Source organism: Haliotis asinina, chromosome 11, assembly GCF_037392515.1.
Source record: "Haliotis asinina isolate JCU_RB_2024 chromosome 11, JCU_Hal_asi_v2, whole genome shotgun sequence".
Taxonomy (NCBI): Eukaryota; Metazoa; Mollusca; class Gastropoda; order Lepetellida; family Haliotidae; genus Haliotis; species Haliotis asinina.
Genome location: NC_090290.1, coordinates 13,635,415 through 13,757,310, shown reverse-complemented (window position 1 = coordinate 13,757,310; position 121,896 = coordinate 13,635,415). Strand labels below are relative to the sequence as shown.

Below are 121,896 nucleotides of genomic sequence, written 5' to 3'. Positions count from 1 at the left end.
TTAAACTCTCACTCTCGCTCCCTCTCTCTCTGTGTGCTCACACCCACACTGTCTTAAACTGTCACGCTCCCTCTCTCTCTTTGTGCTCACACCCACACTCTCTCTGTCTTAAACTCTCACCCTCGCTCCCTTTCTCTCTCTGTGCTCATACCCACACTCTCTCTGTCTTAAACTCTCCCCCCCCCTCTCTCTCTCTCTGTGCTCATGCCCACACTCTCTGTCTTAAACTCTCCCTCTCGCTCTCTCTCTCTGCGCTCACACCCACACTCTGTCTTTCTTAAACTGTCACGCTCCCTCTTTCTCTTGGTGCTCATACCCACACTCTCTCTGTCTTAAACTCTCACTCTCGCTCCCTCTCTCTCTCTCTGCGCTCATACCCACACTCTCTCTGTCTTAAACTCTCACTCTCGCTCCCTCTCTCTCTCTGCGCTCACACCCACTCTGTCTTAAACTGTCACGCTCCCTCTCTCTCTTTGTGCTCACACCCACACTCTCTCTGTCTTATACTCTCACCCTCGCTCCCTTTCTCTGTGCTCATACCCACACTCTCTCTGTCTTAAACTCTCTCTCTCTCTCTCTCTCTCTCTCTCTGTGCTCATACCCACGCTCTCTGTCTTAAACTCTCCGTCTCGCTCCCTCTCTGCGCTCACACCCACGCTCTGTCTTAAACTGTCACGCTCCCTCTCTCTCTTTGTGCTCACACCCACACTCTCTCTGTCTTAAACTCTCACTCTCGCTCCCTCTCTCTCTCTCTGCGCTCATACCCACACTCTCTCTGTCTTAAACTCTCACTCTCGCTCCCTCTCTCTCTCTCTGTGCTCATACCCACACTCTCTCGGTCTTAAACTCTCACTCTCGCTCCCTCTCTCTCTCTGTGCTCACACCCACTCTGTCTCAAACTCTCACTCTCGCTCCCTCTCTCTCTGTGCTCACACCCACACTCTCTCTGTGTTAGATCACCCTGTCACACTAGCTATATAGTGTAACTCCTTTCTTGTTTGATGTAGCTATAGAGTTTCTCCTTTCTTTTTCAATGTAGCTATAGTGTTATTCCTTTCTTGTTAAATCTAGCTATAGAGTTTCTTTATATAGGTAGATTAATTCAATAATTTTGTGTCAAAGTATGCCCTTTTCCAGGCACGGGCATTCGCCATGTTAACTAGGCCTTAATGGTTGACCTATTTGTTGTCTGACAAGTGTCACCTACATATCCTCATCTAAGGCAGCTTCACCTACTTCAAGTCGTGCCAGGTCGAAGTAGAGTATTATTTCATTGTCTGTCTGAGCAATGAGATTTGTAATGCCCAGGTCTGTTACACAACCAGCAAGACTTTCTCATGCTGCCTGTGGTCAACGATGATTGAATTAATCATTTGTATTATACATTCAGTTCAGAAATGGTCCGAGGAGAGAGGGGGGTTCAATGTTGGGTGCAATATTTTACCTCAGCAATATTCCAGCACTGTGACGACGTGAACCGTGTCAGTTTACATTAATCAGAGCGGTACGCAAAGTCCGTGGTTTAGACCGTTATTGTGGACGCCGCGGTGGCTGGGTGGGTTAGACGGCTGACTTTGTGTGCTTGCCGTTGGGTACCTGACACTAAACGCATTGGTTCGAATTGCTGATGGGACTCAACCCAACAAGAGTACTATCTAGAATCTGTACTTTACTGAAAAAGTTTAATCCCCAACATAACGTGTTACACAGTAATTGGACAAGATCTGCAATTCCTTCCCATTCTGGTCTATTTCATCGGCGAAAGGGAACGCTACGTGATTTCAATATGGTTCTTCTCTATTCTAAATGGCTAGTGAATGTTCGGTGCTTCAATATCCAGGCTACATGCAATATTGTTTTGCCAGGCCTCAGCGAGAGAGTTTGAATCATATTTCTCAATTCTGTAATCAAATTCTGTTGCCTCGTGTACGAAGTGTAAATAAAATGCCACGTTATTTATGAGATTTAATTGAATTAGAATATAATAGTGTATTTCAACTTTAAAATTGTTAATAAGAAAACAGTATAAACGGTACCAGCTGTCACGGTATTGTCTGGATGATTTACCGACAAAAGTAAATAAATTACAAATACACTTTTATAAATATACATCATAAACATATGATGCTATTGTGTTTGGACATGCCAGTCGCAACGCGGAATCGGATATGAGATTTTGGCTTTCGGCATCGGGACATCGACGGGTGTGCACATGCAGACACTTGAAGATTATATACTAATTACTTAAATTACATTCACGACATATATAAGTACTTGATTAAAATAGACAGGCAATTGTAAAAATCAAGTACTGTGATTTTTTAAAAAGTTTAATAACGTAATATTAGAAACAGAATCGTTTCGACTTTGGTAGATTTGTAATTTGCGTCGAAGACTTGACAAGGCGAAAAAGTGGAACGCGCTGTGGTCACATGATCTAAAAATGGCGGACGGCACTACGGAGGACAGCATGGGAGATATAGACGGGGCTACGATTTTGGCTCAAGCTTTGAAGACGCAGGTAAAAATGCCCCAATGTTATTGCAGTTGTAGCAAGACATATATGCACCGACCACCATCAAATGACAATGGTATAGTGCGGCTCTACCGGCCGAGGCTTGCGGTGTCTGTGTGTAAAAACATTCTCTCTGTTGACGAAAGGAAAGTAAAAGTTCATAGTCCAACTGTAGCCTATTTCTTGATCTGTGTATGTCTGTCGTCTTCCTAAAAGGTAATAAAGGTCATAGTCCAACTGTAGCCTATTTCTTGATCTGTGTATGTCTGTCGTCTTCCTAAGAAATATATATTTCCGCACGCATCCCCCTTTAAATTTCGCTCTAATCAAATCATTTCACCTGAATATATATTTCTCATCTCAACATTGAGTTTTAATCATGTTATGATGTTAACACGTTTCTTTAATTCTATCTTAACATAGAGGGGGAAAGAATTTAAAAATATAACTCCATGCAATGTTTCCTTTTAGTTAACATTTAGTAGTTGATAGGGGCGGAAGTCTTACCTGTATTTTCTCTTGCAAGCAGAACCAATTTCAACCATGCCTAAATAAATCCAATATTCTTGGTACCGCTGGTTTTCTGTTGCTGCATGAAACTTGAATATTAAATTCGTAGCAAATACCGCTTCTAGATATATCTTTATGAACCATCAATTTGAATGTTCAGTGTTATTTGATGAACAAATTTATCTATATCCCAATTTGACATTTGAAGAAAAAAATCAATCTGGATTATTTACAAACTGCCGCCGTATACTTGGAAAATTGCCGAGTGTGACATAAAACTAATCTCACTTTCAAATGTATTGGAGATTTTTGTTGTCTGAAATCCTAAAGCGTGTGCAGGAAGAAAAAAATAAACCAAAATCACCAGTTGAAGTAATAGTAATAGTATTTTATTTTGGGCAATTTATGAAGAGTATACTGGGCGAAAAAAAACAATCTGAAGCAAATGTTCTTGTAAGTTTACATTTTGGCGATTTTATTTTTTGAATGAAAAACTATAATTTAAGTATATTTTCTTATTCCTGAAAAAATATGACAGGCAGATTTATTTGTAAAACCAGAGACCATATAATATTATATGGTCTCTGGTAAAACGAGAACTGAAATTGATCTGGCCTGACCAAGATGTGAATGTTTCAGGGCATTGAGTACTTGTTTGGGATTGTGGGTATACCCGTCGTGGAGATTGCACTGGCAGCTCAAGCAGAAGGAATCAAATTCATTGCCATGAGAAATGAACAAGCTGTAAGTTGTTTATGATGTGGAGGTAAGGAATCTGTATCTACTGATGTGAACCTGGCTCCAGATACCAGACTCACTGCAGTTTAGTGTCCACATTAGTGTCAATAACAAGTGTTATTAACTGAGCTTACTGGACCAGAGACAAGTTTCAAAGATTTTTTATTTCATTATTATGAGTAACTTCCAATAGTTAATTTATGGCCAGATTTCTCGAATAACATGGTAACCCTGGTAACAGCAACCCAATCATCCTCGATATCTCCAGGGTAAAAGTCTCTCGATAAGTCTCCACTATACCCTGGATGTGTTTAATTAAGAGCAACTAGACCACGTGGATAATTGCTAAGTTCACTATGATTAGTTTGGAACATGTTATGAACGAAAACACTGATACACTTCTAACAATATTGACTGTCCTTTAAATCCATTGATATTTATGGAACTGAGCATGAAATTCAATTATGAACAATTAACTATTTCTTTCCAAAAGACTTTGTCATAATAAGATATATTTTTCATGTAGTGTAAATTTGATGAAAACAAATAAAACATTGTAATCTGTTTCCAGGCCTCTTATGCAGCATCAGCCATTGGATATATCACAAAGAGGTACCATGAACCATCCTTGCTGAAACTCATGTTCCAGAAAAGCTGAAGTCCATTTGGCCCAAAAGCAGACCAATGAATTGCAATCCAACTAAAAAATTAGTAAACCTATAATACTCAAAGAAACGCTGATCATAATCAAAACATCAGACAAACTATATGAGTTTTTTGCAGAATTTAAGCCCTAAGAATAAAAAAGTTGTGCCAGAATGGATGGAGGCAGCACAGCACAGGTTAATAGATTGATAACTTTGTTGCCACTTGTGCACATGCTTTTCGAATACCTGGCTGTCCATTTGTCCACTCCACCCTCATAACAAATAGTTAACTGTGTCAGTATTTTAATGATAGTTTGTGAGACAACTTTTTTTTTCTTTAGGACATAAATTGTGCAAAAACCTCACAAGCTGATCACATGTTTTGATTATGATCAGCGTTTCATTGAGCATTATTACTTTTCGAATTAGACTGCAGTTCATCCGTCCACTCTTGATCCCATAGGACTGTACTGTCCTATGTAGCTATCAACCTGTCTCTCTCCGCACTGCACGCATGCACAAACATAATAACACCACCAACCTTACTTAATATTATGTTTATGTCTGACCTGTTTGACCGCTTCCAGGCCGGCTGTGTGTTTGACCGTGTCTGGCCCCGGAATGGTTCATGCACTAGCTGGGATGGCCAATGCCATGGAGAACTGCTGGTAAGTTAATAACTGATGAATAATAAACAAACGAAAAACTCTTTTGTCACCCATCTTCAAGTCTTGATTGAAAACTTTTTAAAGATTTGACTTTGCGGATATGTTTTTAACGATTTCAACCAAATTCAGCCAGCAATAATGGGATTAGCAATAACTGCTTTTTGGAAATGTGTGATGAACTTTGAAACTTAGTACATAAGAGTAGACATAGCAAGAGTTGAACTTGTCTTTGTTGGCTTGTGGACTCTCTGACTCTGGAAATTGGTTGTTGCCATGGTGACACATTTTTTGTATCTTATTATGTTTTCCCATTTGTAAAGATTTGCAGTAACATTTTTCAGAATCCCAAAAAAATATTTTAGACCATTTATGACAGGGCTCAAAATGAATATCTTTTTTATCCATATGCTGCATGTTGTGTTCCAGGCCACTGATTGTTATTGGCGGGTCATGTGATCAGAACCACGAAGCTATGGGAGGGTTTCAGGAATTCCCCCAGGTGAGCGTGACACCGATGTTAATGAGTAGAGTGTGACTGGTTTCCAACTGCAGTTTTACCTCCGTCTCATGCTCAAAATGTTCTGGACTTTTTGACTGAATGTAAGTAACTGCTTTCATGACAAACGGCATGTGGCCAGTGAAAGTGCTTTATATTGTATGTTTGTCAGATGTTTTCTTCACTGTACATTCTGTTAGACACACACCCTGTAAACATCTGCCCTACCCATAAACTATCCACTCACTTATACATGCATCCTTTAAATTCTTCATTCAGTTAAACTACCCCCTCTAAACTGTCCACTTTCTTAAGCACACATCCTGTAGACTGTCTACTCAGTTAAACCAGCATCCTTTAAACTGTCCCTCAGTTAAACACACTCCCTGTAAACTGTCCACTTAATTAAACAAACATCATGTAAACTGTCCAATCAGGTAAACACACCCCACTAAACAGTCCACTTTTTTAAACGCACATCATGTAGAGTGTCCACTCAGTTAAACAAACTTCGTTTAGACTGTCCACTCACTCAAACACACACCCTGTAAACTGACTATCCACTGAGTTAAACAAACACCCTGTAAACTGTACTCTGATTTAAGCAGAGCACAGAACAGAAATTTTATTCTTAAAACACACTTGTACTCCTGATTCATCTTCCCTGTTCGTGACACAACTTTTAATGTGCTTCCAGGTGGAGAGTGCCTCCAGTCGTGTGTACAGCAAGTTTTCTGTCCGACCAAGTCGTGTGACTCAGATACCTCACTGTGTAGAGAAGGTAAGACAAAGAACACACAGGTTCTGTAAAAGGCAATATTATAAGGGTAACACTATTTTTCAGGGCATTATCATTTGCAGAAGCCCGAGGTCTTTCATTAACTGCCCGACAAAGGAGGTAATGCCCTGCAAATGATAATGCCTTGAAAAATAGCGTTACCGTCATTATAGCTATAATGAACAGAATTTTGAGTAAAATAAGAATAAAAACAGCAGCATTGGTTTAGAAGTATTTACTACCAACAACAAACGACGGAGGTCACTGACACACGTTTTACAAATATAGACACGTCATAGAACACAGATGACGTCACTATTGAGAGTGACGACATTCGACCTTGACCTTTGCTCATACTACTAGCTGCCATTGTTTTCAGTGATCAACAACGTTAGACTTCAAGTCGATATTTTCATTTCTGTATGTTGTCTTTTATGGTACAATTTTTATGGTTGGCAGGAAAGTGCATAATGGCACAGGCACATGTGACGAATGTGAGCCAGATATATGGTCAGTAGTGAATCCAACTTCAAATGAGCTATAGGTGATTGAACTTCAACACCTGAGCTACTTATGACATCACCTAACCACGGGCTTGATAATGGCCCGTCGTCAAGCATTATCAAGTTACAGATCGGTCTTGTTCCCCTCTCACCCTTACTCTCCTGTTCTACTGCATTCAGGCAACAGATGATGCTACATCCACAATAAGATTCTAGAATGGATTTGTAAAGTCTTTTTAATAATATCGCCATGTGTTGGGTGACAGTTTGAGACGTTTATCTGTGACTGTTCATTATATTATAAGAGTGAGTGGGTGAGTGATTTTAGTTCTACGCTGCACTCAGTAATATTCATGCTACATGACAATGGTCTGAAATAATCAAGTCTGGACATGACAATCCAGTGATCAACAATATGAGCATCAGTCTGCGCAACTGGGAACCGGTGACATGTCAACCAAGTCAGCAAGCCTGACCACCCGATCCCGTTATGACAATCATAGTCAACTTCTATGGCAAGCATGGGTTGCTGATGGCCTATTCTACCCCGGACCTTCACAGGTCTTTTATTATAAGAAGCCACAAGGGGGAGGTAGTGTTTGTTCTCCGTTATGATTCATCCATCTATTGTGGCTTGTACTTTGAGTGTGTTGTCATGGTAACTGATGATGTCACAATCCTCTACAACTTACAAGGTACTGAAGCATGGAACAGATCCCTTGGCCTCACTCTAGCAATATCCCTCATGAAGACCAGTTCATTATGATATTAAACATTCTGACTGAGTAATTGTTTATGCCACTTTTGGCAGTAATCCAATTATATTGTTATCATTATTATTATAGGATGTATAATAACATCAGAGAACACTAGAAATTGGCTTCACATATTTTACTCATGTTGGGAATCGAACCATATCCTAGGCATGACAAAACAGCACTTTAACCACTAGACTATCCCTCTTCCCCGGAATCTCTAGTGGCGATGGGGTAGCAGAGGGTCTAAATTGCTATTTCATCGTGCCAAAGACTCTGGTTTCATTCCCCACATGGGTACAATGTGTGAAGCCCATTTCTGGTGTCCCCAAGCATGATATTGTTAGAATATCACTACGAGTGGCATAAAACGAACGTCAGTCACTCAGTATCTCTGTAAAACTCCCTCCACTGACTTTACTGTGGATGACTCATGACAGGCAGTCCGACTGAGCACATATGGCCGCCCGGGGGCGTGTTACCTCGACCTGTCTGGAGATATGATCAGTGGGAAAACACAATCATCTGAAGTCAGGTGAGGCAAGAATATTGCCAGAAATTAATTACAATATGTCCTTGTTTACACATTTTATGCAATGTACAAATAATTCTCATAGGTAGAACTTATGCTGCTGTGAGCTTCAAAGTTCTAATTGTTGAGTTCACGTGTGTGATAATGGTTGTAATGACCGCAGGAAATATCTGTTCCTGGTGTGTGATACTCTGTTGAGGAAATATCAGGGTGAAATAAACAATGCTTCTTGCCTCTACTGGCTGTTTTTAGTGGATTACAACCACTTTATTCACACATTATTCAGGCGGAAGTATGTAAATCTGAAGATCAAATATGTTGTCATTATAACATTTATGTGTCTCACTTGATTTTCCTGTGTATCAGAATAACTTCCCTTTTTCAAAGTAATCCTTGCACCTGACTGTCACGAGTTGCTGCGAACAGTAATTAGAACTTTCATCATGAGCTGGAAATAATCCCTTGGCATAGATTTGGATTCAAAATTCTAGCCTGTTGTGAGAAAGTTATTGCTGTATTTAATCAAATGAGGAAACTGTTTTGAGATTTTACTGGGTATTAGAAGTACTTCAGATAATCAACATGTACATATGCACCAGCTCATAGGATGACCAGTATTAGTGTCACTTGTTTCAGTCATGAAAGAACAATGGTGTCAGTTGGACTCACAGTGAATGTCTAAAGTATTTATCATCACAGAAATAGTTGCTTGTAGAAGCCAGGAATAGAATTCTCAGGAAAGGTTCCACTTTTATAATGTTCTGTTGTATTAAAATGTGTTTGTAAATAAATGTTATTTTTTAATGTAACTATTGCTTTTTTTCTCAGGGAAGTAAGTCGGTGTCCCCCTCCACCAGCGGTCATGGCTGACCCTGTCGCTGTTAAGGCTGCCGTTGACCTCATTACATATGCAGAGCGACCTCTCATTGTCATTGGCAAAGGTTAACCTACACTATAAGATCATGTCATCATAATCACATTTGTCTGCTGCAGGGTCCAGTATGACATTGATCACATCTGTCTGCTGCAGGGTCCAGTATGACCATGATCACATCTGTCTGCTGCAGGGTCCAGTATGACCATGATCACATCTGTCTGCTGCAGGGTCCAGTATGACCATGATCACATCTGTCTGCTGCAGGATCCAGTATGACCATGATCACATCTGTGTGCTGCAGGGTCCAGTATGGCCATGATCACATCTGTCTGCTGCAGGGTCCAGTATGGCCATGATCACATCTGTCTGCTGCAGGATCCAGTATGACCATGATCACATCTGTGTGCTGCAGGGTCCAGTATGACCATGATCACATCTGTCTGCTGCAGGGTCCAGTATGACCATGATCACATCTGTCTGCTGCAGGATCCAGTATGACCATGATCACATCTGTCCACTGCAGGGTCCAGTATGACCATGATCACATCTGTCTGCTGCAGGGTCCAGTATGACCATGATCACATCTGTGTGCTGCAGGGTCCACTCTGACCATGATCACATCTGTCTGCTGCAGGGTCCAGTATGGCCATGATCACATCTGTCTGCTGCAGGGTCCAGTATGGCCATGATCACATCTGTCTGCTGCAGGATCCAGTATGACCATGATCACATCTGTGTGCTGCAGGGTCCACTCTGACCATGATCACATCTGTCTGCTGCAGGGTCCAGTATGACCATGATCACATCTGTCTGCTGCAGGATCCAGTAAAGTCATGATCACATCTGTCCACTGCAGGGTCCAGTATGACCATGATCACATCTGTCTGCTGCAGGGTCCAGTATGACCATGATCACATCTGTCTGCTGCAGGGTCCACTCTGACCATGATCACATCTGTGCAATGCAGGATCCAGTATGACCATGATCACATCTGTCCACTGCAGGGTCCACTCTGACCATGATCACATCTGTGTGCTGCAGGGTCCAGTATGACTATGATCACATCTGTCTGCTGCAGGGTCCAGTATGACCATGATCACATCTGTCTGCTGCAGGGTCCAGTATGACCATGATCACATCTGTCTGCTGCAGGGTCCAGTATGACCATGATCACATCTTTCTGCTGCAGGGTCCAGTATGACCATGATCACATCTGTCCACTGCAGGGTCCAGTATGACCATGATCACATCTGTCTGCTGCAGGATCCAGTAAAGTCATGATCACATCTGTCCACTGCAGGGTCCAGTATGACCATGATCACATCTGTCTGCTGCAGGGTCCAGTATGACCATGATCACATCTGTGTGCTGCAGGGTCCAGTATGACCATGATCACATCTGTCTGCTGCAGGGTCCAGTATGACCATGATCACATCTGTCTGCTGCAGGGTCCAGTATGACCATGATCACATCTGTGCACTGCAGGATCCAGTATGACCATGATCACATCTGTCCACTGCAGGGTCCAGTATGACCATGATCACATCTGTCCACTGCAGGGTCCACTCTGACCATGATCACATCTGTCTGCTGCAGGGTCCAGTATGACCATGATCACATCTGTCTGCTGCAGGGTCCAGTATGACCATGATCACATCTGTCTGCTGCAGGGTCCAGTATGACCATGATCACATCTGTCTGCTGCAGGGTCCAGTATGACCATGATCACATCTGTCCACTGCAGGGTCCAGTATGACCATGATCACATCTTTCTGCTGCAGGGTCCAGTATGGCCATGATCACATCTGTGTGCTGCAGGGTCCAGTATGGCCATGATCACATCTGTGCACTGCAGGGTCCAGTATGACCATGATCACATCTGTGTGCTGCAGGGTCCAGTATGACCATGATCACATCTGTCTGCTGCAGGGTCCAGTATGGCCATGATCACATCTGTGCACTGCAGGATCCAGTATGACCATGATCACATCTGTCCACTGCAGGGTCCAGTATGACCATGATCACATCTGTCTGCTGCAGGGTCCAGTATGACCATGATCATATCTGTCCACTGCAGGATCCAGTATGACCATGATCACATCTTTCTGCTGCAGGGTCCAGTATGACCATGATCACATCTGTCTGCTGCAGGATCCAGTATGACCATGATCACATCTGTCTGCTGCAGGGTCCAGTATGGCCATGATCACATCTGTCCACTGCAGGGTCCACTCTGACCATGATCACATCTGTCTGCTGCAGGGTCCAGTATGACCATGATCACATCTGTCTGCTGCAGGATCCAGTATGACCATGATCACATCTGTGTGCTGCAGGATCCAGTATGACCATGATCACATCTGTCTGCTGCAGGATCCAGTATGACCATGATCACATCTGTCCACTGCAGGGTCCAGTATGACCATGATCACATCTGTCTGCTGCAGGGTCCAGTATGGCCATGATCACATCTGTCTGCTGCAGGGTCCAGTATGGCCATGATCACATCTGTGCACTGCAGGGTCCAGTATGACCATGATCACATCTGTCTGCTGCAGGGTCCAGTATGACCATGATCACATCTGTGTGCTGCAGGGTCCAGTATGACCATGATCACATCTGTGCACTGCAGGGTCCTGTATGACCATGATGAAATCTGTCTGCCGTTGACTGTGAAGAAAACACATGCCCATGGCATTATAGCCACAAATCCTTGTTTAAATGATCATAATACATTGGGATGATGGAATAAGGGGATTTGAACCATGGGCATTGTCATCTGAGGTCCAACTTCTTGTCCACATGCTCAAAGAGGTCAACCTCATTTGCTAGCTGGCAAGGCAAGGATGTCACTTGTACGATAACTCTGTGTTCTGCTTCACTCACTGGGAAAATGTCTTGAACAGTCAACAGTCAACTACAACTGAACGAAACCCAACTTATGGGAAGGTGTCTCTGTTTCCTGAGACGTAGTCGAGCGTTTAAAGTGTTTTCTCATCACACCAAAGACTGCCATATGTGCACAGTGTGTTCCATGCTGTAGCTGAAATATTGCTGAAACAAGCTGAGAAAGCACACCGACTCCTGAATGTTTCAACCTTACTTGCTGAATAATTTGTATATTATTTCATGGCAACTACCCGTGAAGGTCCCGGGGTAGAATAGACCTTCAGCAACCCATGCTTGCCATAAAAGGTGACTATGCTTGTCGTAAGAGGCGACTAACGGGATCGGGTGGTGAGACTAGCTGACTTGGTTGACACATGTCATCGGTTCCCAATTGCGCAGATCGATGCTCATGTTGTTGATCACTGGATTGTCTGGTCCAGACTCGATTATTTACAGACCGTGGCCATATAGCTGGTATACTGCTAAGTGCGGCGTAAAACTAAACTCATTCAGTCACTCACTCATGGCAACTCACATACTAACGTACTCACTCACTCACTCACTCACTCACTCACTCACTCACTCACTCACTCACTCACTCACTCTTTACCATATTTGATGCCTTGTGACTTGTATCAGTAACAATGGCAACTGGGTTACAGGTGCTGCCTACGCCCAAGCAGAAGATGTCATACAGAGACTTATCAACGTGACGCAGCTGCCGTTCCTGCCCACGCCCATGGGTAAAGGAGTCATTCCTGATGACAACTCATTCTGTGTTGCATCCGCGAGGTCAAGGTCTGTCTAATTAAGCTTCAGGAGATTTCCTGGGTTTTTTTCAGGCATTTTATGGAATTTTGAATGGTCCATATACTGACACATCAGGGACTTGTGTCAGGTGAAGAGTTTATCATACAGACCTTCATGACACTTTGTTATGAAGAGTTATCTCCCATTACGGAAACCATGGAACAGCAACAGGCTGCCGGTTGTGCCTGTTATTATCTGTACACACCGATGGGATGTAATGAATTAAATATGGCCTGTAGTCTACTTCTGATTCTAAGCAGGTTCCCAGCTCCCTTTGAGATGTGCAAGACGGGGCTGAGTTTACCTCTGGTACCAGAGCACCAGTGGCAAGTTGTTTTTTTTTCAAGAACCTGTTCAGTTTCCAAATTTTAGACTGTGAAATATGACACCTAGACTGGACTAGGCGTACGTTCTTTGTCACCAGGAGGTCTTGCAATGTGACCTACGTATGGCTCTATTGGGTTGTCAGGCTAAGTTATGTCGTTGTTGTGTCGTCATAATATTAATCACTCAATTATGTGGCCAAGCCTTGCTTATTTACAAGCTAGCATTGTGTAGCTGCGTTACACAACAACAGTCATAACTGTACACTGGGTTGTATATTTATATTTGTCTATCTCATTTTAGACTGGTTTAACATGTTGATTCTTTCAGAGCACTGAAAGAAGCTGATGTGATTGTATTACTGGGAGCCCGTCTAAACTGGATGCTTCATTTTGGCATGCCTCCCCGATTCAGCCCTAAAGTGAAAATCATACAGGTACGACGGATGTGACATTCTGATTTTGTGCAAGGAATTGTGAAAAAAAAGATAATTGACATCAAATTATCATGATTTCATGCTTTTCTGAAATCTTGTACAATTCATGTATATTGAAATAGTGATTTTGTTGCTCAGGTAGACATTTTGCCAGAGGAGATGAACAACAATAGACTGTCTTCCGTGTGTCTAGTGGGAGATATACAAAGTGTTGTCACCCAGGTAAGATGTCATACTTTCTAGTGGGAGATTTACAGTGTTCCTACCCAGGTGAGATGTCATACTGTCTAGTGGGAGATTTACACAGTATTGCTACCCAGGTGAGATATCATATTGTCTAGTGGGAGATATACAAAGTTTTGTCACCCAGGTGAGATGTCATACAGTCTAGTGGGAGATATACAAAGTGTTGTCACCCAGGTGAGATGTCATACTTTCTAGTGGGAGATTTACAGTGTTGCTACCCAGGTGAGATGTCATACAGTCTAGTGGGAGATTTACACAGTATTGCTACCCAGGTGTGACATCATATTGTCTAGTGTTAGATATACAAAGTGTTGTCACCCAGGTGAGATGTCATACAGTCTTGTGGGAGATGGACAAAGTGTTGGTACCCAGGTGAGATGTCATATTATCTAGTGAGAGATATACAAAGTGTTGCTATCCAGGTGAGATGTCATAGTGTCTAGTGAGAGATTTACAAAGTGTTGCTATCCAGGTGAGATGTCATACTGTCTAGTGAGAGATTTACAAAGTGTTGCCACCCAGGTGAGATCTCATACTGTCTTGTGGGAGATGTACAAAGTGTTGGTACCCAGGTGAGATGTCATACTGTCTAGTGAGAGATTTACAAAGTGTTGCTATCCAGGTGAGATGTCATACTGTCTAGTGAGAGATTTACAAAGTGTTGATACCCAGGTGAGATGTCATACTGTCTACTGAGAGATATACACAGTGTTGATACCCAGGTGAGATGTCATACTGTCTAGTGAGAGATATACAAAGTGTTGCTATCCAGGTAGGATGTCATACTGTCTAGTGAGAGATTTACAAAGTGTTGGTACCCAGGTGAGATGTCATACTGTCTTGTGAGGGATGTACAAAGTGTTGGTACACATTTGAGATGTCATACTGTCTTGTGGGAGATATACAAAGTGTTGGTACCCAGGTGAGATGTCATACTGTCTAGTGAGAGATTTACAAAGTGTTGGTAGCCATTTGAGATGTCATACTGTCTTGTGGGAGATTTACAAAGTGTTGCTATCCAGGTGAGATGTCATACTGTGTAGTGAGAGATATACAAAGTGTTGGTACCCAGGTGAGATGTCATACTGTCTAGTGAGAGATTTACAAAGAGTTGCTATCCAGGTGAGATATCATACTGTCATGTGGGAGATATACAAAGTGATGCTACCCAAATGAGATGTCTTACTGTTTAGGGGAGATATGCAAAGTGTTGGTACCCAGGTGAGATGTCTTACTGTCTTGTGGAAGATATACAAAGTGTTGGTACCCAGGTGAGATGTCATATTATCTAGTGAGAGATATACAAAGTGTTGCTATCCAGGTGAGATGTCATAGTGTCTAGTGAGAGATATACACATTGTTGCTATCCAGGTGAGATGTCATACTGTCTAGTGAGAGATTTACAAAGTGTTTCCACCTAGGTGAGATGTCTTACTGTCTAGTGAGGGATTTACAAAGTGTTGCTATCCAGGTGAGATGTCATACTGTCTAGTGAGAGATTTACAAAGTGTTGCTACCTAGGTGAGATGTCACACTGTCTAGTGAGGGATTTACAAAGTGTTGCCACCCAGGTGAGATGTCATACTGTCTGGTGAGAGATTTACAAAGTGTTGGTACCCAGGTGAGATGTCATACTGTGTAGTGAGAGATTTACAAAGTGTTGGTACCCAGGTGAGACGTCATACTGTCTAGTGAGAGATTTACAAAGTGTTGCTACCCAGGTGAGATGTCATACTGTCTAGTGAGAGATTTACAAAGTATTGCTACCTAGGTGAGATGTCATACAGTTTAGGGGGAGATATACAAAGTGTTGGTACCCAGGTGAGATGTCATACTGTCTTGTGAGAGATATGCAAAGTGTTGTAACCCAGGTGAGATGTCATACTGTCTTGTGGGAGATATACAAAGTGATGTTGTCCAGGTGAGATGTCATACTGTCTATGGGGAGATATGCAAAGTGTTGTTGTCCAGGTGAGATGTCATACTGTCTTGTGGGAGATTTACAAAGTGTTGGTACCCAGGTGAGATGTCATACTGTCTTGTGGGAGATATACAAAGTATTGTCACCCAGGAAAGATGTCATACTGTCTTGTGGGAAATTTACACAGTGATGTCTTATGATATTCCACATGTCAAAATAAATAATGCACAGTCATTCTTTCCTGGTCTCACTCATTCACTCACTCACCCACCCACCTACTCAACCATCCTCTCAGCCACCCATTCAACTAGCTGCATGCTGACTCACCAACTCACTCACTTGTCTATATTTCTGACAGATCTGTGACGAGATTGACCGACGCCCTGGTCAGTTTCAGTTCAACTCCAGCTCCCCCTGGTGGAAGACACTGAAAGCTAAAGTGGCTGACAACCGTAAGGCTGTACAGGTCAGTCTTGGTGCCATATTTATTGGTGTCTAATAGCTTGTTGTATGATATACAGTTGAGCACAGTGTCAAAGTCAAAGTCAGATAACTCAATATCTTGTTTGTCTCGATGTAGCATCTTGGTCCAGGCAAAATCTTTCATAATTTATCATTTTTCAAACTCTTTTAACAAGATACAGAAGTCTCAATATTTTGGATATCTTATTCATGATCCTAGCTGGCAAAATTGCACTTTTAGCTCGATATTTGCAAAGAAACTTGATGTTCATCCAAGTGTCATGGGCAAGTATCCCTCTGAACTGAGGTTGTTTTACATGTTTACACATGATGCGGCATGAATCAAAGGGATGCAACAGTGTAAACAAATTTGGGCAAACTGTGTTGAAGGTGTCACTTGTTTGTTGTTTAATTATCATTAATTAAGAAGGAATTAATTAGGAAATACTGTTATGACTAAACACTACTGATAACCGATTACTGTTTCAAAACAATATGGAGAATCCGTTGAGAGTTTTGTGCAATCATGTGACAAGCATATGATTGTGGAGCTTGTTGAGATTGTGGGACTATAAAATGATATCAAATGGTTGGCTTTTCATAGTGATATGTGATGATATACCCTGGTCGGATATCTTGAAGTTTGGATAACTTGATTTTTTTTTTGGTCCCATGAATTTTGAGACAATGGTGCTTGATTGTAAATGAGTTCAAGCATGTTGATAAAGTCATTTTTAATGAAAGTACAGTGCACTTAATTCATCCATATCAAAAGAGTTTTACCGTATTTTGTTGTGACTGATGCTGTAGGCTATGTGTGAAGACGTGAGTGTCCCCCTCAACTACTACGCTGCCTACTGGCCGGTGAGTCCTGCATCATCTCTTGTTAATGTGCAGTGTTGAGTTGTGTCCCTTTGGTGTCCAGGAGTCTGTGTTACTTGACTGGAGTCCTAGATTTGGACCATAATGTATCTCGCATGGGTTCTATCAAAGTGGTTAACATGTTGACTGCCATTATGAGTATACTCATAGTATCAATTCTGGTCAAATTTGCCAATATGAGTTATCTTGTACTTATGTCAGTGGTATTTTGAAACAAGTTTCACATGTTGGCGAAACAGGCACAAGAAGCAGTCGTCTCCTGCTGGTAACAAAGAACTCCAGGAGATGTTTGTTTCTTGTGCCTATTTGCCAACATGTGAAACTTGTTTTAAAATACAACTGATGTAGCTCTGACATAACTCGTTCTGGCAAATTGTCCAGAAATGATCATACAAGTATACTCATGCGAGACAGTCAAAGTGTTAACTTCTATGATTTGCATCACTTCTGGCTTTTAACCCTCATAAAGTTAACACCACATAATGAAACTGAAATACTGTTCAAGTGAGCATCACACCACAAGAATCAGTGCTTGTAGTAATCATCATCTGTCTCAGTCTTGTGTGATTCTCCTGATCCCATCCACGCCACGTTTCGAAAATGGGAAATGTTGCTAGAACATCAATTTTCAACTGTTTGGTTGATAGCAACTTGTTTACTCTGTCAACCACTGGTACGCAGGACTGGATGTGTGTCAACTCTCTGTGGCTTCATTAGTTGATTGTGTGTATAACAGATCACCAAGCTGCTACCCAGAAACTGTCTGATTGTGAATGAGGGCTCTAACACAATGGACATTGGGAGAACAATGCTGCCCAACTTCCTGCCACGACACAGGTTGGTGGTTAGAAACTAAAATAGGTGTATTGTTCATTTGCCGTCACTGTGTAATAGTAACTTCAGGAGACTGTGTAATTATTTCTGGACCCCATGTAATATCTTCTAGAAGCTGTAATAACATCAGAAGAGAATGTAACAAATTCTGGAAACTATTAATAACTTCAGGAAACTATGTAATAAATTTTGGAGACCATGTAATAATTTCAGGAAACTATGTAGTTACTTCAGGAAACTATGTAATAAATTTTGGAAACTATGTAATATCGTAGGAAACTACTGTCTTTACTTCAGGAAGCTATATAATAAATTTTGGACACTATGTAATATCGTAGGAAACTATGTCTTTACTTCAGGAAACTATATCATATCATATCTTCTGATATAACTATATAATAACTCTGGAGACAATTAAAAACTTCTAAAGACTTCTGAAGACATGGTAATAATTTTGAAAGACTATGTAATATCATCTAGAAACTGTAATAACTTCTGGTGTCAATGTAATCCCACATTTTTTTGTGACAGTAAGAATATGGGAAAATGTTTTTGATGGAATACTGTGTACAGTTAAATTTTCAAGAAACTAAAATTTCCCCCGGAGCTTTCAAGGTGATATAAAGTTCGAGATTTGAGGACTTAAAATACATAAATATTTTAGACAATTTAAATTTTGAGGTAAGAAGAAAGTGCCCAAAAACATCACTTATGAAACTTAGGCCTATGAAACACTCAGTTGGCAAAGTTCAAACCTGAATAAATGTTTTCTCAGACAATACCCGTTGTTTTCTTAGAGCTAATTACCCCAGCATAAACATGTATGCGTAGGTCTGTGTGTGAGTGACATCAAGTGTATTGGACAGCTGGTTTGACTTCACATGTCATGTTAATCTGGACCAACAATTACAATTAAGTAGGCTCGGCTGTAATATTTTGATGTTGTGTTTCTAACCTTGAAAACCTCGGAAATTAGATACCCTGAAAATTTCCTGGTTTACGGTAGTAAAGATAGTGTCACATCCAGAATACTGACTTTTGCCATAAGGTAGTTGAGGGTTTAAAGTGTTTTCTCATCACACCAAAGACTGCCATATGTGCACAGTGTGTTCCATGCTGTGGCTGAAATATTGCTGAAACCAGCTGAAAAAGCACACCGGCTCCTGAATGTTTCATCCTTACTTGCTGAATCATATGTCTATTATTTCATGGCAACTCACTCACTCACTCACTCACTCACTCACTCACTCACTCACTCACTCACTCACTCACTCACTCACTCACTCACTCACTCACTCACTCACTCACTCACTCACATGGCTGAGATTAGCCTGATGAGTTAGGCCTCGAACTAGATGGTGGGACAGTATAACTCCTAACCTCATCTTGTCAGGTCTGATCTAGCTGACACTTTGTTTAAAGGTATGTACATACAGTTGTTTAGTGATGTAGATGCATAAATGTATACATGGTAGGTATGACATGTCTTGATGTACTTCAACCAGGCTTGATGCAGGGACGTTTGGCACGATGGGTCTCGGGATCGGCTTTGCTGTCGCTGCTGCCATCTGGTGTCGAGATCACGCACCAGACAAACGTGTTGTGTGTGTGGAAGGTGATAGCGCATTTGGTTTCTCGGGAATGGAGATCGAGACACTGCAGAGGTAAGGGATTAGAGGTCAGACAGGAACATGTCACTGTTTACATTGTCTGCTGACAAGACCTGTGGATCTGAAACATGACTGATGCTATCTCTGAAACTCTATCTCTAAAACCTTTATACCTCAAATACTCATTAGGCTTGTGTTCATAAATGTTCAGAAATAGGAAGACCCGGAGCCAATTTCTCAGAAGAAACTTAAGTTTTTACTTTAAGTTAAAACTGAGTTTGACAGTTTGAAAGAGCTGAATTTTAACTCAGCCACATTTTATCCCCCTGGCATGTAATGCGGTGGGATATAGTCGTTGCCTCATCTCTCTGTCCGTCCGTCGCTAATCATTTTGTTTCTGGAGCATAACTCAGAAACTGTTCAATATCTTTAGACCAAACTTGAAAGATATAATAAACCGTAACCTGTGGTTGTGCCTTTGGCTATTTACAGATTTTTGGCATTTTTGTCTTTTTTGTTTTTCCATGGAACATTTTGGTGTTTCGGAACTCAAAAACCGTTCAGTATTTTCCTGCAAAACTTGGTAGATATATCAGTCAGAACCTAAAGTGATGCCACTTTTGTGATTTATCATTTTTTCGGTTTCCATGGAAATGTTTCGGACTTGGTCTCAAAAGTGAGAGGTGTGTTTAGTTTCCGGAGCACAACTCAAAAACTTCTGAATATCTGTCAGTAAAACTTAATAAATATGTGTGGCAGACCCCAAAGTGGTGCCTTTTGCTATTTACAGGTTCTTGTGATTCATCATTTTCGTGGTTTCCATGGAAACAATTCAGATTTAGTCTCAAAATGGAAGAAAGGGCCTTGTTTCTGGAGCACAACTTTGGCAGATATTTGAGGCAGACCACAAAGTGGTGCCTCTTGCTGTTTGCAAAGTTTTGGCATTTTTATTTTTTTTCTTTTGATTTCTATGGAAACAATTCAGACTTATTCTCAAAGTGGAGGGATGGGCCTCATTTCCGGAGCACAACTTGAAAACCATTTGATATCTTTCAACAGGTCTTGGCAGATATATGAGACAGATCTTGAAGTGGTGCCTTTTGCTTTTTGCATATCAACTTCAAGTAATACTCCTTGGTCCAGAAAGAGTGTTGGATGTGGAGACAGGTGATACCTCCCTGGTCAGTGACTCGGTGACATTCCCCTCCTGGCCAAGTGGTTAAAGCTATACTTGTCAAATTGAAGTACCAGGTTTGATTCCAAACATGGGTGTGTGCAGCCATTTCTTTCGTTCCCTGTCCGCATTTCATGTTTGTGTTTCAGATACAAACTACCTGTGATCATCGTTATCATCAACAACAATGGCATCGCCTTCGGCATCACAGAGGACTCGTGGCAGTCGGCAGCAGAGGGGGACCTCACGCTCAAGTGAGTCACACAATAACTTCACCTCACAGCCAGGAATGGTAGAACTAGGGGAGGTTTGGGGTTTTGGATTTAAATTGAAAATTAGAAACTAACATGTGATAGCCTGTTAGGTCTGTACTGACACAACAACTTCTCTCTAAACTGACTTTTGTTGAGTGTTTTGTTTACTTACAAAGGTCACTTGTCCAGGCACAGTCTGACATACAGACCCTGAAGAATATATAGCCAAGAAAGCCCATGCAAGTCTAGAAAATGTGGCAAGTCTATATTTCCTCAGCTTCTGAAAATGAAGAAGGGCTCCATTTTATCATATTATCTTTTTTCACTATGAACATTCTTTCAGAAAAATATGTTCATTTCAGAGACCATCTGTTAGTCTAGTTCAGGCAGAAAGTGGATATTTTGTGAGAAGAAATTACAGGGAGATATGTCTCTGCAAGTGTAATGTTCATGTAATTGCTACACTTTGAAGTGGGTGTCGTGTATCGAAAGTAACTTTGCATCATTATAATCATAAGGATTTGCATCATTAAAATGGATTTGGTACTCCAACAGTATTGACTGACCATAGTCCCTCTCTATGACTGCTTGACCAGCTGTGATGGCGTCCGACCCAAGAAAGTTTCACAAATCACACATAATACAACAATTAGTAATGTAGAATGTGAAAAGACTATTGTTTGAGAGCAAAGAAAAACAAGATTATTTTTATTTTGTAATGCAGTACAAAAATATTGTGTGGCACTTTTCAAAATGGTACCCTCGTGTTAAAGTTACAGCTAAAGCTGATTTTTTTTTTTCAGTGCTCCACCATCTGGATTAGTGCCAAACACTCGCTACGAGAAACTCATTGAAGCGTTCGGAGGTAAAGGATACTTTGCCACGACTGCAGAGGATGTTGACCGATGCATGAGAGCTGCCCTAGAGGATAGGTCAAGGTCGTCCATCATTAATGTGATGATCAACCCGTTGGCTCAGCGGAAGACTCAGGTACATTCGAATTTTTTCACACATTCACTGAAACGGGATTCTTCAGAAAGTTGGTATTTAAAAAAACAGTAAAACACTTTACCAGTCTAAACATAAATTCTTGACTCATGTATTAATTCAAGAGAAAATGAAGGCACATTGATGAAAACATCTGTCGACTTCAGATCACCTCTGGTCGAGGAAGCGCTAATGCTGAATGAAAGTCAATCAAAGTGTCTTCTTCACTTTCCATATTGACGTTGAAAATTTATAGTACTGAGAAAATTCAAGTCTTTAAATGTTTATGGCTGAGAACTTTAGTGTGAAAAAATCTGTTCATAAATTTGTATGCTATCGACAGTTTTTAGTGAATGCTGTGAAACTACCTGCAGTATGCCCAACACATGCCTGCTGTTGAGTATTTTGTGATTTGACTTTGGTAAAGTTCGACTCCTGACACAAAGGTCATTTGGAAAGTAGAATTCAGCAATAGATTTTTAACATTTTCAGAAAGACCCTTGTGTCAGCAAACATGATGAAATCTTTTAAAGTTATTGGCATCAAATAGAATGAACCTTATTGCGCTTACGCCATAATTTTTAGCAGAGAATTTTACAAATGTTCCCTATTCATGAGGCACCTCAGGTGACTTCAGTGTATATGTCATCACTGTTCTCTGTTACACTTACTCATTATTTACAATAATTTAACAGGATGTGAAGCTGTTTGTGTTCAATATTTTTCTTTCTTCCAGGAATTCTTCTGGCTGACTCAATCCAAAATGTGAACATCATGACGGCAACATCAGATTCTGTGATATATTAAACAGCTTAATTCAAAGATGACAAATATACCTTTCCATGCATTTGTTAATAATCAGATTCAAGACATAAGTGTTTCATGTCTGTTTTAGTCCCGGATGGTTGTGACATTATTCCATGATAAAATATTGTACAGAAGATTGCCTTTTGTTTGTGTTTCTGTTCATGGTTACACTCACCAATGTTCCAGCAACGAATGACATGTAAAATGTTACGTCTGGGTCAGACAATCCAGTGATTGATGTTCAGAGATTTCTTCCAAGCACCATGGTACAATAGTCCAAATCTGCCAACGACATCAGTTCAGATTGTGTCGTTGTTAGCATGCTGACCTCTCATGCCAAATGTCCGCGTTCAAATCCCAGTGAAGACCCCAAAACTTTGTTACACTGGTCTTATACCATGTTGTGTCCCTGGTGAAGGTACTTTGTCCACATTGCACTCAGTTCACAGAAGCGGATGTACGCATCTGTACGGCGTGTGAAGCACATATGTTAGAAGTGTCTTTAAAAGTACAATTCAGTCAGAGAACAGCATTATGTGGGATCCTTGGTGCAAAGATTAGCATTATTAAATGTTATTAAATTAACTCTTATGATCAGTCTACTGATGGTTGCTGATGGTTGCAGTATAGAATGGCATAGGTTGGTAGGAACCTACTTGGAGCTGGAAATGGAATCTGTCCAGCTTCAGGTGTTTGACAATTTTGTTGATTATTGATGTGTTTACAGTGAATACAATTTGTCTACAAAGATACATCATTTTAAAGAAATGGACGACAGATTCAGTTGTGTGAAATGGCAGAGGCAGTTGGGTAGCCTAGTGGTTCACTTGTCACACCAAACATCTAGGTTTGAATCCCCATATAGATACAGTGTGTTTACCCAGTTCTGGTGTTGGCTCTTCTGCAAAATGTTGCTTATGTTGTAATACGGAAGACTCTAATAGTTTGTTGTATAAACTCGAAAAAACATCAATTTCTCTTATTTATTAGAAATATTCTGAAAAAAAAAAATAATAAGGAAACTATAAATTAAATAACATGAGAACAGATACAGTTTATTCTCATGCAGCAGTTTCTTCCCTTTGGGAGCATCTATTTCTTTCAGTGAGGACACAGTCTGTCTGGCTCAAAATGAATTGCAGTCTAACTCGATAACTAAAATACTCAGTGAAATGCTGATCATTATCAAACGTTCAGACCAACTATGTGAGGGTTTTTGCAGAAATTATGTCCTGAAACTAAAAACGTTGTTTAACAAACTGTCATTAAAATATTGACATAGTTCACTGTTTGTTACGAAGGAGGAGTGCAAAGAAAAGGGACAGCCAGGTTTGCGAGAAAGGATGGAGGCTGCACATCACTGGTTAATGAATTAATAACTTTGTCAGAACTTGTGCACATGCTTCTTGAACACCTGGCTGTCCCTTTCTCTGCACTCCTCAGTTATAACATAATGAACTGTTGATGGAGGTGATGATAGAGAATTTCTTGTTTGGCGCTGAACACCCAGCTGCCAAACTGTTCCAAACAGTGAAAACTGAATGAATTATTTTTTGCATGAACAATGTGAGTGAAATGGATGCTCCCTCAGAGGGCGTCACACACACAACACCCTGCTGAATGTGTCTCCTGCTCAAAAAGCACATATATATGTAATGTCACAAAGCATGTGAAATTGCCAAAATATTTAAAAACTGGTGAAAAGCCTGAGTTATGATGGTGGTAAGGGAAATTGGTTTCCTGCCCAAAGGAATGTATTCTAGATGTGCAAAGAGACAAGTACTGCATTCTAACACATAACCCTTGGAATGCAGGGTTGTTACCAGCTTTTGTATTCATGCCACGAGGACGATAGTAGATTACGACCAGGACCTTTATTTTCAAAGCTCTGTTAGCATTAAGACTGTTGCAAGTGCCATTTAAGGCTATCTTAGTGCTAACAGAGCTTCGAAAATCGAGTTCTAGGGCTCTTATTTTCAAAAATTTGTGGCCCTAAGAATTCTTGACTTTGTGTGAAGACTGGGCTTAAGGAGTTTGTAGCCTTACAAACATCTCGAGAATAGCTAGCCAGTTTCATGTAGGGATGTGAAAAACCCATAAGTATGTTAATGCCTTTGAGAATACTTAAGAAACAAACCTCCCCAGAGTTTGCCAAGTACAGATTAAGCCACTGGATTGTATTAATTGACTGAACTAGAGGGATATCCTTGATCTAGTGAAGAAAAAAAAATCATGTTGAATGAAGGCTGTTGTTTGATGAAATCGCATCATCTACTAGCGAACAAGGTTAAGTTTACCGGTGCAGAGAACATGTTTACATGAAGAAGGCAGTTAACAGCAATGAGCAATATCTTTGAAAGGTAGAGCAGATGTACTCAAGTGCACATGCAGTGATGCACAGACCCTGCTCATAAGATTCTCATATGGTTGAGAACAACCTGGGGCCAGTGGGGGGCACTCATACAAGCTAATATGGGTCCATTGTCATGTCCGTGCTGAACTTATCCTTGTTGCCCAGTAATGTGAATTTAAGGCCCCTTTCATATATGGCAGTGGTGTAGCTGTCACTCAATATCTTGCAGTGTCTTGCTGTTGACAAGTTCCTTTAAAAGCTCTTTTCTTGAAATGTCATGAAAATTGCTTGAAACATTTCAAAACTTGTTAAGTAACTATGAAATAAATATTCTTGCTGCTAGAACTTGTTATCACAGAACTGTATGGCCCTGGCTAGTCTATTGTGAGGCCTCACAGATATTGCATTGTTACGAATACAGAACTTCAGCTCATGTTCTTAATGACATTTAGTCAAACAATTTCTGGCACAACACACTAAACACAAACACACACTGCATAAAACATCAAAGATGACAGTCCTTCCTCATCTCAAACCAATTGTTTCTCCACTGTTTTCTCCCCTAGACTATCGCCTCTTCTTGGCACCCCCTCTTCCTCTGCCCCCAACTTTGGCCTCCTCAGCTGTCCTCTTCACTCCTCTCCCTCTTCCTCTTGCAGGCTTCACAACCTCCATATCCTCCTCCTCTGACTCTGACTCCTCCACTTTCTTCCCCTTCTTCCCCTTTACGGCCACCTTTCCCTTGGCAGGACCTTTACCCTTGCCTCGCCCCTTTGGCTTCTTCACTTCCTCCTCCTCCTCTTCTTCTTCGTCTTCTTCAACCGCAGCTGCCTTCCCCTTGGCAGCACCTTTGCCCTTCCCGTTGGGCTTCTTCACTTCTTCCTCTTCTTCTGCCTTCTTCCCTTTACCTTTGGGTTCTTTCTGTGGTGGATCTGGTTCACCTGGAATTTTGCCACCAGGATAACGTTTGAGGACCTGGGTCCACCCACCTGCAGTCTTCCAAAATGTCCACTTATAGCCATCAGTCTGGATGGAGAACTTCACAGCCTTGACCAGTCGGTCAAACAGTTCCTTCTTGGTCGGAGGTTTCAGCTTCAGGAGCTGTAAGATGACAAGATGTGTTTGTGACCAGGATAACATCAATCCTCAAGCTTTAGAGTTATGAGAATGAGAAGATCACCTTTGACTCACTTATCCTGATACACCACACTTGACTCTGCATGAATGTTACACCGATCATCGAACCTACCATGTGCCAGTCATCTTAAGTCTTACCTCGTATCAGTCATCGTAAGTCTATATGTTGTATGTTACTCTAATCTTCAAACCTACCATGTACCAGTCATCGTAAGACACTGCTTGTACCATTCCTCATAAGTATCACTATATACCAATCAGCGTAAGACTCACCTTGTACCAGTCATCGTAAGTGTTCATGTCGTTGATCTGCTGCACTGCTCCTTTCATCTGCTTTACCATGTCAGGTGAGGGGAATCCATGGTTGTCATCATAGCGTTTCAGGAGATCCTTTCGGGATTTGCCAGCAGGCATTGCAATATCCAGGAACAGCACCTGAAGTTGAAAATGTGTGTGTGACTGTTTGGGTCAAATTAAGAAAAACAAATCTGCACAAATGTATCCTCTCTACGTGGACATCTGATGATACCTCTCTACATGGACATCTAATGACACCTCTCTGCATGAACATCTAATGAAACCTCTCAAAACTGACATATAATGACACCTCTCTGCATGGACATCTAATGAAACCTTTCAACACTGATATATAATGACACCTCTCTGCATGGACATCTCATAACACCTCTGTATGGGCATCTTATGACACCTCTCTGCATGGAAATCCAATGACACCTCTGCATGGACATCTAATAACACTTCTCCACGGATGTCTAATGACGCCTCTCTCCAGGAACATCTAATGACACCTCCCTGCATGGACATCTTATGACACCTCTCTCCATATTTCAAATACTTACAAAATGGAATCCCACTTCCATCTAAATTTGCCAAATTTCTGAACAGTTTTTAAGACCTTAAATAAACACTGGTTCAAACCCACTTGAAAATTACTGGCATGGATCACTGACCTTCAGTCACAGTATAGTTTCTGAGAGGAAAACATTGATGGAGACGTAAGGAGAGCTAAAAATCACAAAAAGATGAGCATATTTTTAATGGCGTGTGACAATCTCCAGTACCTGGAAGGCGAGGAGCTTCCTGCTGACGGCAGTGCGTGTGAGGGTGTTGGTCAGACGGTAGTCCATGTCGGTGTCCACAAAACCCAACTGAGCATCATCCTTCACATACCACATGACATTCCGCTTAAACGACTCAGACAGGTAGGCATCAGCTGCATCCGACCATCTGTCAAAACACAGTCAAGATGAAAACAACAATGACAACAACAACACTACTAAGTCCAAGAGCGCTGTTGTAACCATATCTCTATGCTGCTCTGTCAACGTAACACTTCACTCGTGACCACAATGAGCACACAGTCAACTCCATAACACCACCCTGGCAATTTGGATGAATGCATTCTCTACTCCCTGTGGAGTACACAATCTATGCTGATACCCAGAATTCATCTCACAGTCTCATCTAATTGGGACCATGCCTCATCAGTCCTAGAAACTTAATTAGACTAACATTTAGTCTCTGAAGTGAACATAGTTTAGAGTAAAAACAGTACCTAAATTATAATCATAAATATAACAAAAAATAGCCCAGATTTTCCTCACTATGGAAATCTAGATTGGCCACATAATATAGACTTGCATGGGCTTTCTTGGATATATTGGTTTCAGTGAGTGAGTGAGTGAGTGAGCGAGTAGTTTTACGCCGCACTCAGCAACATTCCAGCCACATGGTAGTGGTCTTTCAGTAATCTAGTCTGGGCCAGACAATCCAGTGACCAACAACATGAGCATCGATCTGTGCAATTGGGAATCAATGCCGTGTCAATCAAGTCACTGAGTCTGACCACCAAATCCTGTTAGTCGCCTCTTACGACAAGCATAGTCGCCTTTTATGGCAAGCATGGGTTGCTGAAGGCCTATTCTACCCCGGGTTCCATGGACCCATGAACCCTCGAGGTTTGGTTATGTTCAGGTTGTTTAACATAAACAAACTTTGAGGGTACATGAGCCCATGGACCCTGAGGGACCGTAAACAACGTATTTATCTTACCGAACACCTGAATGATATCACATGATATGAAATGACTTCACATGAATTACCTGAGCAAATGTCAAAGAAATGTCGGAAATGAATGAGTGAGTGAGTTTTGTTTTACGCCGCACTCAGCAATATTCCAGCCATATGGCGGCGGTCTGTGAATAATCAAGTCTGGACCAGACAATCCAGTGATCAACAGCATGTGCATCGATCCGCGCAGTTGGGAATCAATGCCATGTGTCAACCAAGTCAGTGAGTCTGACCACCCTATCCCGTTAGTCGCCTCTTATGACAAGCATAGATGCTGGTTTCAGAGTCTGTATGACAGACTACTAGAAACTCAACTGAGGTTGATACTCATGGTCCTTCCTCTCTTTCCACCGAGTGTGACTGAGATTGTGACCTGTAGTGTCTGGACACAACCAGCCCGGGATGGGGAACACTCTGCTTCAATCAACCTGCTTCACACTCAAGCACAGTCTATTACCTCCACTCACAGTGGCCAGAAAGTGTCAAGAACCAGTTGTCAATTCAACAATTCAGTATTATTCAGCTATTCAGAGATTATAACTTACGGGATTACTTGCATCCTAAATATGATATGCTATGTATACAAAACTGCAAGGAACGGTTTGTTCCAAGAATACGACCTGTGAAGCAAGATTATTCCACATGGTCAGTGTAAATGTGAACTAACTTTCTGATTTGATCATGGCCTTCTTCCTGTGAATTATAAACAATGTACATATTTATGGGTTTCCAGACCTCAAGAGGAGGCGACCCATGAAGGTCTGGCTTAGAATGTACCTTCAGTAACCCATGCTTGTCTAAGAGGTGACTAACAGGATCAGCAGGTCAAGTTCGCTGCGGGGTTAACAGATGTCATTGTACCCCAATTGCATCAATCAATGTTCATGCTGTTGATCCATGGATTGTCTGGTCCAGACTTGATTATTTACAGACCTCTGTAGCTGGAATATTGCTGAGTGTAAAACTAAACTCACACACTCAAAAGGAGACAGCTCAGTTGCTGGATCATCATATCAAATTGACTGAATCAAAATGAACGATGGATGAGATAATCATCAATGATTAGCACTGATGAGTTCATATCACATCACATGGGGCAACAGATGTTTAAACAAGCAAGCATCACAAAGACGTACGGAGTTAATGCTACAAGGAGTCTCTGATAAACTCATTTGCATAATTACCATACAGAGATGCCGAGCAGATTGGTTAGGCTTTCTACATTGATAACAGTACGGGTCCACAATATGTTAATGTCTAGCACGGGTATGTTGTCATATCAATACCTGTATTTGCTGGATGCCGTGAGAAGGAGAAGCCATTCCCCAATATGAGGACATGCTTTCTTTGTTCGGTTCGTCTCAGAATCAATGAACACCTGCAAGAAATATACAGAATAGAGAAGTTGTATATCCATAAAAATCGTCCTCATCCTTCAGCTCTTGTAGACATTACAGAAACAGTTGTATGGTTGACTATACTCTTAAAATAAACACTTGACCACTGTTAATTTTGTTTAGATTACTGACTACTTGTTATCATTCCACAGACAGTCGTAAAGTAACCACTTAACCACTGACATTTTCTTAAATAAACTCTGAGACACCTTGATATCTTCAGGATGTCTAGAATTAAATTAGAACTACTGCAACAACACGTAATAAATTTCTTTTAATCTTACTATTTTCTAAAAGTATGGCCCTTTTGACTTTCTGTAGGCCCTTTTGACTTTATCAATTTTGACATTTTTGCCCTTTAACCCTTTTGCCCTGTTCCCTTTTCAAATGATGTAATCGACGCGATGTGGTGTGGTTGGAGATATGAATATGTTGGAGATATTTGTGGGCCTACTCAGGACCAGATGTTGACACTAAGAATGGGTCCATGTTCATGAACCAACTCAGGACCTACTTGGGAGACTAAGAACTGGTCCATGTTTGTGGACCTACTCAGGACCGCAGCTGACACTAAGAATTAGTCTGTATTTGTGGACCAGCTCAGGACCTACTAAGGAGACTAAGAATGAATCCTTGTTTATGGATCAATTCACGACCTGCTGGGGACACTTAGAATGTTTCCATGCTTGTGAAATGGCCACTCCCAGAAAGGTTGTGGTATGCCACAATGTAGTAACACAATGACACAACGTCGTGGAAGTGACAGAGAGAGTGATGCACTGATGGCTCAATGTTCATGACCTTCAGTTGAGTTTAGAAACTCAGAAATATCTCAACAAAGATGGTAACATATTACCTTGACCCATGGGCAAATAATCCATTTTGCATATCTTTAGAATATTAAGAATATCTTCTAAATTAACTTCCATGAAAGATAAATGATCTTAGGGCCTTAATAATTACCATTAACTAACTGCTGATAACTCTCAATTTTAGAATCTCATCCACAAAGATTTATATTAAAGTCAAAGAAAGTAAGGACCTAAAATGTTACTCTCAGCCAAGGGTAGATAATCCAGCCTCACCTTCAGCCTCTCTTCTACAATGTCCTCCAGTTCGGGGTAGGTCTCCATTGCCCACAGAAGCAGCCGGTGTAGAGCGAAATACCCATTGAGACTGTTCTCACTGGTGTGCTGGGTTCCCTTGGAGAACTCCACCACAGTGGCACTCATGAGGTTTGGTATGACTTTTAGAACCATCTCGGCCACTGTCTTTCTCTTGCAGCTTGGCAACAGCTGGGCCAACTCCTTCATCGTGGCTTCAAACGTTGGTTGAATCTCGTTACCATGGAGAGGGTGGATGTAGAGAGGGAGGAAGTACTTCAGTTCCTCCTTCATCACACTCTGAACCTTACCCATTGACTTCAGCATCCCAAAGTAGGACTCACCTGTTAGAAACTCACAAGGCGTGGTCAGGGAGGGTCTACTAGGAGGGCCAGACACAACCAGCCCATAACCATACAAATCATTCTGTGATTTTGGCTTAGCAACCTTTAACCGATCCTTGGAGATGTAGTCCACTATTTCAGGCTTACCATCATCCTTGACCTTTGCTGCTTTAGCTGCTGGTTTGGTGTCTAAAGATGGATAGGGCTTCTTGTATGTGTGGCCACATTCTTTACAGGTGAAGCTTTTGGACAGTTTGAGGTTGTTGCTATTGGCTGTCTTCATCCAAGCCCACTCAGAGTCTTGTGTCTCAGCCAGAAATGAGATGACATTCATCAGAACAGTCTGGACAGTATACCCAGGAGACCATCCAAGTGCCTTCTGATCTGCCCATTCTGTATGAATGTCAGCAAAGTCACTGAATATGTTCAGACATATTTTTGTCCCTCGTTTTCCTGGTTTGGTTGCTCCACTGTTGTACTGGAAGCCAGACGGAACAAACTCAGCACTTGGGGAGTCGTACGGATAGTTGTTGGGGAAGAACAGCAACAGATGATATATGATATCATCCTGTTTAATGTTGCAGTGCCACTCAAACATGTCTTCATCCAGCGGCACAGCTGAAACATTCTCAACAGGGTTCTTGTTGAGCTCCTCCTGGTCAAACATCAGGCGACGCATCGACCTCTTCCTTACTGCATCAGCACACATCATGAATCCTTAGGAAAAACTGAAACAAAAGTGAGAAATGCCACACAATGTGCATTATTTCATACAGTCTCTTTAACTGTTCATCTTGTCCCATGAAGGAAATTCTAGAGTTGCTGCCACATGACTAACTAAAGAGAATGTGTTAGCTGAATAGAGTGACAACCCTATTTGCTAAAGGTGCATGTTCATTTCCCCTTGGTCACAAGGAAGAGAGAAAAAGGGTGTGGGCGGAATGAGGCTGTGGTGTATTAGTATGGTGTGGTATGGGTGTGGTTTGAGAATGGTGTGGTGTGGGTGTGGTGTAGTGTTGATGTGTATGGTGTGGTGTGGTGTGGGTGTGGTGTGGTGTGGGTGTGGTGTGGTGTGGTGTGGTGTGGTGTGGTGTGGTGTGGTGTGGTGTGGTGTGGTGTGTGGTGTGGGGTAGAGTGGGTTTGGTGTGGGTGCAATGTGGGTGTAGTGTGTGTGTGCTGTGAAAGTGGTGTGGTGTAGTGTGGTTATGCATGGGTGTGGGCGTTGTGTAAGAGTGGTGTAGGTGTGGCTGTGGTGTGAGAGTGGTGTAGGTGTGGTGTGGATGTGGTATGGTATAGAATGGGTGTGGTGTGGGTGTTGTATGGGTGTGGTATGGGTGCAGTGCCGATGTGGTGTAGGTGTGGGGTGAGTATGGTATGGATGTGGTGTTAGTGTAGAGTGGGTAAAGAGTAGGGGTGGTATGGGTGTGGTGTGGAAGTGGTTTGGGTGTAGTGTGGGTCTGGTGTATGTTTGGAGCTGGTGTGGTGTGGGTGTGGTTTGGAGTGGGTGTGGTTTGGGTGTGGTATGCATGTGGTGTTAGTGTACTGTGGGTGTGGTATGGGTGTGGTAAGGATGTAGTGTGGGTGTGGTGTTAGTGTGGTGTGGGTGTGGTTTGGTGTGGGTGTGGTATGGATGTGGTATGGATGTAGTGTGGGTGTGGTGTTAGTGTACACTAACACCACACCCACACTACATCCATGGGTGTGGTTTGATGTGGGTGTGGTATGGGTGTGGTGTGGGTGTGAGTGTAATATGCATATGGTATTAGTGTACTGTGGGTGTGTTGTGAGAGTGGTGTGGGTGTTTTAATTTAGGAATACACAACGCAATGCAGCCATTGAAAATAGAAGCGTCATAAAATCCCATTGAAGAGCTACAGAAGGGAGGTAAATATGAAATAATATATCTATCTCTATATCTATATCCATCTATCTATCATTTGTACATTTCAACCAGCACTGAAAAAACTAATCAGCCGAACGCACGCAGGCGTCACACATAAATCGTTTATGTCCATCTGAATCACTGACATGGCGTCCAGTTAGAATTCTCCGGCTGAAACCAATATCTGGGATCAGCGTTGGTATAACCACGCCCATCCCCATGTTATGTGGCCGGCAAAATCATTTCCTGGTCTGGCAAGACGCTACAGATGACACTTAAAGATGATCTTCTCAAAATATTCATCAGTGAAATAACAACTGTATGAGGCAGTGGTGATAACACACACATATTCCGTTTACCGAAAAGAGGCAGACATATTCCATTATCAATATTTCGGCTATTTTTATACCTTGTACCGTGAGAAATAGCTAAATATAAATAGAGACATGTTAATTCAATATTATGTGTGAATGCAATACTTACTTTGGACTTAAAAGATTTATAATCTGTTTAATCAAATCAGAAGATTTCTGTCCGGGAATCTGTTCTTAACATCCGTTTATGTTCACAATCCTGTCTTCTCCCACAACGCCAGTGTAAGATCTATACTAAGTGGCGTGTGCAAAACTAGCTCGGCCTTATATATACGTGCGGACGGCCAGCCAGTGACGTGTTGAAACATGTATGCTGTAGTCCATGGTGTGCTTGTCAGCTCACGTTAGATAAACAGTGACACACTAGTCATATATTGAGCAATCAGTTGCTGGGCTTTATTTTATTCACCACGTAAAGCTGTCTTTTATACGAAAGCCCAGTGGGATCAAAACGATTTGATTTTCCTTCTGTTTAAAATTGGTAATATCCTCTTTTTTTCTGTTAATTGCGATACTTGAAACTGTCGGTTACCACTTTTTGTCTGGTAAATACCACTAATAGATTTAAAAGTACATTAGAACTTTTTACTTTTACTTGTATTTATTCATATTCATTTTATGCGTTCTAACTGCCGTACAATGTATTACATAGACGATACTAAACGACCTTCCGTGTAGTACCATTTTTTTTATTAAACGAGTATGATTTTGTATCAAACGAGCGGAAGCGGGTTTGACACCAAACCTTTCACGAGTTTAATGAAAATGGTATTCTACGGAAGCGAGTTTAGTAATCTGTTTATTATTCTCCAACATAAATTGATAGAAACTGCGGCTCTCAACTCTTTGTGTGATGACTCTCAGCTTTCTGCGAGTCAAGCAAAGTCTAGTACCATTGAGACAGACATTAACATTGTGACGTCATAACTGTGAACCTTTTGACGTCATACCTCAAGCTGTATTACACAAGTTTAATATTGCCGTAAATATATTACTCTGCAGTATCTTCCATGGGAGAACAATACACAGCAGTATATTTTAGTATATGTGTTTTACTGTCGTAAAATATTACACTGCAGTATTTCCACGGGCGGGTAATAACAGTAGGTATTATTGCCAGTAAACATTGTACAATGTCCTGACATCAATAGATGACTCACAATGACGTGACGTCAGATACCTTTTGATATCTCAATGTTCTGACATCGCTGCGCTGCAAGTCTTATCGGCCTCCACACGGCAACCCACAGTTTGACAACACATCTTGCTGATTGTTTTTTTCAGACTCACGCTTCCACGCGTCAAACATGTCATTTGAGCGCCATGTCGCTAGCGGTGCGGTCACGTGACAATTTCGTTGACTGCGATTAGTTGTTTCTGAACAGTACGCGTTCGACAACACTTCAGACGTCATACTCGAGTTTGACAACACTGAAAGTTTGATGGAAAAGTTGGTGAGAATAGAGACTGATTCTGTTTCTCGACAACAGTTTGACAACTCTGGCGTTGGTGGTGAGTTGGTGTTAGAATGTTCACAGTCTCATACTCGAGTCTAACAACTACTGCTGACAAACTTTAGTTAGCAGTGTGAAGGCCGCTAAATGGCATTTTCATTCTCAGAGATGTGCTTTTTTCATTTAAAACTAATGAAGAGTGATATTTCGTGATAACTAGAATCTTACGCTGGTGTCTCCTGTCATCAAATATATCAACAACCTTTGATAATTATCAAAATTATCCTCGACAAAAAAAGAACAAGAATAAAAAAAGAAAAAAGATCCTCGACAAGCCTGGGATATTTTTAACTTTATCAGAGAGCTTGTGGTGCTTTATTTGATATCCTAAGGCGCTCGACTGAGATTCTCTGTGTTATTAAACGAGTAGGTCGAAGTTTAATCATCAGTCAGTTACAAAATAAAAAAACACACTAAATGTGCTCTAGACTTCGACACGGTATTCCAGTAACGATATTTTTGCAAATCCTGCATATATTTTAATACCGAAGATGAAAATGTTACATGTGAATCTAAATATTCTGAAAAAATAAAATGCACTAAATAGAACAGTGAATCTTGAAAATAGTAAAGATTTACACAACATTCAGAATGTGAAATATAAGTTCAGTCATGATATTAAAAGGTTATTTTAGAGCGCATAAAATGAATAAGAATAAGCAAAATTTAAACATCCTAATTTACTTGTTTCAAAAGTGGTATCAACTAGACAAAAGTGGTAATTACTAGTTGCTGAAGTGGCATTTACAAGAAAATAAGTGGTAACTACCAGAAAATACGTGGTAATTACCAAAAAAGTGGTTATTACCAATTACTTAACAAAACAAATAAAAAAAATAACATAAAAACAAAACAAACAAAAACCAAACCAAACATTTTGACCTCTCTGGGCTGCCGTACCTTTAGCCTACCAACATGACCGGTTAATCATAAGTGATGTCTAAATTTTCTTGATTCCTACTAAATGTTTTCGGTTTTATTACATTGCAAATAACTTTGGTATCTGTGGTATAAGAGACCATATAAAAAATTTATATCACTGACATACTTCGACAAAGATGCAGATACTGATGTAATGATGAGACAAGATTAAAGCCGACAGATGTGTGCAGGTGTGTACGATATGATCCAAGGGCAAACAGGCTAGGTATTGAACTGCAATTGACATTTGTGTGTGGCGTATTACTGCCGTCCGGTCGGCCATCTGAAGTCACGTTGGTGGGTGCTGGATCTCTCGTTCTACCCCTAGCACCCCTAACTCGGCCGCGTTGGCGGGTGATTGGTATCTAATCCTACCTCAACCCGGTCGTGTTGGTGGGCGATCGGTCTCTACTCCTACCCCAAACTCGGCTGTCTTTGTGGGTGCTGGATCTCTCGTTCTACCCCCTAACTCGGCCGCGTTGGCAGGTGATTGGTATCTAGTCCTACCTCAAACCTGGTCGTGTTGGTGGGCGATTGGCCTCTACACCTACCTCAAACTCAGCTGTCTTGGTGGGTGCTGGATCTCTCGTTCTACCCCCTAACTCGGCCGCGTTGGTGGGTGATGGTCTCTAGTCCTACCTCAAACTCGACGGGTGATGACCTCTAATCCTCGACTGTGTTGTCGGATGATTGGCCTCTCTTCTCGTTAATGTATATCCCTACGTTAACAACTGACAGCCCATGTACGTTTTGGAATAGTCTGTCCCACAATCCCTGAACCCCATTATTTTCCCGACTTCAAAGCCCTCTCGACCGTGCTTCAGATTAAACTAGTCCAGATATCCTCAGGTTCAGAATCACTGGTCTCCCCGGGGCTCCTTTTCAGTTTGTATGTGTAAGGTTGTTACTCTCAAAATTATATACATATACAGAGACTAAGCATTAATCTACTTTTAGAAGTCAAAGGGTTTTCAAAACCTGCATTTCAGAGTCTCTATCTCCGTCTCCCGTAACAGTAGTATCAACAAGACCATCCATTTCCTGAACCATGTCCAGTTCACCCCTTTTCTTGTTACGGCTCTCCATTGGACAACTGATATTCACAACAGCCTGGGTGAAACAAAATAATTCTGAGATATATTCCTCTGTCAGAATACATTTGGTTAAACCACGTTACTATCAGCAATTATTCAGCTGCAGACACATGGTCGTTGTTAGTACATATTTATCTCTTGTCTAAAATGAACATGTTCATAAAAGTATGATTCTGTATATTGCCGGGGTTTTCTTGTTTGGACAAACGAATGGTACAAACGTTTAAAATGCAGGTGTATGGCATGATGGTTGAATGTTACATTGTAGACTGTCCGGTATTCGATCACCCTTCAAAACAGTCTTCTGACGCTAAACCAGGTCATGTCTTTCATGACTTCATATTAACAGAATACCAAAAGATGACATTTCTTCAATAATAAAAATAACGTATTAATCATTTCATTTATACATTAGAATAAAACTCCTGATCTACAACTACATAAGTAACTCTTGTAACTTCACATTTCCAATACTATCCATACAGTAGAAAATCGGGTTATTCTCCCACGTTATTGGGTACTGTAAGCAGTGATGCTGTTGATGTAGGCCTGGCAGTAGTCAAATTTGTCGAATGTAAGACACCAACTTGTGTTGACTTGTTACATGCAATCACACTTGTGCTGCAGAGAATCTTCCACTTCCAGCATCTGGCTTTGTGAGGGAGGAAAGTGAGAAGCCAGCATCAATTTGGTGCAGGCAAACCCAGAAACACACTCAAGGCAAACGTAAACTCACACCCACAGGTGTCTGTCACACATATGGGCAGCAACCACAGTGATTCACCACTATGATCCTGGAACTATTACCAATAATTTTCCTCAAGTTGTAATTGGAGTGATGCAGTCAGCTTTTTTCTTGTTAAGTTTAAACCCTGATCTGTTTGTTGTTCAATGCCTAACTTTGGCAATACTAATTTGGAATGAATCCCATGACACCAAATTTACAACACATTTCAACATTGATCTGACCTGAATAACAATCACACTCTATGAAAATACCTAGTCTCTTGCTGAATTCAATCTGTTTCTCTTCAGTCTCCAAACAAAGAATATATATATAGATGTACGCTTTCTAGGGATGTACATCTCTTCACTATTGGCAAGCTTTACACAATATGATACACAATTCATATGATTTTATATCGATTTTTCTTCTTCTTCTTTTTCACACATATGGATTACTGTTTTGAATAACACATTTGTCTCTTGTATTTTTGACACAACACAGCAACAGTAACTGGTTGAGAGTTAGTGATGGGTACTTGCCTGATGGTTAGTTGCCCTTTCTCTAATTATCTCTACCTACAACAAATGACTTACAGGAGTTGTTAACGTGTTTTCAGAGAATTATGGTTTCAACATCACACAAGTTTTCATCAAGGTAATGGCTGTGTGTTATGCACAAAAGTCGAAAATGCCATGTTGCTGTATGACCTCAGTACACATGTCATATGGTCAGACACCTACATTGTGACATCCCTAAACCAAAAGATGCGCAACATGCTGTCCTTTGTCATAATTCAAGCAAACCTCACTAAGTGTTTATCATGTTGAAATACCTTTATTGTCTTAAAGGGAAGACAACTCTGTCAACCCCAGTTGTTACCATGGCAGCACTTGGGCTGTCACCAACAGACAGATCATAGTTATGTACAGACAAAATATACAGATTAGGTTGACAGAGACTGGGAGGTCAGCATTCATCCCATCAGGAGACCAGCAATATACAGCAAGTCACAAAAAAAAAAACCCCAACAAATCAACTGAAATCTTTAAATACATATTCCAGTACTCGACTGGATGTGGTGTTGACTAACAGATTTATCCCATCTAATCATCCAAAATGTATAAAACTGACTTTATTTTATGTCCAGCAAAATTTTTAGATTACAGGAAAAGTACATCAGCTGTTTGAAGGTCTCCTGGTGATGAGAGCTGCCTTAACATCAACAGCAACGGAAACGGGCTTGGTGTGTTGGCAACATGTCCACATCAATGTACACAACAGACATGTTATCCACCTTTGTTAAATAGTGCAGAAGTTTAACATACATGATATAAAGGTGAAGGACATCAAAACATTAAATCAGCAATGAAATATTAAAATTGATAGCTACTGATCATTAACAAGATTTCAATTTCACCCAAGCCACAATGTTGATATTCCATAACAGCTTGTGTCCAATATTTTACCTGAAATATATCATGCATTTAACAGTGACCTGCTCAGGAATCCCACTGATCAAATATGCACATCTTTGTGAAGGACAAAAAGGCATTTTATAATAATTATAGTTACCAGAAAAGGGAAAAGTGTCCAATGTGGTACCCATTAAATATCATCCAAAGGAATGAGACAGCTGAGATACAGCTGTGAAATGTTGTTGGGTGTGAAACAGTGAAAGGCACAGTTCTCTAAATCAGCACCACACATGGATAAAATAAGATATCGCCCCTAATGAAAAATAATTAACAGTATAAATCTGATGAATATGATTCTGAAAGATGTCCTTTGTTCCAGAGTGGCTATAGATTACATCCACTAACAGGGAAGATGAAATTTAAAACAAATCCTCCTGCAAGTGAAAGACAATTACTCTGTTATTCCTTGCATAAGCACAAGGCTGATATTTTAGCAAGTTTGTTTGACTTGATAGATTTCAATATCAGGCATGGCAGCACCAATGTAAGATCCACGCTGCAGTGGACTGCCAAAAATCGACAGACACAAGGATGGGAAAAAGGCACTATTGGCAAACAAGGACAAGTTGTGGTCGCAGAAAAAACATGCTTATGAGAAGAAGGCGGTGCACAGCAAGGAGCAAACTCATTTGGTTTGTGAAAGTTAGATGTAGGCTAGTGCACATACAGTGTATGATGATGAAATTGATTCCATGTGTAGCTGAACATGCCTTGCTTATAAGATTCACGTGGTTGGTTGCAGTACTTCACTTGATCATGGACAACCTGTGGCCCTTTCATTCACAATGGCAAGTGCCCATGGGCGGCATTCATACATGCTAATACGGGTCAAATGTCAGGTTGGTGCTCAACTTATCCTTGTTTGCCAGTAGATATCTGGTAAATTTACATATCAGTAAAAGCAAGGTTTGTGAATGACCTTGAGCTGGATAATGAGCTGGTCAGATTTGTTGGTAGTTCCATACCAGAAAATCTGTTACAGGCTTGAGTTATCATTATAAATAAATATTATAATTGGAGAATTTCATAAACAGTTTTTTATGATTTCAAGATAACACTAGAATACAGATATGTACACAGGACAAAGTTTGTGAGGAAAAAGTTAGACAAAGATGACAACGATGACAAACATATATGCTATATGCACTAAAGCATCAAAACACAGTAATATTCACACATTCAGTCTGTGTTAGCGAAAGCGTAGAAGGAATTCAAAATACATGTATAAAAATATTGCGTGAAAACTGTCAGAAAAGACCTTTGTATTGAATGACAGATATTACTCATTTGTACATGTTAGTCAATACCTACATTAAACAACATCTAAAAATATCACATTTCCCTCCCTATCTCAACCGAGGTACCTTGACTCAGTGAACTATTTCACGATGGAATGCCACGTAACAAATCAGCCACTACCTAGTGTATGGACAGCAAATTCTTCCCCGTAAACACCGGGCTACAACCACGATGACAACCAGGAATGTCCACCATTGTCAGCAAAAGTCGAGGTTCAACATGCGTATGGCTAGCTCAACCAGAAAACAAATCACTGGCTTAGAAACACATAGTGTATCATGTAAGAATGTCAGTTTTCCAACCTCTAATGGAACATGTAGTTCATCTGTTTTCGTCCGAGTACTGAAAATTGCAATCAAGATTCGAAAGTAACACAGAAAAGTCACAACCCCTTTCAATGGCAGCTACTTAAAACTGTTCACATTAAAAAAATGGCAACAAATAACAATTAAAACTTACTTACAACATATACAGAAGACCCTGGGTTGTGCAACTTAACCTAACAGACCAGCTGAAGTTAGTCAGTTGTCTAATGTGTAACATAACATTCAGCAATGTTGCAGCTATAAGACGATGGTCCATAAACTTATGCAAAGACAATCAATCTACGATTACTTGCCTGACAAATTTAGTTGCTAGGGACCAATTCAACACAAATTAATCACAAATTCCCAAACTGGGGTCTGACAACTTTTTAGACATTGGTGTGCTGGCAACCAAATATCCCATCCTCTTATGTAGCACCTTGCACGTAAACATCCTCAAACAACAACCCCAGTGTCTGTGTTCATTATTGGCTAATGTTTCCACACAATTCTGGTGAAGAATACATCAAATGTTATGTCTGTTAAATCCGTACGCACATTAAAACATGAATTAATATATATGGTGTCCACATGGGTGTGACAGTCTTCCGTTGAATAGTTCATGCATGTAGACAAATAAAATAAAATACCCAAAAATATTTGTAAGAACCTTTCTGTTAAATAACATTTCAGTTAAAAAGCGTAAGGCCCACATTGAGTCGACGGAATTGGGCAGCTGGACATGTGCAAGAGGAATAGTGCTGATATGTCTTCAAAAAAGTAAGGCATGCTTTGGATATGTCAAACATCAGAATAGCAAACATGCATAGAGTACCATTAGAACAAATCTGATTACATAGTGGCAAGAAATTCAAATATATGTTCAATTATATTGTGTAGACAGAGTGGCTATAAATAACATGCGTGATGACATCCACAAACTATACAAAACCGGTAAATGCGTAACACAATACTGACAACAGGGCAGCCGGCTGAATTCCCAAACTGACGCTAAGATAGTACCCTCGCAATAAGCCCGATCGTCTTAAGCAGCACAAGTGCACATAAGCTTGAAATACAGAGCACTAATTATCATAAAACCCACACTAACATGACTGCATTTGTCAGTCACAAAAATATACTTCTAAAATGTTCTTGTCCCCAAACCATAACAAGGTAATGTTTGACTACCTTCCTGTTTTTGAGCTGGTCTCAATTTACCAATATAAAATAACAAGATGTTTCAGTGAGCTGATTTTGATCTTACCTTTGAACTAATGACTGGCTGTCTAGTGCCCCTGACTCAACATGGAAGCATTGTTAAACAACTTACCCATAGTGCTGTACAAGGACAGAAGCAATAAGTACAGTGATGTACGATAGGAAGCACTGTCAGACAGAACACCCTACCTGCTCAGCAACAAGCATTTAGTACAGTGATGTACAATAGGAAGCACTGTCAGACAGAGCACCCTACCTGCTCAGCTAGAAGCAGCAAGTACAGAGATGTACAATAGGAAGCACTGTCAGACAGAACACCCTACCTGCTCAGCTAGAAGCAGCAAGTACAGAGATGTACAATAGGAAGCACTGTCAGACAGAACACCCTACCTGCTCAGCTAGAAGCAATAGGTAGTAATGTAAAACAGTAAGCTAGTTAACATACACATGGTATATAGTGGTCGAACAGATCGACCATGTTAACATGACAATAGCATGCCACTAATAAGTCAGAAGATGGTGAGCAGATATGGCTGTATCAAATTGTTCTGAACCATTATCCTTCAACATGGCAATGTCAGAGAGTGGAGAAAGAAATCTTGATAATCCCATTAACAGCAAGCACCTGCATGGAATCAGATGTGGTAAATCTCCTGGTCCTTCAGTAATATTTAGATATAAGACCCCAATTATCCTAACAGCTGTCTTTTTACACAGGACCGAGGATCACTGTATTATCAACCGGCCCTGAACCAGTATATGTGTTTATTCATCTTCAACTCAAGACAGACAAACCTGCCTGCTATCATAAGAATTATTCCTTGAGACACAACACCTTAATATGCCCACAAAGCCTTTTTCCTGCCTCTAAATTCTATTGTTACAGAATTCCATTCTAGGCAAAAAATTGTTTCTTTTGTTTTAGTAGGGGATGTGTGTGCCATTTTACAGAACTTGAAAAAATATCCATGTAACTTGAAAAGATAGTTAGAAGAGAAGGATTTAAAATTATCTTTTCTTCAAGCAAACATTCCAGTATAAACTGATGTTTAATCATACAAAAATTGTGATTATTTTGTTTTTTTCAAAGATTTGTTTGACACGTAGTTTGAAAACTTACATGCATAGTCAGCAATGGTCATTATTTCTGAAAAGCTGATGATGAACATAAAAGATTAGAAATCCATTCCTCTTGTGGGTTAGAAAATGTTATCAGAAGGCCATAGGACATCACAAAACAGCAGCCCCACACACAGCAATAATTATGAAGGATAAAATATGCCATAAAATCAATAAATGTCCTCTGGAAATATCTTCACTACATGTTTCCTACATAGCTCTTCTCAAGTTGTCCTACATTGCAGATCTACACGCAATACATCCACAGCTCTTCTCCAGGTGTCCTACATTGTAGATCTACACGCAATACATCCACAGCTCTTCTCTAGGTGTCCTACATTGTAGATCTACATGCAATACATCCACAGCTCTTCCTATGTGTCCTGTATCGTAGATCTACACACAATATATCTACAGATATTCATTCTGGCAAATTTAAGTCTCTTCCACGAAGAATTTGTCCAAACAGTCACATCTCTAAAAACACTCTCCTTCGAAATTTCTTGTCTTAGTCCTCATTATTCACATGTTCCATTGCACTTCACAATTCTGTAGTTAGAGTTATCTTTCTTTCCACTTTCTTCTCAGGTGGAGCCACCTGCCATGGTGAAAGGTCGTTGCCATTGGCATGAGAAGCGTTTGACTCTGACACAGATCGTTTGTTCACTGTAACCACGTGACTAACAGTTGTCTTAGCACTTGAAGAAGAGGGGTTCTTGCGGTTCGCTGCTTTTGTTCCGGTAAAGGATGTTTCCTGAAAAGAATACGACAAAACTGCTGCATTTCTCATACCAACTGTTGGAGAAAAAGGGTTAATACATGTGTAGTCTTGACTTTACACAATCAGTGCTTATGTGTCCTAGGGAGAACAGTACCTTCATGTTCATGCTGGTTACTTATGAATCTGATTCTTTAAACTTAATATTGTCTCAGATGGAACTGGAATAGAGTACTATTTCAAAAGACTACTTTCAATCAGAAACCAGGAAGCAGAGCTTGAACAGTCAACTGTTGTCACAGTAAGTATATATGCACTCTCTGACCATGCATAATACAGGTGAACGAATATACAGTCTAGCTACTGTACTGCATAAAGTGGCTACTAGGTTATTGGAATATCACAACAGTCCAATACAGAGAAAACACGAGCATTAGAAATATTGGAGATGTACATTGTCTTCAGTAAACAGTGCAGTGTTAAACATTATCATACAGAATACACACTAAGTAGCAGCAGTCTGTAGTGAATTGGTTATGAATGGGTTCAAATGATGGCTAAGTTAAGATGTACCAGACCAGTCATTCCATCAAAGCAGGCCCCATGTTCCTCCATGCAAACCTCCTCACAACCTCACCCAGATACCACACGAATCTGCCTGCAGATCCGAGGACATTTCTCATGCAGTGAAGGATGCACTGGGTTTTGGGCAGCTTTTTAAAACAATACATCAATTTGTAAGCTGTGACTTTTGGAAATGAAACCTACAGAACACAAATACATGTTGATCGTGGATTGTCCGATTTGACTCGGGATCATCCCGATATGACCTTGTATTGTATCATCCTCAGACCTCTCTGCAGGGTGTATCCCATCTGTATGACATCTGGAATGACAATTCTTCCCCGCTAAACTTTGCTATATCACTAATCTGCCTCATGCTGGATACTCTCCACCTGTACTCCAGTCCCTGATGACAAGATGTAGTGTCTCTCATTCCGTAATTCACTGTACTGATGACCTTTCCCAGTGTATGAAATGAGTCCTGTTCGACTGCCCAAGATGAGCTAGATTTCTGACGGATCGTCTAAATATACAGCTAGCCTGCCTATGATTTTGCTGATGATTTTGTAAATATTTTTATCAGACTGAAGTTACCAGCCCTGAAGTCCGGCTGGGTTTCTGACTTATTTCATAGGCTGTCTTTCCTGTTTTTATAAGTGAGTGAGAAAGTTAAGATTGAGCGTATGCAATAATTACGATATTACAAATGTGACCACACAGACTGTAAAAATCTTTAGTCTTGAAGGGGGAAAACAGTGGATGACTGCATGATACTCTATCGTCAGAGTCCGACGACCAGCCAGGTTACATCAGTTACCAACTGACCTTCACACCTATCACCAACACTGACTCAGTGTATGAAATGAGCCAAAAACCCAGCCAGACATCAGGGATGGTCATTTGGACTGGCCTCATTTAATACACTGACTGATTGCAGGCAAACATCAAGTACATCATCCCAAAACCTTTTTCTCCTGTCCATTCCTGACATGCAGGTAGTATCGTCATGGTTACATTTCCACATGCTACTACTCACAATCAACGAGCACCTGGTCACACAACTTAGCACACATACACAATGATTACATGAAATGTTAGTCAATGAAACAATGAAGATATCAAATATCATAACATGATGCAAATTTTCTCATGCTAAATCTATTCAGGTCCACAGAAATTTTGAACAGTGATAAAATCGAGGTTCAACAAGTTCTGATCAGAGTTTGAACAACCATAGGACAATCTTCATAATGTTAAATATTAATGGTTGGTCTGTGTAATTTGAGTTTCCTCAACAATTTCCAATAATAAATCTTAACAACTCAAACATTCTATGAATTTATCTTATGCCTAAATACAGGATATAGGATCTTCTTCTCTAGGAGAATTTCCTGTATTTAATTTCAGTTTTCTGCTGAACAGAAAGACTCCAGGTTTAGGCCACTTGAAGTTGGACCTGTTTCACACAACCTGGTTTCCGTTTAATTTAATTCCCCTTGGTGAAATCTGAAAGACCCAACCAATCATTTCCAGTTTCTGGCATGTCAAAGGGCAGTATCTCTATACAATGACTTGTGGTGCCTTAGCCTCTATTAATAGTCTGACCAAACTGCAAATCTCGGCTAAGAGGTGGCACAGGGTTCATATTTTGTGTCACTGGATGATGAATCAATATCAGCAAGTGTTAAACTGGCTTGTGCTTCATGCAGTACCTGCCTTGTGTCATCAAACTCTGATCAGGGACAACAGAACATTGTTAGTCAGGGAACTCAGAAACTCTTTAACGTTTCAATTCTGTCAATCTTCAACAGGGTTGTGTCATGCCAACTTACCATGCATAGTTAGTGAGGTTCTAAAATGCAAGTTTGAAAGAACACGTTCCACAAGGAAAACTTGGCAATCTTGTTTTGTTCAACGAGTGCAGGGACCTGAATAGTGTTGAGAAAACTTACAATGAAGACAGGCGGCCCTTCTCCCACATTGCTGTCTGTGCAGACATCTGCAGCTGCCATCTTGGATGGGCTAGGGGCAGGGGAGATAACTCTATATGGTGGATGTGACTGATAATGTGCAAAGACTGGGTTACAGGGTTGGGCTGGGGGATGGGACTGGACTCTACAAGTTGGCTGGGAGGGGGTGAAGGACTCAATGTCTAATGGAAAGGGCCTTGGAGCCACAGGGTTGGAAACGGGGGAGACTGGTTTGAATATTGCTGGATCAATTGCCATGGCTGCCTCCTTCTCTACAGCAGCGATAGCAGCATTCAGGTCAAGTGGGAATGGTTTGATGTCCTTGTCGTCGACAGGCAAGGTCATCTCGTCATCAAAACTTTCAGAGGACTCAATTGCTCCAGATGTTCTCTTTGTGCAATCAACCCTTGTGAGACCATCACTTACAGAGACTGGAACTGGGAAGGGATTGTCCTTCTTTATGTCCAGTGGAGTGGGAGCTGTCTGGAATGGTGCTGTCACTTCTCCACTATCTCCAGCTGCATGAGGTGGAACTGCTGGAACGGCAGCATGTTCAGCTGCTGGGCTGATCACACACTCAGACTCTGATGTTGGACTGGTGAGGATGATGGCGGGAATCTGTCCGGGTCCGGACATTCTTCGGGATTCAGTCTTGGCAGTTCCAGTCTCAGGACCATGTACAGAAGGTACGTCAGAAGTGGGCTGTTTAGTCTCCAAAGAGGTAGAATGCAAGAAGGGATTTGTCGACACAGGAGCATCAGTGGTGGAGAACTTGGAACCAGAATGGAAAGCATGTGATGCTTGAGGAGCACTAGCTGGGTATGTAACAGAAGCTGATGTTGTAATAGTGGACGGGGTGGGATTGGAGGAACATGACACAGTCACGTTGGATGGGAGGTTAGTTATAGGGTCTAAGGGGAGGGTGGTTGTATGGTCTGAGGGAAGGGTATGAGTGGGGTCTGTGGGTGACTGGGAGGTGGCAGGGAAGTCAATGAGTATCTCATCCCCTTCTGAACCCTGGGTTAGCGGAGTATGAAGCTGGGTTAGCTCTGGAGGAGCACACATGCCCTGGCCCTCCTCCTCCTCCTGGGAGGGGTCTGTCTGGGGGTGGGCAAGAAGCACCTTTTGGGAAACTTTGGGTCTAGCAGGAACTGGAGGAGGCTGCTTAGCTTTGGCTTTCTCTGGAGGCTGATGAAAGGAGCAAAATGAAATGAGATGTGAAGACAACAGAGACAAAATAACAGAACAATTCTGACATGTCACATAGAAATGAAAGTTACAGAAAAGCAACAAAATTTTAAAAGATGATGGAACTCAAATGAAAGAGCTGGACCCCATTCCACAAAGTGGTCTTATTCTACCACAGTTGTAATTCCAACACTGAAAGAGTACTAAGACTGCTCTGTGATGCAGGGTCTTGACGTTCTTCATATAAAGCAACAGAATATTACTCTTCAATGAAACATACATGTAGATGTACAAATCTGAGATCCCTGTATTGCCTGCGTGGCTATATATAAGCTGGACAGTCATGAGTTCATTAGCCAAATATTTCATTACTGGTGTTACATCAAAGCAGGCAATCCTGTGAAGAGACTAGAAGCGCCCCCTCCACCTACAAAGCACACTTCTTGATTGATTTATGACAACATCTGCATATAACACCCTCCACCTATACAGTACACCCCTCAAACTACTCTGGATGAGCCCCCATCTATATGGGATGACCTCCAATAGCACTGCATCATCTTGAATTTAGGGGATGACTTTGCTCAATACAGTAAAACCTAGTCGTATACAAGACGCATTCTGCACAATATTCTTTGTCACAACATTTATACCCATCACTAACACAGAAAATGTCAAACGCAGGATCCCCCTTGTTGAAACACATAATCCCCCTCTCCAAAACACTGAACACCCCTGATGAAACACAGGATCCCATGCTGAAACACAGTACACTAGGGCTCAAACAGAAAAGCCCCCTGCTGAAACACAGCATACCCGTGTTCTAACACAAGATCCCATTGCTGAAACACAGGCCACTCCGCTCTGAGAAAAGACACCCCTGTTCCAAGGAAATAAGACCTGCACCTTTACATTCACCAACACCTGAACACCCTCCACCAAGTGACCTTCTACCTTGACATTCACTAACGAAGGACACTTTGCACCAGCAGATGTTACACAGTGATATGCTTGGAAGTGATTTACCTGTGGAACACCAATGACAGTGTTTGGACTGATGCTGACGAAAACGTCACTATTCTGACTTAGTTTGCGATTCTTCTCCGTGGTGTCACTTGTCTGACTGACAGTGCGATTGTGTGAGGTGTGTGACGTGTGAGAGGAGGTGCTTGATGTGCTCAGCTTACTGCGTCTCTCCATACTGCTGTAGCTGAAACAGACGATTACAATGTCAGCAGAACTGTCTCACATCATTTGAGGAGTCAAGTTTTGGTTTGGCTATAAGAGTTGAAAGAGCGTGGTGCTTCAACAACCTGAAATACTGGTTTTTAAAGCATTATAGACACCTAAATAGTGGAACAAAACACATGTGATACTCATGGTCTCACTTTAGGCAAGGAGTTTGTTCCAAACTGCCTTTGTTCACCCAGAAGAAAAATGGGTACCCGGTTGAAAAAATCATGTGACTATACCTTCCAGCACCTAACAGGCAGCTTGGGTTAATTGGGGTAATGATATGCTGTCTTACTGATGGTTAGTGCTATGAGCATACCTGGTGTGAAGTTTGGCCCTATATAAACAGACTCATTATTATTACCAACTTGGCACATCAAGATCTGGAATACTAAGCGCCTTTATACAGATCTTGGTGCCTCATAGACTTCTGAACGATGGTTCAGAGCATTATGGATAGTAACTACCACAAATTGGTATGACTGACTGACCCGTTCTGCACAACAGGCATGGTAATGGTGGGTGCAGCTGGAGCTATCTTGACCGGCTTGACCAAGTGCACTACATCATCTGGGGCCACGCTGGATGCGTTGAGAGAAGCATTCAATGATGGACTGAAACAAACCACAGTAAAACCATGTACATCAACACCAAGATAAGATGGCTGCAGTTCTCCTGTCCTAAGAAGTCTGGTGGGCACCATGATAATAAAGAGTTATTTCCCAACATCTTTCGTCTAGTGCCCACTGGAGAAATGCCACCATCATAAGTCTATTCCTCACTTGAGTTCTACCGTATTGCGATTCTCATTTCCCCTTACTGTAGGTACTCTATGCATAATGTAATTCTAGCATTGTGTTAGTCTAAATGTTACTCTAGTCCTTAATGCATTGTAAGTCTACCTCCTACTGGAGACTAGCCTAACTGTAAGTCTAGTCTAGCCTTTATTGAGAGTTCTAACATCGTAAGTCTATACCTTTCTGGATCTCTAATGTGCGTATGTCTACCTCTTACCAAACGGCAAGATTAAGTTTGCCCTCACTGGAATCCTAATGTCTCATAAGTCTATCGGTTATACCTTGTTGGAGTTCTAACTGGTCGTAAGTGTATGCCTTCTTTGATATTTCACGCATCGTAAGTCTATGTCTTATTGGCATTTTAACACAAACTTCATGTGTGCCTTATTGGAGTTCCAGCACATCATACGTGTATACCTTATTTGAGTTCCAGCACATCATATGTGTATACCTTATTTGAGTTCCAGCACATCATACGTGTATACCTTATTGGAGTTCTAGCACATCATATGTGTATACCTTATTGGCACTTGAGCATATCATAAGTCTATGCCTTACTGGAGTTACACCATACGTCTATCACTAAAAGAAGTCTTAACATATTTTAACATAGGTGATAAATATTTTCATGCTATGTTTTACTGATGTTCTTATAATATCTTCTGCAAACACAGCTACACCATGATCTGATGATTGAGATGTCAGACTGCATGATACTGCATCCTTATATACCCTTTCGAGCAGTACATCGCCCACACGTATATAGTAACCATGGCAACGCAGCTCTGAAACACAATTGTCCAAGATGCTACTATACGTCACACCATGCACACCTTACACATGACGATATGAGGGTTATACAGAGACATCACATACATGCATGCTTAATGAGAACAGTCATCACAGCAGTTGGTCTTAATAACCCCTCAGATTTTCCCAACACACAACAATATTCTCCTGTGTTAATTCATTAAGCTACAATGGGTAGTTCTTGTTAACTTGTCCAACCATGCAGGGTGTTTATCTACTAGGGATGATAGGCTTTCCTTATATTTACAAAACTTGTACTTATATTCAAACGAGTTCTGTTGTATGACTACTGATGGTTAGGTTCAATTTCATTTATGAACCAAATGCCCATGAAATATCTAGATTCTACAGATTTGTCTCATTCTGTTGCCTAATTATGTCAAATCAGTTTCTACAAGAGACATGAAAGAAGATATCCTCCATTATCACAATGTATGCAACAAGTGACATCACTGACTACTATGACATCACAACCAAATGACATCACTATGTTTGCTACTGAAGCTGGTTAGGACAGAACGTTTTCAATGTGTAACTATTAATTATAAACAGAACATGCTAACACGTTCTGATGTATTAACTACTGGTTAGATTACATGCCATTCATCAACCAAATTACAACCAAATATTTAGATTCTACAGACTTATACATGTCTCATGTTGGATAATCATCCAAAAACAGTTTCTATAGGAGATATCATCCTTGAAAACAATGTTTATATGACGTCATTGACTACTATGAAACACAACCAAATGACATCACTAAATCTGCTACTAAAGCTGGTTAGGACAGAATATTTTTGACACTAGTTGTGTTACCATTAATTACAACAGAACAAGTTGAAGAATCATATACGCCTGATACACAGAATCTGACCTTTGAATCATTTGATGTTAAATACTAGAACACATATATAAAAACATATTGACATCTGAAGTTTGACTGACGTGTAGTCATATTTGCTATCAGAGAACCCTGACGTGAGGTTCTTTAAACATTGTAAGGAAAACCCTTTGAACTACAAAATGAAATGGACATAAACTGGTTAATCTTGGAAATCCTGGAGGCCATTGTATGATCTGAATACTCTCTTACTATAAGGATATATAAAAAGAAACTTTGACAAAAATGATTATAGATTGGTGTGTAACTGTGAAAGTTTTGTTGGAAATTGTGAAAAGATGTGCGATTGTTGATATAATACAGATGTTTAAATATCAGCAAAAATTCTGTATATGTAGAAATGTCATGAAATACAGAGAGCAGACATGACGGCAGATCGTAAAGATGTTATGCTGAAATGAGATAGGATCTTAAAGAAAAAATACCAGGATGTCAGATGGCAGAAATATCTGCATCAAAATACTGGAAAGTTAGTTCCCCATGTATTTCCCTCCACAAGACTGAATAATAGAAATGTAAAATAATCGGCATGAATGACTGACAGCCCAAGTCTGTACACAATGTCCAAAATGTGTGTTTCTAACCACACCCTAATAGCCGCAATTGTTACTTTGCAGGTTTTATAAAGACATTTCACCAATGTTATTATCAATGTCATGTGTGTCTTGATAGGCAGAGAAATCAAACACTCTAAATTTTAATTATCAGGACTCCATCTGGGAGTTCAGTCAAGGGAGATAATTCAGTCAAGGGAAAGAACTCATGGTCACTAAAGTTTGTTAATTAATAGAACCATGCTTGTTAGTAGAAACTCCCATGCAGTAGTACTGTGTTACAGATTAGAACATCACAGTGGCATCTTGTCTACCTTTCCTCTTCCTCACTCTCCGAATTTACGTCCTCATTTTCATCAGCATCACTCTCACTGTTCTTATCACTGGAAGCAAGTACATCATGCAGGGTCAGTTGCCATGGAAACATGCAGTTGATGGGTAACCTGTGGTAAAACTGGCTCACTACCAATGTCGACGGCTCAGTGGATATTAATGTGAGTTAAATACACTTCTAAAAAGCAAAGTCAACAGTTGGATAGAATCATGGTGTTAAATGTTAACACACCAAGCAATATATTTGTTTGAGCTTTTGAAAATATGTTATTCAAGGGTATCAGATTTCAAGAGTGTCAGCTCTGAGAATTTAAACTGAGCAACAGAAATGAAGAGCACCTGGTGTAAAGACAATGTCACAGCATTTCAAATAGAAAAACACCTTAAACTCACTGCTGAAAAACTTGACAAACAAACTTGACAGATTACTTTTTGTCTCATTGAGTGCATGTTGGTTGATGCTATTAGCAGTATTCAAGCCACGTCAGTGTGGCCTGTAAGGCATGAAGAAGATTTTCAGGCCATGTGGTCACAGTGGTTCAGATCACTTGACCCCAACCATGCAGGTCCTATGACGACCCCCACCGCTCAGGTCAGAAGGAAACACAGTGGTTCAGGTCATATGACCCCGACCACACAGGTCCCATGACTACCCCAAAACACGCAGGTCACAAGGAAACACGGTGGTTCAGGTCACATGACCCCCCAACCATACAGGTCACATGATGGTAAATTCAGAACAGACCTGCATTGTGCCAGTCAATTTGAAAAGCTACAAGAAAACAGTTTTACCACAGGTATCTGAGACACTGGATTTAACCATTTTACATTAAAATTCACTGGGATAGTATTTCTTTTCCACTGATGGAAGCACATCAGTGTCAACAAACTAGAAGTCACAATGTCATACTCACACAAAACATCACCACAACTGACAACATCTCAAACAAACTGACATCAAATTTGTCAGTGAGTTGGGCTCACAAACTAATGATTCTAAGCAAGGCAATTTTGGAATCTGAGTCCACTTTAAGTGGATCCTTGTACAAATAAGGGAGACAATCCTGCACAAGAAATCAACACATATTTCAAAATGTTTTCAGAGGCTGATTTTGTTATTTTATCAAAGTATCCTTTCTCAAGATAATGTTTCTTACTAATGCAAGTTCTTTAAAGATTAACAATATTACATTTACTGATGACAAATGATATAAGGTAAAAAGAAACCAAACATGATGAAAAGATTTTGACTGCATAACCAGGCTGCTCAAGAGACGTTACTATGGAGAGCAAATGAATATTATATGATTCAGGGAGACAAGCTATATGCACACAAGTATTTCTGAGTGTTTACATATTCCTATTAAATAGATACTTTAAACACAAAAACTACACTAATAAACATGCAATATAGACACTATGTGACAAAAATATTCAAACAAGCAAATTCAGACAAATACAAAACACATGTAATACAGGTGATATCCTGAAATGTTTTCTGTCAGGATGTGACACATGCATCAACATAAAATACACAACATGTCAGATGGATTCTGTCATCACAGTACGGAAACTGTATCTCTGACAATTACAACTAAAATAAATAAATATCATCCAGTGTTTTAATGTGATTATTGCCAAAATGCCACTTATAATTTAAGAAATTGGGTGTTCCTTAGGTTGGTCTGACTCCACAAATGAAAGTGTATTAGTTGTAAGTTGCACTGAGCAATATTTCAGCCATAAGGCTGTCCTCTGTAATAATTGAGTCTAGACAAGATAATCCAGTGGTCATCAGCATGAGCATCAATCTACACAGTTGGCTTAACCAAATCAGAGAGCCTGACCATCTGACCCTGTGAAAGTAGTACATTGTTACTGCCTACCTTATGAAGATGATGCACTGGTACAACCTTACAGTACCTGATGACCTGTCTGGCTACACTAAAGAAGTTTTAACACTGCAGGCCAGGCTCACTTGGAGCTTCTTTAATCAGCACTGTCTATATTGACCTTGGTATCCATATCTATCAATATGAAGTTAAATGGAGTAGACTGAGTTGGGTTCCACGCCACTAACCGAAAAGCAATATTCCAGCAATATCACAGCTGATAATCACCAGAAATTGGCTTCACACATCATACCCATCACATCAAACCTGGGTCTTCTGCGTGATGAGTGAATGCTTTTACCACTGGGCTACCTCACCGACCCAATATCAAGTTGCTCCCCTATGAAAATCTTCATATATAGCCATGAAAATCTTCATATATAGCCATGAAAAACGCAATCTCTTGGCATACTTAATCATATACCTCAAATGTGAATATGAAAATTGCTATTAAATAAAATCCTTTCAAACATTCTAAATATATAAACATATTTGTATTTTCTTGAAATTCAAGTGTTTTTTATTCACAAATTGGAGAGTGAATTTTTGTACATAAAAATCAAATAACTCCTCCAAAAATTGGGAGTGGTTGGCATCACTGCTGACATCATTACTTCTCCAAACTGAAACATTCTAAGCAGCTGATAAACACAGTGTGAAGGTGTTGAAACATTAATGGTGTGAACAAACAATAAACACACATCATACGTTGTAAGTGAGATCAGTGTTATATCTACAATATACACATTCAATATGGTGTCTACCATGCAGATACAAGTTGTGAGAAAGAACGCAGGCGACAGACACAGCCATACCTCTCTTTGTCTTCCTCCTCGTCCTCAGATACAACCTTTGCTGGTGCTGGTGGCAATGCAACCACTTCATTATCTGAGGAAATAAATCATAGACACTTGTAAACATACAGTGTAAGGCTCTTTCTGACAAAGTAGGAGCAGATAACTCAGGTGTTCACCAGATTCCTCACCACATAACAATTTAGACAGATCTTTTGAGAAGTGAGTATGGTTTTACACCACTTTTAGCGACATACTAGCAATATCATGGTAGGGACACCTGAAATGGACATCACAGACTGTACCCATGTGGGCAATTGAACCCAGGTCTTCGCTGTGATGAACCAACACTTTTACCACTAGGCTACCCCACTGCCTTCTTTTGTGAAGGGAGGCACTCCTTGAGAATCAGACCTTAGTCACACCTCCTACCTGATAATCAGAATTATGTCACTCCTCCTTCCTGATAATCAGAACGAAGTCACTCTGACAATCAGACCTAGGTCAGCCCTCAAAGCTGACAGTCACATCTGACTGATGATTCCTTGGCTCACCTTTCTTTAAGTCTTCTTCAAGCCTTGCCTTGAAGATGTTGCACTTCATCTGGTCAGGGGGAATGGTGGCGGTGCTGGTGGAGGCAAACTTGACCTGGTTGTTCTGGAATGTGTTTACATCTGGCTTGGGTTTGTGAACCACCGGCGCGGTGTCATCCAGCACCTTCATCCGTGCCATCGCAAACTCAGAAGCCTCTGTAACATATTGACAGCAGCTCTGTATCACGTTTTTTTCAGACACACCTGGCTCACAGGAATTTTTTTCAGATTTCAGATATCTTACGGCACATTTATGGTAAAATGGCATATCACCACACAAACAAGTCCTAAATGTCAACACATCAGTATGGCAATCTACAGTGACACAAGCCTGTGCCTTAGACCTTACCAGATGTGTTACAACTGTCAGAATTGTTTTTGTTGTCAACGTGGACAAACAGATGAAACAAATGAACATTATGGCTCTAGGCAGCTGGATTTTTTGTTCCTTAAACAAGTTAATCTGGACAGCTGATGGTGAAAAAATATAGCCAGTATTCTTTACCATAGTCAGTGATGTGAAGAGGTAAGATACTTGGAGTGATCAGAAACAAGAATGGGGAAGGTCAGACTTGTCTACATATCAGCATGACATTCTATACATCAAATTGACTCCAAGTCTGGGCATAGCCTGACAACAATTCCAGTGCTATCAAGGAATTGAACAAACCTCGTATGGACACATCATTGGCAGCTGTAGAACTTGTTGATGGCCGTGGAGATTTTGGTTTCCTGTTGAGAGAGTTCATTGAAGTGTCTGCCGCTGTTCCTTTGATCAATGTGTCTAATCTGTCTAGAGCAGAGGTGCCGGTTGGGCCATCAGCGACATCAACAGTCACAGCCGGTGTGGCAGCAGCACCAGGAGCCACAACCACAGTTGTTACTTTGGGTTCGTCTATTGTTGTTTCTTTCTTCTCTGCCCGGATAGCTTCCCGACTCTGTTGTGCAGCCTTCTTCCTGTCTGCTCTCTCCTGGGCCAGTTTCATCTTCTCTTCTCGTTCTGCTCGCTCGAAAGTTGCCCGACGAGAGTAGCGGTGACTAGGCTTCCGTTCAAATCTGACGCTGCGACGAGCTCGGCTCACAGTGGCTGTCTGATATTCTGTTCGACCACTGAAAGGAAAAAAGTCCATGAAACATTGAAAGCTCAACATTTCCCACAAACATAGCTGAACAAAAATCCATCAATATGGATTCAGTTTTAACCATCAATGACAAATACATGAAACCAAGTAATACAATCATCTTGATACAGAGGGGGGAAACTCCATTTTCATATTGTATCATCCTCGTCAAACTTGAAACATTGCTTTCTTCTTCCGTCCCCCCGATAAAGTGAGTGAGTGAGTTCAGTTTTACGCCGCACTCAGCAATATTCCAGCTATATGGAGGTGGTCTGTAAATAATCAAGTCTGGATCAGACAATCAAGTGATCAACAACATGAGCATCGATCTGCGCAAATGGGAACCGATGACATGTATCAACCAAGTCAGCGAGTCTGACCACCTGATCCTGTTAGTCGCCTCTTACAACAAGCATAGTCGCCTTTTATGGCAAGCATGGGTTGCTGAGGGCCTGTTCTGTCCCGGGACCGTCACAGGTCCCCACTTCATTTGATCAGCCATCACTTACCCTATGAAAGTTGAGATCTGATTGGTGTACATGATCTTAATCAAATACAGTGTTTCCTGATGCAGGGGAAAATATATTTGTGAGAGGTACAATACACCTCTTGTACCCTTCTACGAAGCAAACCTCTGCCCACTGTGTAGGTGAGGGGAAATAGGGTTTAACATAGAATATTCTGCTCATATGACATGTACATGCGTGTGTATGTGTGGCTGCTTGTACTAGGACAAACTTAAGCTGGTTCTTTTTTGCTACCTTACTGAGATACCATGCCACAGGTAAGCATAAATACCCCACTCAGGCACATTATATTGAAACCATACTGACCACTCCTAGTTGTACCCACTAATGTCTGTTGGTATGAGATGGCCAGGTATCAAACCTGCGACCTTCACCTCTCTGGGTGAATGCTCTAACCACTACCTCACGAGGGGGCGTGCACACTATATACAAATCACTGAAAGTTACATGAAAGAACAAGTTAGCCTCATCCAAATCAAACAGCTTCCTGGCTTCATAGCAAGTCTTACCTGTATCTGAACCTTGACCCAAGTCTGAAGAAGTTCTGTCTGGCACTGCCCTCTTTGACAGGGCCTTTCAGCCGGAAGAAGGCGTGATGCTCTACTGCACACTTCCACAGGTGCTTGCATGCCTTGTCGCTGGCCAGTCGGAACACGAACACATGGTCCTGACTTGCCCCCTGTAATAGTACATGCTCATTATTCAGTCAGGCAACACTGGTGTCATAGCCTGGTCTAGGAACTGAAGAGGGGTGTGTCTATATAAACCTGTAGTGTGCTTCTCACTATATATTAGGTTATCTCTTGTTTTCCCAGAATAACTGCATTTGAGGTTTTTGTTTAGGAGGGACAGGTTTTACTTTTCGTTAGAAAGACTGCTTCCCAGGTTTTACTTTTCCTAAGTTTATATGAACATCAACATTCAAATGATTCATAAGTGTTTCAAATGAATTGAAAAATATCGTTCAAGTTTAAGCTCATATTACAAAGGTTGTCCCAAGCGAGATTGGAACCTCAAGTCTCAGATTCATAGGTAGACGCTCAACTGCATGGGGAAATCCCTACCCCTCCAGTTTTACATTGTCTACCATAACCTCAGCAAGGTGTTTTCTTCCACAGAACCCTTTCTGGACCTTGTTTGGATATTGACATGAAACTCTACTCACGGTTTCATCATCTTCCACAGCCACAAGTGTGAGTTTCTTTCCCTTGAAGTCCAGCTTCGTCATCTTTGGCCTGGAGGAGAAGACATTAGATGATAGTGTCTGCATGTTGCTGCAGTACCTCAACATACTCTTCTGCATACAGAGCCCATATAGCTGCCAAACAGTGAGACGACTCTAGCGCAGAATTCACATGACTAACTAAAAATTGACAGCACGTTTTAGAAGTTTTAAAAGTTCTCAAACTCGTGTTTTCACGTGTCAAACACATGATGTGAAGCTTTCGTGTTACTTAGTACCTGTATCGGTGCTGTCATGTGACAATTTCGTTGACTGTGATTGGTTGTTTCTTAACAACATAAGTCTGACAACAGTTCACACAACAAAACCTCAAACTCGAATTTGTGACTAATCCTATTTGCTGACAAAAGTTTGGTAACTCAAAATTGGTGTTGGTGATACGGTGGTGGTGGGTTGTCAAACTTTAGTTTGCCGTGTGAGGGTCGCTTAGGTCATTTAATTTTCCTATCCTTAACGCTTGCTTCATACCAGAAGAAGAGACCAATCTTCTGTTTGCCCTCGAACACTAGGACTCCAGTAGGTGTGAGGCCCAGGCTGTACTCATTGCCATCTCGACCCTGAAGAACACAAACATATAATTGTACACTACCATACTTTCTCTGGAGAATATGTAACTAAAATGTTCTCTAATGGAAGAACTCTGAAGGGAAATTATGGATGTTCTGTCATGAGATAATCAGTGTGGAGCTTAAGTCTTGAAACTAGGTGTCAAATATTGTGACATGTAAACAGCTGCCTCGGCTTGAGAATGGCGATGTTAAGGGGAACACCCACCATGACCATATGCATATCCACGCCATACATCTCCAGCCACTTGGCCTTGTTTAGGTAGGCCAGCTCTGCCTGGGCCGGCGTCATCCCACTGCAACACAACACAGGATAGTACAGGTCAAGAGAGAGGGGATCTTACAGGTCAACAGAGAGAGAAAGGACTTTACAGGTCAACAGAAAGGATATTACAGGTGGACTGACACAGCACAGGTTCTTACAGGTCAATAGAGAGAGAAAGGATCTTACCGGTCAACAGAGAGAAGATCTTAAGGTATTCTGACACAGCACAAGACTTTTGCAGTGTTTTCAGTAAGTGAGTCATGCCTTCATTGCCAGCATCCCATGTTCAGATGACAGATGCAGACACTGCAGGTACTCACCCGCACTTCTTGAACTGTTCATGGATGGCTAGTTCCATGTCCTCCGACTGGTTGGGGATGAAGCGGAACTCAGAGATGTACCCTGGAGTGTGGACCTCTGGGTCATAGTCTCCCAGCTCAGCTGGAACAACAAACAACAACGTAGGTAATTTCCTTCAGCTCAATTACGAAGTGCCTGTCAAGTCTTAACACTCTACCTTGGTTATGTCTGCAGCATGACATGTATTGTATCATACCATGTGCAGGCCTGTGGCATGTAATGATGATGTAATGTTAGGTTCATGGCCTTTAGTGTCTATCAGTATGAAAGCTCAGGACCGAAGGTGATGAAGAGTGGAAATAGTCTTCAACTCTGTGTCATCATGTCATACAAGTCATACTTGCTCAATACATGATATGATATTGATGCTCATGATGTCAATCACAGGTTTGTCTGGTCCCAGATATGATTATTTACAGACTGCCATCATAAAGCTGGAATACTGCTTTGCTAAGTGTGTTGGCAAACTGAAATCTGACACCATAGTTGGTATCATCGCATCTGTATGTTTTGTAATATGTATAAATTTGCACCCGACTTAAGCCTTGTATCACCTGAGCATTGCAACTGACTTTAGCCTGGTATCACCTGAGCATTGCACCTGACTAATGCCTTGTATCATCTGAGTACTGCACTTGGCTAATACCTTGTATCACCTAAGTATTGCACCTAATACCTTGTATCACCTAAGTATGCAACCTGGGTAATACCTTGTATCACCTAAGTATGCAACCTGGGTAATACCTTGTATCACCTGAGTACTGCACCTGAGTAATACCTTGTATCACCTGAGTACTGCACCTGAGTAATGCCTTCTATCATCAGAGTATTGCACCTGACTAATACCTTGTATCACCTGAGTATTTGTACTTGACTTATGCTTTCTATCACCAGAGTAACTCACCTGGCTAATGCCTTAAATCACCTGTAATATGCAGTTGTAACAATACAGATCAAACACAAGCCACTTCACAGGGGTATTTTCCTCAGACAAATGTTTCCTGCACGCCAGGTTTTTCCTGCAGATCTACTTCCTTATACCTACACTGCTCATTGTCCAAACACAAAGAACTACCTCAACACTGCAATTCATTACCGGTAACTTCACAAGCAGTCTACTTCAGTGTGGGGGACACCTACAACATTGACGTAAAGCTGATAACAACACACCCTACACCTCCACATGCATGCACGCATGCACACACATTCAAGTTAAGACTAACTTCACAAAACTCTCCACAACAACACACAGCAATATCTGTTCCTACTCTGATCAAGTTCATTCTGCAGTAAAGTAATACATACTGTTGGCAATGGTCGCATGTCAGTGAGAATCATCCTATTTCTGCTGATTATGATGGAGACAGTACTGCATGATAACATGCTTTAGTACTTATAACTATGGGTGGGGTGGTGCTTGGGGATATTTGAGGTTCCTTGACAGGAGTTAAAGTGAGTGATAGATTATGTGGTGTTCAGCTGTGGCATTCTAATATGGCCCAGATACACAGTGAAACCTGCCAACACCGGTACCTGTCTAATCTGGCACAGAGTCAAAACAGTCCTGCCATTTTGCAACATCATTATGATCATTGTCTAATCCGGAACCTGTCTATTACATGCTCCAGCAGGACTTTCCTGTCTGTCCCAAGATACCATTTTAGGGCAGACAAATTTGATTCCTTGCTTTACAGATTTTTGTCCTCTGAACACCTAAGGGGGGGAAAAAAAAAGAAAAGAAAGAAAAAATTTCCAATCAAAGTAATATTCTTTCTAAATACTCAAATATTCAACAGCATTTAACTTTTGACAATTTATGAAGTTAATATGGGTAAAAAAACACAACCTCAAAAGTATTTTCTTCTTAGTTTACATTTTTAGCCAATAAATACATTAGGATTTTAATTTTTGAATGGGGAAAATTAATTATAATTTTTTTGCTTATTCTTGAAAAAATATGGCAGGCAGATCCGTAATCAAGACATAAAATTGGTCTGGCCTTACGTGTAATTAACCCTGTCTAAACTGACATGGGTATAAGCAGTCCAATCAAGGACCCATAACCCATACATTAATTAATCTAGATAATGCTAGATTGAGTGAGTGAGTGAGTGAGTGAGTGAGTGAGTGAGTGAGTTTAGTTTTACAATGCACTCAGCAGTTTTACAGCTATATGGTGGCTGTCTGTGAAAAATAGAGTCTGAGCCAGACAATCCAGTGATCAACAACATGAGCATCGATCTATGCAATTGGGAACTGATGACATGTGTCAACCAAGTCAGCGAGCCTGACCACCCGATCTTGTTAGTCACCTCTTACGATGATCGTAGTCACCTTTTATGGCAAGCATGGGTTTGTGCACCTGGTATTCTACCCCGGACCTGGTACTTTACTTTGGACCATAGACATAAAGAGATTGACAAATGCAAATGACAGCCATTAGACTACATGTTGGAAAATGATTGTCACTGTCTAATCTGGCACCCTGTCTAAACCAGCATTTTAATTCAGTCCAATGTGGTGTCGGTTTAGACAGGTTTCACTGTATATGAAACCAATCTAAAAACCGATGTTGTTGATAAATAAAATGTGAAGCAAATTGATCTGGCCACTGGCCCCGTTCCCAAATGAGTAGACAATGTGAATCTCGGTGAGTATCTGGTGACAGTTCAATACAACAGCTGCGACATAGGTGTGATCAATATAAGTGGGACTTCATGTTGTCAGTATGCTGGAAACATGGGATTCCACCAAGATCTGCACACAAGTGCCTAAGTTGGACATGATTGTATATATCCTACAAGTTACAAAGTCGCAGCTAGTGCTTCCAAAAAGCAATCATTGACGTGAGGTGATCTAACTCCCATTCCTTAACACAGACTTACGCCTGTCGTAGCCCTACAATTGCTTTGAGCCCTGCAACACTGACTATGCAAACCTGTAGAGCATGATGTCTCAATGGATATTACATTACTGCATATTACATTATTACACATTACAGGCCATCTTCCTTCTGTGATTCTGATTACCTAACAAAACCATCTCAATGAGACACACAACCACTAAGGCCAATATTCTAATTACACACAAACTAATTCTGGACAAATTCTGATAACATCTTCTCATCTAAATGCAGAGTTAAGGCAACACAGGTCCTTGAGACAGTCCTGACACATCAGAGTGGTGTTGAAGGTAGCCATTACCTCCAAACCACAGCCTCCTCGACTTGTTCCTGGGAGAGGACAGCATTGGTTACACAAGTTTTCCCATGGTTACAGGATTTGTACCACCTGGGACGATATGGGGCCAAACCCTGCCCCACCCAGTGACTGTATTGTAAGCTGTAAAGGTTCATCAACTATACAGCCTAGCTCTGTTATCCTTTCCTTCTGTGATAGATGCACTGGATGAGCAGCTGAATACCATTATTCTGGTGCCATGCAGGGTCCAGAGGTTGTATCTACTAATGTATTTATTCATAGAGTGTGTGACTGTTTACAATCGCTATGTTTCCAGGGGCTGAACCTCACAGTATTTGGACATTTATCCTGCACACTTTATTCCCCCTTTGTTACAATACTACTCATACTAATGCAGTACCAGATGTTTCGGATTTGTCAGAACTCTCAGCATGCTACTGTTTTGCAAGGTTTGAATGAGAACTGACTCACTGTGAACACTGCACAATCTAGGTGCACTTACACAGTACATTTCAAACTGGGTGTACCAACACAGTACACTTCAATCTGGGTGTACAAAATATAGTACACTTCAATCTGAGTGTAAAAACAGTACACTTCCATCAGTGTGTATTCACACGGTTTACTTCAATCTGGGTGTTCTTATAGTGTACATCAATCTGGGTGAACTAGGACAGTACACTTCAGTCTGGGTGTACTAACACAGTACACTTCAATCTGGGAGTACTAACACAGTACACTTCAATCTGGGAGTACTAACACAGTGCACTTCAATCTGTGTGTACTAACACAGTACACTTCTCCATGGGTGTACTTACATTGTAATGCTAAAGCACAGAGTTCGATAAGGGTTTCTTCTGACAGAGGCAAACGGTTGTGGAAAATGTCCTGCTTCAACTGGAGGAAGAACTGGTATCTGTAATGGAGAACAAACCCTTACTAGCATCATCAATCTCCATCCCCATTCTTCCACCTGGCACAGATTCTGCAGGTTCAAGACTCTTATCAACCTCTGATGGGATTTTCCTACCAAATTTGAAAAAAACATATTTACAAAGAATACACACACAAAACAAGCATGAGGACCATTTTACTCAAAACCACCATAAAATAAGTATCAGCATATTTTGTAATTGAACTGTCACAAGGTGAAACTTTAGCTTGCACATTATGACACTCTGGTAAACGTGACAGCTAAATTGTTTTTTTGTTTTCATCTCTGCATTGTGTTATTTGGATTTATCATCATCATACTTGTGTGCACACTTGTTAACTTTACTTTTTAACTTACTTTTTAACACTTTTTCCATGTCAGGTGATTCTAGGCTGATCAGAAATTCGAAAGAAGAGCATATCATAATGCACAAGTACAGAGGATGTCAAAGTTCACTGATACAAAAATGTTGCAGTTTCATAGTCTTTTGTTGTGGTTTTTACTGATTCAGTAGCGAGATATTATGTTTATGTTGCTATTTCCATGATTAATGTGGGCTTTTCTGCACAGTGGGAAAATACTCTTTGGTAGGTCCTGTATCTGTAATCCATGAAGTCAGACCTCAGTTGTGCCTTGGACAGATGCTGCAAGGCATTAGCACACACTAATACAGTAATGTGACAAACTCTCACTGTTTGTTAATCCCTCTAATATCACTACAATACACCCGTAATACCTTCAACAGCTGAATAAAACTCCCAGTACTAACAACTTACCTCGTTAATTCCTCCCGGAGGTTATTTGGCTCAGATGAATAAAACTTGACTCGAAATCGGAATGTGTAAGGAGGGCCAACTGCAAACAGAACATCCAGTGGTGAATCAAGACATTCTCAACTAACCATTAATGTTCCCATGATATCTTTGAATTAATGATTTGACTATGATTACAACTGAAAATAAATTAATGAAATTAAATCAAAATAATAACAAAGAAATAATTATTACGACTTGACATGCTTAATGAACAATTTAAACTTCTATTCTTATATCATAAATTCCATATGTAAAATAAAAATATCAAGAAAAGTTAAAATGGTGAGTCGATTGTGACATAATGGTGAATGTTTTCTATGCTAGTACTGGTATCTTGAATTGCACTGAAAATCTATGTACAAACATGCTAAACTGGTAATCAAGACCAAAAAACACTTATTATTTCATAATTCTGTCATGAGTTACCATAAACATTAATAAGGGTGAAGGGACATGCAATTATTAACCTTCTTTGGCCCTGTTAATTTCCAAGGGGTTTGGATAAAAAACAAAACAAGTAGAAAGGAAAAAATTACAAACATTACTATCAGGAAGGTTGAAGACTCGTTATCTTATTGATCATGGTTTACTGGATAACACAAACTCATCATGAGAGCATTGGAATAGTGAAAGAACACGATCAAAACCAAGCCAACTTTAAGACTACAGCATTTCTTAATTTTACCAATATTTTAGATTCAAACTCAAATAGGTAAAAATGAAAGGGAAAAAATCTAAGAAACAAGTCACAGAATTACTACAAATAGCTAAATCATTCTCGCAAACTGTGCATAACCTACATCTAGAACAGTTTTTATGTGATCAACATTTTTGTTGTAACTGTTTCCATGGAAACTGTCACGTCAACCTGGGCATGTTAATCAATGCACTGCTTTTGTAGAGCAAGGTGAAAATTATATCAGGTGATCAGACTTTGAATGTTAGTAAGCAGAGTCGTGTCTGTGATGTGACCTGGTGAGCACACACATCACCATGCATGCTCACACATCTCGCTTAGTGTACCCTCTAGATAAGAAAAGTAAGGAAACCCACTGTGATCCTCTACATATGTACCGTGGTGTTTTGTTGCAGAGTCTATATTGATTAAACCATTTGCATAGAAACTCATTTGTGAAAATTCACATTTATTTGATATTAATACTGGTTTTATTATTTGAAACTTAAATGTTAAACTATCATGACTCGCCCAGAGGCCTGTCAACTGAGTCTGGCAAACTTGTGACTGATAATATGAACACCCCTTTTATCCATTTTATTTGTCTGAGGAAACAATAATTTGCACAAACAGTATCTATCCAAGTCTAGTCAGCTCTGTACGAGTGAGTAAGTCAGTGAGTTTAGTTGTACGCCGCTTTTAGCCATATTCCAGCAATATCATGGCGGGGACACCAGAAAATGGGCTTCACACATTGTGCCCATGTGGGAAACCGAACCCGGGTCTTTGGTGTGACCAGCAAACGCTTTAACCACAAGGCTACATGACTGCTCCAGCTCCATGAGGGTCACACGAGTGTTCATAAATATGTATCCCATATTTGTTATATTAAACCATATATAAACCATTGTAAAATATCAATTAATTAAGTGATCTGCCCTTGCAAAATTTCAATCTCAACTACCAATAGTCCCTGGTAGTATTATCTCTTAAAGCATCATCTGAAGATTGTTGTTAAATGTCATACTCAGCAGTATTCCTGCTGACACCAGAATATCCAGAGATAGACATCGTAAGCATCTTAACATGCCAGCAAGTTTAAACTGAAGCTGACAGCAGCATGGAAAGGAAGACTTACATTGCGACATGAAATCTGAATAGCCAGTTAACCCAACATGATATAGACAGCAAGAAAAAGCTGGAACTGTTATATCCTACACTGATAGGTCCTGTAGCTGAGGGCTTACATCTGATACAGCATGGTACAGCAAGAAGAAATTTGATGAACACAGCAGGACAACATCACATTGAAGGAGTTGACCAGAGCCCAGATGCACAAAGCGATCTTAGAGCAAATGCTATATTAAGCCTATGTTGAAGAATTGAAGTTACTGTCACTGTAGCACTAAATGCAAGTGAGACCTTGGCACGCTGGTGCCGTTCAAAATCATAGATAAAACCAAGGGTTTCTTGTCTAACATAACAAATCAAAGGGTCAACATATTTTTAAACCAAGGTACAAAACAACAAAATAACAAGGACAATATATGTTAAGGACCAAGATTTCCTGAAAACACAGCCAGGGCACTGATGATCCACTGCAGCTCCTAAACGGACAAATATTGTCTTAACACAACTAACACTAGATATGGGCTTAACCTAATGAAATCATGTGCGAAATTCAACCCAAGCCTTTGGCAAGACTGACTAACACTTAAACCACTGTCCCTGTGCTACAGAGGAAATGACCTACACTACTGCTGGTCCTGCAGATCAGCCACCAGAACAATCTAGTGAGAGGCACACACATTCCCCTTTCACAGACCAAAATTATGCTCAATAAATACAACTATCTCTTTTACAAAATAAAAACACAATCCAACTGATCACAGGCTAATTTGAAAGGTGAGGAACTTGCTTGCAAATATTTCCAGACAAAGCTGGATGCACCCAAACTCTGGGATCATGGAGACAGCTGACATGACACTGTCATATTCAGTGTTGATGCATAATGCTTGTATTACAACTTATTCTGACACCTAACACACAAATGATGGAAACCCAGCTGAAGTTTTCCTTGCATGCTACAGTTTATCTCTGAACAATTGCTGCCTTTAAATGCTGCAGTGTTCTTTGAAGCATAATGCCTGAAGCGATGACCTCACACTGATACTGGTGAAGGCTGAGGAAGCTTGCACAGAATGATGTTGATCTGTAGATAGTATGATTACACGATGCCATTTAGAAAGTGGTCAAATGCAACAATTCACACTTATCAGAGGGGTACACAAAGTACGAAGTCTAGACAATGTTGTCTGGCTTTCGTTTTTGTGGAAGTCGCTGTGGCTGAGTGGGCTAGGTGGTTGACTTTGTGTGCTGGCGATTAGGTGCCTGACTCTGAGGGTGCGGGTTCGAATCCTGGATGGGACTCAACTCAAAGTACTAGAATTTGTACTTTACTGAGAAAGTGAAATTGCAAATATGACATATGTCGCTGTAGATAGTATGTTTCTGGATTAATAGATGGAAGATTTCAGTGACAAAATACAAGTGAGTCTCCATCTAAGTCACTTGTCTGAACATACAGATGCCCAAACTAAAGTGTTGCGCCCAAACTAAAGTGTTGCAAACAGTAGTTTCAAGGATCAGAATTACTAGTTTGACCATGAAATGTTTCGTTGACTAAATATTTAAAATTATGATGGATTCTTAAAAAGATAATATGACACTAATCAACACTGAAACTTCACATACTTCCAACTGCAGATTTCCAAATGATCAGCATTACATTTCTTCTTATCATTTCTTTTATGAGAAAATGTATTTAATCAACAAAAACATATGCTTTTGTCTCTATATCTGAGCGTTAATGAATTTTTGCCAAAAACCAACTATGATAAAATCTTAGAGGATGGCATTTCCATGAACAGTGGGCATCTCCCTTCATCTTACAAGACATGGGCAGACACCTCTGTTCTCTGAATGAGTCTGAACCCTCCCCTCAGTACTGAGAACATCAGGTGAGCATCTGACCTTACTCCCCTTACCCCACCCTCATAACGGAGATACTGGTGAGAACAACACAAGTGTTGTCATCATAGCTAACCCATGTTCTGGCTGTATTATGTACTCAGTATCATAAATAAAACATACATTTTATTTCTAACATATGACACTATTGATAATGCAGTATATGAAATTCCCAAACATTTCAGTCAGACAACAGGGCTGGTTAGATGTAAACTTGCCAGCCCTGATCCAAACTTACCTTCCAACAAAAAATACATACATACTTTGTATAATTATATCAAAACATGTGAAACAGTAATGATTTAAATGAGTTTGAGAGTGTGGCAATCAATGTTTAAAATAACGTAACACGGATAGTCAGGTATTTAGAATACTGGACAATAACAATATGGCGATAACATCTGCTTATAAAATTTCTAAAATAAACAAAACTGAGCACATATATTGCTGTAAACTGTCATATTTATTCTAATCTTCATAGCACCTCAGATCTTGAAGCATTTTGTCTAGAGTAATCAAACACATCAAGAACCCAGGGTAATCTTACGAAATCAATTCCATGTTTGGTAAAAGGAGTTCATCTGCATATTTATCGGATATTGGGTTATGATATTGGAACACAGCATTTATAACATATTAAAGGCAACCAATCAACCCAAGTAATCTCAACTGAACAATGTACACAAACCATATCTGTCAAACAGGATTAACCTCTTCACAATAACGAGAAATTGGTAAAATGGTAATAAACTACTCAAGGATAGGTGACTGATATGAATGTGCAGATAACTGTAATCCTCGCTGCTTAAATATCACTAAGGTTGGACTGTTTTGTTTGACTGTTACACTGAGTCTAACAAACCTTAGTGAAACGTTGCATCAGCTAACCTTTTTGTGACCTATGACCATCCAATCGAATGCAAGATGGCCAAACAGATTTAATGAATCAGACAACAGCTACAATTGTAGTTTTTGGTGGGACGTACGAATGGTTTAGGGATTTTCTTTTCCCTCATCACTGACACTGACCACTTAACAAATGAAAATACACATAAAACAGATTTCTTTTAGCTCATATTTCCGCAAGATGACATCCTGGAATACTGATAAAAACGCTTTGTTTATGGACAGTTACTTGCTGTTGAGTAACACTCGGAAGCGATCGTGCGAAAAATAGCATTCAGAATCGTTTAAGTTTTCAAGGTAAAAGTTCCAATGGTATGTGCAAATGTTACTTTCATAAGGTGTGTTCTGAAAGGTGAATTCAAAAGGTTACCTGATGCTACCTTCTACTCACGTTTATTAGACTCAGTATAAGCAGTGTTACGAATAATACTGAGCCTAAGTTTAATTCGACCGTTCAACAGAAAACCCTTCTAAAGTGGCTATTGAGCCAATATTAGGTGATGGATGATCATTGACAAGTGAAGTGAAAAAGCCATACCACACAGAAAGCTGTGACAGCTAGATAAGACAGAAAAAAAGAAGATTTGTCAGAAATAGAAAGATATTAGAGAAGACAACACCACAAAATGACCAAACTGCAAGCTGTGTCATTACACACATGATTCTGAATAAGTGTCTGATTGGTCAGGCTCGTTGGCATCGACATCAGTATCCAGACAATAGGGATCTGTGTAAATAATCAGAATCAACCAATCAGAGGAGAGGTAACAGAAGAACATGCTAAAACTGTACCTGCAAGACAAGCATGAGAGCAAAAGGCCCAGACACATCAAAATAGAAACAGAAAATATCTGTGCAGTGAAATTTATTTAATTATTTACAGCACATTAAAATAAAAACAAAATACATTTTGTGCAAAGGAAAGAATCCCAATTTGGGGAAACATTTCAAATGATTTATGTCAAAACTTGTATGAAATCAAGTTTTCACTAAAAAATAGTAACAGATTTTATCAACATGGTAACAAGGTGATATTTTCAGAGAGTTGTGCTTTTTTCAAATATCTCTATCACTGATGTAAACCAGAGACAGCCTGGCCGTTACTGCATATGCTCAAGGCCACAAGTTTCTCTGTTATGAAATACCCCTCAGTCAAAAGACTGCCTGTAATACTTATATCAGGCATCTTTGAGTGAGTGAGTGAGTTTAGTTTTACTCCACACTGAGCAATATACCAGCTATATGGCGACAGTCTGTAAATAATTGAGTCTGGGCCAGACAATCCAGTGATCAACAGACGAGCATCAATCTGCGCAATTGGTGTGTGTCAACCAAGTCAGCGAGCCTGACCACCCGATCCCGTTAGTCGCCTCTTACGACAAGTACAGTCACCATTTATGGCAAGCATGGGTTGTTGAAGGCCTATTCTACCCCGGGACCTTCACGGGTCAGGCATCTTTGATATGCTGGATGACAATATATTGGTAACATCCTTTCTTTGTCAGTAATAGTCATGTTTCAGAGTAGGTTCTACCTACACTGTTGTCATGTTATTTGAATTTCTATGCCAAACACTGCTATTACAGAGAAATAGACGCAATTATCGGTAAATTGTGCTACAGTACGTGGGAAGACATGTTTGTACCTGGTGTGGGGAAACGGGGACCCGCTGCCTGGATCTCTAAGAACAACCAGACCTTGCATCCTCAACAGACTAACATATATCTACTCAATCTACATCCACTTCTGTGGTGTTTGGTTGAGGTTTATCGTCTCAACAAGGTCCTTTACACATAAAGCAACATGTTTTACTATGACACACAATGAGATTTACCACAAGCCACAGTCCAAATCATATAAGGAAGTACACTGTTACCTGAAGGGTATCATGGTGAGAGAGTGAGTGATTTAGAGATTGGTAACCGTTTATGCCTTGCAGATGAACATTCCATGTGATTTGGCTGAATAAATTAAAGATTATTCAAAAGGGCTGTTTAATATTCCAATTTTCAAATGTTTAACCATACCCTCAGGGATGATGTATGCGCTAAAAATCACCCATTTCTTTCATGCTGAAACTACATACCTGTAAAGCGTTAACTAACTTCTATACAGTAGTGTTAACTTTTCATGAATTCCGTCCCAAAGTGTCCACAACCACGTAATTCTCCATACGCTGTTACAGACTCATGAAAGGAATCATGTAAATACTTCAATCACCATTAACACTTCTTTGATTGACACCGTACAGGTTGTTTAGATGAAGAATGAGGACTATTTTTATGGATATACAACTTCACAAGTGATGTTTTGACATAGATTCTAATGTTTTAACACTTTCTTGACAACTATATTAGAATATGACAAAACATTGCCTATTAAGAAGCTGTATATATCAGGGATTTACTTGATGTAAGTTCTACTGTTCTGTACACATAAAAATTGACTGTGGATGCACCAAAATTTATTAGTGCAACCAAAGGGATGCAGAAAAAGTCCACATACTTCTGTAAAATTCCAATCAAGAAACAACAAATTATTACAGTTTGCTGGGCTATGATATCATTTATAATTTCATTACTGACACAATTAATGTGTTGATCATGATACACAATACAAAAACAGTATAAATGATATTATTTAGTCATTTTGTCGTCCAGGACCTTTGAAAATTATAAGCATGAGACACAGGGACTGTCAAATACAGGACAAGATAAATCCCTGGTATCCATAAAATTAGTCCTCATTCTTCATCATATTCTGTTCTGCTACAAGAGAAGGTGGTATCCTGACTGTGGTGCACATCCAGAAACCAAGACACCACCAGATGAAGATGGGAACCATGGCACAGTAGAAACTTGGGGAGTTATATTATGACCCAACTTGATCTGTATTTGTCTAATCTCACTGCCAGTTTACAATGTCAATTTCAGCTGTCCCGCCAAGTTTGTTTTGCCAATTGCCAAACAGATGCCTCCTCATCTTGCTAGTGCTTGTGAACAGAACCTCTAACATCACACACACTTGATGATCAGAAACACATCCAACTCATGGGATTTCACCCATCAGATTTCACATGCGACTGCCATACTGCCTAACATTCAAGTATGAAGTTAATGACAGATTGCTACTTTGTTTAAAAGTACTGATGACGCAAATTTCAAATCCCAGCTACAGTAAACTTCTAAAACAGGCAGAACAGAAAAAAATGTCATAATTGGGAGTTTTTACATCGATGAGAGTGATCATATTCTCTCTTGGCTAAAAGTGATGACATTTGTCCACAGCAAGCGGAGTGTGGCCATGTTTTTTTGAGCAGGGTGAGGACATACTTACTTTTGACTTGTTTGCGGATCTGTTTGGTGGGATCCAGCCAGTGCTGCAACAATCATAAATGTACAATAACACATGCTATAAACTTACAAGTATATCACAGCAGGGGACACAGGACTTTATTACCCTTTAGATAACTTTTTTGAATCCTGATTGGTCAATTATCAAATCAAACGAAATAATGTTGGTGGATTTGCCAGGGTACAAAATGTACACCAAATCTGTCACATGACACACTAAATGGGTTGAACAGGTGACCTTGACCTTCAATGGAATGTGGATACCAAATTGTTCTGAAAGTGTAAAGATGACATATACAATAATGAGCATAAACAGAGTAATAGAATCGTTGGCATAATTTAGTATTTGTTAGTGTGAACAAATTATCCAGAAAATATAATATTTCTGTATTTAACTTATCGTTTAAAAAAACCCTCAAATTTGATCATATACACCATAAACCAAGCCAACAAGTTATCTCCCTTTATGATTGTGCAGGAAATAACATGGCGAAATGTTTTATGTCTCATTCTGCTGATGGCTGAATGTTGTAGTTAAACGATAAGTTACATGAAAAGATCTTAAGGGTAATAAATTCTTCAAATGGTGTTTTGAAAGAGTGTACAAGACTGTGTGATCACTGTAAATTCCACATTTGCTGTGCCTCAGGAATTAATGAACTTACAAGGGTCTTTCAAAACATGGTGTAAATAACATTATTTCCGGAATTAAACCATAGCATTCAGCCAACATGAACACTTAACCAATAGGTCCAGCTCACTGTTACTGTCTCAGTTCAGCAGTAAGTTGATAGCTATCACCAATATCCCAGCTATGTCCTAGCTGTTAAACTATTCTTCATCGTGTCAGTCACTGGGTTATCTGGTACAAACCTGACAATCTAGACTGCTGTGCTAAGGCTAGAATATTTGCTACACACAGTGTCACTCAGTAAGCCAGGCGGTCAGGCCTGATGACTTGGTTGGCACATATCATCAGTTCCCAGTTGCACAGATCAGTGCTCATGTTGTTGATCACTGGACTGTCTGATCCAGACTTGATTATTTACAGACCACTGCCATATAGCTTGAATACTGCTGAATGGGGCATAAAAGTAATCTCACTCAGTCAGTCAGGTGTACTCACATTGACGTTGTGTACGTCGGTATACTGTAGCCCGAAGTAGTCCTTCTCTATTATGTCCAGGTAGTAGAAGATCTGCTCCAATAACTCACCACCGTTGGCCTTTTTCTGTAATACAAACACCGAGTGTTACTTCAAGTACTCACTTGTTGTGTAAGAATGTCATGGTAATTGTGTGGGAACACCACAGTAATTGTGTGGGAGCACCATGGAAATTGTGAGGGAACACCATTGTAATTGTGTGATAAAACCATGATAATTATTTGATCTGACACCAACTGATAAAAACCAAATATATGCTGTGTCATCGCTAGTGGTGTTCCAATTAATTGTAATGATCAAAGACTGGTCGCAGTGACAAAATGACCAATCAATTAATCTCATTTTCTCTCAATCGAACTTGAACAATTTCGGAGAAACTGTTTTAGTATTTGAAACACATGTTGATGGAACAAATCTTCGACGATGAAAATGAATCTCCTAGAAAGCTCAGTTCACTTCCTGAAAAGTTGTGACTGAATATTTCTTGATGACTCTGTGAAAAGTATGTTACAGATTAGTCACCACTAGAGCTGTGACAATACAGAAATTTCAAGATATGATACAAATTACGATATCGATACGATATGATTCAATATGCATCACAATAAGCTATCCTTAGTTATTTTCTTTAGAAACATATATTTTGATATGAAGTGACAGTGTAAATTTTGACAAAACCGACAATTTCTAGTGATAATTAACAATTTTGAAGTCAACGATACGCATCATGATACGAAAAAAAGTACTGATATATTTATTGTCCAATAAAGTATCGCAATTATCAATACTACGATATATTGTCACACCTCTAGTCATCACTGTATGTAGCAAGTTGCATCACTTCACATTTGTTTTTTTTTGTTTTTTTTGATGATAAGCTCGTTAGTAATAAAACAAATTAATAAACCCAGAGTTATTTATTATTTATTATTTATTTATTTATTATTTAATATGAAGTTTTCAATGTCAGTTCACGCACAGGCAGCTGTAGTCAGCACTGTTGCCAAGGTAACTGATCCTGATGATGAGGCTTATCTGATCCACAGCAGTTATCAGTGTGGCACACAATAGCTGACTCAGCAATCCCTCACTGCCAGAACAACAGATCTCTGTCTTTGCTGTGGGTGTGATCAAAACGGAACCAACACAGCAGGACTCTTGACATATAACCATGATATCATCATACACAGCCACACACCATAGGAGATATACTGATATATATCATCAGGAAATACAGTCACAATGCCTGCATATCCAATGACAAAATTATAAATCAGATGTTCATTGCCAACTGTGATGTATGGGGCTACACGACCACAGTGCTTTGATACTAGTCCGCCTATATCCAATTAATAAGCACCACCTGAGGCTACTATCAACGTTAACCTCTGTCCTGACACAGCCAGGGCTGATGGACTGTCCGTTCATCATACCAGAGACGGCAACCTGAAGACATCCTCTCTAGTAGGGTGGATTCATTTACAATGTCATCAAGTCTCAGTTTTAATCAATAACCAAACACTAGGGCTAAAACTGCTTCAACTAGTTATTATTATTCATTTGTGAAATGACTTCAAGCTCTCTCTACAACAACAGTATGTTGCAAACAGACTTTTGTTACCACAATTGTATGTTGCAATAAACTATCCCTATCACAATGGTATGGTGCAAATTAGATCGCTATCACAATTGTACATTGCAATAACTATCACTATCACAACAGTATGTTGCAATAGACTATCACTATCACAATGGTATGTTGCAATAAACTATCACTATCACAACAGTATGTTGCAATAAACTATCACTATCACAACAGTATGTTGCAATAGACTTGTTATCACAATAGTTGTTTCCCCTACTAAATATCTTCCAATGCATCTCAAAGACATTTTCTAATCAGTAAGAATGATACAACATCCAAAAGTCAGTGCAATGTGTGCTAGACACATTTGGGAATCTTGGCCCTGTCAGCAACTGCACGCTACTGCAGCCGTCAGCAGTTTCCTGACTCGTAGACTCATGTGCAAACCTGAAACATCAACTTCTACACGTCATCCCCACAACAATCAGCTTCAGACAACATAGCCTTAATTACAATCAAATATTTAACCCCTTATCTCTCCACCTCCAATTAGCTCTTGCCCTTGAAGAAACACACCATGTAACATGTTGGAATAAGTGTCAATAAACAAGACGATAAACTGGGGAAGACAGATGCGCGATCAGTTTACATTCAGAAGAAAGTGAAACTCCCAAATAGAGTGTAATGTAGTATACCCTTAGTCTGTCGATATGTCTGTATGTTGAATAGGGCATTGAGAAGAAAGTAAACCTTTCAATTCAGTGTGTTGAGTCTACACCCTTGGAAGATACTCTCATCAAAAGTTGATAATAATATGAAATGTCACGATTTGAAATGTATCATGATACAAAATTTAAACAAATATAAACATATTTACATGGATACTTTCAAAACTAAACATCGATACAGTTTTGAATCTATTGATCCAAATGGGGCACAACCTAGTGAGGAAATGGGAGTGTACCTTTGATGACGGCGATATTTTATTTTGACGTGAAAAATATCTTTTGAACCAAAGCGAGGAAAGTGTGTTGCTAACCTTTGCTCGCTTCGCTAACATACAAGAAAACTGGTCATATTCTCTATGCTGCACAATCCTATTTGTGCTACAGTTTGCCTGTGATTGATCATTGTATCGTCTCAGAAAAAGTACTGATGCATCAGGGGATCCCTTGTATACAGGAAAACTGGTGTCTACCTCAAACTGTCCCCTGCCAATACCAAACAGCTGTGTCAGATGGAGACCTCCAGTAACACAAAAAGGATATGTATACTAGAACTAAAACAGTTCAATATCCTTCTCACACCTGGGATCCTTCCTCAACGTGCAGCCCTTTATGAGTGATGTTGGTTGTTATGAAAAGAACTGGACCTGTGTAAAATCTTACCATTCTTCATTTACAGCTTTAGAATTGCAGTAAGGGATGGGTAGAAAGTAAAACAGTATGGTTCGGGAACTGCGAAAGATTACTTGTCTCACTGCTTATTACAACCAATGTTTGTAGTTTTGTAACAAACTGGAGACTTGTTTCTTATCAGAAATTAATTATTCATCTCTGCAAACTGTTATAGTGGCAGCATTGTTAAATTAAGAAACACCGCCATTCAAATACAAGGCATACAGTACAGGGACGTGATCTACCTTGAATTATCCAGCTATTCTAATAAGTGCTCTGACATATTCATGCAACGCCATACACGGCAACATGATGAGAATATTGGACTGATTTTCTCACTGATAGACTGTGTTACTTCACTTTGTTGTTTAATGCTGCAGTAGTTATGCAGCATGGCAGCTGTTGGTTAAAAACACCTGAGTCAGGACCAGACGATCCTCTGACTGACACAGGGGGTGGCGGCTGGAGACAATGGGGTGACCCTTGGCTCTGGTCTTTTACCATAAAACCACAGCTCCTCTAAGCCATTGACTTAGCAATATGGTAAATACTGGGAGCCCTTGTCTTGTGGTTAGTTTCCATCAGTGTAAGCGGCACACAGGTCAGCAGTGATGGAGTTACATGGTATCCAGCACTGCCCAGCCACAAAGGTCAAATGTCACCTAGGAGGCTTACCTGGTGGCCATAGCAAGCAATATCACAGCAGACATTGGCCAGGCCTCCCTTCACAGATCGCTAAGGTGATCATAAGTCAATAAGGTAACCTTAGTGCAATGTTAAAGAATGGGAGTTAAAGTTTACCTTAGTAAAGGATGCTTCGTAAAAGGAGCCCTGGTATGCTGACCATACAAAAATGAAGTTGGTGTGAGGAGATCGGTTCAGGTTGCAATGATACTAACAATGTCTTCTTTGGATATGCATCCATATTAATACTGATATTGTGAAAACACTCAGTTGTGTACAGTATTTAGAAACTCATATGGCCTGGATATATACTGCATACATAACTAACATGCTCACATTCACCACACTCACAAACTGACAAGGAAGACAGAAAAACTGATATTATTTTCAGTGGCTATTAGTGGTAATGTGTGGAGCAAACCCAATTTATAAGACTCAGACTTTGGCTAAGTCGCAGACTGCTCCTGTCCTGTGATAACCTTCAGATTGATGCAGAGTCTTCCAGCATGCTACAGGCCGTGAACATCATGTCTTTTCAACTGAAGTGTGTTCACTGTTTGCGTGTTTGTCCATGTTATGATGGACACTGTACACAGAGCATCAACACAAACGTTAGTCAAAAAGAATTCTCCCCAGATTACTGACAAACAAATATGCTCAGAGTACCAATGACCCCCAGATGCTCCAATGTTGAAATTCTTGTGTTGAGCATTCACGCCACTCATCTACACTGTGGCCATACAAGCACAATCATACACCACTAAACATCAGCCATATTAGCACAGGGGGCACTGAATAAATATCTGTCATACAATCTGAATGGTCCTCAGAAAATGTGTTAATATCGCTATGAAAACCACTTCGCTTGTGGTCAAATAGTTCCTGTAAGGTGATATACCAATGGCATGTCAAGTGGCCAGCAGAGAGGGTCACCTTGCCAAAATGGGCCAGGTTTCATTGGCACAACCTTTGACCTTTCAAAGATTAGGTAACACTCTAGAAGACAGTGTCTTAAATCAACCTGATTTCAGCAATTAAGTGACTTGATGGCTTGGATCCTGTAACAGTGAATGAGAGTGTTTAGCTTTGTCACTGTTAGCAACACTGACACCAGAAATGGGCTCCATACATTGGACCCACGTGGGGAGTCAAACCAAGTTCTTTGGTGTGACAAGCCAACCCTTTACCCACTAAGCTACAATATCGCCCTCGATCCTACAACAATACAGACATCATAAGCAGAACTTGGCACTAGAATTTTTGTCTGGTTGGCTGTTCAAGTAGCACTGTTGCGCTTAAAGCACTCTTTAGCATGCAATGCGAGCAAAGCGTTATGGTTTGTAACGAATGAAGAAAAAAAAAGTACCAAGATATATAATTCTAATTCATATTCATGTGTACCTAAGTGCACATCATTTTTAATCATGGTTACAGGTAAACAGGTGAAGAGGCAGATATGCGACACCTGTGATTGGATGAAATAGTGTAAGAAGCTTATGTTTTATTAAAACTACATCCATTCAGTAATTAACCTCACCACAATTTTAAGGAATTATTTTTAAAAAATTCATTCCAGATAAAGACCTGTTACATTTAAAGGTCCAAGTCCAGGTTACAAACATTTTAAGGATTTAGTGCTGTCATTTCTATCACCATGACTCATGCTTCTGTGTAAACAGATAGTCTGAAGATGACATTTGATGCGGAACTGGGATTGATGTGTTCAGCTTTCTGTGCTTGGAAAATTGCTGGACAAGTTTGCCAGAAATTGTGTTTTATTGTTGTATGAATGCCAGACTGTACCCATGTGTATATGGACTGGCTGTTGACAGCATGGATAATTTAAAAAAAAAAATACTAAAAAGGTTACTACAGAAGCCTATAGGAAAACATTTGGTGTTATGTTATCTGTACAAGTCACAGGGTATCTATAGTCCCAAGGTTCCACAATTCACATGATCCAGCAAGTTCGTGTAACTACAGTTAATCTGTCATTGATAGTATTATGAAAGAGGCAGACCATCCTCAACTTCTTTTAAGAAGTAAATCCAGATAACACCTATGACAACCTTAAGATAATGGGCTTCTTTGAAGACTTAAGCTTGTCTGTAACCGACCACGAGTCACACGTAAAAAAGCCATAACAGCAACGACAAGTTGTCTTATTATTATTTTATGGGTTGCTGATAAAATTCAGGCGTATTTGACCCAACAATAGCGACAGGTACTCTGTCATGTTAATATCGTAAAAGGGACAAATGGATTAGCGAAACAGTAAGTGTCACAACAGCTCACTTTAACACCAGTCAATCCCATCTGAATGCACTATTTGTTGACAATACTTGCTCGAACTGAAGGATTACATACTGTGGATACAAGACTAGTGCTGTGCTGCTGGTGACCACTGGTCAAAGAGGCTATACATGATGGGTGATATGGATGTTATTCAGCATGAAAATATCACATATATTCAATAAACATTTTGTAGCCATATCACCATGCAGAAACTGTAAAAACTAACGATAGACCACCCCAATTTTATTTCTTGTTTTTAAGATCCACCTGACATATTTTCTCCAGAATAAGTTACAAAATAAAATTATATTTTCCCTGCTCATAAAAACAAAACAAAACAACAACAAAACAACAACAAAATTTTAATGTTTTTATCAACCAAAAACATAAACTTATGAGAAATCTTTTTAGAAGCGTTTCTTGCAAAATATACACTTCATACACTGCCATAAGTAAAATACATTTAGAATTTAGTATTACTTTGACTGGTGATTTTATTTTTATTTTGCTCCCCTCCTGCTGCCTCTGGGTTTTCTGAGTATAAAAATAAAAAAAACCCCAAGAAATAAAATTGCTCTGGCCTAAACATAGAATGTGCATAAAGAGGTCAGATAATCACATCCATTTACTTAGTATATACAGTGAGAGGCCTGCCTGGGCTATGGTTAACGATGAAAAGCCTGGTTATTAAAAAAAAAACAACTTAAGGGGTGGGTGCAGCATTATATCAGTAATGTATGTTTCAAAAGGCTATGTTGATTCCCTAAGACTAAGATTCCCTAAGAGTGCTCTAATACATATGTACATATGTACCCTCTAAGCGTTGAAACCACCAGCCCCAGGAACCCTAACCTTCAGGTGGAGGACCACAGTGTTAAAACTGCAGGCCTGACATCACCACCTCATGCGCTATAGGAAGCATTTCAAGGCCACACCTAAAGGAGGATGTAGGTAAATATGTCTGTAGGTTTTCAGGGGAATTCCACTTGCACCACTAAAACAAGCTGTATCACTAAGGCAAACTGCATCGCTGAGGTAAGCTGCGTCATTTGGGTAATGAACATCACTAAGGTAACCAGCACCACTAAGGTAAGCTTCATCATTAAGGTAAAGAGCAATTGCTAAGGTAACCTGTATCACCGACATAGCCAGCATCACTAAAGCAACCTGTATCACTAAAACAGAATCAGCATAACTCTGTTCTACCCTGACTAAAGTGCATATTTTTCAATTGCTTCTTCTTCATTGTCAGAAGTGGCTCGCTAACCACTTCACATTCAGTGCAAATAGCCTTTAAGAATAAATCATCCTTCCCTGTCCATATAGAATGTCTGCTATTTAATGCTGAACCCTGCAATATTGCATCTACAGGAGGTGTGATGACAGTGTGTGCCATATGTACCCATGATTGATTCCACTTAAAATGATGTATGCTATCTGTCGGGGTATGATGGTATGCATCTGTCAAGGCCACTTTGTCAAGGTCACTGTGTCACTGTGTACTTGAGTTAGAGGCCTTTCACCTGCTGTAGAACCTCGCAAATACTGATCTGGACAAACGAACTTCCAGATCACCAAATCACTTCATGGCCAAAATTCATAAGATGTGCAGCAAACAGCACCCCTCTGTTGTATTATGCTTAAGGTTATTTCTCTATTTATGCTCCGTCAAAAACTACATAATATCCAGTGACACATATGTGGTGAAGAGACAAGATTTTACAAACTTGGTAAATACACAGAGAAATTTCAGACAAAACTAATCCTGAAACAGCCATCAGCTGGACACACATTTTAAATCAGGTTTCTCTCCAGTAACATAAGACCAGAACATTTCACAAATGGCTGCAGTAACTTCTTGCTAACTGGGTACTACACATATCAAAAACAAACGACTGTAAGCATACCACTTAGCTACAACTGATCACTATTGCTGGTATACTTAAACATGGAGCATCAGTCCTCGTCCTACTCATTTCTAAAAATGTTTTAATTAGGAGATAAACATCATGTGTTGGCCAATTTCCAGGTGTTATTGAGTATTTGAAGCACAGGAATGCATTTGGAACCGACTGCGACAGCCGGAGGTTTCAAATGAAATATTCCCGTGCTTCAAATACTCAATAACACCCGGAAATTGGCCAACACATGATGTTTATCGACATTGTAAACACAAAAGTAAACCAAAGGGGTTTTAGTGTCTGCACTCGTTTACATCGAATACGGACACAGCAGTGAAGTGTCATCAGCAGGCCGTTTCAGCTGGTTCTCATGCTTGCATCTGGAGTTGCTCATTTGTGACGTCATTCTAACTTTACGTCACAATATGATTTGAATGACGTCACAACTGTTGATGACACAACAAAACAATTGTTTGCGTGTCAATACGCGGTGAATAGTCTTTCAGTTTCCGGGAATCTAATACCATTTGATCATGTTTTTCAACCAATCAGATTACAGAACACAGTGACTTTTGGTTTACAATACCATTTAATCATGTTTTTCAACCTATCAGATTACAGAACACAGTGACTTTTGGTTTACAATACCATTTAATCATGTTTTTCAACCAATCAGATTACAGAACACAGTGACTTTTGGTTTACAATATGATGGAATATAACATCATGCTTCACCAAATATGAATTATTAATGAGTCAAAGTATGACATGAGAAACGTCTCCATTATCACCTAGCTTGATTAAATAGAGGTGACATGTGAATCTTAGGTGTAAATAATGGCCATTTGGTTAATCACCCTGAATTTCGCAAAAACTAATGCAAACAAAAACAATGCAAACTTCTTTATTACACTGTACCAGAATCCACTCAAGTTTCCAATACTGATATTATGTTGTCTATTTAAAAAATCAACATGACAATCAGTTAGTCAAGTGGAAAAATCATCAGGGTATGAATTCACATGTGCCATTTTCCAAAAGTACACTAGCAATTTTAAAGTTAAACCACCCTTGCCCTTTGATGGTACATGCATTGATGTATCCAAAAACAAACATTGTCCGGTGTCGTTGTTGTCTTTTAAGCGGTTAAATCTTTCGCTTGTCATGCCAAAAACCTAGGTTCGATTACAGACATGGGTATAATATGAAGACAATTTCTTGTGTCCCATACTCACTCACTCGCTCATGAACTGTCCAAACCTATAACTAACTGAAATGGCACAGGTACTGTCACTACTCAGTGTCTCTTCGGGCAATACTCATATGCACTTAAAATATGTAGATGGCTAATGTGTTTAGGGAGGACCAATTGTGCAGATGCGTTCTTCAAGCTATCCCTGCTATTTCACTTTTCATCACAGATTTCAAGGTCAGACTTATGTTATCACCATCTCTGAGGTCATCTTGAACTCATATATTTCACTCTCTGCTTGAGATCAGAACTTGTAGCTCTGCCAAACGAGCTCTACATTCCTCAGAACTTTTCTCATTTGGCTCACTCACAGATGTTTTGACACACTGCTTTCAATAAAAACTCAACAAAACACAATCTTCTGCAGAGTTCAAAATAACCCTGAAAGTCAAGGAGTCCTTGTCCTACCTTTGATGTTGAATGTCAGAGATTGTGAGGGTATCGGCACAAGAGACTCAGACTGGACACTGCCATGAAGGTGGACAGAGCCAGGGCAACCAGGGGACTCTTAGATCACCATAGGAACAGACTAAGACCCAACCTAGACTGGACACTGCCATGGAGGTGGACAGGGGACAACCAGAGGATTCTTAGATCACCACAGGAAAGGACTATGACCAAACCTAGACAAGGCACTCACTCACTCAAAGGGTTGAAGGGAATGAGTCTGTTGTTGATTATGCATAGTAAATGTTACCCTAAATAAATAATCAGGAGCTATGTTACCATGCCCCTCTGCCCAACAGTCCAAGTACTAATAGTGAGATGCTGTTAGATGGGACTCAGCCTGTACTTCATGAGATGCAGTTAGATGGGACTCAGCCTGTACTTAGTGAGATGCTGTTAGATGGGACTCAGCCTGTACTTAGTGAGATGCAGTTAGATGGGACTCAGCCTGTACTTAGTGAGATGCTGTTAGATGGGACTCAGCCTGTACTTAGTGAGATGCAGGTAGATGGGACTCAGCCTGTACTTAGTGAGATGCTGTTAGATGGGATTCAGCCTGTACTTTGGTACTTGGCAGACTGTGGCTGGCACTGCCATCGTCACATCATCTTCATCAGACACAGGCAGAAGTGGGAAGCAGCCTGCAGCACTAATGTGCCGGCAAACTGGCATCTGGCACTGCAGGCAACATTTGGGGAATGTTCTTTGTTATCATTACTTTGGGGTTGGGGACTTTCTTGGTAAATACCTGTTATGCCACAAACACCTCAAGAAAAAACACCCTGACAACTGTGCAGGTTATTTGAACACACCTTGAGGTGCATGTACTTGACAGTGTATGTGATACACAAGGGTTGTGTCTGCTGTTGATAAACTTATCCCTGTCATGCCTGGGTGAACATCCATAAATTCAAAGTTCGGTATCAACTTTTCATAATCACATCTTCATAGTACTGCACGAAACTGCTAATGATCAGTGCTGATGGAGATTCCTTTCTTGCATAACAAAAACTCTGAATGGAAGACATATTCCTTGCTATGTGTTTGGGTTTTCAAGATGGGATTACTCGATACATAACTGAAAGAGGGTGAGCAAGCCAGTTTACTTTCACACCACACTCAGCCATATTCCAGCTATACAGATACAGTCTATAAAAAATCTGGTCTGGACCAGTGGGCAATGGCATAAGCATTGATCTAACTAATGACGTGTCAACAAGTCAGCGAGCCAGACCATCCAATCACGTGAAACGCCTCTTATGACAAGCATAGTTACCTTTTGTGGCAAGCACGGGTTGCTGAAAACCTTTTCTATCCTGCATCATCATCGGCCCCACAGTGAAAGATTACCCGGGGAATGACAACTCCAGAAATAAGGCATGGTCATTTGGGATGAGGCATGTGGTATATTGCTTGTTGTTGCAACAGACATGTCTCTTGAAGAACAGAAATCCTTATTACATTGCCCTCAAAGTTCGATGCTATAACCTGCTTGAACCTGCAACTAGTACTAGTACTATGTCCCCATTTACCAGATTTGTTTTTCAATTTGAAACTGAAGCACTGAAATATAGACTGGTATAGAATTCCAAACTGCACCACTTTTAGTGTCAGTGAGGACTACAATCACCGGACCTGAACAATTAAATGGCCTAGGAAAGTGTGGATTTAGTAGGCTAATAATAGAGTCAGTGTCCATCAATGAGGACTAATTTTAACAAACATTGACAAAACCACCAACAACCATCATTGTTCTCAGATGGGACATCAAAGGGAGATAACCCATCTACCCTAACAGATACTTGCAAGATAACATAGGAATTAAAGCTTGTATTGCCTGCCCTAAAAAGAAACACAAACTGTGTTAATGAAATCCAGAGTTTGAGAGAAACAGGAGCCAGAGCTAATCTGTTGACAATGGCGAAAGATACATCCCCAGGCAGCTGTATTCATGGGCAATCTGTGGGACATCTTTAACAAAAGAGGAGGAAATCTGTACCTGACATCACATTCACACTAAGAGGAGGTGATAGAGGTAGAATATCTCATCTTGCGACATGGTGTTTGTAAAGGTTTATGAAAGGTAGAGTGGGGACAGATTAGTGATTTGTACAGCTATAGTGGAAAAACAAAAAATTAATTTTGTATGAATTATTTTTCAATGCTACAGTCATGTTCAAGTCATAGATGGCATGTCAGGTGCATGTTCTCTGTAGTGAGTTCTAATGCTGACTCTGCAGATTCAGTATGGCTCACGTGACTGTCAGTGACTGGAAGCAGCCAATAAGAAGACCCGTAACAGTCTAATACCATCCTGCCTGGAAGTTAACTACTAATTTTATGATCGATTGTTTTGAGAATCCAATGATTGATCACGAAAATGTAACCCAAACTAATTTGTATTTGTTCATGTGAAAATGGACCACTGTCAAAGCTCTCTTTCCCAATCCCTGATGGTATTAAATCTTACAAATACACTGCATATCTGAAGAAATTCGAATTTAAAAATTCAGGTGCGTGTGTTGTTATGGTAACATAGTGGAAACTGGTATGAATTGATTATGTCCCAGTGGAATGCACATAACCTGTTCTTACGTCCTGCTGAGGTTGATGTTTACCTGTACATCCTGTATTTATTCAGTTTAAAATGTCCAACATTAAGTTTGAACATAAATATTGTTCACTGATCATACACCACTGTTAGCTACTGATTTAAGAAATACAGTTCAATCTATCACCATGTATTGTGTAATAAAGCATACTTTTACCCTGAACTATAATAGTTCAAGCAAAGTTAGTAGTTCTGTGAAGTTGAATCATTCAGATCAAGGTATTAATGGAACATGAAGAACTTCATCACTTCTTCATGTTCGGACCAAATGTGTCCGATATCATGTTTATCTGGTGCACAATGCGGATGGCCAGGCAGAATGCAGAACTACTACACTTGTACAAGGAAAATGTCAGGTTCTTCTCCTCACTTAAATTGTTCCTCCCCCTTGTCATGTCCTGGCAGGTGCCCTGAGCTAACAGATAACATTCTCTTGTATCAATGCTGCCCTCAAGGACTGTGGGAACACAATATAAGCACCTGGGCTTTACACTGTGAGGTGGGATGATAATGATAAACATAATTATACTTCCATGCTGACTTCAACATACTGAAGCTCTGCAACTATTGGGTCCACAACTAGCTTTAATGGTACTTAAAGTGCATGCTATTAACTGGAAACTGCAATTACGCCAAACAAAAAATATGTTGTGGTTCTGATTACACCTTTTTAAAATTTAGGTTAGATAGGTAGGGTTATTTTTACCATTATGCTTACTGTTTCAACAACCCCAAAAGCAAAAAAACAAAACAAAGTAAAAAAAAAAAAAAAAAAAAAAAAAAGACAAGGTAGGCATCAGAAGTCAAAGGTAAGTGAGGTTATCTGAACCACAACATTCTTTCAAAGGGATTACCATAAAAGAGGGTAAAATGTCTCTACAAACTTCATTTCTATTGTAAAACTGAAAATGTATACAGAAACGTATTCACATGCATTTCTCTTTGGAACTGGTTGATCAAACTGCAGAGTTGCTGAAATGTTTTCCATTTCACATTCTTATCTTCCCTGTATCATAACCAGATAATCGCTGGGACCTCAACAGTTATCACAGTGGCAACGCTTAACGACATTCACAACCATACAATTACCGATAATCAATACACCTGGAAATCGATCAGTGGAAGAGTATTTTCAAATGAGTTCATATCCACCAAATTTTACTGAGTGATGTTCCTACCTAACAAAAAACAAACCCTGAATTAGTTATTGTAATACATCTACATGCCCAGAGGTTTCATACAGGCAATTGCTGCGACTGTCCTTGGTTAAAAAGCACCAGTAAAAGTCCTAAAGTAACAACTATTTATTCATCAACCTTGAGGTCAAAGATTTTAGAAAAAACATTGATATCTCACACATATGGGTTATTAAATACATAAATTGATCTTTTAATTGACACTAATAAAAACATGAAGTACTCACATAAAGACAAATTAGACATTCAAATAGATGTTCAATACAATGTTTTCAAACTCATGAATTGTAAGTGTCAGAGTGTCTTCTATTTTCATGACATACTTACATTTTGTGATTCTAAAACAGATCTTAGTTGGATACCAATCAGTAGACATAATACTCATCAACATTCTTTGTAGGAACAAAGCTGAAAATCTCTGTAATGTATACATCATCCGTTCATTTTACTTTTGTTGTATGAATACACAATACATGAAAGTCAACAAATGTGACAAAAACTATGAAGAAATACCAAAAATAATTTTTATCATGTCAAAAATTTTCTTCCAGGAGGATTATTTTCCTAGGCCAACTTAGGGTACTTTTTTTTCTCCGAGGACACCCCCGTCCCTCCCTACCCCCCTCCCCCACCCGCGCACACCACTGCTGCCACCTTGGGTTCATCACATCACTACATTCAGATTGACATTATCTGGGTGGATAGATGATTACAGACAGTGTGATCATGTGGTCACCACACTTCGTAAATAAATACAAGATATCTTCCCTAACGCAGGCTTTCAACATGTTCAAGGGGCATTGTTCAGAGACTCAGGTGTGTGTTTAGGTCATTTCGTGGTTTACTTAGGAAGTTTCCCAAATCTGACTCAGCGAATGGTTTCCATTTATACAACCACAAACCAAATCAAACGATTACAGGTATTCTGAAAGAAATCACAGTCCATGTCCAAATTGTCCTGACCTCATCCTGTGTGTGTATTTTTAAGTGAATAGGATGTACTGTACAGAACTGGGTCACCTCAAGCGCACCTTTGATCATGACCAGGTAACCAGTCAACACCTGTGGGTATTTACCTTTCACTGTTAAATTGACATTACTCTTGAATGAGGATACCCTTCTGTAGTGACACACTGCAGCTCTTAGTAGTCTTACCTTTGCCAACCATCATGTTCATACTATATGTGAGTACTCACAGCCACACAGTAAGATGAGCTGAAAACGTTACTATTAGTCACAGGTGTACCAGTCATAATAGCCTATTTCATCCTTAGCCACATCAAAGATCATAATCAACAATGTGCAGAAATCAAGAAACATTCAAAGAATAATATGCTAGAATGACTTATTCCCATTCTTTAATCTTGCATATGATGAAGGTAGTTTCAGATTACGTCTGCAAACAGCAAACTTTCAATGTATCAGATGTACAGTTGCCCCCTGGTCCCAGCCGACTCCCCCATTCCCTTGACATGTCAGCTAACATGATACATAACCCACCTTGCTGGAACAGCCTCGTTAGCAAGGTTGACTCATCTTCTGCCTGAAGAGGAGACACCTGATACATGGGCGGCCTATTGTTTCATGTCTCGGCAATCTTGACATTGGGCAGGACCCTCTCGCAACTTACTTATCTGTTAGGTTAAACAAGGGAGGTTCTGAAGGAAGACTCTCACTGTCTTCCTGCCCCTCCATCGCAACAGAACAATACTAAACCTCCCTGGAAACTGACCAACTGGTCACATTGTACAACTGGACACCCTTCTCAATTGGACACTGTCCACTTAAACACCCACTGACATTCCACTTGTCTAGATCAGGGAATCTGTTCGGATCTGGGTTAACACCCAACCCAAATGGACACCCTATCCAACTAAACACCTGAGATTCCACTTGTCCAGGTTAGGGATCTCTGTCATGGTCTGCGTTAACACCCAACCCAACTGGACACCTTATCCCGCTTGACACTTGATGTTCCACTTGCCCAAGTTGGGGATCTCTGTTAGGATCTGGGTTAACACCCAACGCAACTGGACACCCAATCCAACTAAACATCCACTGACATTTCACTTGTCCAGGTCAGGGATCTAAGTGAGATATTCATCAAGGTCAACTCAAGTCAGCTTCAGCTAATGGCTGCATGTCACCTAAACACTGCCTCACCCGATGTCTAACACACAGACAGTCAGTCAGTCTTCAAAAGGTATTTACTGGAAGAAACAAGTACCATACTTAGGAGGGTCCCCTCACCATCCCCAGTCATCACATAATGTCAGCTATACAGAAGGAGACTGACACATGGCGCACAGGAGACAGATGGATGTGGCCAAGGGCTGTTTGCCTCCTGATGTTAGTTTACTGGTGTTGCAGAGAGGCTGCCTTTCACTGTTGTTTATTGTGTCAGGGGAGTTGGTCAAGATAAATACATATAGAGTCAATGACCCATTTAAGGCCTATGTTATGTCTCTTTTCCTGTGCAAGTAGGTCACATTTCTGTGCCATTAGCTGTTGAAGAAGACTGGGTGGTGAAGGGAAGGAAGCAAGTATAGGATGAGAAGACACAGGAGGCATAGAGACCTCTGTTGAATGTTTCCGCAGGCATGTTTTACAGATGGACATCATGACCAGTTAGCATTCCAGTTTCAAATATTGGTCATTTGTATATTTTACCGATCAAGTTACTGCAAGTGTCTCTCCATGATGCAACCAAGCAAATTTATTTAGCCTAGTACATGGTTTTACAAGCTAACTTCCTTGTAAAAGATCACAGGAACAGTCCTGAGCTTCATCAAAGATTTGAAAGAAAGTCTCCCCGATCTGCCATTTTAGCAATAATAATGTTAGAACCAGTGTGTCTGGAAGTTTCCTAGATATTAACAAACAATAACTTGCAATGTCACCAATGGTGAAGGCATTGATCTGACAAGAAATGGCTGCCAACACTAAGTGTAATGAAAGTCACGTTCATGAATCACCATGTAGGTATTGATCACTGTAGAAGGTCGCTGTAACCTGTCACATGACACCAGACTATTCCAGCCTGCAGCCAACAACAGGACATAAACTTTCATGGTGGAGCGGTAGCCGAGTGCTCATGAAAGATATTCTTAAAGACCAGGGTACTCTTTGCTTTCTGTTCCATTCTGTACATAGCAGTATTCCAGATGTACAAGCCTTCACAGACAATCTGGTGATCAATGTCATGATCAGATTCAATGGTGAACACTGTCAGGGTATATTGTCCAAGCCTGACCACCCAATTAAATGAATGATATCTTCAGCATTGGCAGCTGGGGACCAAGAAACCCCCAAGAGTAGTAGTACAGTGAAGCAGGCATTTCGGGACATGAAATCTGTGTCCTTTACCTATAAAAATTGACAACAGACGCACCAAAATTTACTATGGATGCAGCAGAAATCCAGAAACTATTAGCAAAATTTCCAATGAAGTAAAAATAGGTCATCACCAAGTTTCATCCAGCTGAGTTACGGTATTATTTGCAATTTAATTACGTTAACAATTAATGTGATGATTACCATACACAATTGACAAAAAGTATTAATAATAATATTTAAGTGCCTGCATCCCCATTTGGTATTCCAGGACCCCCAAAATTAAGAGTACGAGTCCCAGGGACCCTCAAAAAGAGGGCTCAGGAGTATTCCATGCATCCACATGGTTAAAGCTCTCATTTTACACATTGCTAGTGTGATTTTCTGATGGTTCCACCATGGTTTTGTTTGTAACCGTCAAAAAAACCTTATTTTGAAAATTCAAAACTGATCAACTGTTATGAAGTGATTTCTGATAATCCATAAACACACCCCTGAGAGGATTGTGACAAATGGGATTGGGCAATCAACATGTTGGTTTGTTCCAACATGTCATTGTCTCACCATATCCAAGTACAAGATTCTGATCACTGGATTGCCTAGTCCAGATCCCAGCCGTATCAACATTAGTGGTGGGGAATCAGAGACACTATCTATTATTGGGGAACTTGTGCTGAATGATTATCAATTACAATAAAAAAAATCTATAGATATTTGAAATGTAAGGACCTATTTTATTGTTTTACAGTTTGTATGACTAGTACTGGCATGCAGAGAAATGCACTTATTCAACAAAAACACTGGAATTTTAATAACATATTAACAATAAAAGTGGTTACAATTTTACAATGCTCATAGCTTTACACTGTTGACCAAGCTTGTTTGTGAATCTTCTTCAACTTTAATGGTTAGTTTACTTCCTTCAAGTGTGTTATAATGAAATGAGAAAATTCTGATTACATGTTTTTCACAATCGATGTCATTTTCGATTACTTACCACCACCAGTCAACAATTAAACAAATGATCTATCTCAACAACTTCCACTTAGGGGCATTTTTCAATTAATACATCAAAGACAATTTCTGACCCCAAATGCTAGCTAAGAATGGTGATGATCTCTGTATGACGATCCCTCAACTCAATTCCCTGAGATACAAATAACTCTCAGGGTCATATGTTACCACACGCTTCCTGTAGTGAACTTAATCAATACTATAAGACATGAAAAATGTATTCAATCATAAATGATTAAACGAAAACAGAAAATTAACATAAGAATCACAGCTAAATCAACATTCACATTCACCCAAGATAAGAAATAACAGGGATTGTTAGAAGTTAGAATACTGAATGTATATCATCTGGAAGACATCACAATGATGTTAACACCATGGAACATTTATGCCATTCGATGAGAGGCAGTGCCAGATATTTAGTCTACAAGCCAGAACAAGTCTTCCTATATAATCCTAGAAATATTTTCAGGAGATGTTAAATAGAATATGCTGATCTCTCCACACCAAAGGAGTGAGTTCAGTTTTACACTGACTTTAGCCACACTCCAGTAACATCATAGCGGGGACACCAGAAATAGGGAATCGAACCAGGATCTTTGGTGTGACGAGCTAATGCTACACCCACTGAGCTACCCTACCAGCCCCAGACTAGAGGAAAACGTTAGAAGACTGTATCTAGCAATACATATTAACATCTTTTGCTGACTTATTAGCAGAATACTACTTCAGGAATTATTTTGCTTGGAACCTGTTACATGAATAGCATGTTTCTCAGAAGATGACTGCCTCTTGTGATTGTAAAAATCACTTATAGAAAATATAAACCGATCAATTCAATACTGAGTCATTCAGAGTGATTTAGTCCAAATAGCAAGTTCATGGGAGCATTTATGAAAACTCATTTCCAATCTGTTACCTATCAAAACTACTTTGGCACAAGGTAATACGCAAACAATCAATATATGCCATATATTTACAACATGAGTGTTGCATATATTTGTTGTACAATGGCAATTCATTGTTTGTATATCAAGCAAATAAATAAATTCATGAATGATAATATCTGAAAAAACAAGAATGATTTTACAAGAACATATGACAATGTGGGTATCATTGTTTTTCTATTCTAAATCAGCATACTGGGAAGAAACTTGTTGCTACCTGACAACTACAGCACACACCGTACTAAAACCATAGTTCAATGGCACACCATCTTTCAGTGAAATTCATTATTTTGATGTTCATTTCAAAGGTGCTTCAGTGCATAAAAAAATGACATTTCACTGAGGAGCATTGCCTCCTAACCTTTGGATATATTTGTATCCCCCCACAAACCACCCTCAAATCGTGGATCTACCCATGTAACATGATAACGTATCCCAAACAACAAGCTCAAAGAAATTGTAATATCATTGTTTTGTCTCATGCAGACAGATTGCTTAAAATGTCTACCGGTGTTCATGAACGTCTGATGCCTGACCCTGAGACAAACTCGGCAGAATCTCCTACAGCCAGGAGGAAGTTTACATCCCACTGGACCCCAAGTATATTTATCAATGACTCTGACTGATGTTGTCGTATGTGCCATGTCACACTTGTTTGCTGTAAACTTTTACATTTGTTAATAATTTAAATCCCAATCATAAGAAATGTTAAATCTGAAAGTGTGTTTTTATCTTTTATTCTATGCGTACAGTGAATTCAGTGGGTCAGACAGACATCAGAAACTTGCAGGACCAATGTTCTGTTACTTCAAAACACAATTCATGAACACTGGTCTATGTCAACTGGAGACTAGAGGCAATATTGTTGACTTTATCATTCTGCTGAATATCATGTCTATGTCTGCACAACTTTACTGCCTTGTTGAAAAATCTGTGTTGGCAAAGTCTTCAGACATTAGTTCCAGCAAAATATTCACACTGGCATGTTCTGAAGTGCTGATATGCAGCACCATGTCCCACCCTCCAGGTATCACTGGAGTGTAAAACTTGACTGTACACCAGGCTGTGAAACCATTCCCAGTCAAGTGACTCCAGCACAGCCCTTTGACCTCCCCAACAAGTTCAAAGTAATTATAGTCAGAGTGGAAGAAGTAATGACAGTTATTTGATGTAAGGGTTGAGGTGATTCACACTTGATCACTGCAACCTTTACACCTATAATGGCTGGCATGTAATAATTTTCAACTGGTTTCATTTGTTTCAATTTTGCTCAAATTGTAACTAGTAAAACCTCACAGAAAAGGTAAATGGGGTACAGTATTATTATGCTCTAGCGGGACCAGCTTCTGACCTTATAAAGACTAAAGCTATCTGGTCACCAGGTAGACCAATGCTTAGTCTCTGAATATATATAGTTTTGCTAGTAACAAACTAACCCATATAAATTAAAAAGGAGCACCAGGGATGCCAAAGATTCTGAACCTGAGGGAATCTAGACTTAATTCATCTGAGGCTTTAGCACTGCAGACAGGGCTTGGCAGATGGGAAGATAATGTGGTTCAGAGACTGTGGGACTGAAGAGGAATCCTAAAGCTTCAAAGACAGCGGAATGTTAACATCACTTGACATGCAGGTAGTGTGTGAACCAGTGCGTTGCACATGTATGTGACTGGGAGACTTGTTAGGACCTTCCAGTGACCTATTTCAGCAATCATCTGTGTGACATTGTGAAGGTGTCACCAATAGACAACAGAAGGAAGGTTTACCACTGTTACCATGACACAACTTGTCTTAATATACGGACTGGCAAAAGAATTGTATTGCAAAATCTTAAATGTATTGGGAGCTAAGGTATTTAATGGTGAGGGGCACTGACTGTACATGCAGATCCGATTTTGTATATAGTAAATCCCTAAATGTAATGTTTTGGTTCTGACTACAGCAATCTCAAAATTTAAGTTGGGTATTTGGAGATTCTTTTTATATTATATGCACAATTTGAAATTTGTAAACTGCCATTTTGGAAACATCAATTGTTATTGAGTGTGAAATATGCTTTTACCCAATACATCTGTTCTTAGAAAGATATACTGCCATATCAAGGCTCGATTTAGTGCTTTGTAGCTTGCATTGGTGCAACCCAATATTACAAAGTTCAACCACCTGATTAGTGTAACTTGTGGCTGGTGCAAGTCAATTTTGAAACTTCAGCTGAAAACCAGAATGATGAAGAGCTGATTGAAAAAAGTGACTCGATGATTGTATGAGCCATGACTGAAGGATGTACTGTTCCTGAAATTTTAACTAGTCTTATCAGTTCAAGATTTGTTTTGTCATAATGTTTCAAACTATCTTTACCAAAACTCAAGCCATGACTGAAGGATGTACTGTTCCTGAAATTTTAACTAGTCTTATCAGTTCAAGATTTGTTTTGTCATAATGTTTCAAACTATCTTTACCAAAACTCAAGCCATGACTGAAGGATGTACTGTTACTGAAATGTTAACTAGTCTTATCAGTTCAAGATTTGTTTTGTCATAATGTTTCAAACTATCTTTACCAAAACTGAAGCCATGACTGAAGGATGTACTGTTCCTGAAATTTTAACTAATCTTATCAGTTCAAGATTTGTTTTGTCATAATGTTTGAACTATCATCACAAAAACTCAAGCGTCATACTATATACAAGACTTTAGATTTCGCAGCAAGCTGTATTTGTCTGAGTCAGTGAGTGAGTTTAGTTTTAAGCTGCACTGTGTTCACAGGAAGTGAGATGAGGCTTAACATCGTACTTGAGAATATTTCACTCTTATGATGAAATGCATGTGTGTGTGCGTATGTGTGACTGCTTGTACTAGCCCACACAGTGACATAAACTAGATGTATAGTGCTAGCTCACTGAAATACCACGTCCACATTAAAGAATGAATGAGTGAGTGAGTGAGTGAGTTTAGTTTTACGTCGCACTTAGCAATATTCTAGCTATGACGGCAGTCTGTAAGTAATCCAGTCTGGACCAGACAATCCAGTGATCAACAGCATGAGCACTGGGCTGCACAACTGGGAACCGATGACATGTCAACCAAGTCATCGAGTCTGACCACCCGATCCCATTAGTCACCTCTTACGACAAGCATAGTCACCTTTTATGGCAAGCCTGGATTGCTGAAGAACTATTCTACCCCGGATCATCATAGATTGTGTTTGATGCATCAGGGTGTCTACCTAAGGTTTAACCGGATGCAACTTTGTTTCATTTCTTCAAATTGAAGCCATAATGTGCACCATTTAAAGTGCATGGCGGTAATACTGTGCGGCCCTAGTTACTGCTAGACAGTCGTCAAAGAGTCTTACAGCTGCAGAGTATTGGCTGACTTATTGACTCCCTATGCTCAAGCTGTTTCTGAATTAGAAGTTGTACAAGACAATTTTATAGAAGAGTTGTTCAATAATTGTGCTCTGTGTAAAAGGTATCATTCCAAATAGTTTTTAAAATGGTTGTATTACAGTGAAATGACAAAACAATCAACAATTCAATTCTGACATTTTATGATTTGAGAAATGAATAAAAATCAATATTTGAGGAAACATGAAGTGTGTTAAACATCAGAAAAGAATAAGAAACATGTGTTAGACAATACAGTTGTGGCAGATTATAAATATCTGGTGTAAACAATAAAGCCAAGACTCTCCACCTATAGACTTGCTTGAGTACTGAAGACTTGAACCTGAGAGTTGTGGTTGTAAGTTTCAGGTCTGTATGAACAGGATCAAAGTCCAACCTAAAAGCCAGCTTAGCCACTTTCAGAATAAAACTCAACTCTGTCATTCATACATGATTTTAATTATGTCAACATGATTTAACCATGAAACAGACACCAGAACAGCTCTCATAATTAACATGGTTTCAGAAATGTCAGAGCAATTACATGATCTCATAAATGAAGGTTGACAGTTGAGCTAAAAAGACATTCTGACCTTGTGACATTTTGACTGGCACTGCCACCTAATGTCTGGCATTTTGTCTGAGTGAGTGACAATGGGTGTCACTAATTGAATATCTTGTGAAGTACAACAGATATATGGTGAAAGGGCTCAATAGTGAAAAACCTGTGTACTGACCTTTCTATTACCGACACATGAGAAGATCTGAGCTGGCAAGTTGTCAGTTTCTGAACCCAACAAATGACCTATAGCTAGTGGTGTTCCGATTAATCAATTTCATTGACGACTAATTGGTAGAAAATAATCGAAGAATCGATCAAGACTGGTTAATATGTATCTACATATCTGTATAATGTAAGCCAGTAAGTATTTACAGCTTTCAGTCATTTAAAACTTATATCAAGGCATGTGTATCCATGTGCATCACTTAAGTCAGTATCTCATAATACAAGTAAGCATATAAGCACATAACAAGGAGCTCCCTGATTGGCTCACGTGACTGCATGGACCAGAAACAGCCAATGGCAAGCGTTGTAATAGCCTCCTATCATATCGTCTGGAAGTTAAACAATATCTTTATGAATGATCATTAATCGAATCTATCGTTTTGATAATCCAATAATCGATCATGAAAATTCAACCAATTCCCAAAACTACGTACAGCATTACACCTGCCAAAGTGTTTCCTGAACACAGCAAGTTCTGAAGAACAATATTCAGTAAACTTCACCATAATGCTGAGTGAGTGAGTGAGTTTTGTGTTGCAATTCAAACAAACTGCAACAATGCTAACAACAGATCACGCTGACAGACCGTGTTATTGCAATGGGTGATTCACTAGGTCAATTCTGAGGACAAACCATCAGCTTAAGTCCTGCAACTTGCAATAACACTAAAGACTCCTGCTGGGCAGACTACAGGATCGAGTTAATCCCAACACCTCTTACACCTGAAGTCATTGTAGCGAAACCACCTTTTGTTATTGCCACATAAGTCTCCATTCTTAACTCATGGGCCTTTATCACACTGGCTTAAGGCCACAATACCCGTCTGTGATGTCATCAAAGAACAGTTTGGTACAGGTGAAAGGGGTGGATTCTGGTGCAGAGAAGGGGGTTCTTGTGCAGGTATAGGGGATGGGGTCTGGTGTTGGGAAGGGGGTCTGACAAGAAGACCCAGGGTGTGTGCTGGACCCCTGTGTGAAGGAGTGTTCACAGGAAGTGAGATGAGGCTTATCATCGTACTTGAGAATATTTCACTCATATGATGAAATGCATCTGTGTGTGTATGTGTGACTGCTTGTACTAGCCCACACAGTGACATAAACTGGATGTATAGTGATAGCTCACTGAAATACCATGTCCACATTAAAAAATGAATACCCAACTAAGACACATTATACTCACTCAAGTTGACCACTGCTTGTTGTACCTATTAATGTAGAGCACCAGGCTGGAACCAACAAGCAGGGACTCGGATAGGGAACGTTGACAATGGGCCATTTTCAGGATAATAAGCCATTTTTGGATTTTAGAATGAGCCACTGCCCTTGTATCAATGGGAAACCTTTAATGGGTCATATTTTAATCTAAAAATCGCCTATGGCCCCTGCTTTTTCCAAAGTCTGCAACAAGTACCATATTTTAACGTCTTTTGGTATGACATGGCCCAGGATCCAACCCCCAACCTTCCAGAAGACCAGCAGAGACAGTACATCAGTGTTACAATGTTGAACAGAACAACAGGGTTGTCAGTGTCAATTTGTTCTGTCAGTTTTATATCATTCAGCTCCAACATTTCAAAAATAAGATATGACACAATTTTTATTACCTACGAGGACGATTTTGGGTTCATATTTTTTATATGATGCCCAGGGGCAAAATATCACTTTGTCATGGTGACGTGACATCACAAACAATGGCTTGACATCACGGTTCTTCTGTGATGTTGTGTTCTACATGCAACAATGGCAGGTAGCCATCCCATGTTTGAAAGTAGATTTGGGTTTATTTTCCTCAATTTAACGACTTCGCTAATAAACAGAATATAACCTTCGTGCCCATAACATACTATGTTATGTTATACTCGCTTTCACTCGGGTAATACTAACATTTAGGCACTTGGTTGTAAACATAGTATGATATGAGAATTCATATAACATCCTCCATTTATTGCAGGGCATAACAATATTCCATAAACTACAAATATAAACAGTGTAGTTACAAAGATATAGAAATACAGATACAACCAAACACTTCCAGTCAAAGAGCACTAATCTGTCACACAAACCCTGATTCAAATATATCTAATACGGGAGCTAGACAGTTTTGGGATCAATAAGGTTTCATCTGTCTACTCCAATAGTATTTGACTGTAGGTCTGTGCGATCACTTCTTGACACAGTAGTTGTGCAAGGTTTCCCGGATTTTCCAGTTCATCTCTCAACACTCTGATGAGGGGAGTCAACACTTTAGAATGGCCATCTGTTGCATGCCACCAACCACTGCATCAAACTGACACTAACAGTGTTGCTGATTCACAGGAGTTGGATGGGTAAGTAACTTGGCCCAAAACAGGCCCGTTCTACTTGCTGAGGGCGCACTCTTGCACAGCGATGACTTATCATGACATCACTGCCACAGGCTAATTTGCGTATCATGTGACCGGACTTTTCTCTCGTTTGTAAACAAATGCGCATATTCGTAAATAAGCTGAGACTGGCATAACGTAAGAGATTCGGAGAGGTTTTCATATTATTTTACACTGTTAGGTAAATGTTCTTCTACAACTGCGTCAATAAGGTTTATGACAATACATATCTATATTTCAAACTGGTTGAATCCTTTGTTCTCCATAAGGCTTCGATGACAGCACGTGGACCGTACAACCCGCGTAAACAAAGGGTCGCTCCGCAAATCTAAATAGTGTTACAAGTTTTAGGATAATTTCTCTGTGAAACTGAACCATTTGAACAAAGATGTTTAATTAGATGTGCAGACTCACCAAAATAAAAGAGTTTTGAAATTTGTACATTATATTGTACATTTTGTACACTGTGTTAGATGTGACAAATCGTCACATCTTTCTGGCCTGCGGTAGAGATACTATGCTGGCTTGCCGCATGGAACTCTGGGTAGGCAAGTTCTACTTGCTGAGGGTTGGAATGTGTGGAAAGGAAAGGATGTGTGTTCAGATGAAACACTATGGGTTGCACTTGCAGAGCAATTTCTTCCTTAGTCTGAACAAAGTAATTTTCAGAAGAAATTATTCTACATTATTACATTGTGTAATCAAGTATAAGTAATGTCAATTTCTCCCCATGTTAAAATTTTAATGGGATATTTTGTATTTTAATGGGTGAAAATCACCAAATACCTGCCCAAAGTGATCTCTGGGGTTGAAGAGAGGACAATCACTTGACCTCAGACAAATAGGTAGTGTCTGAAAACACTTCATTTGGACAGATACAAACGACTCCATAAAAAAACATATATTGAAAAAGAGACCTGATGAAAATCTGTTGATGTTCTAGACTTGCTACATGTAGAGGGTGTGTGATTGCAGTTAAGGCAGTTCATCAGTGAGATCAACACAGGTCAGGGACTGGGAGACAGGATGAAGGGGAACTATTCCCTGACAGAAAGCACTGGGGGGTTACCCTCTCTGCTCCAGTAAACACCATCATGAAATGTCATCCAAAACTAACTGCTGGTAAGGAGAAGGGTAAACTGTCCCAGTTATTAGACAACAGACCTGGGATTTCTGGAGAAAGTGGCAGCAGTCTGGCCTTGTGTACAAGGAGCAGATGTTAATTCAAAAACAGCATCTATCTCACTGTAGTCATCTTGTGGCCATCTACACATCTTGTGATGACCAAAAACCACACTACACCTACTACACTTCAAAACTTCTGCTCCAGATATTAACGAGTTGGTGACCTGGGCCCTTATTCTCCAAACGTTCGTAACCCTAGGGATTTGTAACCTTGATTGTACCCAATGTCTTAAGAATGGACTTGCGAAGTCTGTAAGGCTACCAACGTTTCAAGAATAGCCTGGCTGATCTTAAACTATCAGGTAACAGGTTTCTTTATTTGAAATTGACAATCACACAAGATGAGCTTACACTGTTCTCTCACTCAAAGATCACCTACCTGCTGGACACGTTCACCACTGACATCAGTCACAACACAGTAAGGTATAGTATTGGGAATCGAGAACCAAATCAACTATCAATTATTGGAGGACTTGTGCTGAATGATAACTGATTATACACAAAATATATATACTTTCAATGTAATCACCACTTTTACGTGTCTTCCCCCCCTTTTTCTAATTATTTTTTTCATTACTAATAAATGCATGCATGCAAGAATGACATTGGAACTGTAATGATACAATAAAAGTGGTTAAAATTTCACAATGCATATAGCTTTAAGCTGTTGAGCGTATGTTTGTGAATATTCGTCAAATTTATTGGTTACTTTACCTCATTCAATTGTGTTATACTGAAACAACCAAACTCAGATTAATTATAAAAAATGTTTTTACAATCAATCATCATTTTTACTATCCTTCTTTCGATCGACTTTCGATTATTTTCGATCATCGAAACACCACTAGTAAGTTAGGTCCCATGCTTTCAGTAATAATACTGTGCAACAGTTAATGAGTTGATCTACATCTAACTTAGGAATTATTATCATCATCATCAAATCTACCATCATCAACCCATAAATGACTTCACAAAGTGTTCCCCATTAGGTCCACAGTCAATTTCTTCCTTCAGGCCAATGCTTCAAGCCATCACCATAAAAATCTCCTCGCTTTTGATTCCGCAACCATCACAGTCAAATTAGCTTATGTAACCTTCAAACACTTGTGTCCAGCACACAATGACTGTCACACCCCACTCCCCTCCCCAGGAAACATTAAGCAGTAAGCGTGACTAAGGACTGTGATGGTAAGCCGTCATATCTTGACTGGTTGGCTGGAGTGTTACTTACACATCATTCACCTGATGAACTGACAAGAAGCAGTCCAGAAACTGTGTATTGTAAGCAATAAAGATGCTGCAAATCACACCATACCTTGTTTTGACATTGCAGGTGAGACACTGCTTGAATACACAACTGAAATGCACACCTGCTGAAATACACAACTCCTGAAATACACAACTGAAGCTTATGTAACTGAAAAGTACAACTGAATTCTACCCAACTGAAATATATAACTGAAACTTACATAACTGAAAAGCACAATCGAAATCTGCACAAATGAAATACAGTTAAGTCTTGTTAATCCAACCTCCATTTATCCGACATTCAGCTTTATCAGACACTTTTGTTGGTAACAAACTAAAGTGTAATTTAGTCTCAATTATTTAGTCCAACATCTTTGTTTATCTGACAATTTGCTGTGCAATGGATGATTTTGGATCAAGGAGACTTGACTGTACACAAATGAAACATTCAACTATGATACCGAAGGGGAAAGTGCAACTGCAACAGACAAATGAATTTGCCACTATTGGTAGATAGGAGTCTGACATCCACAAGAGTCAAGGAATCATGTCATCAGGTTTCAACAACAGGTTGAGACCACCTTTAATTACTATTTTCAAGGGTCCTTATAAGAAAAGTCAGGTCAATGGAAGTAATGAAAAAGGCAGCATGCCGAGAGATTTAATTGTAAACATAAACACAGGGACTTTATCAAGACACTTTTTGTCTGGACGGAGAAAACCAACATATTTGACACACCCATTATCTCATATTATATGGAGTGAATTTAAATGTTTGCATCATAGTTGACGGAACTACTCGGCCGTAAGTTCAGGGAACCTATGCTTGTAATTTATTCACAGTTGTTTAAAACTACTTAGTTTATTGTTTGCTAGTTAACAGCTCAGTGCTGATTAAATACCCGACCTGCTTTGTCTTGTTTTTTTATCATTGTTAAACAATCACAGTTGATGTGATGATTAAAGTTCCATACCAAAGTTGACTCCCAAAACCATTTCCATGACTCCTTCTCATGACACCAGAGAGTCATGATGACTTCTAACTTGTCATGTCAACAGTCAAGGCTGAACACTCATGAATTTTAGTAAACTGGGTACCATTGTCTCTTGGGATGCAACATTCATGGTTTCTGCATCCATTCTATACACCTGTGTGCCACGTAAAACCTTGAGTTACAATCACAGGATGCCATGGGTACAGTTAACGATCACACTGTCATTCGCCAACAAGGAGTATCAAGACATAATTCAGGAATGGAAATATTTCTTGAATTGCTAATGTACCCCGGCACAGTGGCACTTGTAAAATCACTTGCCCTGATAATTTTACCACTATACTAGCCGATTTTCCTGTTGACTATTTAAATAGACAACATAATTAACAATGGAAAGTCCACTCGACGCCGGTACAGTGTGATATACAAATTAGCTTGCCCGACAGAAAAATACACTAAACTGGGACGTTGGGCAATGGGTTATTTTCACCCTCCGAGTATCTGTCATCAGTTATGAATACCTGTCAACCCTGATCAACAAGTTTTAAAATAGTTGTCAGTAAGGCAAACCACGACAACTGGAAATTGATAACAAACATGCCGTATACAGTGAAAGTAAGACATGGAAGGTCATGAATGTAAAGTCAATCTGTGCAATAACTGCTGAGGACCTGAAGGAGTTGAGTCATAATCATCTAACATTTTCAGCAGATGTAATAAAAGTTTATGGCAGCTATTAAACTAAACTCAGAAATCTGACATTGGCTGAAGTAATGGACCATAAACAGTCTATGTAACAGACAGGTGGGAAAACACCAAATAACATGCAGTATTTAATGAGTGTGTGAGATTGTTGTAACAATTTCTGATAGTCCATCGTCAATTACAGTAGCATATTTCAAAGCAGGAAATAACAGGGACTTGTGTAATCAAGCAGCATTTTCCTGCACAATTTGTGCCGTGAGACCACCAGAGAATGAGCCGGTTAACAATTGTAACTAGAAAAGTCTATAGGCAAGCAATGAGGCTTGACCGCTTGTCTTAACAAAGACCATTTGTATCAATTATTCACAACCACTCAGACATGAAACCAGTATTACTTTTCTTATGTGGAAAACTGGAATATCACTGCATGTAAGAGTTTCCATGATGGGACATTATGACTGAATCATTCATACTGAAACACTTCATCTGTGAGATTGTGAATATTCAGCTGAGATGATACGACTATATTACTAAAATTACCAATATTTAGAGGTCTCAGCAATGCCTTGATTCTCATCCAATATTAACATGGTGCATCCATGTTTGACTGATAGCTTATATCATAGATAATTCAGTATTAACATTGATCTGAACCAAACTGAGACATCGTGAGAACATTTTGCTCCTGAAACTGACTCAATAAAGTTCCAGCCACAAATACATGTTAGCCTTTCACCACTTTGAGAATACTGGTGATGTTGACCTAGAGATCTGTTTGTTTTGACTTATTAACTTTGTGCGGGATACACGGTTTGACATAATGCAGAATTATGAATATGTTGCAACCTGAGAAATGAAGAATAATCTTCTGTACACCAAGTTTTGTCATGACCAAAAATGTTTCTAGGTGAGAATAATTAGTATCCAAATCTACAGTGGAGTTCATATTACCAATTTACAGGACCATTAGATTTCCAGCAAGGATTCCTGATATTAATTATCTGGGTTCCACAGCCCTTGGAATTGTCTGTCCTGGTATCAGCGACTGAGACAAGATATACTGGCAAAGGAAATACTCACCTACAACCATATACCACAAGTCATAAATATCACAAGGTTATCAAACCACTGTCCAAACAGCTGATAAAAATAATGCCTCCACTGTGCCTCGGTCCTAGCTGCACAGCCTCCTGGCTCCATAGCCTCCTGTCTCACAACTAAAGGTTCTACTGAGCATACCATGGATGCCACCTCAACAGTCCTTGTGTGACCAGACCCTGTGTCACCTGCCATCACAATCCCAAGCATGGTTTCCTAACTTAACATGGATTGCTCAATTGGTTGTTTGTTCTTGTAAATTTTAATCCTTCTTATTTGGTTATAGTTAAAATGCTGTGAGCTCTCACAAACTATGCCACATATTATGTGGGGATAATTAAAAATGTGGTTCCGTTTAAATTTACACCTGACAGTGACAGGAGAATCTTTATGACTGTTATGATTATCACATATGCATCGAAAGTAGAGAAGTTTCATTTAATGGTACTTCAACAGCCAGTAGAATGTAAATTAACACAATTCCCAATCTACCTGTGTCTTGTCCTATGTGATTCCAGGCCACGTGACAAATAAGGTATGCATGTCACACCATAGGCCTTCAGTCACTGGCAGGCATGATACATACCTTCAATTCATGCTAGTCCACTAGTCCCAGACAAATACATCACTGGGAAGTCAAGTCAAAATCCATTGCTGACTATAATTCTGAACGAGTATTCATGAATCACTGCTTGTATTTCACTTTGAATTCACAATAATTCTGAACCAGTATCCACTGCTTGTATTTTGCTTTGAACTGATTCTGAATAAAAGTGACGTGAAATGGAAAATATTCAAGTATGTCTCACTCAAGCCTTCATGCTTGTGGCACAATATTTTCACCAGTCTGGACGAGACTTCAAAAACACAGAAATTTCTGAGGCTGCATTCACCAATGTGTTTCTTTCGTGCAAAATGCTAAAAGCAGCTTGAAAACTGGGTACATAAACAAAAACAAATTAAAGCAACATATATGACAATCCTTGTAACACGAAGACAACAGCCCTCTGATGTATTTGTGGCCTTCCGACATTTAGAACAATACATGAAGGAAGAGTGACCTGTGGATGGCCTGCAACAATCTGTGGTGGAATCTGTTGTGGATGACATAAAATCATCCAGAATACATTAAAATACTCCAGTAAACAAGTCCATGAGAGCCATCAACCATGAAATGTACTACCAGGATCAAGTAATGTAGGATAAAACATTTGACAGAAAATGTTCATGATTTTACAGACCCGGACACCCAATACAGAAGTGTTGTCAGTTACTCATAACAGAATGCTAAACAATGTGACAAAGTGCATTCAAAACAACAGGCTTGGCAAACTGATGTGTTGCAGTGCATGCAAGAAATTCTTTAATATTTCAGTCCCAGCTAACTTTAACAACATAATTTAAGCAAACACTTTTGTTTTGTATAGTGTTGTTTTTTTTCTACAGGAGCAGATGAAATTGGCTCACTGGCTGAGGTACAAATATTTACACTCCTCGCTCAAGTGAAACAGAAATAGATCTTCAATCTACCCTTGAAACTCAAAATTGAACAGGTTAAAATGACACACAGAAAACATGTTTTCCCCTTAAAAAGTTTGAAATATTTAGATTTTTAGAATAAATAGCGAATAATGTAACAATGTCCCTCTTGAAATAACAAGAGACAGTGTCAAGTTGACCCTCGTAAATTTATGAAGAATGACTCGTCTTATATTTAGCTCAAACCTATGACATAGGTGATGCTTTTTGTTTAATAATCATTCACTGATAACTGTATGTTCAAAAGGTAAAGTTTTTAACGTTTTTGATTACCAAACTAAAGTATTTCCATGAAGCTCACCTGTCGAGCTCACGGAATATTTCACACCTGTAAACTGTCTTTCAGGAAGTTGTCGACATCCGACGAAGATCGTCATTTCACCACTCGATAGTGATGCTCTCCGATAGCCAATTGACACGTGATGACTTTGTATACGAAGAATGCTAAGAACAAATAAGATACTTACATTTACATCGACAGTAAAATCCGTGCCATCCAGCAACATCACAGTGCAAGTCAACACATTCTTTTTCTTGGCGGGGTGACCAAGATCCGTTCTATTTTTGCCCCCTCTTCGGGTTCGTCGCTTGCTCAGAAAACGGAAAAAGGCCGACATATTGCTAAGTCAGTCTCAAACACACACTGGCAACTCCTTAATTAGGTTTCATCACTTCATGGCTACAAATTACAAAATTGCTTTCCCTAAAACCCGCATGATTCACAGGACCCTTTCCAAATCAACCTCACTGTCATCTCCGATATTTTCCACATTCAATTTCCCTAACAACTATTCATTTTTGCTCCTGTTACTTCGCATCGCCTTCTGTCGGCTGTTACATTGCAATGCGCACTGTAGTTCGTATACTGTTATGGGAACTCATTTGGGGGATTGTGGGGGGATTGTGTTTTTCTACCATACATAATTTGATCTATTTCACATGATTTTCCGAGAGTGCCTGTCAGCTTCCCAAACATATGTTTTATTCAATACTTGTGTTGTGATTGATTAATTATTTCTGATTGAATACAGTGAAATGGACTCACTTGTCCTGTATGTCCACTAATCTATTTCTCGTGCATGAATGTAAAACATTGAGTCTCCAAGTCTCTACTGGTTAATAGCATAAGAAATTGTTAAAACAAACGCGTCTGTTGTTGGTTATTTTTGCTCAACTATTTAGGTATATTGTAACATAATTTTATGTGTTAACAAGTTAATATTTTAAACTGGATCTCTGTATGAAGATTTGATTGTAAAAATACAACCCCCACCCCCCATTCAATACAATATCCATATCCATTGGTTATGAGTGGATGCATGGCAATTCTAGTCCTACACAGGATATTTGTTTGCGTTGTTCATTTGTGTAGGTGAAATTTTGTATAGAAAGTACCTGCTATGATTAAGCCGGACTATTTACTAACTAAATGTCTTGGGTAAGTGAATTAAAGAAAAATAATTATAATGTGTTTCGAGTTTATCAACTCCATGATCATTACGAAAAGGTCAAAAGGAAACATTTACTTTCTGTGTCTTAGGTATACTGTATTCTATTTCTATGGGTCTAGGAAACATTGCATAACACTCAAAATATGATACACAAATTACCAAATTCAACAGACAGTCTCCTGTCTCACTTGTCATATGTAATAAGTGCTATGGTAAGTAGAACAATCCAATGTTTACGAAGGAAGTCGGAATATGACGGAACTTTCCAAATACGGAAGAGCACCGACAGGAAGTGACCTGTAAAAGGTTATAATGGCGGCGCCCAGGCGAAGCTCATGGAAATAACATTTCAGAAGACGTTCTTGAACAATATCTACGTAAGAGGAGTTAACCGAAATTAACCGAAAGAAGGGTTAACGTGCTACAGTGCACGTGTGGTTTCTGCTGAAACACAGGAGTTAAGGTACATATAATGGAACGAATTTTAACAGATCTTGATTAGTTGGAAATGCCTTAATTGACATTTTGTCCTTCAATTTAGCAGTCATCCAGTGACATGGTACTTCATTGACTTGTGTCAGTTACAGTGACGTTAGGAAGTAAAATGTGGAGAAGTTGTACAACGATTTGAATGTGCATGGCGCCTGTACTATTGGCCGTACTATTATGTACAGATGAAGAAAAGGATTAATATAAGATCACTTATAGTTATTGAGAACTTACGAAAGATGTGTTCATAATGAAGTTACATAACAATCATTATTTATTCACAACACTCTTTTGGCATTCCTTTAGAATCCCTCACCCAATCTCACGTAAATGTATCTTCTTTTCAGAATATTTTTACAATTCATCCCCCTTTCCCTATGCACAGGGCTTATAGCGCTAAAAAGTGCCAGCAAGGTATGTACTGTGACAATCAACACTATATGAAAGGAAAGCGATGTAACAAGGTCAACACACCAAGTTCATTGCAGGGTGAATTCAACAATGTATACACACATTTCAAGCTAATAAATTTACCTACAACATGAGACATACAGCACAAAAGTTGGTACAGTAGTTTTGGATCTTGGGCCTTCGGATGCGAGAAAAATCTTGATTTCCAGATTTTCAGCCAAATTCCATGCTCAGAATTAGCAGTGGTAACTCACCTATTTTCATGTATATTTCACAGTTCATGCAAACAATTTGGCACCTGTAGGTCCGCTAATCACCATTGTTTCGGAGACACTTGTACCTTATCGGCATAATCTGGGCCCTTATTCTCGAAATTTTCATAGCCTTAAGAATTCTTAACTTTGGTCTTAGCCAATGTGTTAAGAATGGACTTAAGAACTTCATAGGGCTACAAACATTTGGGGAATAGCTAGCCAGTTTATGTACATTTATTCATCACAAACAGGTTTGTATTGTGCTTGTTTACCATTGATGACCTCTACCTTGACCTGCCATGCCAATAAACATGAACATCAAGCATGGTGTCATTAAATCAGGGCAAGTGGAAAATTAGTCAGGACTAGTTACTTTCCTGAAGTCACTTGCCCTGTGGCAAGTGGCTTTTCAAGATATTTTGAACCCCTGCCTAAACATATGATATAGATTGCAATGGCTTTGAAGATATGCAACGTGGGTAATTATGTCTATGGATCATGTTTTATGTAATCAAAGTTGATAAGTATTATGAAGAATGATATCAGGTTTTGCAATGGTCAGAGTGTGATTCTTTGTTGTACAGAATGGCGTTGATGGCCGGCATCAGGAGGAACATGCAGTACCTAGCTGCAGTTGGGGCGGCAGTGCTGTATGTGGGGAAAGTGTATCCCCAGGTGTGGGGGATCCGGCGCTACATGGAAGCGGTGCAGCTCTACAAGGACGGGCTTCCAGTGCCTCTTGATGCAGACTCAAAGAGAATCGGACAAGAGGTTTGTACAAGCACACCCTGGCACTAGCCTACAGGGGTGGTCAAGTAGTCTAGTGGTTAAAGCGTTGGCTTGTCCAGCAGAAGACACGGGTTGGATTGCCCACAATCAAGCCCATTTCTGGTGGTATTACTGGAATATTGATAAGGATCTCGTTAAACCATACCCACTCACTCGCTCATGCGCCAGTAATCCTTGGTGGTTAGGCTCCAGGACTGGGTTGAAAACTTTCAGACTGCAGGAGTATTGCTGTGTGTTTGAATTGAATTGAAAAGATATCATCCAACAAATTGAAGAAACCTGAAATTAACTTGTCCTCAATTAGTGAACTGAAATGGAGATCTCTGGGTGGAGGGTTAGTCTAGAGGTCTTCTAATGTCAGCTCAGACTGCGTTTGTGAGTCACCACTTGCCCCTTTCCCTAACCTCCAAGAAGCATAACCTGTGAAGGTCCCGGGGTAGAATAGGCCTTCAGCAACCCATGCTTGCCATAAAAGGTGACTATGCTTGCCGTAAGATGCGACTAACGGGATCGGGTGGTCAGGCTCTCTGACTTGGTAGACACATGTCATCGGTTCCCAATTGCCCAGATTGATGTTGTTGATCACTGGATTGTCTGGTCCAGACTCGATTATTTACAACCTGACTGCTTAAATCATTTATTGCATTATGGTAATTTTAAAAAAATCATGAAAAATATGTATCATGGTATTGAAAGAACTAAGATCATAACTAACAGAATTGTTCTGTGTAATGTGAAGTTTTTAAGAACCATGTGGTTGTTAGCGAGTTTCTAATACACACACATGTGTTTATTGACCTATCAGCTCCCACTTGTCCAACTGCATGTATTTCTGATAAGCTTGTGGGCCTGTTGGAATGATTGTATGTGTGCTTCCAACGATTTTAAGAAATATAATTATTAGTCACTACAAATTTCAAAACAATAATACTGTATGTAACTAGTCAGCTTTCATCGTTAACATATTTTACATCCCTGGGAATATTTTAGTCTGATTTCTGTGTGGGCTTTCATATATTTTTCAGCGAATTGATTTAAAATTCCACTTGGAGTATGACCAGTACGCGAGACGGCCTATCGTCTCTTGTTCGCGAGACGGTGCGCTCCGCAGTACTTACTGAAGCGCTTCCCCCTAATTAATTCAATCATCGTGGAACCACCTTGACTGGGTGCGAACAGGGTAATTAAAGCGTCCCGTAAAATCCCCAAGGGTGGTGGGGTACTTGACAGTCGTGAATGAACAGGTTTTTCGATCTCGGATGCCACGCTTTCGTCATTTGCATTGAACAGATTACAGCTTGCAGAATGATGACAGCAAGGCTACACAAATGTTTAGTTTGAGAAATATTTGAAAGTCATTTTTGAGTTTCTACTTTGGGATGTAATGTACTGGTAGCTGGGTTTTGTTTTGTTTTGTTTTTAACAAAAGAGTCATATTTGTGATTATTAAAACCTTTGCAGAAATATGACTGGAAATATAATGGAAACATCTGATGATAATTAGTTTCTCTCCTTTTAGTTGCATCAAGGTGGTTAGATTCTTGAAAAACATAAACAGCAACACAGTGTATGATTACATAGTGATCTGGGGATGTTAAGCACCGTTGGAATCAAACAGGAATAAGGTTATCGTTCCTGTTTCAAGTAGTTCTGATGTTCACGTGCCAATATGAAATCCTTCCAGAGGGGCACGAATTGTTATTCGCGTTGTCCCAGAATATCACTTTGGTCATGAATGCTTAGACTGTAGATTGTCAGATTGTCCTCAATTAGTGAACTGAAATGGAGATCTCTCATCCAGGGTGTTTACATTCATAAACATCCCCAACTCTGTCTACCCCCAGACAGTCACTTTGTCCGAGCTTCACATCACTCTTGCTCATGGACACCAATCATGTTATTGCAAAATTTAATAGTGTCATTATGAGCAGATATGAAATGAAACCCAAGATTATTTGTAGTTTGAAACCATAAGTGGAAATTATCTAGCAGTCCTCAAACAAGTAACCATTATTTGATTGCCCAAAATGAAAACTGACTTGTCCTGGGCTCTTGCGGCCATATGTTCAGTACTGGCATGTCTTCTATCCTTAGACTGGGTGGAGGGTTAGTCTAGAGGTCTTCTAATGTCAGCTCAGACTGCGTTTGTGAGTCACCACTTGCCCCTTTCCCTAACCTCCAAGAAGCATAACCTGTGAAGGTCCCGGGGTAGAATAGGCCTTCAGCAACCCATGATTGCCATAAAAGGTGACTATGCTTGCCGTAAGATGCGACTAACGGGATCGGGTGGTCAGGCTCTCTGACTTGGTAGACACATGTCATCGGTTCCCAATTGCCCAGATTGATGTTGTTGATCACTGGATTGTCTGGTCCAGACTCGATTATTTACAACCTGACTGCTTAAATCATTTATTGCATTATGGTAATTTTAAAAAAATCATGAAAAATATGTATCATGGTATTGAAAGAACTAAGATCATAACTAACAGAATTGTTCTGTGTAATGTGAAGTTTTTAAGAACCATGTGGTTGTTAGCGAGTTTCTAATACACACACATGTGTTTATTGACCTATCAGCTCCCACTTGTCCAACTGCATGTATTTCTGATAAGCTTGTGGGCCTGTTGGAATGATTGTATGTGTGCTTCCAACGATTTTAAGAAATATAATGATTAGTCACTACAAATTTCAAAACAATAATACTGTATGTAACTAGTCAGCTTTCATCGTTAACATATTTTACATCCCTGGGAATATTTTAGTCTGATTTCTGTGTGGGCTTTCATATATTTTTCAGCGAATTGATTTAAAATTCCACTTGGAGTATGACCAGTATGCGAGACGGCCTATCGTCTCTTGTTCGCGAGACGGTGCGCTCCGCAGTACTTACTGAAGCGCTTCCCCCTAATTAATTCAATCATCGTGGAACCACCTTGACTGGGTGCGAACAGGGTAATTAAAGCGTCCCGTAAAATCCCCAAGGGTGGTGGGGTACTTGACAGTCGTGAATGAACAGGTTTTTCGATCTCGGATGCCACGCTTTCGTCATTTGCATTGAACAGATTACAGCTTGCAGAATGATGACAGCAAGGCTACACAAATGTTTAGTTTGAGAAATATTTGAAAGTCATTTTTGAGTTTCTACTTTGGGATGTAATGTACTGGTAGCTGGGTTTTGTTTTGTTTTGTTTTTAACAAAAGAGTCATATTTGTGATTATTAAAACCTTTGCAGAAATATGACTGGAAATATAATGGAAACATCTGATGATAATTAGTTTCTCTCCTTTTAGTTGCATCAAGGTGGTTAGATTCTTGAAAAACATAAACAGCAACACAGTGTATGATTACATAGTGATCTGGGGATGTTAAGCACCGTTGGAATCAAACAGGAATAAGGTTATCGTTCCTGTTTCAAGTAGTTCTGATGTTCACGTGCCAATATGAAATCCTTCCAGAGGGGCACGAATTGTTATTCGCGTTGTCCCAGAATATCACTTTGGTCATGAATGCTTAGACTGTAGATTGTCAGATTGTCCTCAATTAGTGAACTGAAATGGAGATCTCTCATCCAGGGTGTTTACATTCATAAACATCCCCAACTCTGTCTACCCCCAGACAGTCACTTTGTCCGAGCTTCACATCACTCTTGCTCATGGACACCAATCATGTTATTGCAAAATTTAATAGTGTCATTATGAGCAGATATGAAATGAAACCCAAGATTATTTGTAGTTTGAAACCATAAGTGGAAATTATCTAGCAGTCCTCAAACAAGTAACCATTATTTGATTGCCCAAAATGAAAACTGACTTGTCCTGGGCTCTTGCGGCCATATGTTCAGTACTGGCATGTCTTCTATCCTTAGACTGGGTGGAGGGTTAGTCTAGAGGTCTTCTAATGTCAGCTCAGACTGCGTTTGTGAGTCACCACTTGCCCCTTTCCCTAACCTCCAAGAAGCATAACCTGTGAAGGTCCCGGGGTAGAATAGGCCTTCAGCAACCCATGATTGCCATAAAAGGTGACTATGCTTGCCGTAAGATGCGACTAACGGGATCGGGTGGTCAGGCTCTCTGACTTGGTAGACACATGTCATCGGTTCCCAATTGCCCAGATTGATGTTGTTGATCACTGGATTGTCTGGTCCAGACTCGATTATTTACAACCTGACTGCTTAAATCATTTATTGCATTATGGTAATTTTAAAAAAATCATGAAAAATATGTATCATGGTATTGAAAGAACTAAGATCATAACTAACAGAATTGTTCTGTGTAATGTGAAGTTTTTAAGAACCATGTGGTTGTTAGCGAGTTTCTAATACACACACATGTGTTTATTGACCTATCAGCTCCCACTTGTCCAACTGCATGTATTTCTGATAAGCTTGTGGGCCTGTTGGAATGATTGTATGTGTGCTTCCAACGATTTTAAGAAATATAATGATTAGTCACTACAAATTTCAAAACAATAATACTGTATGTAACTAGTCAGCTTTCATCGTTAACATATTTTACATCCCTGGGAATATTTTAGTCTGATTTCTGTGTGGGCTTTCATATATTTTTCAGCGAATTGATTTAAAATTCCACTTGGAGTATGACCAGTACGCGAGACGGCCTATCGTCTCTTGTTCGCGAGACGGTGCGCTCCGCAGTACTTACTGAAGCGCTTCGCCCTAATTAATTCAATCATCGGGGAACCACCTCGACTGGGTGCGAACAGGGTAATTAAAGCGTCCCGTAAAATCCCCAAGGGTGGTGGGGTACTTGACAGTCGTGAATGAACAGGTTTTTCGATCTCGGATGCCACGCTTTCGTCATTTGCATTGAACAGATTACAGCTTGCAGAATGATGACAGCAAGGCTACACAAATGTTTAGTTTGAGAAATATTTGAAAGTCATTTTTGAGTTTCTACTTTGGGATGTAATGTACTGGTAGCTGGGTTTTGTTTTTTGTTTTTTTTAACAAAAGAGTCATATTTGTGATTATTAAAACCTTTGCAGAAATATGACTGGAAATATAATGGAAACATCTGATGATAATTAGTTTCTCTCCTTTTAGTTGCATCAAGGTGGTTAGATTCTTGAAAAACATAAACAGCAACACAGTGTATGATTACATAGTGATCTGGGGATGTTAAGCACCGTTGGAATCAAACAGGAATAAGGTTATCGTTCCTGTTTCAAGTAGTTCTGATGTTCATGTGCCAATATGAAATCCTTCCAGAGGGGCACGAATTGTTATTCGCGTTGTCCCAGAATATCACTTTGGTCATGAATGCTTAGACTGTAGATTGTCAGATTCTAATTTTTTGTGATTTGTGCACAATTTGTTCATTGATATTATAGATCGGTCCACTTAATTAACATTGTTATTTAGTACTACACATATGTACAACACAAGAAATATTCTGCCAGCCATACATTTGAAACTTAATCCTGTATGTGCTCTGAGATGTCATGTTGGATATATTGCTGTTACATATCCTCTGGCTGTAGTCAGTGCAATGTCTGACACACATGTAGATAAATCAACGAGGAGTGGAGTGTTGACGTTAACGATAGGGATTGACAGTCAAGACAAGGTTGACCGTTCCACCAGTATTTAACTGCATGGTTTTGTTTTTGTCTTTCTGTTCCTCATGAGTAATAAAAGGAAATATGAAATGAACTGTTGGTGTTTAATTAAAGAGATTGGATACCATGGTTTGTACACATACGCATGGGATGTGACAGTAGGAGCATGTGTTATTGTTATACAGTTACTTTATACTGCTTCTAATCATATTTCAGGATATATATCCTGAGGTAGAATGGGCAAGATTTATCTCCATAAAAGGTCAATTTATGAAAATATTTTGTTATTATACAAATCTTCTTTTCATTGATGAATCAATATTTTTTTTTTAAATTCCTGTATTTTAAGAAGTTAAGTTACATGTCAAATCCTGCATAGTGCCTTGAAAACTGATTTTGTGCTGCGTTTTTTATATCAGTATTGAAATATCTCTATGAAAAATTTAATAATGAAAGTAAACATGAAAACTTTTATCGACATTACGCTTTTTACAGACGGTACCAGGAGAGAGCACCACTTGTCAAAAAATACCGTGGTGACTTGCTAGTGGTTAGATTTGGAACACAACTTTCTACAAAATGCTACCAAATTTAGCAATTTCGTGACATTTTGATATTGTGTATGCAACCTCATTAATTGTTTTTATAATGTAGCCAGCTATGTTATAAGCTGGTTAACTATTTGAAATTCCTCTGATTGATATGGGATATCAGCCAGTCTTTCATGCTCCATATCTCCAGGGTATACATTGCAATGAGTCTCCTTATTCAAAATGTCCATCATTGGCTCCACTAGGGTGTCATGTGTACGAAGCCTGGTAGTCAGCAGGTCCAAGTGACTGCATCCTACATTTCGATAAACGTACACTAAACCCTGGATGCGTCTATCGTTCAGCCTGATCATTTATTACCACTGTTGGTTGGTTACTCATTGTCACAGTAGCCAATCAGCTAATCAGCTGTTGCCAGTGTCAACAAAGATAGCAGTCATAGATGTGAAGGTTTGTTTGCAGTGTGACTCAGATTTGGGGAAAATCATGCAGACAAACGGATTGGTCAAGTTCAGTCGGTTAGATAATTTAAGAAGTGAAAGTGAGTTGTGATTGGTTTGTTCAACTTTCAAGCATACACACCTGATTGGATAAAAAGCTGGCCAAGGGAGGTAATAAATTTATTGGGCATTTGTAGATGCATCCAGGGTATCTTGGAGACTTACCGGAACGTATACCCTGGAGATATCGAGGATGCCAGTCTTTGGGCAGAAGAGACACCTCAGAAGCCATTTTCCTCACAGATCATAAACGTTTCACAACCAACCAGTGTTGTTCATAATATATCTTTGAAGGATATTCGGATGTTGAATGCATAAGAAAAGCAAGATTTGTCGATGCCAACTTCTTTATTGTGAATAATGTTTCTTTGTAGTACCTGATTGAATGTAGATACACCCCTTCATATTCCTTACCAGTCACCTGATGTACAAACAAGCACACACTCAGAAATGTTCTGGTATTCTCAATACAAAAGCTGACATCCATAAATCTTGCTTTCTATGTGTAATGTGTAATGCAGACAAGTGAAATTGATCTATTTCCCCTCACACATAAACGTCACTTTCTGATTGGCTGAGCACTTTTATTTCAAATGTACCCTACTTTGAAGCAGGTCACATTTTCAATGTACCCCCTGGGAATGCCGAACTCTCTTGGTACTTTATGGTAGTAATTCTTTATCTCAAATAACATTGATGTAAGGAAATTACCAATGTTTTGTGAATGCAAATTGATGGAGATAGCTCTAAATCTATTGTTCTTGTCTGTAAAATCTAGTGATGACTACAAAGAAATTTTGTACCTGTGCTTCGAACAATTCAAAATTAAGTTTGTGGCGTATGGTAAGATAACAACATCAAACCATGTCCCTCTCATGACCAGTGAACAACTTATATTTTCTTGCTTCACATATAAATGTTCTTTTCTGATTGACTGAGCTCTGTAATATTATTATCAATGCACCCCACTTACAAGTGAGTAACATTTTCCATGTAGCCCAGTGGGAATGCACATTTAGACTTCATGGTAGTAATTAACAACATAAGCAAACATCGAGGGTACATCAACCCAGAAGAGATCCTGGGGTAAAATAGACCTTCAGCAATCCATGCTTGCTATGCTAGGCGACAAAGAGGCGACTGAAGGTGGTAAGAGGCGACTAATGGGATCAGGTCGTCAGGCTTACGGACGTGGTTGACACATGTCATCGGTTCCAGATTGATGCTCATGCTGTTGATCGCTGGATTGTCTGGTCCAGACTCAATTATTTACAGACCACCGCCATACAGCTGGAATATTGCTGACTGTGGCGTAAAGCTAAACTCACTGATTCACTCAAACAGAATTGTACAAACATTTGAGAGTTTTAACAGGTTCACATTTCCCACCCGTGTATCCCATCCCTATTTACCCGACCCAACTGCCCGTTCAACACTAATTGCAAGTGACATTCGAGGCAATAGTATCCACACAATATGGTTTTGTGTTATTTTAAATTCAGTTATGGTAATACTCAGAGTCTTTCATGAGGTATGTTGAACCTGATAGCTGACTGCCACCACATAGCTGGAATATTGCTGAGTGCAACGTAAAACTAAACTCACTCACTCACTCACTCACTCACTCACTCACTCACTCACTCACTCACTCACTCACTCACTCTTAATGTCTGCCCTCAGGAACATTCAGAGTGTCTTTCAAGTTCAACGTTTCCACTAGGATGTCATCTGTATGATGCCTGGTAGTCAGCAGGTCCAAGTGACTGCATCCTATGTTCCGTTAAATCTACACTATACCCTGGATGCATCTATAATTTATTACCTCCCTTGGCTGGCTCTGCATTCTCACAGTAGCCAATCAGCTAAGCCGCCAATACAAACAAGCTTGCCAGTGTCAACAAAGATAGGGTTTCCAGCCATGAAAGTTTGTTCGCTGTGTGACTCAGATTTGGAAGAAATCATATAGACAAATTGTCAGTTCCGAAAATATATGCAACTGCTTGTAACCACTTTCAGAGTTCCTCTGCATGACTTATGTTGCCAAGTTTAACTGGGCAGATAATATAAAAAGCATAAGTGAGTTGCTCAACTTAAAAGCGAGGACACCTGATTGGATAAAAAGCCAGCCAAGGGAAGGAACAGAATTATCGGGCTGAGCCGTAGATGCATTCAGGGTATAGTGTAGGTTTATCCAAATGTTTCCCCTGGAGATATTGAGGATGGAGTGACTGGTTCATGAATGTGTTTCTTGTGTGAGAGAGACCTTGATTGTGATGACATTTGAGTTCAATAGCAAGAAACTGTACTGTAAAGTATCAGTGTACATTGATAGTTCCTGTGTATTTTCAGATTCTGGACAAGCTGAACTTGGATCCTATTTCCGAAGCTAGTGTCCGATTCTTCACAGTATATGGACAGAACCTTCTGAGCAAGGGTTCTACCAGTACCAAAGATGGTGCCATCATTGGTATTCCCAACAACTTCACATACAAGTCAACTAGTGAGATTGAAAGAAAGAAAATTACCCTGAAAAATGAAGCCATTGACTGGTATTCAGACTCAGGAGCCTCGCTGCTCGAATCGTTGATTTTCAGTGAAAAGGCGAAACGTTTCGCCATCGCCCGAGAAGTGATATCCGTCAACACCTACCATGTTCACACACAAGCCATTCTTGTCTCAGGATTCTTTTCACTTACGTATTGTGCAGGTTTTTTGTTTAACAAAATGACAAATTTCAGCAAGAAGGCACCATTACCTGCCCGAGTGGTGGCCTACAGTTTCATTGGCTGTATCGGCATGACCTTGTACTTTCTAGGTCTGGACACGTATAATAATTACACGGATAGAAAGATTGAGAGGCGAACCGCATCGCTGGGGAGGGATTATGTGGAGGGGGGAATTGAGTACTACAGCCAGCTTCTGCAGCGGAACATGGCTCTGCGGTCCCTGATGAAGGAGGAAGGACCAAAGATATACACAGCGTACGGAAATACGATACATACCTGGCGAAGTCCTCACATGCCGCTGTCAGCGAGGAGAGACTATCTCCTGGCAACGTTGAAAGATCTCAATGCTGGGAACAAAACTGAGGAGAAATCCTAGTGTTTTTAGCACTCAGTGAATATATGTATTTTGTGTCAATAAATCTGTATGACTTAGTTTTACAGTTTTATTGGCCTTTTTGTTGTGTAATTACAAGAACTTTCTACCTTTTTTGCCAATACTTTTGCATGGCTGCTGGTGGAAACATTGTTTGATTCAAATGACAAAAAGTAAATAGTAAACATGTGTTGGATAAAGATATGGCCTCCAAAATCAGTCCACTCTTGAAAACAAAACAGGGGTCATTTCAGAATGCATTTTGATACGTTGAGCTAGACACTTTCTCTCATGTTCAAGTTTCTGAACCTGCCGAAGAGTTGTGAAATATACTACAGTGGGCTGTAAACCAAATTTTGCAAAATAAGCAGAACATTCAGTGTGAAGTGTTGCTGAAGATGACCTCTGGTCTCTGAAATGAATATATTTTATGAAAATTTCCTAAATTATGATAATGAAATATGATGAAAAGGAGCCAAGGGAATTAATTGCCTGAAACTATGGTAATCTAGACTTGCATGGGCATTCTTGGATACGTTTGTTTCAGGGTCTGTATGACAGACAAGTAGTGCTTCAGGTTGGCCGAATGTGGAGAGCATGGATTTACTGTTCAGCGCTACCTCCCTTTGCCATGCCAGGATGAAGTACCAGGTTTGTCGACACCATACCCATGAGTCTACAGTGCTACACTGCATACCTGCCACCTGTCACACATTTGGTGAGAGAATTACACATTCTTATCCAAACCATGCTCTAACAACCACACAATGGCAGCTCGCACATTTCCACCCTCCTGGATCCCATTGCTTTAAGGTTGTCTTGGATCTGACCAGGGACCTGCTGCCCCTAGAACCCTGCCTTGGGAAAATCTCACTGACTGGAAACTGAGCGATGCCAACTTGAATTGTCTCCCTTTTATCTATTTCAGCCGATTAGAAGATGCTTACAGTGAGATGGACTGACCATCTTTGTCAATCTAGGTTAGAATTATCTTCACAAACCCATCCAAGCGATGGTTGGTCTGGCTCCGTAGAGTTGATACATTGTTTTGTTGCTTTGCAGCACAAATGGATGCTCATGATGTCAATCACTGGACTGTCTGGTCTAGACTCAGTATTTGCAGTCATTGTGAAGGAATATCCTTGAGGGCAGCCTTAAAAAACAAATCAAATAGCATGTTGTTTCTGTGAATCTCCGATAGCGAAACAACAATATCTTGTATCAGCAGTCCAAGCGATCTATAAATATGCGAGACTGGACCAGACAGTCCACTGATCAACAGTATGAGCATCGATCAAACTTGACAAAAAGGGAAGTTGACTGTTGGTCGACGTCTTGTCAAACGGTGGTGGAGAGTTTGTGTCTCTCCACACTGCACAGAGCAGACGACAAGGAGCACACGAGGCGGGTATATCATTGGTACATTTAGGAGGATTTCACGGCTGGGACTGGTAATCTAAATACCCGGGACAGGTGGGTAAAAAGTTTATCCGGGTATCCATCACATTACCGGCACAATTGATCACGTGACCAATCAATTGAAGAGTTATTTGAACATGTTTTTGATTTGTTGTTCTATTCACAACTAAAATTTTGTATTGTGTTTGACATTGTGGACAAAACTTCCACTGAAAACTCTCAAGGTACCATTTGTGTGGACATATGCTGCAAACAGTTAATCGTGGTAGAAGACTCAGGAACGCAGACATACGCTGCAAATAGACTCGGAAAAGAAGAACCGCACAGTATTCTCCTACCTTATTCAATATTATCCAGCTATCAGGTTCAACGTGACAGTGAAAAAACTCCATGTTGTGTGGATACTATTGTCTCGAATGTAACTCGCAGTTAGTGTTGTAACGGGCTATCGGGTCGGGTAAATAGGGGTGGGGTATCTGGGTGGGAAATGTGAACCTGTTAAAACTCTCAAATGTTTGTACGTTTATGTTTGGACGATTCAGTGAGTTTAGTTTTACGCCGCACTCAGCAATATTCCAGCTGTATGGCGCATGAGCATCGATCTGCGTCAGTGGGATCCAATGACATGTAACCATGTCAGTGAGCCTGACCACCGTTAGCCGCCTCTTACGACAAGCTTGGGTTAATTAAGGCCAATATTCCATCCCCGACCTTAACGGGTCCCACATGCATTAAAACACCTATGGCACAGGTATGATAAGACAGACTTGAGGTGCATATAGGACAATGTGCAGGTTGAATCTACTGTCCACATGACAACACCTGCAATATGTGAGAATACTGGCACCTGTTGTATCTGCAGGAAGGTTAGTTCACATGTCAAAGATTTTAACCTGTAAATTGTAGATGTCTGACGAAGCAGATTACATATTTCATTTTGGGGTTGAAAATTATTGTTTGTCGGCCAATCCCTGCCATTTTCAGAATCCACTGTATGTGTTTTAAATATCGTTTCACAGTGACTTATTTTAATCATTTTAATTATTTGCCTTTGATTATGATTATCAGTTAGGACTCTGCAAAATTTGTGTATTGCCTGTTACATGTATTTGTGTGATTAATCCCACAAGAATAGTTTTATCGTCCTTTTTTATGGTTGAGACTGTGTTGGTTGTGGGTAAATAAGAGTGTCCATGTCTACTCAAAAGGAGGGTTTATTTGTATGTAATGAGTTGGAGTGAGTGAGTGTAGTTTTACGCCGCACTCAGCAATATCCCAGGTACTTGGCGGCGGTCTGTAAATAATCGAGTCTGGACCAGACAATTCAGTGATCAACAACATGAGATTCAATGTGCGCCATTTGGAACCGATAACATGTCAAGAAAGTCAGCGAGTCTGACTACCCGATCCCGTTAGTCGCCTTTTACGACAAGCAAAGACGCCTTGTGTGGCAAGCATGTGTCACTGAAGGCCTATTCTACCCTGAAGGCCTATTCTACCCTGAAGGCCTATTCTACCCTGGTCTTATATGTTTGAAAGCGAGATTGAATGTATATGCTTAACATCTCAATACAATTGAGAAGGGTAAACCAGATCCTGAGACACAAATGTACACGGCCATCTTCACGTTTATACAGGGACACATTTTCATAACTATTATCACATTTATACTGCGACATACACTTGTGCGTGGCTATTTTCACATTTATGCTGACACACACATGTACATGAGTACTATCACATTTATACTGAGACGCACACATAAGTATATGAGTATTATCACATTTATACTGATATACACACGTGCACATGACTATGATCACATTTATACTGACACACACACACAAGTGTACGACACAAGTGTACG

General features: G+C 39.9%; 4 protein-coding genes across 11 annotated transcripts; 2 read left to right on the top strand and 2 right to left on the bottom strand.

Annotated features, from left to right (window-relative positions):
• The first annotated feature begins 2,119 nt into the window (after positions 1-2,119).
• On the top strand, positions 2,120-22,789 carry LOC137256559 (2-hydroxyacyl-CoA lyase 1-like). The gene is made up of 18 exons (XM_067794418.1): positions 2,120-2,521; positions 3,665-3,769; positions 4,335-4,375; positions 4,998-5,078; positions 5,505-5,577; positions 6,272-6,355; positions 8,051-8,145; positions 8,971-9,083; positions 12,571-12,706; positions 13,373-13,478; positions 13,617-13,700; positions 16,004-16,111; positions 16,918-16,971; positions 17,726-17,826; positions 19,329-19,487; positions 20,757-20,861; positions 21,665-21,851; positions 22,585-22,789. The coding sequence occupies exons 1-18, from the start codon at positions 2,444-2,446 to the stop codon at positions 22,615-22,617; spliced, it is 1,743 nt and encodes a 580-aa protein (XP_067650519.1). The 5' UTR covers positions 2,120-2,443; the 3' UTR covers positions 22,618-22,789.
• Positions 22,790-25,438: 2,649 nt separating this feature from the next.
• On the bottom strand, positions 25,439-33,583 carry LOC137256558 (uncharacterized). The gene is made up of 6 exons (XM_067794417.1): positions 33,446-33,583; positions 30,719-31,808; positions 29,523-29,614; positions 27,228-27,393; positions 26,419-26,580; positions 25,439-26,109 (listed from the first exon to the last, which is right to left on the bottom strand). The coding sequence occupies exons 2-6, from the start codon at positions 31,790-31,792 to the stop codon at positions 25,576-25,578; spliced, it is 2,028 nt and encodes a 675-aa protein (XP_067650518.1). The 5' UTR covers positions 31,793-31,808; positions 33,446-33,583; the 3' UTR covers positions 25,439-25,575.
• A 4,823-nt stretch (positions 33,584-38,406) lies between these two features.
• Positions 38,407-106,261, bottom strand: LOC137255183 (band 4.1-like protein 5). 6 transcript variants are annotated; one of them, XM_067792582.1, is made up of 18 exons: positions 105,956-106,261; positions 73,484-73,588; positions 72,341-72,383; positions 64,354-64,432; positions 63,462-63,559; positions 59,404-59,524; positions 59,027-59,114; positions 58,721-58,809; positions 58,175-58,244; positions 57,519-57,688; positions 56,032-56,471; positions 55,323-55,517; positions 54,790-54,862; positions 52,064-52,132; positions 49,176-49,298; positions 48,478-48,661; positions 46,246-47,451; positions 38,407-43,765 (listed from the first exon to the last, which is right to left on the bottom strand). In XM_067792582.1, exons 1-18 carry the CDS (start codon positions 106,103-106,105, stop codon positions 43,553-43,555), a joined length of 3,516 nt encoding a protein of 1,171 aa, XP_067648683.1. In that variant the 5' UTR covers positions 106,106-106,261; the 3' UTR covers positions 38,407-43,552. The 6 variants fall into 6 exon arrangements, with proteins under 6 accessions (XP_067648683.1, XP_067648686.1, XP_067648687.1 ...); XM_067792585.1 differs by having other exon boundaries at positions 47,386-47,451; XM_067792586.1 differs by lacking the exon at positions 46,246-47,451.
• A 965-nt stretch (positions 106,262-107,226) lies between these two features.
• On the top strand, positions 107,227-118,669 carry LOC137255865 (transmembrane protein 177-like). Of its 3 annotated transcripts, XM_067793443.1 has the most exons (4): positions 107,246-107,402; positions 107,776-107,842; positions 108,678-108,864; positions 117,861-118,669. In XM_067793443.1, exons 3-4 carry the CDS (start codon positions 108,679-108,681, stop codon positions 118,611-118,613), a joined length of 939 nt encoding a protein of 312 aa, XP_067649544.1. In that variant the 5' UTR covers positions 107,246-107,402; positions 107,776-107,842; position 108,678; the 3' UTR covers positions 118,614-118,669. The 3 variants fall into 3 exon arrangements, with proteins under 3 accessions (XP_067649543.1, XP_067649544.1, XP_067649545.1); XM_067793442.1 differs by lacking the exon at positions 107,776-107,842 and having other exon boundaries at positions 107,227-107,402; XM_067793444.1 differs by lacking the exon at positions 107,776-107,842 and having other exon boundaries at positions 107,251-107,316.
• The last annotated feature ends 3,227 nt before the right edge of the window (positions 118,670-121,896 follow it).

Excerpts from the sequence above, each read along its gene's own strand:
- LOC137255183 (XM_067792582.1), bottom strand. The coding sequence starts at position 106,105 with ATGTCGGCCTTTTTCCGTTTTCTGAGCAAGCGACGAACCCGAAGAGGG. Across the intron at positions 63,560-64,353 it reads CTCCGGGAGGAATTAACGAG|ATACCAGTTCTTCCTCCAGT; the intron begins GTAAGTTGTTAG and ends TCTCCATTACAG. Across the intron at positions 57,689-58,174 it reads CTGTGGAAGATGATGAAACC|GGGGCAAGTCAGGACCATGT; the intron begins GTGAGTAGAGTT and ends GTACTATTACAG.
- LOC137256558 (XM_067794417.1), bottom strand. The coding sequence starts at position 31,792 with ATGATGTGTGCTGATGCAGTAAGGAAGAGGTCGATGCGTCGCCTGATG. Across the intron at positions 27,394-29,522 it reads ACGGCATCCAGCAAATACAG|ATGGTCGGATGCAGCTGATG; the intron begins GTATTGATATGA and ends GTGTTTTGACAG. Across the intron at positions 26,581-27,227 it reads GGAAGCTCCTCGCCTTCCAG|GTGCTGTTCCTGGATATTGC; the intron begins GTACTGGAGATT and ends TTTCAACTTCAG.
- LOC137255865 (XM_067793442.1), top strand. The coding sequence starts at position 108,679 with ATGGCGTTGATGGCCGGCATCAGGAGGAACATGCAGTACCTAGCTGCA. Across the intron at positions 108,865-117,860 it reads CAAAGAGAATCGGACAAGAG|ATTCTGGACAAGCTGAACTT; the intron begins GTTTGTACAAGC and ends GTGTATTTTCAG.
- LOC137256559 (XM_067794418.1), top strand. The coding sequence starts at position 2,444 with ATGGCGGACGGCACTACGGAGGACAGCATGGGAGATATAGACGGGGCT. Across the intron at positions 4,376-4,997 it reads ATTGGATATATCACAAAGAG|GCCGGCTGTGTGTTTGACCG; the intron begins GTACCATGAACC and ends GACCGCTTCCAG. Across the intron at positions 17,827-19,328 it reads AACTTCCTGCCACGACACAG|GCTTGATGCAGGGACGTTTG; the intron begins GTTGGTGGTTAG and ends TACTTCAACCAG.